The sequence below is a fragment of the Canis lupus genome, chromosome 5 (genome assembly GCF_003254725.2).
Source record: "Canis lupus dingo isolate Sandy chromosome 5, ASM325472v2, whole genome shotgun sequence".
Lineage (NCBI taxonomy): Eukaryota > Metazoa > Chordata > Mammalia > Carnivora > Canidae > Canis > Canis lupus.
The window spans coordinates 32,097,084-32,234,310 of NC_064247.1; the positions used below are offsets into that span (position 1 = coordinate 32,097,084).

Sequence of the window (137,227 nt, forward strand, 5' to 3'; positions counted from 1 at the left end):
CAATAATAACATAAAAGTCTGAAAAAGGAATAAATATAATTTAAAAATATTCTAAGGTTTGTGATTGTCTGGTATGAGGGTAAAGGCATTAATTAAATTAGGTTTTGATACATCGATAGCACATGTTGTAACTTCCAGGTAAGAACTAAAAGAAAGTGAAACAGTGCAGATCTTCCAAACAACTGATAGAGGGGTTGGAATGATTTAACGAATAATCATCAATCCAAAAGAAAGTAAAAACAGGTGAAAAGCACATAGAACAGGCAGGACAAATTGAAAGCATAAAATTAGAATATATATAAATATAAACAATTCCAGTAAATGTAGATGGTTAAGATGCTCTAGCTGAAACCAAAGATAGGTTGGTTTCTGAGAGAAACATAGCAATTTTTAGAAGGGGTGAAAATTTTTAATTGGAAATATTATATTAAAAATGTGTATGTGTGTACACCCAAAAGAATTAAAAGCAGACCCTCCAACACATTACTATTACACCAGCATTATAGTATCATTGTTCACAATAGCCAAAGGATGGAAGCCACCCAAGTGTCCATCAACAGATGGATGGATAGACAAAATGTGGTGTAGGCAAACAATGGAGCTCTATTAAACCATAAAAAGGAATGAAATTCTGCTACATGCTACAACGTGGTCGAACCTTATGCAAAATGAAAGAAGCTAGGCACAACAGAACAAATACTTTATGATTCCATTGATAGGAGGTTCCTACAAGAGGTAATGGGAATTCCCTCCAGAGTAGGGGATGGGGGAATTACTGTTTAATGGGTACAGAGTTTCTCTTTGGAATGATATAAATTTCTGGAAATGGGTGGTGGTGATGGTTGCACAACAATGTGAATATCCTTAATGCCACTAAATAGTACACTTAGAATGGTTAAAATGGTAAATTTTATATTATACATATTTTACCACAATACAAATGTGTGTATACATATATTTGTCACTCTATTAATTGCAGAAACAAAAAATTGAAGGCAAGCAGCATTTGTAGAGTTACACAGGTTTACTTCATATTAATAAAACAAATGCTCAGTTCACCAGGAAGATATAACGATTTTAAATATGTATGAACCTCATAACATCATCTCAAAATACATGAAATAAAAATTGACCCAACTACGTGGAGAAACAGACAAGTCCGCAATCATACTGTGGATATTTTAATACACCTCTCTTGGTCATTGATAGAACAAACAGATGAAAAATCAGTAAGAATGTAGATTCACAACTGAAAAAAGAATGGAAATAAACAAACGAAAAAAAAGAATATAGGTTTGAACAACACAGTTGAACTTGGCCAACTAGGCATTTGTAGAATAGCATACCCAACATTGCATAACATATCCTCTTTTCAAGAACACACAGGGCCTTTATAGAAATGGCCCACATTGGACAATAAATCAAGTCTGAACAAAAGATGGCAATCAGGTAAGCTATATTATGACTATGATCAGCAATCAAGCCAGACCCCAACAGCAACAGCCTACTTATGAAGACAGCTGAGTACTAGCAGGAGAACTGATAGGCACAACCACTAGAGTGGAATGGAGATCCCAGAAACAGACTTAGGCACACCTGCCATTTTTGACAGAGGTGATGGTCTAGGACAAGTGGGGGAGGACGGGCTGCTTCATAAATGGTGCTGGGACAGGTAGGTATCCATACCACAAAAAACTGCATGTTTTTTCTTATTGTACATAAATCAGCTTCAAGTAGCTGAAAGGTCTGAATGTAAAGGATAATACTATAAATCTTTCAAAAGAAAACATAGGAGACTACTTTCAACACCTGAGGGTAAGATTCTTTTTAAACAAGATTTCTTAAATAAGATACAAATAGTACTAACTCTGGATAAAGAGCCCGACAAAGTGGCCCACACAAAAATTAAGAACTTCTGCTCACCATCAGCACTATACGATTGTTGAAATGGGTGACTGGAGTGGAGGGGTTTATTATATTTTCTATTTTTGTATATACTTGAAATGACAAGTAAAAAGCTCTCTTATGCAAGTCCCATAAAGAAAGTTGTAAGAGATGATGCAAGAGAGGATATTTGTGGCACATTTATCCCCCTGAAATGTGTTAGTATCTAGAAGACAACAAGAACTCCAATAAATCAATAAGTAAGAGACAACCTCATAATAACTAGACAAAACAGGGGGGCGCCTGGGTGGCTAAGTCAGTTTAGCATTTGACTCTTGATCTCAGCTCGGGTCTTGATCTCAGAATCATGAGTTCAAGTCCTGAATTGGGCACCACGCCTACTTAAAAGCAAAACAACAGCAAAAAAACTTAGCCACTTGTAAAAATAATAAACAAACAAACAAACAAACATTTGAGCAGGAACTTCACAGAAGAGGAAGTCCAAATGGTCAATAAGCATATTTTAAAATTCTCAACCTCATTAATAATTTAAAAAAATCAAATTAAAACTTCAATGAGATACAACTACATACTTCCAGAATTACCAAAATAAAAACACTCATAATGCCAAGGATTAGCAAGGATGTGGGACAATTCTTATCAGTGGCTCATGACAGCTTCTATTCCTTAGAGCCACTTTGGAAAGTCAGGACCATTTTCCAACAAAGTTGAATTTGTTCACACCCCACAAACTAGCTATTCCAATTCTAGGCACATACTCTTGAGAAATTCTAGTCCATATGCACCATATGCATGAAAGAGATTACATTACTCTTAACAGCTACTAATAGGAAACCAACAACTGTCCGTCAACAGGGAAATGGATGATTGTGGTAGATTCATAAAAAGCAGTGGAAATGCATGAGGCACAGCTCCAGACAGCAATGTGAATTAACATTGCAAACATGATATTGAGCTGAAGAAGCAAGATAATAAATATTTTAGTATGATTCCAATTATATAAAGTTCAAGAACAGACAACTGAATAATGCATGTTTACGAGGAAAAGCTGTAAAGATGGGCAAGGAAATTGTCACCACAGGTTAGAAGAATGGATACTTCTGGGGGAGTTTTTAAGGGGGTGTAAATAATGAGATGCTGGCAATATTCTAATTTTAGGTTGCTTCAGTTTTTTCTTTAAATTCCACATTTATATGTGTTCTTTTGTCTGTTTAGTCAGTGCACACTAAAAAGTGGGGGGAGTCTTTCTTAAGAAAAGAAAAACTCAGTACACCCATGTGGCTCAGTGGTTGAATGTCTGCCTTTGGCTTAGGGCATGATCCCGGGGTCCTGGGATTGAGTTCCACGTCGGGCTCCCTGCAGGGAGCCTGCTTCGCTGTGTCTGTCTGTGTGTCTCCCATGAATAAATAAACAAAATCTTAAAAAAAGAAAGTCATGACATATTTAAAGACAACCACCACTCTAACAGCTAACTTAAAGCTCACATGAAAGATTTGTATTTTATTTTATTTTATTTTATTTTATTTATCTGAGAGAGAGAGAAAGAGCATGAGTGGAGGGTAGGGGCAGAGGGAGAAGAAGCAGCAGATTCCACTGAGCAGGGAGACCTACATGGGGCTTGATCTCAGGACCCCAAGATCACAATCTGAGTAGAAGTCAGACACTCAACTGACTGAGCCACCCAGGTTCTCCACCTGAAGGATTTTAAAAAGTACCCAGAAATTGGCCATCCACATAGAAAAATGTATAATCAAAAAGTGGGATGCCTGGTTGGCTCAGTCGGAAGAGTGTGTGACTCTTAATATCAAGGTTGTGAGTTCAAATCCCACACTGGGTGAAGAGAGTACTTTAAAACAACAACAACAACAACAACAACAATCCAGGAGTAAGAGGGAGATGCAGAGAGCATGGTACTGTTGAGGTCTGGATAAAAGCAATTCATACTCTACTGGTCAGCAGTAAAACAAGAAGTACTATATATCAAGTTAGAGCAAATAAAGACAGAACAGACGCTCTCAGCCTTTTGAGGGCATCGAGTCCTGCAGAATCTGATGAAAGTGGGGAACTCTTTCTTCTGGAAAATCACATTTATAGGGAATTAGTGTGCAATTTCGAGAAATTCACAAACCCATTAAAACTTGGCGGTCAACAGGAGGGCATTTGCAGCCCAGTGCAAGAACCTCCCTGTAGAATCTTAGGTCCCCCCACTCCTGGTGACAAATTCCCCAGAACTCAGGGCTGGAAACCAGCGGTCAGAGAGTTTTCCTCGCAGGACCCAGGTGGTTCACACAGTAGCTTCCTGGGCTGTGCATCTCCATGAGCGATCCATGCCCTGAAACCAGAAGTGGCAGAGGAGTGACCTGGGCCACCTCAGAAACCTTCCCGAAGGTGGCGAACAGAGAGCAGCTCGCAAATCATCTTCGGGAAGCTAGGTAGTAAAGGAAATTGTGCTTATGAGTTTGGAAAGGGTAAATGAAATCCTCCAACCAGCCCCTGGGGATGGTTGCCAAGCCGTTGGGTTGCTCCTTGGTGAGTTCCAAGGGGCTGTGGGTGCTGTGGCGTTGGAAGGCCCCAGGGTGGGTAACGATGGTGTGCACAGCCCATTGTCCATCACCAGGAGGAGGAATGCTGAGCTCAGGGTAGGGCAGGTCCTAGACTGAGTTCTGACAATGCCCAAGGGACTATGGCCATTTTTGGAGATGTATGAAAATGGCACAGCAAAAGATACAAGGTACGGAATCTGCGACTCACAGCTTTGTGATTTATTTTTATTTTATTTTTAGAGATTATTTATTCATGAGAGACCCAGAGAGAGAGAGAAAGGCAGAGACACAGGCAGAGGGAGAAGCAGGCTCCCTGCGGGGAGCCCGATGCAGAACTTGATCCCGGAACCCTGGGATCACGCCCTGAGCTGAAGGCAGATGCTCAACCACTGAGCCACCCAGGTGCCCCAGTGATAACATATCTGATCTTAATTCTTAGAAACTAAACTAGATCTGTCTTCAGATAGAATGTAAGGACATCTAACTCATGAAGTGTGTGCTTCTTAACATGAAGATGAATTGCTAGTCCTGGTTAGAAAAATCTAGAGAGGTTCAGCTGAGTGAGCATAAAAAAAAAAAAGAAAAAGATTCTTTAAGAGGTGTGCTTTCTGAGGACGCTTGAAAGTGACTGAAATGCCTAACAATGAGGGGACGTGGTGATGTTTCACTGCTGAGGGAGCAGAGTTGCTCTAAAAATATTTCCGCTTTTACATAATTACACGCTCTAAATGGAAAGAGTTTGGAGTGTTGACTAGGAGTGTGATTACCCTAGGGAGAGTTATGGGCATACACGGCTGTTGTATTTTTTTAATTATTATTATTTTTTTAAAGTAAGCTCTACATGCAACGTGGGGCTTGAACTCATGACCCTGGGGCCAACAGTTGCATGCACTATCGAATGAGCCCACCAGGTGCCCCCTCAGCTGTTGTATTTTTGATAGAACTGTGAGTCAATAGCCTTCAAAAGGATCCCACCATGCACCGACTGCAGTTCAGATGCATTTTCCATTCAGATGCCAGTTTGCTACCTTGAGGCCTTAGATATTTTCCAGAAATGACAGTTGTCCTGAATATTTCCAAGAGTGCCAGCTGCCATGCTCAGAATGGTGCCGAACTTCTCCTCTGTATTTCCCACGACTAAAAATCCAATGCTGGTTGTTGCTTTGGCATGCCTCTGGCAATGTGGAAGATGATCGTGACCCAGGGTGTCCACAAACAGAGAAGGAATTCCTTAAAAGAAAAAGCCTGCACTGCACAGTTAATGAACACGCAATCTGTGTTCACACTCGGGTCGCCGTAGGCGTCCTGAGAAGGTCTGAGTTTTCACCTTCTCAACCAGGTTGCTCAGATTTTCCTGATGTGTCGGGAGGATGTCACTGCAGCCAAGCCACTTTTGTGAAGTCTCCCTTCAAGTAGTAGATGTGGTTCTCGTGAGGCATTCACTCAGGATGGAAGTTGGGAGATTAAAGGAAAAGATAATGAAACAATTCATCAAGAGATCTCAGCCAAGATCCACACCAGGACCTGTCAAGCATTTGCAGCCTGCGGCCCACATCATGTTCTCCCCCAAAAGGCTCAAGAAATAGCAATGGAAAGATTAATTAGGACTCGAGGCGGAAGCAACACCGCATCAAGGAAGACAGGAACCACTGGGGAGAAAATGAACCATTGGAAGTGGGAAGAGCAAAATAAAATAAAATAATAAATAAAATAAATTAGAATAGAATAAAATACAGGGTCTACCGAGGAGAAGCCCTCCCAGAGACAGAGACACTTCCTCAATATTCATTCCGTTCTCGGTTATCTTTTTAAGATTTTATTTATTTATTTGGGGGGGGGAGAGAAAGAGAGAGAGCGCTTGAACAGAGGGAGAGGCAGAGGAAGAAGGAGAAGCAGGAGGGAGAAGCAGGCAGGAGCCAGACTTGGGCCTGATGCCAGGGCCCTGGGATTGTGACCTGAGCTGAAGGCAGACGCTACACCAACGGAGCCCCCCATGTGTGGGGCAGCATTATTAACAATCCTGCTCTCCTCACATACAGCATCTTGGGAGTCCAGTGAGCAGGCTCTTGAAAAAGCTGTAATTAGACTGTGACTAAGTACAGGCGTAGGCACGCAGGTGCACGTTGAAGTCCAAAGTCTGTTGCTGTGACTCACTGATGGTCACAGTTAAACATCTAGGAAAATGTCTTCTTTTGATTTCTCCACTTTGCACTGGACTGCATTGGGTTACATGGAAAGCAGAAGCAAGTTTTGCCATGTTCTTACTTGCGATGCATATTTTCTATGCGAGGCTCTGCTGTGGAAAATGTTTGTCGACTAGTCTGGTCCAGTACTAGCTGATTAGCCCTGTATTTTGTTTATGTTATTTTTATTTTATTATTTTATTTTATTTATTTTATTTTATTATTATTTTTTTCTCTTCCCATTTCCAATGGTTCATTTTCTCCCCACTGGTTTCTGTCTTCTTTGATGCAGTGTTGCTTCTGCCTCAAGTCCTATTTAATCTTTCCACTGCTATTTCTTGAGCTTTTTTACTCATGTTCTCCGATTTCTAACCCATGCCTCAACTGTTTTATTTTTTTTATTTTTTATTTTTTTAAGATTTTATTTATTCATGAGAGACACACAGAGAGAGAGAGGCAGAAACATAGGCAGAGGGAGAAGCAGGCTCCCTACCAGGGGCCCGATGTGGGACTTGATCCCAGGAACCCGGGATCACGACCTGAGCCGAAGGCAGATGCTCAACCACTGAGCCACCCAGGCGTCCCCCTCAGCTGTTTTAATATCCATTTGGATCCTTCAGCCTCTCAGTTATACATTTTCCAAAACCCCTTAGATGATTTGATTAAGAAAACACCAAAACATGCCTCCAATTCTTACAAAAAACCACACAAGTCGCCTGTTAAATATAAACCTATCCATAGGGGATCCCTGGGTGGCACAGCGGTTTGGCGCCTGCCTTTGGCCCAGGGCGCGATCCTGGAGACCCGGGATCGAATCCCACATCAGGCTCCCGGTGCATGGAGCCTGCTTCTCCCTCTGCCTATGTCTCTGCCTCTCTCTCTCTTGCTGTGTGACTATCATAAATAAATAAAAAATAAAAAAATAAAAATAAAAAATAAACCTATCCATATGAACCAGCAAGATTTCCTCCCCTCACTAGAGACTTTCTCATTTGTGGGTCTGCATGATTCTGTGAAAATCACCCCCAACAACGAGCTGTTTCCCCCTTTTATGATTATAGCACCAGATTTTTCAAATTATTCAATTACATTATGAACTACACCAGATAAGCAAAAGAGCATAAGCATCTTTTGTACATCTCACAAGAGAAATCTCATTACTCTCGTATCTTATACTGAATGACTTTTTTTTAAGATGTAGGGAGGGAGGCAGAGAAAGACAAATATTGCTTGACTTCACTTATATGTAAAATCTAAAAAAAAAATTTTTTTTTTAAGTGGCACACACAAAAACAGAGAAGAGAATGGTGGCCAGGTGCTGGGTGTTGGGACAAATGGGGACAGGTTGGTAAAGGGGACATACTTTCCATTATAAGATGAATAAGGTCTGAAGATCTATAACCACCACGTATAACATAGTGACTAGAGTTGACAGCACTGCATTTTACAACTGAAATTTGCTAATAGAGTAGAGCTTAAGTGTTTGCCAAAACAAATAGGTAAATAAAGGTAAGTACGCGAGGAGCACCTGGGTGGCTCAGGGGTTGAGCGGCTGCCTTTGGCTCAGGTCATGACCCTGGGGTCCTGGGATGGAGTCCCGCATTGGGCTCCCTGCAGGAAAACAGCTTCTCCCTCTGCCTGAGTCTCTGCCTCTCTCTGTGTGTCTCCCATGAATAAATAAATAAATAAAATCTTAAAAAAAAAAAAAAAGGTAAGTACATGGGCTGATGGATGCGTTCATTAACTCGATTGTAGGAATCCTTTCACCCTGTGAAAATGTATCAGGTTATTACTGTGTACACTTTAGATCTATCAAGGTTTTATTTGTCAACCATAGCTCAATAAAGCGGGAGAAAAAAGCTTGGGGACCAAAGTGATTTTATGGGGGTTAGCTGCTTCCATATTCTCTGATGCATCTTATTGTGCACACATGATGATCATCCCTTCTCACTTGTTTCCTAAAGGTGGCATGCCGGCAATTTTTTCTTCATGCCTGAACAATCCATGTCCACTGTTGGAGAAATTGTAGATAATTTGGGGGGTGCCTCAGTGGCTTAGTCAGTTAAGTATCTGACTTTTGGTTTTGGCTCAGGTATTGATCTCAGGGTTGTGAGATCAAGCATTAGCTGTATGCTCAGCACAGAGTCTGCTTGTCCCTTTCCCTCTGCTCCTTTCCCTGCTTGCTCAAACACACACACACACACACACACACACACACACACACACACACTCAAATAAATACTTAAATAAAAATTTGAAGAAAGAGAAAAGGAAATGTAGGTAATTTGGATAAACAAAAAAAGAAGAAAAAATAATATAAAATCATCTAAAATTCTACCTAAGAGATGTTATCTTTGTGCACAACCCTTTCCTGTATAAGCAGGGAGCCCCTAGGGCCAATGCTGCCTTAGCTGATAACATGTTACCCCATTCCACACGTTGCTCGGATTAGACCAAGGATGAGCACCCTATCTGTATTAGTCAGGGTGTAGTCAGGAAAACAGACGCCACCCTGGGCCCTTCAAGCCAAATAAAGAAAATTGGTTACACAGGAAATGGAAAAGCTGAGAGGCCAAACACAGGATGGTGAGGCAAGGGAGAGGTTAACAACAGCCGGAACCCACTGCTACCCTAGCGCTGAAGAGGCAACAGGAGAGGGAGGTTTTTTTAGAATATGGAGGTTGGGGCCAGCCAGGAACCAGAACCAAGGAGAGGGATTTCCAGGGAGCTGGAACCACAGAGGGAGGTGTCTGTTTGGAGGGAGAAGGACATTCATAGGAGAGAAGGAGTCACAGTCAAGGACCTCACAGGAATAGAAAAATAGAGGAGAAATAGCCCACTCTTTCCCCTTCTACTCTCCAATCATCTGCCACTGCCAAAGGTGCTAAACCACTGAGACACCTGGGCTGCCCTGTTTTGTTTTGGGTTTTTTTGTTTTGTTTTGTTTTTTTTTTTTTTTTTTTTTTTTTAATTTTTATTTATTTATGATAGTCACAGAGAGAGAGAGAGAGAGAGAGAGAGAGAGAGAGAGAGGCAGAGACATAGGCAGAGGGAGAAGCAGGCTCCATGCACCGAGAGCCCGATGTGGGATTCGATCCCGGGTCTCCAGGATCGCGCCCTGGGCCAAAGGCAGGCGCTAAACCGCTGCGCCACCCAGGGATCCCTGTTTTGTTTTGTTTTTAATGGTTTGTTGTGAAATGCATTGTGCAAATAGAAGGGGGAATAAAATCATTTGTGCACTTAATAATAAAATATTAATTATTTAAATATAATAATAGGGTAAACAATCATGTGGCCAGTTTGAGATATAAAACATTGGCTGGTTCACTCAGAGCCTATGTCTACCCTTCCTCAATTGTAGTCTCTTCTCTACCTTCAGCAGTGACCACTGTGGTGACTTTTTTTTTTTTGTCAATCATTCCCGTTTTCCCTTTTAGCTTTCTACCTACATATGCATCCCTAAATATTACTAAGTTTTAAAAAATCTGTGCAGCAAGCAGCAATCAAGGACTATAATGAAAGTCTGATGCTGCCACTGTTGAAGGGACGCTCGTGCAGGGGAGGGTCGGGAGCAGGGAGAAGCTAAGCTGAATGGTCTCTGGGCCACTGTCTAGCTTCAGCTTCCCTGAGCATTTATAAGAGCTCTTGACGGGAAAATCATTGAATAGAGAATTGAGTAAAACCAGGCATCAGGCTCAGCACAGTTGAGACATGTAGCAGCATCTTGGCATGGACCAGGTTTTAAGTGTTTGGCCAGAGGGGGAGGCTCTGCTGTATTTTCAGTTCACCATGATTTCCCTGCCAACATTTCTAGATGACATTTACAGCACAGCAAGGCAGTGGGGCATGCAGAAATGAGCCGGAACTTCATCAACGTGTGGTCAAATAAGATAAGTACAGGAAAAAAAACTTGGGCCAGACTCTCCGGTCATTTCATCCTTGGTTTAAAGTTAGTGTGGATGGTAGCAGGTGATAGTTCTCTAACCATGTTTCTTTGTGGTCTGAATGGTTACCTTCTGCATCTAGTGCACGGCTGTCCCCCCTGGATTTTCCTATCACCCTCACTCTGAGGATCCCCTCCATCTCTCCCCTGGGTCAGACTTCTCTCTGAGGTGTCCCATGTCTTCTTGTTTCAAGAAATACAGCCTCCAGTAGCTTCTTCAGAAGGGATGCATGAAGGAAACACTTTGAAATCTTGCAGGTCAGAAAATGTCTGTGCTTACCCTCATATTTCATTGATAATCCAGCTGGGTGAAGAATACGAGGGTGGAAATCACTCTTCCTCGGAATTTTGAAGGTGTTGCTCGGTTGTCCTCTTGCTCCCAGTGTTGTTCGTTGGACCACGCAAAGCCAAATCTGATTGCCCATCCTCTGTATACGATGTTTATGTTTCTCTCTCTTCTCCCTCCCCCCTCAGATTTTAAGATCTCTTTGCCCCCAATGTTCTGAAATTTCATGATGATGCATCTTGGTGGGTCTCTTTTCATCCTTTTTTTTTCTGAGCATTTGAAGGGTGCTTCCAATCTGGAACCTCAGGTCCTTCAGTTCTGGTAAATGTTTCTGTATTGTTTCACTGCCTCCCCTAAATGTTCTCTGTTCTTTCTAGAACTCTGTTACTCAGATATTGAACCTCCCAGGGTTACCTTTTCTCTCCTATTTTCCATCTCTTTGTCTCCTTCAGGGGTTTCCTCAGATTGATCTTCCAACTGATAGTACATTTTCAGGTCTACTCTCCTGCTTTAACTTTTTTTTTTTCTCCTGCTTTAACTTTTAAGGGCTCTTTTTCTCTTAAATTTATGAACACATCATCCTCTTCTTATAACACAAGTGCAATATATTCTTATGCCTTTATGAGTATATTAGTGATAGATTTATTGAATTTTCAAATCACTGTATTCTGTGGGGTTATTTGCTTTTGTTTTGGGCTATCTTTGATGTTGGAAGAAGCCTCTGATTCCTAGGGAAACTGCTTCCTCCCACATTCTCAATCCATGTGAATGAGTTCACCATTTGCTAATTCTTTTGTTGTGTATAATATGTTTAACCTACCTGAGCCTTAGTTTTCTCCTCTGTAAAATGAGGACAGAATCTATTTCAGTAGGGTTGTTATGAGGAGTAAGTGAAATGATACTGAGGATATGGATTATGTGTCTTTTTCAGGCATGAGGAGACTGAACTGCCCAAGATTACACATCTAATCATAGAACTCAAACTCAGATTCCTAATCTGACATGTAATTAGAACTCAATAAATTTTAGCTGTTGTCATTATTACATAATTCATGTGGGACCCACACCATCTCTCAGCTGGAGAGGAGTAAATGACCCAGGCCCGGTCAAAGAAATTTAGCACTGGGATTTTGGCTGGAATGATTTAGAAGAAAAGACTCTTTTTCTGTAGCATAACCCCAGAGCCGCTTTTAGGCCCTCTGTGATGGTTAATTTTATATGTCAACTTGACTGGGCCACAGGATGCCTAGATAGCTGGTTAAACATAATTTCTGGGTGTGTCTGTGAGGGTGTTTCCAGAAGAGATCAGCATTTTAATGGGTGGATTGAGCAAAGAAGATGACCCTCCCCAATGTGGATGGACCTCATCCAACTTACTGAGGGCCTCAATAGAACAAAAAGGTGGAGAAAAGGTTGAATTCACTACCTGCCTGACTACTTAAACTGGAACATTCATCTTCTCCTGACCTCAGCACTCCTGGTTTTCAGCCCTTCGAAACCAGCCTGGAATCTACACCATCAGCTCTCAGGCTCTGAAGCCTTTGAACCACACCCCTGGGCTTGCCTGGGTCTCCTTGCCTCTGTTTCGCTGGAGAACTCTAAAACACTCTGTTTAAAAACACTTGTGGAAGGTGTACCTGAAAGTACAACTAACATAAAATAAAGCTGAATTAAGAAATGGAAGCACATTATTAATGATGATCCTTGGGCACCTGGGTCTGGCCTGCCTGAAGGCATTATGCTCCCTGACCTTCTGGGATTAGGATCCATGACTTTCCAGGATTATGAATCAATACATTCTTTTGCTTTCTCTTAAGTCACTTTTAGTTGAGTTTTTGCAACAAGAAGAATCCTTTATAATACAAAAACTTGAGAACATACTGTTTCAAACCCATGATTTCACTTTGCATATCATTATATTTTCATGGTGTTATTTTTCAACATAATTTTAGGTCTGATTTATATATCCTATCAAGCCCATATTAGTGGGCAGATAAATTCTTATCAATTTTTCAATACTATAAATAACAATGAGATGAATGTCCTTATGCCAAATTTCTGCATATATCACAATTATTTCCTGAAAATAAATTCCTAGAAGGGGGGCTTCTAGGTCAAAAGTTATGTATGATTGTAAGACTTCTGCCACATATAGTACAAGTGACCTCTTGAAAGGTGACGCCAATTTACACTAGAAATGGGAGAATGCCTATGTCCTCTACCACTGCCTGCAATGGCTAGTATCTTTCTTAACATCCCTGCCAGGTTCATCACACACACACGGACAGACAAAAGTAGTATCTCATGTTACTTGGTATTTCTTTACTGAGTTGTCTGTCATGTGTAGATTTTTCAATATTGTGCTGGATTCCATTTGTTAACATTTTATTTAGGAATCCTACATCTATATTCTGAAGTTAGTTCTTCTGGTAATCCTATGTTCTCAGGTTTACTAGTCCTTATTCTAACTTCATTAAATAAACTAATCAATGTAGAGCTTTGAGGATGGACAAATCTGAATTTGGGTCTGAATTCCATGATTAGATGGTCAATTTAATCTTCCTAGCCCTGAAGAGGGGTGCCCTCTGGGAAGAGGGACAATTAAACCCCACAGAATCTGGGAAGGCTCAGCCCTTGGAGAGTCAAGACACCACAAAAGCTGTGGGTGAGACAGGAGGCCAAGATGAGGGGGTGCTTCAAAGTGTGGTACTGAAGGATCAAATCACCAAATTCTTCCCTATCTCACATACACCTGCTAGCACCCTTTCCCACTAGAAAATGAGAGGTTTATCTTTTGAAAGAAGTGAGATGCTCTTGCCTTGTGGAGACCAGATATGGTAGAGGGAATGAGGTGAGGTATGGGACTTGAAGGGGTTCAGGACAAGTCTCCCCAAAATGTGCCACTTTGGCATGTGGACTATTTTGAGCTGAAGGCAATCAAGATCCTGTGGGCCCAAGAGAAACTTTCACCCCTTAACTAGCTAGAAGAATCTGAATTAGGGGTCTTTCCCAGAATAAGAGCTATCACTAGAGATAAACTTTATCTGAATGACCCATCCAATAGCAGGGTAGATATCTAATCACCAAGCATCTGCTTTTCCTCTTATTGCCCTAGGAATAGATTTCTTCCTCTTTGAACCCCAGGCCTCTATCCCATTCCTTAGTTCAGGATGGCATATATACCTCACTTTACCTATCTGTGTACCTCTCATATATGTGAGGTTCCTGTACATAGAAACTTACATTTGATTTTCTCCTGTTAATCTGTCTTATGTCAGTTTAATTCTTAGACTGGCTGGAAGGATTTTTGAAGGGTATAGGAAAATTTTTCCTCCCCAAGAGCCTGAAAATGGGGAGATTAAGTGACATTTAGCACTGAATGATGGGAACCTCAGTCCCTCCTCAAACTGCTCCTAGATTTGCAAGTAGCTTATACTACCAAAGCAGGAGATAGGGCACTTCTTATCTGCAGAATTAAACTATTCCAGAGAAAAGAACTCCCTGTTCTAAAACAAAACAAAACAAAACACACACACACACACAACCCCCCCCACAAAAACCTCCCTGTTCTAATTAACCTTTGGAGGTATGCTCAAAGACAGCCCCTTAACCTCCTAGTTTCCCTATGAGAGACCCACACATCTGCAGACCCTGCTTACATATTCAGAGCTTCCAGTCAGCTTTGTAATGCCTCACAGTTGTGTGAAAAGATATCCAAGGAACAAAACATTGGAAAGAATCACCAAAATGAAAGAGAACAAAACAAAAAAAACAATCAAATAAAAGAATTTTTATTCTTTTACTATAACATTTTTATTGTATATCATATTGTATGTAATTATATGCATAAATTTGTTAAAACTTTTTTTTAATTTTATGATAGTCACACAGAGAGAGAGAGAGAGAGAGAGAGAGAGAGGCAGAGACACAGGCAGAGGGAGAAGCAGGCTCCATGCACCGGGAGCCCGATGTGGGATTCGATCCCGGATCTCCAGGATTGTGCCCTGGGCCAAAGGTAGGCGCCAAACCACTGCACCACCCAGGGATCCCTGTTAAAACTTTTTATCATAAAAAAAAAAAAAAAAAAAAAAAACTTTTTATCATAACTTATTATCTTGATTTTACTATAATTTCTATCATTACACTATAACAAAACAAAAATAAATAAAAGAGTACACTGAAATAATTGGGGAGGAAAGGAATGCAGAATAAACCTTTTAAAATATGCTTCTTGACAGACATGAACACTCATGTTCTTCTGATGTTTCTTTAATGAGAAGCAAGCTTAGTTCCTGTAAGGTTCCAGGTCTCAGGATGACAGAAAGCCATATTTCATTGGTAATTATGGGAAGAATAAAATGGGAATGTATGACTTGACCTCTCCATTTGTTTTCTTCTTAGGAGCCAGCATGCTGACAGAGACCATGAGTACTCAATTACTGCCCTTCAACCTTTCAGTTGTAAGAGAGGGGTAGGAAGGCTCAGTGTGGGACTGTGTTCTCATTACTTTAGTTTAAATGCATAAGTTAACCCAAAATACAAAGGCTTCAAATAAACATTTTCTTTTGCTCACAGATTCTGTGGGTCTGGAATTCAGGTGGGGACACAGCAGATAAGGCCTATCTCTGCTCCATGACCTGTGGGGCATCAGGTGGGAAGGCACTGCAGTTGGAAGACCCGACTACAAGAGGCTGGATTCGCATGAAGGTGCCTTCACTCCCATGTCCAGCATTTGACACAGGCTGTGTACTGAGACCTTTGCTGGAGCTACTGACCGTAGCACCAAAACATGGCCTCTCCCTACAGTCTGGGCTCAGACTTCTTACCCTGCAGCTCAGGGATCCCAAAAACAGCATTCAGCAAATAAAGGAGGCAGCTGCAGCATTTTTTCTGACCTGGCCTCAGAATTCAAACATCATTTCCATCACTCTATTGGTTACATGTTAAATTATAAACCCACTCAGGTTCACAGTGAGGGTGGAAAGACCCCACCTTTCCATGGATGGAGTATCAAAGGATTTGTGGACATGTTCTAAAAACACCCCAGGAGAGTCTTAAAGACCCTAAGATCTGATGCAAGGGACAAGACACCCAGAAACAGACAAGGAGTAGCACTGCAGAATTCTCAGGCTTCTCCCAGCTGTACCTCCAGGCAACCGTGTGCTGCAACAGAAGGGAACTCAATCATCTCCACGGCAACCATCTCCGGAAGGAAGGAGGCAAGAGGGGGGACAGAGGCAGACTCTCCTAGCCCTCCCCCATCCTTCTGATACTACCTTCTGGGCCCTGAGAGCTAGTCCCACAACCAACCCCTACCCCAGTTTCTTTTAGGACTTTGCCCAAACTAAAAAAACCTTTCTTCCTGAGCTGGACCTTTCTCAGAGAAAGTGCGGGACACAGAAAGTCCCCTTCACCTCATCAGTCTGAGCTGATGTCTGTCAGCCTTCCTTCCAGATTCCTGGGAATGATTGGTCAAATCCTGGTCAGGTGCTTATCTCTGGACCAATCAGCTGCACTCAGGAACAGGGTGTGAACCTGGTTCATTTCTCGGTTCACCTGTGAATGAGGAGAGGTAAGATTCCCAGAAACCTGAGGAAGGGAACAACCCAATAGATAAGCATTCCCTCTGGGTGACTCTGAGCCCTCAAGCTTCACAGAAATAAAACTTAGAGGGAAAAAAAAAGTGGGAAATGGGCAGACTTCTGGATTTGGCCACATATTCCAGACACTCCCCTTGGGGTGGATGAGATTGGATTATGTCCTAAGAGCAACAGGCATCCCGGCTATTTCTCTACCTAGCAGCCAGGTGCAGCTAGTGAGGTGGTCTTCTCATCACATAACCATCCTTGCTGAGGCTCATCTTTCCCAATGCCTTCCAATACTATCTATGTGGGCAGGAGGGTCAATCATCTAGCAGGGTGTACTGGGAGGTGCCACCTGAGCAAACTTCCCTGAGAATGGATCCAGCCACAAGAATCCTGAAGCATTCAGATTGATTGGCTTTAATGTGATAAGTGAACTGGATGCAGGTTGTAGTGGGAAAGGTGGTGGACCAGTTAGGATCCTGCAGCGGGAGCCCAGGCAGCTTCAGCCGCGGTGAAGACTGTGAACATATAGAGAAGCTGAAGGACTCGAGACTTTTAACAGATAAGAGCAGCACGCTTGGTAAAGGGAGGAGGCAAGAGTGACTCCCAGATACTGGCCTGTACAACTGAATGTGAGATGGATATGATCCACAGGGACTAGGAACACTGGATTAGGGCCAGGTTTGGGGAGGAAGATCATGAGTTCAGTTTGGACATATTGAGGTTGAGGTGCTTCTCAATGTCTGGAAGTTGATACAAAGCAGGCAGTTGGGTACGGGCACCCTCAGAGGAAGGGTGGGCTGGAGGTGTGTGAGCTGACTCCCACCCCACGCAGTGCTCCCACCCAACCAGAATTTGTGTCACAGCCTCTTGACTGCCCTGCTGAACTCCAATGGCCTCCTCCATTCCGCTGACACACCAACTGCAGGGAATGTTCCAAAATGGCACTCCCCAGATTGAAACCTTTCATTGATCTTATGATAAAAATTTCCCAGCAAGGTATATGTACCTGGTGTTCCCCTGGCTACATGTTGTGTGGACACAACAGAAGGTCAGATAATAACAACCTTCCGCTGGTATAAATGAGCAGAGCTCAGTAGGGCATCATTCTAAAATCTCTATTCTTAACTCGCCACCTGCCGCAAACCTACTATGTAAGATCTTCCTTCTGTATGTCTGGATTATATTACAATCTGTAGATTTCTTTTACATTTTCATTGAAATTGAAGATGCATATAGAAAAGTACACATAGTAGTATACGCTCAGTGAATTTTCACAAACTGAATATATCTGCATAATTAGCATCTAAGATCCTATAGGTTTCTGTGTCACTTTGGCTGTTAGAACAATGATAATTTTAGATATTAAGAGATCTAACCTAGGATCAAATGTCCATTTCTCATCCAGTTCAAATTTTACTCTTTCCCCCAACTGAGGCCCAACTAAGACTCAGAAACTCGGCAAACTTCTTGTCCCAAGAAGCCTCCTACCATGCTTCCTGACCAACACAGGGCAGGCTTGATTCTGTTGCTCCATCAGTGTGTAACTGAAGGTGAGGCTGGCCCCTCCTTCTGGAGAAGTGCCCCAAGTCTTTACAAATGGTTCTTTCAAAATCACCTAACTGGGCCACATGGGGCCACCAACTCCTCAAAAAAATGTACAGTTTCTTCCCAGATGATCCTTTCCTTCTGTTAAATGTATACCAGAAGAGAAGAACTAAGACTGATAAATGCAAAAGAAATGCCAGAATTAAAATATCACCATTTTGGAATCCCTAATGAAATAATGGCTCCAGGTGGTGACCATGGCCAGCAAGGAAAGTCATTGGGTGAGGGGCCAGTGGGATACACTCCGACAGAGGGATCAAGCTGGTCACAGCCGAACCCAGTGATGATGAATCTCAGCATCGTCCGAAGTGATTCAACCAAATACTATGTTCCTTCTGATATGATGCAAGAGGAAAACCACAGCACCATCTGTAAGCATTCTTATCAAAAAATAGAAAAAGAAAATTGGACTCAAATCTAACCAAACCTCAGATCTACTACCAGCTTACAGACGCACACTAAACCACATTGTAAGAACACCATCTGCCTAATCCAGTTTGTGGGAAATTATACAGAACAGATGACTCAATTTCCCAAGAAATATAAAGGCACAAGAGGTGTGATTTAAAAGGGATGGTGACAGAGAGCTTTTTTGGGTCGGGGGTGGGGGTGAAGAAATTGTTCTGTAGCCTGATTGTGGTAGGAATCACATGAATCTACACATGTGTGAAAAAAGAATTGCACACCAAAAAGTCAATTTTACCATATGATAATTTACTTTTTAAAAGATTATTTATTTATTTGAGAGAGAGCAAGCAAGCAGGGGGAGGAAGAGGGACAAGCAGACTCCGTGCTGCGCGTGGAGCCCGAAGCAGGGTTCAATCTCACTAGCCCGAGATCATGGCCTGAGCCGAAACCAAGAGTTAGACACTTAACTGACTGAGCCACCTAGGTACCCCTACCCCATATGATAATTTTAAAAAAATCAGTAATATGAAAGGTTACAAAAGAGACTATGGAGAACTACTAGAGATTAACAGGAGAGAGAGGTCAACCGAATACAATGTGATTCAAAGAAACAAACTTTTAAAAAGACCTTTTTAAAAACTGGGGAAAATGTGAATGTGTACTGACTAGTAAAGATTATGATGCTATTATATGGCACATTGTGATCAATGAGATGCTGATAATAATATGGCGGCTGTTTTCTAAAGTCTTTATCAGTAAGAGAGATGTACTAAAATATTTAAAGGTGAACTGATATGATGTCTGAGATATGCCTTAAAATATTCCAGAAAAAATACATATAATATAGTAAATACATAGTGGATGACAGAGTAAGAGGGGGTTTTGTCTCTTGTTCACTCTGTTCCCTCAGACATCTACCTATTGGGATGTGTGGCACATAGTGGTTACTTAGCCAGCATTAGCTGAATGGATGAATAGCCCATTTGAATCATCACTCCTGTCACTGCCTGTTCTCCAAACTGCCACCACGCACACCTCTGCTGATGCTTCTACCTCTTAGCTCTCCTGTCACCCCTAACTCCTCTGGTACACAGCTCTGCCACTTGTTGGTGAACCCATGTCTAAAGCCATGCTCAGATAGAAGAAAAAAAGAAAAAAACTAATTGTCTTCACTGGTATCATCTCCTCCCAAAGTCCAGTGTTCAAGTTCAATACAAGTTTTGCCTTTTTAAAGATTTTATTTATTTGAGAGAGAGAGCAAGTGAGAGAGAAATACAGAGAGAGCGAAAGAGCAGGAGAGCATGAGCAGGGGTGGGGAGGGGCAGAGGCAGGAGCAGACTGCCCACTAAGCAGGGAGCCCGACAGGACGTGAGCCAAAGGCAGATGCTTAACCAACTAAGCCACCTAGGTGCCCCCTAAACTCCCCTCTTTAGACTCCCCTGACTCTTCCATCTTTGTACTGTGAGACCTCAATTAGAATTCTTCTGCATTTTATTTTTGTTGTCACTACAGGGCTGCTACTCCCAGTAGACAATGGGTCATGACAATAATAGTACCATCACACACTAATCCAATAGTCAGTAGTCCAGTCATTTCACATATACTGACCTTTAATCCTCAAAAAAATCATTGTGTGAAAATATTATTTTTCCAGTTTGACAAAGGAAGAAACTGAAGCACAAAGGAGATGAAATAACTTACCTAAAGTCACACATCTAGTAATGGTAGAACAAAAGCAGGTGGTCTGGATCCAGTCTGCATTTTTTTTATAACTATCCTAAGATTGCTCTTTATTACAATTTTCTCCAAACTGCTTTTTGTGATGTAATTGTTTCAAATCCAAGTCCCTATACATCCCTTTATTATGTTTTTTGTAAATTTTTAAAAGTAATCTCTACACCCGATGTGGGGCTCAAATTTACAATCCTGAGATCAAGAGTCACATGCTCTACTGACTGAGCCAGCCAGGTGCCCCTCTTTATTATGTTGTCATCTGCTGATTGACGTGTGTCCCTGGTGTGGAGGCAGTCATAGTCCATCCTGTCTTATGTGGCTATCCTCTGCCACCAGAAGACCAGTGCTCACACCTGCACATTCCTTTATCCTAAAGGACTCTGTAATGGCCAATGACACTGTAAGAAATATGCAGTGAATAATCTCTGATCCCATTAAATACTTTTATCTCCTACATCATTAGGTAGCATCTGCTTCTCTCCAACCTGAAGCTCTCCCTAAACTGCAGCCTTGTATCTGCTTCTCTCCAACCTGAAACTCTCCCTAAACTGCAGCCTTGTATCTCCAACTGCCTACTTGACCTTTACATTTGGATCTCAAAACAACAGTTGTTGATGATCCCCCCCAAAATGCGATCAGAGAGGGGCACCTGCGTGGCTCAGCCAGTTAAGTGGCTAACTCCTGATTTCAGCTCAGGTCACCATCTCATAGAATTTCTTTGACTACTGTTTAAAATTGCTGCCCTGTTCTTTGAAACTTTGCTATCCCTTTCCCTTCTCTATGTCTCTCCATACCATGCATTTCATATTTTATCATTTGTTAACGTCTTTCTCTCCTCACCAATGTAAGAGCTCCATATAGCAGGGACTTAGTCTTGTTTTTACTGCTATATCCTCAGTGTGTAAAATAGGACTGGCACGTGGCACATAGGGGCATGAAGTGCATAGCATGGACTCAATCATAGATCGAGCCCTGTCTTGGGCTCCATGCTGAGCATGGAATCTGCTTGAGATTCTCCCTTTCCCTCTGCTCCTCCCCCCTAGCACAATCAATCAATCAATGATTAGAGAGATTGCCAAGTTGAGCTGGACACATGGACACCTATCAGCCTCCCTTGCGGGGAGCTGTGGTCACGTGGCAGAGTCCAGCTCCTGACAATGATCTTACACAGCGTCTCTTACAAGAGCATTGCATGCTTAACCATGACCTCTGTTGGCTCTAGTGTGAAGCTTCCCATTTGTATTTACCTACAGAACACATTTCAAGTTTTAATAAATTCACGAAATGACCACAGGATTCAAGATAGGTACTAAACGGTTAAATTTCAAAAGGAAAAAAAAAAGAATAAAAGGCTAAAAGAAAGGAAGGGGTGAATGAACAAACACAGGAAGGAAAAAAGAGAGGGAGGAGGAAGGGAGAGATAAGGAGGGATAGAAGGAGGAAGGAAGGAAAGAGGGAAAACTCGTCTGAAAATTCAAGAGATGACCAAATCTGACAATTAAAATCTATAAAATATTGTGTGAAATATTTAAAAACACCTAAATAAATGAAGACATATATCATGTTGATTGTTCAGAAGACTCAGTATAGTGATTTCAATTCTTCCTAAATTGATCTATAGATTAACACACTGCCAATAAGTACCAGACAGCTATTTTGTCAAACTAGACAGTCTGAATCTCAAATTTATTATTTTTTTTTTTTATAAATTTTTATTTATTTATGATAGTCACACAGAGAGAGAGAGAGAGGGGCAGAGACACAGCAGAGGGAGAAGGAGGCTCCATGCCGGGAGCCCGACGTGGGATTCGATCCCGGGTCTCCAGGATCACGCCCTGGGCCAAAGGCAGGCGCCAAACCGCTGCGCCACCCAGGGATCCCTGAATCTCAAATTTAAAGAGAAAAGCAAAGCATCTAGAATATTCAAAACAATCTGGAAAAATAAGAGCAAAGTTGGAGGACATATACTACCTTTCAAGACTTACTATAGAACTACCTAAACATAGAGTTAATCTACTCTATTATTACATATTAACATAAGTTAATATATGAAATGGCAATATATATCACTAGCAATGTAACATTGGCATAAGGATAGACATATAAATCCATGGAGTAGAATCCAGAAATAGACCCACACATATATAGTCAATTGATCATCAACAAAGTCTCCAAGTTAATATATAAGTTTTCTCAACAAAAGGTGCTGTAATAGGGATACCTGGGGGGCTCAGTGGTTGAGCATCTGCCTTTGGCTCGGGGCATGATCCCAGCTTCCTGGAATCGAGTCCCACACGGGGCTCCCTGCAGGGAGCCTGCTTCTCCCTCTGCCCGTGTCTCTTCCTCTCTGTGTGTCTCTCATGAATAAATAAAGTCTTTTTTTTAAAAGGTGCTGGAATAACTGGATATTTATATACAAAAGAGTGGATCACAACTCTTACCTGATACCACATGCAAAGATAATTCAAAGTAAATGACAAACCTCAATGTAAGAGTTGAAACTATAATACTTTTACACAAAAATTTGAGATAAAAATTTTAAAACTTTGATTTGGGTGAAGTATTCATGGGAGAAAAAAATATATCAACTATAAGAAAAAATTCATAAACCAGAAATCATCAAAATTGAAAACCCGCTCTCTTCAAAAGACACTATTAAGACGATGAAAAGCCAAGCCAAAGAGTGGGAGAAAATATTTGTAAAACATGTATCTAATAAAAGAATTGTCTCAAAAAAAAAAAAAAAAAAAAGAATTGTCTCCAGGGCAGCCTCTCTCTCTGTGTGTTTCTCATGAATGAATAAATAAATAAAATATTTTTTTAACTTTTATTTATTTATGATGGTCACACAGAGAGAGAGAGAGAGAGAGGCAGAGACACAGGCAGAGGGAGAAGCAGGCTCCATGCACCGGGAGCCCGACGTGGGACTCGATCCCGGGTCTCCAGGATCGCGCCCTGGGCCAAAGGCAGGCGCCAAACCGCTGCGCCACCCAGGGATCCCAATAAATAAAATCTTAAAAATAAATAAATAAAATCACCTAAGTCAAAAACTAGGAATCAATGCTGCAGAGAATGGTCAAGTTCTGATGCTGCTGTCTTGACTGCTTTATCTGCAGCTTGGTTCCCTTTAAAAAAAAGAAAAAAGAATTGTCTCCAGATAATATAAAGAACTTTTACAACTCCATAATAACAAGGCAAACAACTCAATAAAACAAAATGGGCCAAATTTAATAGACCCATTACCAAAGAAGATCTATGAGTGGCAAATGAGCACATGAAAAGATGTTCAACATCGTCAGTCACCAGGGAAATGCAAATTAAAACCAGAATGACTAAAACTTAAAAGCCTGTCAATACCAAATGTTGGTGAGGATGGACAGCAACTGGGGCATCGCTGGTAGGAAAGGAAAAATGGCAGAACTACTTTGGAAAAGAGTTTGACAGTTTCTTGTAAAGTTAAACATACAATTACCATATGACTCAGCAATTCCACCCCAAGGTGTTTAGCCCAAGAAATGAAAACAGAAGCCCACACAAAGACCTGACAATGTATGTTAATAAAAGCAATAAATCATGTTGAAAGCAGCATTATCGGGATGCCTGGGTGGCTCAGCGGTTGAGCGTCTGCCTTTGGCTCAGGGCGTGATCCCAGGTCTGGTGATGGAGTTCCACATCAGGCTCCCTGCAAGGAGCCTGCTTCTCTCTCTGCCTATGTCTCTGCCTCTCTCTCTCATGAGTAAATAAATAAATCTTTAAAAAAAAAAAGCAGCATTTTCCACAAAGTCAAAAACTGGAAATGATCCAAATGTGCACCAACAGATAATCAGATAAACAAATTGTGGTATTTGTATACAATGGGATATTTCTCCACAAAAAAATAAGAGGAATGACCTAAAAATGAAATAGAAGTAGATACACTTTTCCCTGTTCTTCCCACCAAGTACAGCTAAAAACTACAAACATTATCTAGAACACACACATAAAAAGACTCCAAAAGGTAGGGAATAAAAAAAAAGATAGCGATAAGATAAGATAGGCTGGCTATCTCAGAAATGAAATGGTAGGGGATCCCTGGGTGGCGCAGCGGTTTGGCACCTGCCTTTGGCTCAGGGCGCGATCCTGGAGACCTGGGATCGAATCCCACATGGGGCTCCCGGTGCATGGAGCCTGCTTCTCTCTCTGCCTCTCTCTCTTTCTCTCTCTGTGACTATCATAAATAAATAAAAATTTTAAAAAAATCTAGGCTTTCCTGAAGCCCCTGGAAAGAAGTTCCAGATTTATTAAAAAAAAAAAAAAAAAAAAAGAAATGAAATGGTAGTGAGTTCCCAGGGTTTTTGCCTCATATGTCTGGGCTGGATGCTGGAGAAGCTGCCAACCTGGGAACACTAATAGGTACAAACAAAAAAGTCCCCAAGAAATTTCTCTGGCCAACAGAAGAAGAATGGGGCCAACGAGCAAGACAGAAAACTTTTAGACACAATTTCTCTATGCCAGCCAATCACCAGGAAAAAGACCACAGCCCTATCACCAACCCCATCAGCAAATGCTGAATGGATAGCCCCAAGTTCTACTCTTTTCTGGCTATAATGAGACACCTCTAACATTCCCCTGCTGGTATTGGTATCAGAAAAAAAATTGGTGGAGAACCAGGACTTTCATCTCTACTTAGTGTTGATAAGGTTGCCCTTTCAAAACATCAGGGGAGACCATGTGGGGATCCTAGACTTCCATCCCCAACCAGTGATAACAAGGTGCCAATCCCGCCCCACCAAGTCAGAAGAGGCCAACTGGATTGGCAGAATGAATTAAAACACATGCCCGAAGAGCACTCTGTTGAGTGAAAAACAGCCAATCTCAAAAGGTTACATGCTATATGATTCCATTTATATAACAATCTAGAAATGACAAAATTATAGAGATGGTGAACAGATTAGTAATTGCCAGTGGTTAGTGATGGTGAAAGGAAAGTATGAAACCAAGGAGAGCTTTGGAGTAATGGAAGAGCTCTGCAGCTTACTTGCAATGGTAGCCTCATAAATCTACACGTGATAGAATGACACAGAGCTATATAGACTCCTTGTACCAGCATCAATTTCCTTTGTGAAACTGTCCTCTAGTTAACATTAATATGTACATGGGACCTCTTTGTCCTGTTTTTGCAATTTCCTGTGAATCTATAAATATTTCAAACTAAAAAGCTTTTTTAAAGAAATGAACAACTGATACCTATAATAAAGTGGATAAATCACAAATACATTACACTGAGTGGCTACAAAAAAGTATATGAGGGGCACCTGGGCAACTCAGTGGTTGAGCGTCTTGCCTCCGACTCAGGTCGTGATCCTGGGGTCCTGGGACCGAATCCTGCATCCCACAGGGAGCCTGCTTCTTCCTCTGCCTCTTTCTGTGTCTCTCATGAGTAGATAAATAAAATCTTTTAAAAAGAGAGTATATGATATATGATTCCATTTACATATAACCCTAGATAAGACAAATCTAATCTATGGTGACAGAAAGCAAACAAGTTGTTGCCTAGGGCCAGGGAGGTTGACTGGTATGGGGCACAAAGAAACATTTTGGGGTTAATGAAAATATTCCATGTATTTATGTGGTCATAGACACAAGAATGTATAAATCTGTCAAAACTCATGGGAATGTATAATACATACATTTTATTGTACATAAACTATACCTCACCAAAGTTGATGTAAAATTACTTCACAAGAAAACAAAAAAAATCCCTAGTCACATAATTTTATGAAGAAAAATATTCTAACATACAGTAAAATATTTAATTGCTCACAGGTTGGCACAGTTTTTAAGTCACTTTTTCTTGGACGCAGACCACAGATGCCCTCGTACCCCAGCTCAGAAACTGTGCCCCTGCCTTACCCCTTGCATTATTCAGGATTCTTTGTTCACATGTAACAGAAATTCAATTCAAAGTGGCTTTAAAAAAAAGACATTTATTGGTATCCATAATTTAAAAAGTCAGAAGTAGTCTGACCTCAGATGTGGCGGGATCAAAGGGGTTAAAACACTATCATCAGGATTCGGTCTTTCTTCTCCATGACCCAGCTTTCCTTTCCTCTATGTCGGCTTTATTCTCTGACAGAGTTCCTCCAAGTGGAAGGCACTGTGGTCAACAGGACTAGAGTCCACAAGGTTGGCAGCCACGGTGAAAACACAAAGACTTCATTCCTCCCGTTTCCACCAAAGTCTCAGAAGTAGGCTTCATTGTCTCTGGTGAGCCAGTCTTGGGCCAAGTGTCCCCCTCTTGACCAACCATGTGTCTCAGAGGACATGGTACTATCACTGGCTGGTATTCAATGGCTTGGTTACCAGTAGACAAGGAACAAAACCATTAGGCACCCTGGGATTCAACAACTATCTACATTCTAGTAAAAGCAACAAGAGTCTGAAAACAAAGCAAAAAAACAAACAAGCAAACACACGAATTTCTGACAGACTGAGCAGGTTTTCAGATTTGTTCTCCTCTGGAAAAGGATAACAAGTACTGACACATTAAACTTAATAAGCTTCTTTGAGGGGTCTGGAGTTATGAGTTCATACATGTAAAAAGCACGTAGATGAGTGTCTGGCCCAAGGTAAGTACTGTGGAACTGTTAGCTAACATCACAGAAGCATCCTGGAGGAGGAAAAAGAACATATCCTAACAGGCATGCTGGAGGTGAAGAATTGTTTAATCTAAATATTCAAAGAAATGTAACCCAATTTTGTAACAAACTGGTGAAGCAGGATATATTGGTTAAACTTCTTTTGCTTCTTTGATTCATAGTTTGAGAATCATGAGACTTTCAAAATTATCTTTTCAGGGGCACCTGAGTGGCTCAGTGGTTGAGTGTCTGCCTTCAGCTCAGGGTGTGATACTGGGGTCCTGGGATTGAGTCCCACATTGGGCTCCCTTGCAGGGAACCTGCTTCTCCCTCTGCCTGTGTCTCTGGCTCTCTCTGGCTCTCTCATGAATAAATAAATAAAATATTTTTAAAAATTATCTTTTCAATCCCCAATACAAGGGGAGTTGATAAGGAATAAATCAATACCAATACCCAATGCTGATTACGAGTTGGCAGGCTGATAGAAACTAGAGTCTACCTTCTGCACCAAACTTTAACCATAGACACAATAGGAAATATAGGTAAATGAATACCTATGCTCGAAAATTAGAAAGTGAATAGTTGGTAGGAAAGAGAGGGAGAACTTGCTAAAATACAGAAGACATACTAGATTGAAAGGGAAAACCAGCCTAGAACATCAGCAGGAATACAGAAAAAGGATTATGTTCCTTTCCCCCAGGAGGAAACAAGACCAATGCCCTGAGGTGTGGGAGCTGTGTGGAAGCCATCCATAGGGAATATGGAGCAATCACACTCTGAGCTTCGCCAGCAGCACATCCACCAACTTCCAACTTTCAGTGGAAGCAAACAGAGCGCAACTCTGACAGTGACTCCAGCCCTTCTCCCCAACTGAGCTGTGAAAACCAATACAGCACACAACCTAATAGATAACATCAACTGTGAAGAGGAGTATGCAAAAAAAGAATTAGGAGGCAGTTGAGATGTTTCTAACGTCCTAAGAGTGATGTATGCTCAAAAACTGGAAGAGCTTACTGAACTCTAACTCTGAAATGCTATATGTTAATTAAATGAATTTAAATAAAATAAAATAATTTTTTTAACTGGAAGAACTTAAACCTAGTGAAACAGAATTAATAAAGTATCAGAATAGGACTTTAAGTAAAATAATACCCTCCGAGACATAAAGGTAGGTAGTGCAATCATGAAACAGGAGCTGGAAGTTATTAAATGGAGCAATTAGAGAAGGAGGGCATGAGAAAGTGGAATTGTTGAGATTACAACTCAGTGGCAGAATGGACACACCTAAGAGCGAATTTGTGAGTTGGAAGACTCAGCCAAGGAATTCTCTCAAAGTACGAAACACAGAAATATCACTTTTATTGTAAAGCAAAGAAGAAATATGGAGAATAAATCCAGAGGTTCTAACATCCATCCCATCCAAAATTTCAAGAAGCGGAGATGAAGGGGAAAAATGGAAGGGTAGCATTAAAGAAAAAGAAATGATCTTGCAAGTAATCATGAATGACTGGAGCTCTTTCCTCTCTGCGCATTCCTTTCTCCACCAAAATTTCAGGTAAGGGCTTTTTAAAAAGCATAATTACAAAAGGAATTGGAGATTGTTGGTTTGCAAACTGGCCTTGTATGCAGAGAGGGCAAGGAAAGAGATCATTCTAGATTGCCACATGGCAGTTTTAATAAGCAAGGGAACTTACTTATGAGGCTTGTCTGGGGTGGCTGCAAGACGAGCAGCTCTCCACACCTTCCTGCCAATCTTAAAAGTTTATAAAGAAGCCATAGATGGACTCAGTCATACATATCATCCAGATGGTCTCCACACACATTGTTTTCTGTGTCCTTGAAAATGGTTCCCACCATGGGAGTACTGGGGAGAGCACAGATTCCAGGCCTGGGGGCGGGGGTGGGGGGCAGGGCGAGGAGCCTCCAATGCCTGAGTGCAGCTCTCAGGTGAACTTCGATCATGTCTTCTTGACCACTCTCCCAACAGAGATGATGCAAGGGTAGATAAGAGATGACATCTATAAATTTGGAAGCTGAAAGCAGGTGGAAAAGTGGCCACGAATTTAGCACACTAGAGAAAGTTAAAAGTCAAATGTCTATAGGGATGTGGGTGGGCCAGTCCACACAGATCCCCCAGAAAGGCTCAGGAACTGGAATACCAATGAACCTTGCAGTTAGGGGTGTAGGGGAGACCGAGCAGAGTACAACTGCTTGAAAATCTGAGTGAGAAGCAAGCAAATGGCCCCCATAGTCTTTTATCATCCCACTCAGGCAATTCTCTCTCCTTCTCCCCAAAAGAAGACTAAAAATTCATCCTCTTATAGGGAAGGGGAATCTGGGTTCGGGGCATCAAGTGGGTATGCCCTGCTGAAAACAGAAAATCTAAGTGAAAGTCAACATGCCAAAAGGTGAGACCCCTGTCCTCTTTCTCCAAATGCTGCCAAGAATGCTGATGGCCAGACTTACATACCCCAAACAGGAAACTGGAATGTTACTCTCTGGAGAAACGAAGCATCCCACTAAGAAATGCCTACAAATAATGATACTGAAGGTCCCACACCAATGGGTTGGTCTCTGCTCATTCCTTTGAAAGCCCCACAACAGGTACAATCACTTTCTTAAGTGCCTCAGTCTTAAATATGAAGAGAAAGCCAAGGATCACCAGACATTTACAGAGAGAAAGGGACCAAAAACGAACAGACAAAAAACAAAACCAAAAAACCCCACAGGAACAGTGCAGGAATAGGGTTTTTTCAACTCTAATTATCATGAATTAATTTCAATTATAATTATCATGTTCAGAAATATTAGAGGAGACTTAACATCCTTGAAACAAGAGCAGGGTGGGGTATTTTTTTAAGTTTTTATTTAAATTTCAGTTAACATACAGTGTAATATTAGTGCCAAGTGTACAATATAACAATTTGACTCTTCCATACACCATCTGGCATCCATCACAAGTGCACTCCTGAATCCCCATCACCTATTTCACCCATCCTCCCCCTTACCTCTCCCATGGTAACCATCAGTTTGTTCCTTTTCTTGTTTCTTAAATTCCACATATGAGTGAAATCATGTGGTATTTGTCTTTCTCTGACTTACTTAGCATAATATTCTCTAGCTCCATCCATGTCATTACAAGACTTCCTTCTTTTATGGCTGAATAATATTCCATTGTATCTATACCATATCTTCTTCACCCATTCATCAGTCGATGGACATCTGTGTCCATAATTTGTTATTGCAAGTGATGCTGTATAAACATCAGCATGCATGTACCCATTCAAATCAGTGTTTTTGTATTCTTTGGGTAAATACCTAGTAGTGCAATTGTTGGATCCTAAGGTAGTTCTACTTTCAACTTTTTGATGACCTTCCATACTGTTTTCCACAGTGGCTGCACCCACGTGCATTCCCACCAACAGTGCACAAAGGCTCCTTTTTTCTCCACATCCTCACCAACACCTGTTGTTCCTTGTGTTGTTGATTTTTGCCATTCTGACTGGTGTGAGGGGATATCTCATTGTGATTTTAATTTGCATTGCCTTGATGATGAGTGACGTTGAACATCTTTTCGTGGGTCTGTTGGCCACCTGCACTTCCTTGGGAAAATGCCTATTCATGTCTCGTCCTTATTTTTTAATTGGATTATTCATATTTTGGTGTTGAGGTTTATAAGTTCTTTATGTATTTTGGGTACTAGCCCTTTATCAGATATGCCACTTGTAAATATCTTCTCCCATTATGTAGGCTGCCTCTTAGTTTTGCTGTTTCCTTCACTGTGCAGAAGCTTTTTATTTTGATAAAATCCCAATGGCTTATTTTTGCTTTTGTTTCCCTTGCCTCAAGAGATCTATCTATAAAGAAGTTGCTACAGCCAATATTAAAAAAAAATTACTGCCTGTGTTCTCTTCTAGAATTTTTATGGTTTCATGTCTCACAGTTAGGTCTTTAATCCATTTTGAATATATTGTTATGTATGGTGTAAGAAAGTGGTCCAGTTTCATTCTTCTGCATGTTGCTGTCATGTTTTCCCAACATCATTTGTTGAAAAGACTGACTTTTTTCTATTGGATGTTCTTTCCTGCTTTGTCCAAGATTAGTTAACCATATATTTGTGGGTCCATTTCTGGGCTTTTTATTCTGCTCCATCTATCTGTGTGTCTATTTTTGTGCCAGGACCAAACTGTTTTGATGACTATAGCTTTGTAGTATATCTTGAAGTCTGGAATTGTGATACCTCTAGTTTTGCTTTTCTTTATCAAGGTTGCTTTAGCTATGCAGAGTCTTTTGTGGCTCCATACAAATTTTAGGATTGTTTTTCCTAGCTCTGCAAAAAATGATGGTGGTATTCTGATATGGATTACACTAAATCTGTAGATTGCTTTGGGTAGTATAGACATTTCAACACTACTTGTTCTTCCAATCCACGAGCATAGAATGCCTTTCCATTTCTCTGTGTCATCTTTAATTTCTTTCATCAGTGTTTTATAGTTTCCAGAGTACAGGTCTTTCACCTCTTTGGCTAGGTTTACTCCTAGGATCATTGTTTTTGGTGGAGCAAAGTGTTTTTCAAAAGTAATGAAAAACAAAACAGAAAAGATTCAATAACAAATATTTTTAATTTAATAGAAAAAGTGAAGATGAAGTTGAGGAAATCTCTAACTAGTAGTGAAAAAGAGCTGGAAATTAGAAGAAGTAATATGCGGACTTTTTTTTTTTTTTAAAATAGGCTCCACACCCAGCACAGAGCCCAGTATATGGACTATTAATCGGGTGTTTAAGTTGCTGTATTTTGAGATTTCTTTGTTATGGAAATTAGCCTGTCCTTACACTAACAAAAATACCTTCAAAATTCTGAGGGAAGTTCATTTCCCATCCTGGATTCTAGGCCTAGACAAATTACCAATCAAGTGTGAGTTGAATAAAGACATTTTCAAATATGCAAGATCTCAAGAAATGTACCTCATAAGCATTCCTTAGAAAGCCACTGGAGCAAATGCTCATGCCAGCCACTGGGTGCACAATAAATAAATATGTAAGTACTATCTCACTAACCATTTTTCCATATATTTTACTGATAAATCACCATATCTAACGTGGACCCATGAGTTCTGCAATACAGTTTAACCAAATCATTTATACAGATAGGGGGCCTGCAAAAAATTATTTGCTTGAGACCCTGCAGAGACAACCCTAATCAAAGCAATGGAGACTTTTACAAGTCTGATCACCTAGATATAACACTTTACAACACTGATCACCTAGATATAAGAATGAAGAGGTTATAAGTAAGCTTTGGGAAGGGATTCATTACAGGGATCAGGGCAGAAGGTGACACTGAAGAGTCAAAGAGAGAATGGGTGATGAGAATATCAATCAAGCCCATGACTGTTCTTGGGCTATTCCACTTGCTTGCTACATGTGTGACTTTGAGGACATTCCTTCCCCTCTTTGAGCCTTAGTGCTCTCATTTATGTAACAGAAGTAATGATATCTACTTCTCGAGTCTTGTAGAATTGCATGCATTTTCTTACTCTCATGAAACACACACACACACACACACACACACACACACACACACCACACACCCTGACTGCAGCCAATTGTTGCTTGGGATGGGGATGGCAATGTATGAATCTTAAGAGAGTCAGTCTTTGCTCTCTTCAATTTACAGACACTCATGGAAAAGACAACGGTACCTAAGAATTTAATCTTGGGAAATCACTTATGTATGTGGCTAAAGTAGCAGATGGCCTATTATATACAAAACAGCTTGAAGAGCCGTCATGATTTCAGAAAGCCAAGAGGCAGGGCAGAGTCTGAAGAGGAGATGAGACTATGAGAAATACGTCGTTTTGCACCATAAGAAAAATATGGACTTTCCTCAAGTATGCCATTGCTGAGGGAGGGTGGAAGAGGGGAAAGGAGGTGAGAGGGCCTGCGAATAAACAGAAATAAGATACAGTAAGAATTTTCCACAACAAGGCACCTCTGGGTTGGGTATGGGGGTGCTGGAGGTCAGGTCAACCAGAGAGAACTTTCTGGTGGAAAGAATGACTGCAAAAAGTGTTTAGAATATAGACGGCTGATATTAAGTCTTACAAAATCTGGGCTTTATTTTAAATTTTGATATCTTGTTCAGCACATTTTTTTCTTTGCATTCATTCTGATTTTTTTTAATATTTCATTGAAATATTTTATATCTTGATTACTGAGTTTTGGGGGCCCCCTTAAATGTTGTGCCCAACTTACTCGCCTCACCGTAGTCCCTGCCCTGGCTCTTACCCTCTCAGACCTTCAATACGAGTCTGTTACATGGAACATCTGACATCACAGGAATGGAGACCATCAGGCAAGAATGAAAATTATCTGGAAATCAGTGTAAGAAATTTTAATAATGTACAATTACAAGATAAACATTAAAAAAAAAAGAAAAAGATAAGCAGTTTGGGATGGTTAGAGGGTGCTGGCAAGGATCCAAAAAAAGGACTGGAATTGCTGTATCCTCTGTGGTAGACCTCACATTCATTTTTCTTCTACCTTTCGTTTCTCCGAGATGGAGTGAAAGGTGCAAGATGCCGTGGGCATGATCCTCTAGTTCAGTCCTTAAAAGATAAACCAGGAGTCAGATGTTGGGTCTCAAACAGAGAGCAGCAGTTGGGGCTGGAGAGAGGGTCCAGGATTAACTTGTCAACCTCTTCAGAAATGCTGAGAAGAGGAAACCTGGGTGGCTCAGTGGTTGAGAGTTGGCCTTTGGCTCAGGGCATGATCCTGGGGTCCTGGGATCGAATTCCACATCAGGCTCCCCACAGGGAGCCTTCTCCCTCTGCCTGTGTCTCTGCCTCTGTCTGTTTCTCATAAATAAATAAATAAAATCTTAAGAAAAAAGAAAGAAAGTAATGCTGAGAAGAGCCAGCTTTGGACCAAGTAAATCCAAGTAGCTTAAGAGATGTCAATCTCATGGAAGTGGGTCTAGGAGGCCTACCCAGACACCATGTTTGCTTAAAATGCAAGTTGATAACATGTAAGAATTCAGCCTGGTGTCCACACCTACTCCACCACTGATGTTGGGGAGATAAGAGCAGGGAGGAGCTCATGTCAGCCTCCTGACAGAGTCTCAGGATCCCTGTTCCACTTATTAACAATCTGGATGATTGCAACCTTTTATTTTTCTTGTGTCTAACAACCAAGCAGTGAGTACTGCTGGGGAAATCACAGCCCTGAGCCATGTTTCTCTACCTTTCTCTCTTTTATCATCCCCTTACAGAACCCATAAGACATTGGTTTCTTAATTGTGTTCTGCCCCTACCACTTGAAATGTTAATACCTTAATATATCTGTTTACACATGTGGCCCTTGGGAAGGACACAAACCACTGTAATATCCGAAACCTTGCCCTGCCCCATCTAAGGATTCAGGATCTATTCTCAGGTCCTCCATGCCTTCCTGGATTTTATCTGCCCCCTCAGGGTCTTCCCTCATCACACCCCCGTTCTCCTACACCTCAATATCTCCCTCTCACTGTCTTCCAGTCACCCGTCTCCAGCTATGGCCCTCTCTCTGTTGCCTTTGTGGCCTCCTTCCCGGGTGGGTGCACTACACTCTGATCTGCACCCTGCCTCCATCCCATTACAAAGAGCGGCATGTCCCAGGCTCCTACACACTCTCACCCAGCAATCCCACGTGGAAGAACTCTGACTAGCACTTGCCCGGCAGATGGCAGGACTAAATGCAGTGATTCACCACAACTGTTTCTACTCTGCTGAAGATTTTCACATTGGAGGTTCATCAAGAAGTTGAAAACTTAAAAAAAAAAAAATTTTTTTTTAAGTTGAAAATAGAGCTACCCTGCGACCCAGGAATTGCACTACTGGGTATTTACCCCAAAGATACAAATGTAGTGATCCGAAGGGGCACCTGCACTCCAGTGTTCACAGCAGCCGTGTCCACAATGGCCAGACTGTGGGAGGAGCCACGATATCCACCAACAGATAAATGGATAAAGAATATGTAGGATATGCATACAATGCGATACTACTCAGTCATCAAAAAAAAAAAGAAAGAGGGATCCCTGGGTGGCGCAGCGGTTTGGCGCCTGCCTTTGGCCCAGGGCGCGATCCTGGAGACCCGGGATCGAATCCCACATCGGGCTCCCGGTGCATGGAGCCTGCTTCTCCCTCTGCCTGTGTCTCTGCCTCTCTCTCTCTCTGTAACTATCATAAATAAATTTAAAAAAAAGAAAGAAATCTTATTATTTGCAATGACATGGATGGAACTAGAGAATATTATGCTGAGTGAAATATGTCAATCAGGGAAAGATAATTACCATATGATTTCACTTGTGTGTGGAATTTAAGAAATAAAACAGAGGATCACAGGGGAAGAGAGAAAAAAATAAAGCAAGACAAAATCAGAGAGAGAGACAAACCATAAGAGACTATTAATCACAGGAAACAAACAGGGTCGCTGGAGGGGAGGTAGTGGGGGAATGGGCATGAAGGAGGGCACGGAATGTTATGAGCACTGGGTGTCATATAAGACTGATGAATCACTGACTTCTACCTCTGAAACCAAAAATATACTATATGTTAATTAACTGAATTTAAATAAAATTTTAAAATTAAAAAATGTGTCCCCTGGTGTATTCCTCTGACTCACAAGACTCAGCATGATTGTTTTCATTTTATTTGTTTTATTTTCTTCTTATTTTTGTGGGTCTTGTTATTCTAGTGGTCTTTTATTCTTTGCCCCTATTTCTTGGACTCTAATCCACAGAAATAAAGCCACCAAGGGCATGAGAATGTAAGTACACATTTGCCCTTCGTAGCATTCATCACATGAACACGGAGTACCACACAGCCGTTTAAAAGAATGCAGTGGTGGAATCACTACTGAACTCCAGAAGTTTCCATGAGCAACACCTCTTACTTGAGAAAAGCAAGCTTCACGAGAATGTATATAGTACGGCAAAGATATTTTTAAACAACCAAAACCAAACTGTCCTAGCAGTGTATTCATGATTGAAGAGGATTCTCTGAATGCACGGAAACTTGAGTGGACCTTTGGGGCTTACCTTGGGCATGCGTGCTAGGACTGAGGGCAGGGAGGCCACAAAAGGGCAAAAACCTGGCAGGTTTTTTTCTCTCTGCACGGACACAGCTCCCTGAGAGCAAGCCATCTGGGCCCTTCTCCAGCACTCTTCTGAGGTCCCACAAAGGCTCTTCCTTCCCTGCCACACCCTTGCTGTCTCCCACCCCACCCCAGGACTCCCTGGGTATGCAGAACCGGTGGTGGAGGGGGAGGGGCTAAATTTGCCTACAGGGTCCAAGACACTGCCTGGAAGAAAAGAGACTGAGGTCTGAATTCTTTTGTACTTGTTCAATGTTAATCAAGTCCTCTGGGAGAGACTGAGAAGGTTCTGGTAGAGATCTACCAATAGGAGAGAACACCAGGAATCCCAAAAGAGGCCTTCTGTGACTAAAGTGGGTGCTCAAATGAGTAGGCTCAGCACCAAGGCCTGACAGTTTGAAAAGCTAAAATGAGAAGCTAAAGCTGGGGACACCTCGGGGATTCAGTCAGTTGAGCATCTGCCTTCAGCTCAGGTCATGATCCCAGGGTCCTGGGATCAAGTTTTGCATCAAGCTCTCTGCTCAGCGGGGAGCCTGCTTCTCCCTCTCCCTCTGCTGCTCCTCCTTCTCATGCACTCTCTCTCTCTCTCTCTCAAATAAATAAATAAAATCTTAAAAACAAACAAAAAAGAGGCTCAAGCTGGACATGGCCCAGGCACAGCCCCCTCGCACCAGAGTCACTCTTAGGGACATTGCCCAAGCCTGTGTGAACTAAGAGTTCGGAAGCCCAGGTGTATGTGACTACTAGTGGCCCCCGCCGGGGTCCCTGCAGCACTGGGAAAGAACCTTGTCAGATCTTGCAGGATGGTGTTCCTGCAGTCACACCAGCGAGTAAGGACCTCGTGCAAGGAGGGGCACGGGAGTCCTCAAGTGACTAACTAGAAAAACAGATGATATAATTTCTCCCCTGGAATCAGGTCCTGTGTTTACACAGTCTGAAGTTATATGGTTTACAATGCCGTACCTGTACGTCCGGTTGGTCATCAAGGAACAAAGAGAAAGGTGTCCAGCCCTGTGCCCAATCTGGGCTCCAGACACCTGTGGGGCAGGGCACCCGCATCATACCCTCCACACCCACTGCAGTTCCAGTTACACTGGCCCAGGGCAGAGGAAGGGGATGAAATGGTCTTATGTTTAGGAAAACACTGTCATGAGCCTTTCTGGATCTGAAGCATAAGGGCCCATCCCCCTCACTCACAGGCCCTGAGGATGACTGGGTGAGAAGAGCTTTGATCCAGAAGCTCAACTGCCCTGCAAGGAGAGGTAATGGGAATGTGGGAGTCGGCTGTGGGCGCAGAGAACAGGGCCTGGGAGCTGAGAAGAAGGGGGCGAGGGCAGCCTTGGTGTGCTCATGTGGCAGCAGAGGACTTCCCTACGGCAAAGGGCCATGCACAATCAAGCCCTGGCCCTTCTTGGCAGCATGCAGAAAAACAAAATGGTCATCCCAAGGAAACAAAGAAAAAATTCACGTAAGAGGTTGAATTCTCCCTACTGAAAATAAGAGTTCCCTCCGGTTCCCCAGTTTGAGAGCATTTATGATAAAAAAAACTTGTCATTTTAAGTTCTTTCTCTGTCTCTTTGAAATGTGTGTAAATCTTTTGAGGAGCTAAACATGCCTCTTGTGGGCTTTATGATCCAAGAATGTCTTTCCCAAGGACCTGGGATCCGCCACTTTGAAATGTCAACATCAAAGAAAACAGCACCCCTCTTTCCCAGCTACTGTGGGAGGCTGCAAGTCTAACTTAGGTGGGCTCCTTGCTCCGGGTTGCAAAACCACCTCCCATCATAAAGATACAAGAACTTTGTGTTTCTTATAATTAAGTCTAGTAATAACACCAATGGTTATCATTACCAGGTAAAGTGAGGATGAACGGTGTGTGACAAATGGTACCATTGAGCCTCTTACTTGAGGGCAGAGTTACTGCTTATCTTGAGAGCACGGTGCATGGGCTGCACCTCCTTGACTACATGGAAGGGTAAGATTTCTGTCTTTGCAGTCTCATAGTGAGTTGCCTGAGAGGCACATCACATGCTGGTTTAATGCTTCTTCAAAAATGAAGCTGTTTCGGGGATCCCTGGGTGGCTCAGCAGTTTAGCACCTGCCTTTGGCCCAGGGCGCGATCCTGGAGTCCCGGGATTGAGTCCCACGTCGGGCTCCCGGCATGGAGCCTGCTTCTCCCTCCTCCCGTGTCTCTGCCTCTCTCTCTCTCTCTATGTCTATCATGAATAAATAAATAAATAAATCTTAAATAAAATAAAATAAAAATGGGAACATCCCACCTTTAAAAAAAATGAAGCTGTTTCTCTATCTGCTACCTTTGTGGAGAGGTTTTTCTGGGCTGGTGGTTTTTGTTTGTAATTATATTCCCCCCACCCTAACATAATGCAAGTGCTTAAAAAGGAAGAAGTGGGAGGAAGGTTCTAGAGGAGTAAGACCCCTAGTGGGAGGCTGGGGTCTTTGAAGGGACATGGAAAAACATGGAGTGGGTGCCAGGGTGGGGTGGGGTGGGGTGGGGGTGGGAAGCAGAGGAACTTCGGGGAGCGATGCAGACATTCAATGGAAAATTGTTTACAGTCTGTAAATAACAGAATAATAGCAGATAAAACCTACTGGCATCATCTAAATGTTGTAAACCTATTAATTAATTTAGCATATGCACTAACCGAGATTCTTCTCAATTATTCATTCCCCCCTCTGCCATATGACCCGCGGTGCACTAGACAGGGCGGCAAAGGTGTCACAGAACAGCAGGCAAGCAGGTTCAAGTATGGACTGATTTTGGAAATAGGTGTGAGACAAACTCTCTTATAGGCAAAAGTGACCTCTGAAAGGGTCTGTGTGGAAAAGGTCAGATCCGGCTACTACATAGGATGGGAATGTGAGCCACTTGACTGGGATATTACAGAACAGGGTGTCCCCCAAAACTGGAAGAACTGGGAGCTGGCCAGTGGCAGGCACCTAGTCTTGAGCACAGAGTATTCGGGCAGGAGTGGGTTTAGAAATAAGAAGAGGAATGGCACCCGTGAGGTTTGGAGGCCGTCTCGCAGGTCTAGAAGCCCTCTCGTCCCCAATTACCAACACGCCAAATCATTTTTGAGGGTCAGGCTCAAGAAAGCAGATTTCTTGCCCTGCCCTGACCCAGGCCACCAGACATACCCAAATGGAACCAACACTTACAGTGACCTGGAGTAGGATCTAGACAGGGACCTGCAGGAAGCTTCCTCAGATTCTGGGAGTGGGGGCTGGGGAGGGGGCAAGTCTGAGTCCAGAATCATCTTCCCAGGCCTTACTAGGTCCCTAACCAGCATGGGGCCCCTGGTTTCCTCCCCTTACAGCTACGCAGGAAGTAGCTGGAGGGAGAGGTGGAGATAAGGACAACAGGGCTGATGAAAGAAATAGGACTTGATGCCTAATAAAAGCTGTTTACATATAATTACTTAGCAGAAAACAATTCTGGTAGCGGAAGAACGGGTCCAGGTCAGTGAGAGGAGGACAAATTAAAAATTAATCTGGAACATTCTGTAGGGTGCGGGGTAAAGGGGCTGCACTTACCTAGAAAGGACAAGGTCATGGGAACTGCCCTTCTATGTGGGTGCCTCCAGGACTCCATACTGTACCCTAACACCTCAGTCCCTAACATTTTTTGCACCTACTATGAAAGTGGGACAAAAGAAGCTTTCGCTGCCCTGCCCATGAGGGCTGTCTCAGTTTCTGGAGTACCTAGGGTCCCAAAGCTAGCATGTGTGACACTGGGCTTTGAGCTGCTACTTTTTCTAGGCTTTAGGAAACCCCTGGTGATTTCCTGCAGGAGCCAAAGGCCTTCCTGGGGCGCTGCGGGCCCAGCGCGGCCTCCCAGACCAGCCTTCCCCGGGTGCCAGCCCAGAAAACAGGCGACTCCCTCATTTGGAACACCCCCGTACCCCCTCTTCCTCCTGCTTTCCCAACAGCTTGGATCCTCATTCTCGCTGCCTCCAACCCGGGGCCCACGACCGTTCCCCCCAACCCCAGGCGGGGGGCCTCCATCCTCTCGGCCACGCCCAGGCCGGGCCCTCCCTGCCCCCCAGCCGGCTCCACCGCCGCAGGTTCGGGCTCGTCTGGGGCGGGGACTGGGGAGCGCCCGAGAGCGGTGAGGAGGGCGGGGACGCAGGCCCATCTTTAAAGGCCCGCAGCTGGCCCGAAGGCGCTCCGACACCCGCCGGCTGCCCCGGGCGATCCCCAGAGCGCGCAGGCCCCCGCTCCTGCCCGAGCTGCCGGGGCCATGGGCCGCTACTGCGTCCGCGTGACCACCGGGGCTTGGCTCTTCTCAGGCTCGCATAACCGCGTGCAGCTCTGGCTGGTCGGGGCGCGCGGGGACGCGGAGCTGGAGCTGCAGCTGCGGCCGGCGCGGGGTCAGGTCAGCGGCCGAGGGGGGTAGCCCCCCCACCTCGGCTCGTGGCGGGAGGGCGGAGCGGGGGTTGGGGGGTACCCAGGCGGCCGGCGGGGACGTGCGGGGGTGGGTGGGGAGGAGCCGGCTGGGGATGGGCTCCAGCCCTTTCTCCCTTCCGACGTGGTCCTTGCAGCCCCGGACGCTTCCCGCAGTGACCCCAGAGCCCTGTCACTGCGGGAGCGGCGGTCCGTTCAGAGGCTGTTCAGAGGGCGCGGGCGCGGGGACAGCTCAGGGACGACCCGCCGTGGATGATGGTGACGATACCCAGTCACCAAGTGCAGGCCCCGCGGGCGTTGGTCCTCGCTCCTTCGTCCGCCGCCACCACCCCCTGCCCCGACCCAGTGCGCAGGTGTCCTGAGCAGGGAGCAGGGTTGCTGTCTCCGGGGGCTCCTCAAAGGTGCCACCGACGCCCACTCCAATGGCCTGTCCTGGGCCCCTACTAAGAGTCGCCGGTCGCGGTCCCCACAGGAGGAGGAGTTTGATCTCGACATTCCCAAGGACCTGGGGCCCCTGCAGTTCGTGAAGTTGTGCAAACACCACTCCCTGGTGGACGACGCCTGGTTCTGCGACCTCATCACGGTGCGGGGCCCGGGAGCCTCCGAGGAGGCCGCCTTCCCCTGCTACCAATGGGTGCAGGGCCAGGGCGTGCTGAGCCTGCCGGAGGGCACCGGTGAGGGCAGGGGCGGGGACTCGGGTACAGGGATTGCAGACCCGCCGGTGGAGTGGGGTCTGGCAGGGGGACAGTCACAGGGGCTTGGAAAAAGCAAGTGCTGGGCAGATGCAGTGGGAAGAAAGCAGGGATCAGGGGCAACGCTGTACAGCCCCAGGGTTACACCCAGATGAAGGGCTGCCAGGGAGCCTGAGATGGAAGGACAGGATCCGGAGATGCCCTCTTCCAACGAGGGGACGGACCTGGGGGCGGTAGCAATGATGGAAAACAGGAGAGCCAAGTGATAGTGGGAGGGAGATCTCTGTGTGGCTGGACAGGTGAGGGTGGGGACAGTAAGGGGGGCACATGCAGCAAGAGCTGGGGGACCCTGAGCAGGTGGCAGCTACAGGAAGGCATTAAACGGTGTGAGCCAGACAGCAGCCTTGGTTGGGAAAACCGGCTGTGTGGGACGGGGCGCACCCCGACAGCGGGGCGGGGACGAAGGAAGACAGACAATACAGAATGTGTTGCTGTGGGAAACAAGAGATGAATCCAGAGACAGACGAGGGCCAGGACAGTGACGATGGAAAGGTGGAAGATAGGACTTTGGTGCAGGTGAGCACAGGCACAGAGAGGGGCAGGAACACATCCACAAGGACAGACGACGATGGTAAATGGAGAAAGGTGAGCTCATATAGAGAAAGTCAACACAGCTGTTCCTTGGAGGACAGTGGGAGGTGTGACAGGTGAGGTTCAGGACGTGTGAAATTAAGGGAGCAACTGATGGTAGACCTGGGTGTGGTCACATGTGTGATTAAGATCTTATCAGCCTAATTAAGGTGATTAATCCAACCATAGCTATTGGTGAAATAGGCTCAGGCAGGAAAGGAAAATCAACAAGAAAGGGTGACAAAACGACAGGTTTTTGTCTTAAGGCAAGGGATGAGCACTGAGAGCTGAGAATCCAGGAGGGCCAACTTGGCCGAGATGGGATGCGAGTGTCTGGGTGAACAGTGGAGTGAGGCACAGCAACAGAGCAGCACTGAGCACTCCAGCTCCGACTACGAGACGGGGAGAGCACTGGACCACACAAATCGCTGTGGCCAATCCTTTTACTGTCCCCCCAGCACGCCTGGCAGGAGATAATGCACTGGATGTGTTCCAGAAGCATCGAGAGAAAGAACTGAAGGAAAGACAAAAGCTGTACTGGTGAGTGCTGGCCCACTAGCCCCTGGCACAGTCCCCCCTTCCCCGACCCCACCCCCCCTCACGGACCCAGATACCCTCCCTGAAGCCTGGTCCCCATCTCCTAGCTGGGACACCTGGAAGGAGGGGCTGCCCCTGACAATTGCAGCCGGGTGTCAGGATGATCTGCCTCCAAATATGAGATTCCATGAGGACAAGAGGCTGGACTTCGAGTGGGCACTGAAGGCGGGGTGAGGAAAAGCCTGGCACTCAGAGCAGAACGGGGCCAGGAGGTCCCAGAATGGTGGTCAAGAGTGAGGGCCTGAGGGGTCAGCGACTGGCTTCATGTCTCCACACTTGTCCTAGGGCGCTGGAGATGGTCCTCAAACGCATCTACACTCTCCTGAGCTCCTGGAACCACCTGGAGGATTTTGATCAGATCTTCTGGGGCCAGAAGAGCATTCTGGCTGGTCAGTGGTTGCCCCAGGTCTCTATACATCCCTGATGGCCCCTTTTGATGACCCGACCCTCACACCTGACAGCCCCCCATGACTCCTTCCCAGCTGAGGCCTTATGAGGCCTCCAGAATGAAAAGCCAGAGGCTGGAGACAGGGCGGTCGTGTGCCTGGGCCCCGCGGGTCATGTGCCTGGGCCCCCTGAGCCTGGAGGAAAGAGGGGCATCTGGGCTGTGATAAATATCCCCTCCTGCACTCCACCTGACCCCACAGAGAAGGTTCACCAGTGCTGGCAGGATGATGAGCTTTTTGGCTACCAGTTCCTCAATGGCGCCAACCCCATGCTGTTGAGACGCTCTGCCTGCCTGCCCTCCCGTCTAGTGCTGCCCCCAGGGATGGAGGCACTTCGGGCCCAGCTGGAGAGAGAGCTCCAGGTACTTCCTCCCACCCTGTGCTGTGTGGGGAGGAGAAGTGGTGAAGGGGAGGGACCAAAGGTAAGTCAGGGGAAGGGAGGCTTGGTCACCCATGGTGCCTAGGTGCAGAGTCCTGTGCTGGAAAAGCCTAGGGATGACACAGGGCATACAGGGAAAGTAAAAGGAGCTCCCAGGATGGAGGGATGAATTCCCAGGGCACAGGTAGGGTCAGAGATGTTAGTAGGGACAGTGACATTCCCTGGCTGATGTCCATACTCCCAACACCAGCATCATGGGCGGGGAGAAAGGTGGAGGAAGCGCTGTCAGGTGTGCAAACCTGGGGAGGTTTCCCAGAGGAGAGCTGGGTTTGGAAGAGACAAGCTGGATGCGACCAGGTGCAGGCATCCGCTGGATTCAGTGGTCGCGGTAGTTGGGGGGCCTTCTGGGGATTACTTAGCAGAAGAGGAGACTTGGGGAGGAAGCGAAAGAGTTCTGTTTGCTGAGTTGGTGGGCGCCACACACAAGGAGCAGACCACTGAAGGGGATGGCGAGGGGGACCAGCCAGCTTTACAAAAGGACAGCTTACAATCCCTGTAGCACAGACCGGACAAGCAGGCCCAGTTCCGAACCCAGATCTGCCACCATGCGTGCTGCTTGTTTACTCACTAGATACAATGAGAGGAATTGGACCAGATGCTCCAGTTCTGCCAACAGGACTCTGGTACCGACCATGACAATGGCAAGAAGCTAGATAAACGTCTCCTCCTTTGCCTTGGCCCTCAGGTGCACTTTCAGCTCTGACCATAGGCACATTCCTCCCCTCCCCAGAATGGTTCTCTGTTCGAGGCTGACTTCATCCTCCTGGATGGACTTCCAACCAATGTGATCCGGGGAGAGAAGCAGTACCTGGCTGCCCCCCTCGTCCTGCTGAAGATGGAACCCAATGGGAAGCTGCTGCCCATGCTTATCCAGGTAAGGTGCCCTGGGCATCCCCACACACACACACCACTCTCTGTTCACCCCAACCTCTGCTCCCGGGGGTCCAGCCCCCTGCTTCCTAGCTCCCAAACTCCATCCTTACACAATAAGACCTGTCTTCTTGTCCCTCTTTGTCTGCTTGCAGTCTGGTTTCCCCTGACTCACCCAACTGGAAGGTCTTGTTCTGCTCAAGAGTCATAAGGGCCTTTTGGAGTCTCACCCAAAGACTAAGCCATCCAGTGGCTCTCAAACTTTAGGGGGGCACCACAGTGATTCAGGAGGTCTGGGGTGGGGACTGAGAATGTGCATTTCTAACTAGTCCCAAAGTGCTGCTGTTGCTGGTTTGGGAACATGGTTTGAGAAACGCTCTAATCTCTCTGGAGCCTTACTCATCCGCAGTTCCCCTGGAATGCTGAGCAGAATGGCACCCATAAAGCAGAAGTTCAATTAACGGCTTGATTTTATGTTTGCAGATCCAGCCTCCCGGCCCCAGCTCCCCCACCTCGCCGCTGTTCCTGCCCTCAGACCCCCCACTTGCCTGGCTCCTGGCAAAGGTCTGGGTCCGAAATTCAGATTTCCAACTGCACCAGCTCCAGTATCACCTGCTAAACACTCATCTGGTGGCCGAGGTCATGGCTGTGGCCACCATGAGGTGCCTCCCGGGGCTGCACCCTGTCTTCAAGGTATATCCTCCACCCTCTGGGTCCTAGGTCACACCCCAGAGAGAGGAAACAGCCCGATATGAAAAGATATTGCAACAACATATCTCTATCGGTTTGTGAAAAAAAGCAGGGGGACGAGAAGGAAGACTATGTACGCTAAAACTTAAAGTACAAGTTGAGTCACTGACCATTCCTTCTGGACATCTTATTGCGGAGCCCTCTGAAATTCTTGGAGGGCCGATGATCTAGCAATGGGCCTGGAGTAATAGCCACAATGCTGTTTGTAAAACAAGTCTTGTTCCTGCGTTAGGAGGCTCCCTATTTAGCCAGGAGGACAAGTGATGCCTGTGAGAACCATCCAGAGACCAATATCTGGAATGAGAATTCGAAACCACAGGAGACAGTCTACAAACACCATAGAATTGATGGAGAATGTTCTCCCCCAACCGAGAAGGTTGATAAGTGGGAACAGGTCAAAAGGCCGGCGGCACACCCCAGCAGGCTACTTATACCTGCCCAGGAGACAGGTGGAGGAAGACAGGCACTGGCAAGATGATCGGAATGAAAAGGGAAAAGGAATAAAACACTTGGTGGAGACAGGGGAACTGCAGCTGCAGCGTGCCTGGGTTTCAGACTGGAGAGAGAGAGGCCAGAGGTCCAGGCTCCTGTAGCACCCAGGAACCCACCAGGCAGGGGTGCAGTAATGACCTAGAAATACTGAAATTTTATAAAAGAGTGAGTTGAGTATCCATTGCCAGGCAGAAGACAGCAAAATAAGACTTGTGGGTGCTTAAAAAAGTGTTCTCGAAACATTGACAACACTTCAAGACAGAGACGTGGCAGAGAAGGGACAAAACTGATGCAAGCATGTCAGAAACAGGACAGTCAGGAGAAGAGCCAGTCTGGAAGCAAAGATGAGGGGGTTCCATGTTAAGTACAAGCAACTGGAACAATGGCAGGCCATGCACATGAGTTGCAGCTGGGGGCTTCAGCTGAGGGCTTCCTGAGCCCCCAAACCTGGCCACTAGTAGCCATGTGTGGCCTCTCCAAGCCTAGGATAACACACCCAAGATAGGGACCAGTGTGCACAGCAGAATCTTGGATTTTACGGATGTCGTGGTGCTCCTGCATCACCATCCTCTGCTCATCTGGGATAGGCTGGGCTTCGGTTTGTGCTTGAGATCCCCCGTCACTAGGTCAGCTTTGTCCCCACCAGCATCCACTCCCCACAACCTTGCCCCATGGCAGACAGCAGAGTTGTTACCAGTCCTGCAGGAGAGTATGCAGCCTGCTCAGGTCACAGAGGTTCCATGTGCAGGCTCTGGTTTGGATGCTGCAGAGCGCATCTGGAATCGTGACCTCAGCACCTCCCAGATGCGGGCTCAGTGCCCTCATCTCTAAATGGGGATCACAGGAGCTCCATCGTGGGGTCATGAAAGGACAGAACGACAGAACATAACCACGGAACACCAAGTAAAAGCTATTGAACACTTTAGTTCTTGCAGTTACTGCTACTGTTATTAGGGGTTGTTTGTCCTCAGGTATCCGCTCTCCTCCAGTGGACTCTGGGCCTTCTAGGACACTCAGGAACTTTCTGGAAAGCTTCAGACCAATGCGAGCTGCTTTGATATCTTGCCACCCAAGGCACCACTTGGGCCCTTCCCTGTGTGCAGCATCTACACCTCAGATAAATAGCAACACTGCACGACAGTGGCACATAAACCAGGTGTAAATAAAACAGAATAGTTTCAGATCTAGGAAATAGCTGAGAGGATCAGATAGCCTTTTTAAAATGCTAATAAAAGGCTCTTTGTTAAAGCTATTAAAAGTAGAGGGATCTAACTGCCCAGCTGGGGGTCGGGGCAGGTGTGGCGTCAGCAGGCAGCTCCGAGTGGCTCCTGCAGGTGACTCAGAACCCACCCCCAAGAAGGTACGTGTCCCCATGTCCCCACCGCCACCACCACCCCCGCCCCAACAGGGAAGCAGCCAGAGGATGGAGGTGGGGCTTTGCTAACAGCACGGAGGCTGCCCAGCTGTGAGAACGTGAATGACAGTAACATAAAAGAGGATAAGAAGGGGGTGACGTTGGAAGACACCCACATTCAAGGTGGGAACAATAACGTGGTAACGGCTCCCACGTGGGAGGCTCCAAGCCAGCTCAACCCTGTAATCACCCCCAATGACAGATGAATACTCAGGGGGTCTGTGACCTTGGATGAGCCCCAAAGTTTGTACTAATAGTACAGACTGAAACCTGGGTCAGCTTGGTGCCAATTTTAGTATATGTGCTGCCGAAGCGAGCACTCAGCTTGGTGCCAGAGCCCACCGTGCTCTGCAGTAAAAAGCACAGGCAGGACTGATCCAAGCAGCAGATGGGCCTGTCTAGGCAGCAGCACACAAGCCTCTAGAGGGGACAAGGCCACCAGGGAGGGTGCCATGCCCCATGACCAAGGGCCCAGCGTGGCCTTCGTAACCAGCCCCTCTGGCCTCCTCCACCTCAGCTCCTGATCCCGCATATCCGCTACACCATGGAGATCAACACGCGGGCCAGAACCCAGCTCATCTCAGAAGGGGGAATATTCGATAAGGTGAGGAGGCTTAGGGTGCTGGGGGCTGGGGACACTAATCACCCGGCTCTCCGTGACCTCCTGCCACTTTCAGGAGCCCAGACTGACTGTGGGAAAGTCAGTCTCAACTGTCTCAAACTCTGAGCCTGTCCCCCTACACTGTGTCATTCTGTGCAGCCCCGCCTCTGAGCCCTGTACACTATGCTCCATCTGTTCTCTCATGGCCTCTGCTCATTGTCGTCCCAGGTGGTGAGCACGGGTGGAGGGGGCCATGTGCAGCTGCTCCGTCGGGCCATGGCTCAGCTGACCTACCGTTCCCTCTGTCCTCCTGATGACCTGGCTGACCGGGGCCTGCTGGGGATCCCAAGTGCCCTCTATGCCCACGATGCTCTACGGCTCTGGGGGATCATTGCCCAGTGGGTGAAAGTGGCCACTGAGAGATGGAGGGGTGCCAGGGCGGGGGAGAGTGGGGCTCTGACCTGACCTGAGGTCAGCATGGTGCCAAAATCCACAGGAAACAAGAAGGTCTGGACAGGAAGGGCAGGATCTGAACCCTGGGGAGACAGGAAGTCGGGAGGCAATGGGGAGGATCTAAGGATGGGGATGGTGAGACAGGAAGTGCAGATAGATGAAGCTGTGGGTGGGTAAACCCTGGGGTCTGGTGGAGTCAGAGATTTTGATGGAAAGAATGCTTTTCAGCCATGGGTCCAAAATTCTTAAAACTAATTCTTAAAATGTTTCCTTCCTTTCTAAATCAGTGTTCAGAGAGACCTAGGGAACATCCCCCAAAACAAGTCTTGTAAGATCGGTTCCCAGATCCAGTGGGAGTCAGCCGGGCAGAGGCTGCAGGAAAGGTGTGGAGCTGGGAGGTGGGCGCATTCTTCTCTCAAGGAGCTCACCTGCCTACTCCTCTGGGTAGGTACGTGGAGGGCATTGTCCACCTCTTCTACCACCGGGATGACGTCGTGAGAGGGGACTCTGAGCTGCAGGCCTGGTGTCGGGAGATCACTGAGGTGGGGCTGTGCCACGCCCAGGAGCGAGGTAGGATCCCTCCCCAGAGATGGGAGCCCCTGGGACACTCTGCCCCGAGCCCCTTCTCAGTCCTGTCGTCCTGGGCTCAGGACCCCAACCCCTTATCACACCCCTCTCTCCAGCCAGGGACAAAGCATCTGAATCCCATTCCCACCTCCTAAGACTCCAGACTATTTTAGATATACAGGGGCTGTCCTGCTCAGACACCCTGGCCATCAACCTTTACCACCACCCCCTTGCCCGAGTCACAGATGACCCTAATCCACCAGAGCACGGGGCCCAAGAAGACCAGAACCACAACCAGTGAAGGATCCACCCAGGCTCTGCTGGGGCTTGTGTTCTTTTCATGGTTGTCTGCTTTCCCTTGTGAGGATGTATATAAATGCGAGAAGTTTCCACCAAAACACATGATGTCAATGCTGCTTTCCCTTCCTTCTCTTCCTGCCTGCTACTGTCCAGCACACATGTGCACATACACACATACACACACACATACACACACACACACATACACATTCTGGGTATACTGCACATTTCCCACAGTATAGTCATCTCCAGGACAAGCTCAGTACTGTACAAGCACTGGCACAAACCGGAACTCCCTGCAGAGCTGCTCGGTGCCACATTTCTTTATTATTTTTTTTAAGATTGTATTATTTATTCATGAGAGACACACAGAAAGGCAGAGACACAGGCAGAGGGAGAAGCAGGAAGCCCAATACAGGACTCGATCCCAGGACCCCGGGGTCACGTCCTGAGCCAAAGGCAGATGCTTAACCCCTGAGTCCCCCAGGCGTCCCAAGGGGCCAGGTTTTTGGGACCAATCTTACCTCCTCTCCCCTTGGCTGGGATCTAGCCGCCACTGTGAGCAACCCCACCTGCATTTTCACCTCTGGGGAAGAAACAGCCTTTCTCATCCCTCCTGTGCTGCCCCTCACTCATCATGCCAGCACCTCTGCCTCTGTGGGACAACTGCAGACGTTTATGAACCAGAGGGCCACTACGGCCAGGCCCGGGGATGCGGCCAGCAATAAACCAATGCCTGAACTCACTCTCCCGGGACCAAACTCTGCCTTGCACGTCTCAGAACCGTCCCTGAGGTCCCACATGCCCCCAGAAGACCCCTCTCTTCCTTGCTCTCCCTGCTTCTCTTCTCCACAGCCACTATCTACATTTGGGAAACAAAAATAAACATTCATATGTCAGCTTTAATCTCCAACTGCCTCTCATCCTCTCTGTCTCCACCCCCCTCGGTTCTCATTGTGCACTTTGCCTAATTTTCCCAACAGCCTTTCTAGAGGAAATCCACTGAATTATAAACAGCTTGAGAGCAGCAGTCAGGAACCTGAATTCAAGGTCAGCCTTGGCCTCTTCCCAACTATGCGATCCTGACAAGCAGTTTTCTCTCTCCGTTTTTTTTTTTTCTTTCTTTCTTTTAAATCTACAGAAAGGGACTGATTATATTTCTTCCACTTAACCGATAGAATTAGTGGCTCTCGGAGTCACCACCTCCACTGTAAAATCAGTTGCCCGAGATAACCTTTGTGGAAAGTTTCTCTTGCCTGTAACACTATGAATATGTGATTTCTCTTGTTCATCACTTTATAACTCAGGCACTTACAATCCCCTTTTGGGAATAGGAGGAAATGTCCCTCCTATAAATAAATTTTATTTATTTACTCACGAGAGACACAGAGAGAAAAGCAGAGACACAGGCAGAGGAAGAAGCAGGCTCCCATCCCAGGGCCAGGATTGTGCCCTGAGCCAAAGGCAGCTGCTGAACCACTAAGCCACCCAGGCATCCCTATCCCTAACTTCTTAACCACTTTTTGAGGCAGAAGATATTCAATCACTCAGACTTTTCAGCCCCCAGCCCCTCCACAATAATTATTATTTATGGAGCATTTATTATATACTAGGTGATTTCAATATAGTATCTCATTTATAAAGCGGGTATCATCCACATTTTATAGGTGAAGAAATGGAAGTTCAGGGAGAGATTAAGTAATCGGGCTAAGGCACCCAAATTATATTGCTTGAATCTGAATTGAAACCCAGGTCTAATGCAAATATATTTGAATAAATAAACAAATGAACAAATACCCATCAATGCTAAAATACAGTTGACCCCCAAACAGTGCAGGAAGGAGGGATGATTTGGGGCACAGACCCTTCCCCACACACACCGAGCAGTCAAAAATCTGCAAATAACTCTGGACTTCCCCACCAAAAAACAACAACAACAAAAAACTACTAAGAGCCTACTATTGACTGGAAGCCTTACCAAGATCATAAAGAGTCAATTCACCCGTATCTTGCATGCTCACATCTGGTCAAATGAACTAGGGAAGAGAAAATATGAAGAAAACTATAAGGAAGAGCAAATACATTCATGTACAATAAAAAATTCGCATAAAAACGGACCCAGGCAGTTCAAACCCAACTCGTGTAGACATCACTTCCCTCTTCTCACACTGGAGCCTCTAAATCCCGTTCCTCTCTGCCAGGTTTCCCCATCTCCTTCCAGTCCCGGAAGCAACTGTGCCACTTCCTTACCATGTGCATCTTCACATGCACTGCTCAGCACGGGGCCATCAACCAGGGCCAGGTAGGACAGCCGAAAGCCCAGGTTCCTGAAAGCAAGTGTCTGGCCCTGGGGATTCTGAAGGGAAAGCTTGGGGTTCAAAGCATAAGGATCAGGATCCTAGGGTTGCAGTTTTCTTCCCCCAGCTGGACTGGTATGCCTGGGTCCCTAATGCCCCATGCACAATGCGGATGCCCCCACCCACCACCAAGGAAGAGGTGAAAATGGCTACAGTGATGGGCTCACTACCTGATGTCCGACAGGCTTGTCTTCAAATGACCATCACGTGGCATCTGGGTCGCCGCCAGCCAGACATGGTAAGAGGGGACCCTGGAAAAAAGGGAAATTACAGTTGGAAGGGAAGTCAGAGTGAAGAGTCTGGCTCTACACACTTCTGCCTCCAGACTAGGAACTGACTGATCCTTTTTCCTTTCCTAGGTGCCTCTGGGACATCACAAAGAAAAGTATTTCTCAAGCCCCAAGGCCAAGGCTGTATTAAACCAATTCCAAACAGATTTGGAAAACCTAGAAAGAGAGATTACAGCCCGGAATGAGCAGCTCGACCTGCCCTATGATTACCTGAAACCCAGCCGCATAGAGAATAGTGTCACTATCTGAGCCCCGCAGTATCCTCCCCACATACACACAAGACTTCAGATCGGCTCTGGGGCTCACATGCCCATCTCGAACGTCATGGTTTCCAAAGTCTCTGATGCTAACACTCTATTTTCTCCCCCAACCAAATCCCCTATGTCAATATGCCACTAGCCCAGGGTGGGGCGGCAAACCTCTTCTGTAAAGGGCCACATAATAAATATTTTAGGCTTTGTAGGCCACAGTCTCTGTCACAACTACTTCCCCTCCCCTGATAGAGCAGAAAAGCGCCCCAAATGACATGTAAGTGCATGAGTGTGACCGTGTTCCTGGAAAATTTTATGAGCAGTAAAGTATGAAAGTATGAACTGCCCGTGTCACAAAATAACTCTTCTTTTGGTTTACTCCAAACATTTAAATATGCAAACAGAAAGCGTGCTCTTCTAGAGGAACAAGCATAGGCTGTGGGCTGGATTTGACCCTCAGGGGCCGTATTTGCACAGGGCTACATCGCACTAGCCTGAGGCACTGATCCTACTTGCCAAACATCCAGAGAATGATCAGAGGTGGGACACAGAAGATTTCTTGCATAAATCAACTACCTCAACTAACTCTCCTTTCCCAGGACCTAGACATCCTGCATGGTAGCCAACCTAAAACTTCCTGACTCTGCTTTGGCAACTTTCCCTCCACTCTGTTCCCCCTATTCACACACCTACCCCCCCCCCCCACCCGCCCAAAGTCCTTGAGTAATCCTTCCCCAGTCTCATGAAAAAGAGACATAAAATTCATGTCCCAAGGCCACTTTCCCAGCCTCTGTAGTCTCTTGGGGTCTACGTGTTTCTCTGGATCCAAGTTCTCTCTCACAACCTGTTTAAGAACGATGTACATAAAAAAATAAAATAAAAAGAACGATGTACATAAAATAAATGAACAAAAAAAAATGCCATAAAGTTGTTAATCACTGTTAGTGTCTCTTTGTGTGGTTCTGGGGTCTTGGGACCCAAATGACCCCTTCCAACTGTGCTGTGATCACTATCCTCACCAGAATGGGTACAACAAGCTCAGTGCAAAACTGTGTTCTTCAAACACCCAACTTCCCGAAAAAATTATTACAGATCTGCCTCTCACTGGTGAAGCATACAAACTTTTTCTTTGGAGGGGCACCTGGGTGGCTCAGTGGTTGAGCATCTGCTTTTGGCTCACATGGAGATTCTGGGGTCCTGGGATGGAGTCCCACATCGGGCTTCCCGCAGGGAGCCTGCTTCTCCCTCTGCCTGTGTCTCTGCCTCTCTCTCTGTATGTCTCATGAATAAATAAAATCTTTTTTTTAATTTGGGTTTTTCTGTTTTTATTTTTTTTAAGATTTTTTATTTATTTATTTACAGAGATGCAGAGAAAGAGAGGCAGAGACACAGGTAGAGGGAGAAGCAGGCTCCATGCAGAGAGCCCGACGTGGGACTCGATCCAGGGTCTCCAGTAACACGCCCTGGGCTGCAGGCGGCGCTAAACCGCTGCGCCACCGGGGCTGCCCAATAAAATCTTAAGGAGAAAAAAAAAACCTTTTTCTTTGGAGAGGATGACCCATACATATTTTTTAAAAGATTTTATTTATTTATTCATGAGAGACACAGAGAGAGGCAGAGACACAGGCAGAGGGAGAAGCAGGTTCCTCACAGGGTGCCTGATGTGGGACTCGATCCCGGAACTGGTATCATGCCCGAGCCAAAGGCAGACGCCCAACCGCTGAGCCACCCAGGCGTCCCCACCTATACATATTTTTTAAAATCTTGGACCCCACCTTCTCAAAGGACCTATGATCGGTTTCCTTGGTTTACAGTAGAGAAGCAAAGTGACCATACCCAGCTCTCCAATACATTTAGCATGACCACTCATCCTCACCACCTGTTCCCTGGGTTTGCTTTCCCTGCGCTTTTCCTAAAGCCCACACTTTTCCTGGATTCTGCATCCAAAACTTGGAATTCAGTATCCCCTGTTTGGGAACAAAATGTTACTTAGGGGCGCCTGGGTGGCTCCAGCGGTGAAGTGTCTCCCTTCAGCTGAGGTCATGATCTCGGCGTCCTGGGACCGAGCCTCGCATCAGACTCCCTGCTTGGTGGGGAGCCTGTTTCTCCCTCTCCCTCTGCCTACTTACGCTCTCTCTGTCAAACGAATAAAAATCTTTACCCTCCCCCCCAAAAAAGTTACTTAATTAAGCACTCCCAATGCCAGGAACCCGTGAAACTTCAAAGCGCTCCGGCCACAGCTGCGCTCGGCGTCGGGCAGGGGGTCCCTATATCCTTTCACGGTGTCACAACATCTCCGTCTGGAGGCAGGGATGCGGAGACGGGAGACAGGGGCGTCTCTCCCGGGGTAAACCCCCAAGTCTCACTTACCATGCCCCCATGACAGGACACCACCCGAAAAAAGGTATCTGACGGGAAAGCCGGGTAGTTCGGATCCCCAGCACCTAAGAGCCCGTCGCCCGGGTGACCAGGGGCTCCGCCAGACCCGCTCGGCCCTAGGCCTGGCGTTTGCGGGCTCCGCGTCACGTGACTTGCCCGAGCCAGTCACGTGACGTGCTGGGTCCTTCCATGCCGGCCTGGCGGTGGCGGGGGAGGGGGACAAGAAGCGGAAAGCGTTGCTCCCACGATGCCCGCGCCCCCGCTACACGGGTCCTAACGGGCTCCTGAGGGGTTGTCTCGGCCTCACACACCGCCTTCCCTGCTGGGGACCCGGGAGGGCCCGGACGCGCCCCGCCGTCCCCGCCCGGCGCCCCCCACCCCGGCGCGATGGTGGAGGCCGGAGGCCACGCCCCCGTGGCCGAGCTCCTGGCGGCCGGTCCTCCGCGGCGCGAGACCCGGAGTCCAGCTCGCTCTTCCTTGGCGCGTCCGGGCCTTCCTCTCGCCGCCTTCCTGCTCGGTCCGCAGCTCGGCGATCCCCGGCCCCATTCTTCATGGCGTCGCTCCTGTGCTGTGGGCCCAAGCTGGCCGCCTGCGGCATCGTCCTCAGCGCCTGGGGAGTGATCATGTTGGTGAGGGGACCGCCCGGCGAGGGCCGGACCGGGCCTGAGGGGGCCCCGGGGACGGGGGCCGGAAGGCTGGGAGCCTGCGGGCCTTAGGAAGCAGCAGGCAGTCTGGACGGGGGTGGGGGGTGGTGATTAGCCGCTGGGGAACGAGACAGCCGAGATTGAGAAATGGGGAACTCGAGCGGGGAGGGGGGGGGGGGTGTGGAGCTGGAGCTGGAGCTTGGAGCCCGAACCACGGCTGGTAAACCTGGAGACACTTCCCCACCCTCCCACCCCCCCGTTAGAGGAGGAAGAGCTGGGGTCTCGAGCGATGCCTTCGCTGAGTGGAGGGCAGTGCGGAAAGGGAACGCTTGTTCCCCAAATGGGCATCTGGTGGGGGGAGGGGTCGTGTTTCCCCAGGATCACCCGCCCCACTCTAGGAAGAAATCCTAGGAAGTGCTGATTTCCCCTGACCGCTTCCTCCCAGTCCCGTGACAATGACGCCCCTGGAGAGGAGGATCATCGGGTGGCTCACTGTTGCTGCCCTTGCACCAGCTCACGCCCTGATCCTGGTTCCAGCAGCAGCCACCCCAACCCCAGCGCGTTCTGGTAGCTCCCAGACCCAGATGTTGTGGCTACAGAAGTGGGAGGGGTTTAGAGGCGGACCAGGTTAGGTGCTTGCGTTCATCAACCTATCCGTCACCTCTTTGCAGATAATGCTCGGAATTTTTTTCAACGTCCATTCCGCTGTGCTGATCGAGGACGTTCCTTTCACCGAGAAAGATTTTGAGTAAGTAGGTGGGAGAGACGGAGCTGGGGGCAGGTTTGCGAGGTGGCAGAGGCGGGGCTGGAGGGCAGGTGTGCAAGGTGGCAGGTAACTGCAGGTGGCAGGATGCTTGCGGGCCCCTCGAGGCTGGAGAACTGCGTGCAGGGAGCTTTTCTCCTTAGCGCACTTTGGAGTCAGGCCTCAGCAGCCACCCCAAACCCAACACTCCAGATGTGGCTTCCTCGGTAGTTTACTTGACTTCCCCGGGCCGCCTGGTGGGTGCAACTTTAAAGCTCACCCCATAGGGTTAGGAGGAAGCTCGAATAATAGGTGTACAAGCGCTTGGGATGGTGCCTGGCCACAGTGCCCGGGAAAGGCTGGCCGCTAGGAATGCTTCTGACACTCGTCTACCTGATTCCCACCCCCAGGAAAGACCCTCAGAAAATATATGACCTTTACGAGCGAGTCAGCTACAACTGTTTCATCGCCGCGGGCCTTTACCTCCTCCTCGGAGGCTTCTCTTTCTGCCAAGTTCGGCTCAACAAGCGCAAGGAATACATGGTGCGCTAGGCACGGTCGCGTCTCGCCTGTCCAGCTCCCGACTCTATTTAAGGACTCTACCCACCCGCCCCCATGCCGGCGCCCTCCGTGGGATCCCCTTTCCCTGCGGCGAGACTGAACCCCTTGTCCTCCGGTCTCCGGCCCCCGCGGAGAGAGGCCGGGGCTGGCCGTCCCCCGTCCGTCCACAATAAAGCGAAGCTGCCCTCTTGAGCCGCGTGTCTGTGCTTGGGTACTGGGACGGGCACCGGGTGGAGGGTGAGGGCGCTGCAGACCGGCCTCCGAGTCCCGACCCGCCGACGGAAGTGGAGTGAGGCCGGCCCGGAAGTGAGGCGGGGTCTTCCACTCGGGCCTCGCTGGGCGGGCGCCGCCGCCGTCCCCGCTGCGAGGAGGCGGGGAGCGGCCGAGGGAGCCAATCGGCTGCGGGGAGGGACGGGACTTCCTGCGGTGGGCCCCGGGCCGCTCGGTCGCCGGGCTCCCTGGTCCCCGGCGAGGAGGCGGCGGCGGCGGCGGCGGCGGCGTCTCCTCCGTGGGGAGGCGCGCGGGGCCATGACGTCAGCGTCCACCAAGGTTCGCCCTCGCTCGCGGACAGCGCTCCCTGGCGGCCACGGGAGGGCGGCCCCCAACCCCCGCCCTGCCGGCGGCGCCGGCTCTTCCGCCCGGGGTGAGGGGCGGGAGCCGGCCGGGGTGGGGCCAGGGGCTCCGGGCGGGACGGCGCGGGGGTGTGCGCCGGCCCCCCGTGACGCCGCCCCGCCCCCAGGTCGGAGAGATCTTCTCGGCGGCGGGCGCCGCCTTCACGAAGCTCGGGGAGCTGACGATGCAGCTGCATCCCGTAGCCGACTCTTCCCCCGCGGGGTACGTGAGCCGGGCCGGGCCGCGGATTCGGTCACTGACGCGGACGCTCGCCCTAGGGCAGGGGCAGGTGGGAGTGCGCCCTGCGCCTGGCACTGCGCGGAGTGGGTGCGAAGAAGTGCCTGTCGGCGGAGGGCGCGACGGATGCACCGGCAGCCTGAGGCTCCCGCCCCGGACCCGGACCCGGACCCGGGCCACCGCTCCGCCCCGCTGCGGGCGCTGCGCACCGCGACCGGGTTCTGTCCGCAAGACCCCCGCGGGTTGGATTGCCTTCAGCGGTCCCTGACAGCAGCCGCTTCGCGCTGGTGGGGGAGAGACTTTCTTCGTTATAACGTGGCTGTCGGGACAGGTGTGGTTGGGGGTCCTCAGGATTCCCACCGGGCGTTAAGAGCTTTTTTTTTCTTTTCTTTTCAAGGAAGCCCTCTTTAGGGACCCATAGAAGGGGCCCCAGGGTCTGGGGGGTGGAGGCTGGTTGCTGTGGCCTGCACAGCCTGTGGGCTGGCCGCACACCCCCCTCTTCCCACTTTCGCTGTTCCCTCTCCTCTCTGACAGTGCCAAGTGGACGGAGACGGAGATAGAGATGCTGAGGGCTGCCGTGAAGCGGTTTGGGGACGATCTTAATCACATCAGCTGTGTCATCAAGGAACGGACAGTGTGAGGGAGGGTGGCCGGCAGAGGAAGGGGGGTGGGCACGTTCTTCCTCCGCACCCGCCTTCCATCTCTTCCTGAGAACTCCCAACTCTACCTCGCTGCTAGTTCTGTTAGCATCTCCTCCAAGATTAAAAAAATAAAAGAGTGGGTCAGAAGTTACTGAAATGCTATGGTAACCGGGACCTTCCAAGAATTTTATTTTGGGGTTGCCCGAGATACCCAACAATTGAATTCTGTGATGGGAGTTCCCTGGTGGTTTATGCAGCTCCTTGGAGATTCTGCTGCGGTGTTTCTGGGGATGCTGTGATTCTGAACTAGTTGAGCGGGATCTTCTCCTAAGTCTCAGTCTACCTGTAGTTCACCAGGGCTTACCTGGTGGCCTTCCAGATCTGCACATCTCTCCCAGAAGAGAATGAGGCAATGGGTTCAGGGAGTCCACTCATCACATTCTGTCCGTTCTGAGTGTACACAAAGCTTCAGGGGAAACTGAGAGCCCTGCCAAAGGGGTGGGGCCCTGACGGTGATGCTCATGAAGGGGCTCCCCAGGATTCCTTCAGAGTGGCCCATTGCCCCTGCCCCTCCCCACCCTTCCCTAAGTCGCTGTGAGGACTCTCTTCCTAACCCACTCTCGTCTCTCCAGGGCTCAGATAAAGGCCACAGTGAAGCGCAAGGTATACGAAGACTCTGGCATCCCTCTTCCAGCTGAGTCACCCAAGAAAGGGGCCAAGAAGGTGCCATCCAGTGTCTTGTCACCTCCTCCAGCCGCCCCTCCACCAAGCAGCACCAGTGTCCCTGAGGCCGGGGGCCCCCCCATAAAGAAACAGAAGGCTGGTGAGGGCTGCAGAGCTGCCACGGGGGCAGGGGATGGGGGTAAGGTCCTGTCCAAGGTTCAAAAGTTCACAGGTTCGGGAGAGAATCGGGGGCTGGGTCAAAGAACAGATCTCTTCCTTTCCCTGTCAGGGTTCCCAGACAGCTGCTGGGCTGTCAGAGGGAGTGGGGGCTTGAAGCTTTGGGAAGCTGGGGAGCAGTCAGAGAATCTAAAGCCCAGCTTACCACCTCCCCACCCCCCCAGATGTGACACTCAGTGCTCTGAATGACTCGGACGCCAACAGCGACCTGGTGGATATTGAAGGGCTGGGTGAAACTCCTCCAACCAAGAAACTAAGCTTCGACCAGGGTAGGGGTCCTCCTCCTCTCACTCTCTGGCCAGTTGAAAGGGGGGGTGGAGACTCAGCTTTGACCAAGGTAGGGGTCTTTCTCCCACTCCCAGGCTAGCTGTGGGGGGGCGGGGTGCTCACTTGGACAGCAGGGGAGAGTCTCCATAGGAGCCCCCTCCTGTGCACAGAGGTCTCGGAAGAGAAGGTTCCCTGGTATGCAGTGCAGGGGGGATTGGGTCAGCAACGAGCCAGGTACTTTGGGGAGGTAGGAGTGGTCTTGGCAACATTCTTGGGGCTCGCTCCATCTCGGCCCATTTTGCTTCCTGTTCCAGACAGCTTGACCCTGGAATCTGGCCTTCTCATGACCTCTGCTGACCCCCCTCTGCTCTCTCGCTGAGCCTTCCACCTCTCACCCCTGTCACTGTTCCCTCTGGACCTGTGAATCGCCCAGGACTCCGAGCAAGTCTGCACGAGAGAAGGTCAAGAGGCTGCTGGGGCAGCACACCTTTGCAGTTCTGTGCGAGCATCGGCCCCCAAGCCCTCTGACCTCCAACTGACAGACTTTTTTTTATACAGAAAACAATAAAGATTGTTCCCTCAGCCTGGTGTGTTTGGCATAACATTATTGGGGCGTGGTGGGTGACGGCCTCCCTCCTGAGCCCCAGGGGCTCGGCCCCTCCTCGCAGTGCTCACCACCCTGCCTAGAGCAGCACAGCCAATATTGGCAGACTCTCTTCCCAGTGCCAATATTTCTGTGCTGCTAGAGCCAGGGGAGCTGGGTGTGGGCAACAAAGACTCTACTTTGCTCTCCAAAAGCAGAACCTAACTCCCAAGATCTCTGGCAGTCAGTATTCCTGAGGCTGCGCTAGGGACTTGAGAGGGGCTATTTCCAGTGCTTCCCGACCCCCCCCCCCCCCCACCACCACCACCTCACAAAAAGGCCCAGATGTTTTGTGTGTTGCTTCTCCAGGGCAGCCTCTCAGGGCCAAGCCTCAGCGGTGCCTCCCCCACCCTCACCCTAACACCACAGTGTGGTCTGGACGTGGCCACAGTACCGTACAAACCACAGTGTGCTGCTGGGGCGGGAGCAGGACTGGGGTGGGCTGAGAGGAAGGGAGCACAAGATGGTGCTGGGAAGACCCCCAACACCCAGAGCAGAGACTTAGGGAAGGTTTAGAAGGCAAACATGGCCCCAAGAAGCGTTGGGGCGGGCGGGAGGCGCGGGGGCAAGCAACCAGGGCTAGGAGCTGACAAGCACCTGGAGGGAGACAGGCCTAAGGAGTGAGCTGGCAGTGTGATAAGACTGGAACCATCTTCCCTCTGTAGGAACTCTGCTCAGGGGATCCCTAGGGTGGGGTCGGAGGCAGAGGAAACCGGGAATGATCGTGGGGGGCCAACATTCTGCCTCCCGACTCAGCAGAGGCAGGGCCCCAAGGCTTCCTGTGTCCGTCTCTCCCCACCCTGGGTCAGAACCCAAGAGAAAGCAAGGAGAGACACAAGGCTAAGGACAGCAGGGTTGGGAGTTGGCAATCCAGAGGTGGTGGGGCCGGAACATGGTAGGGAGAGGGGGGCCGGAAGTCGCCCTGGGCCCTGGGCCTGCCACAAGATGGAGGCCAAAGGCAGGAAATGGAGACCAGAGAGAGAGGGGAGCAGCAGGGCCCAGGAAGAGGGCTGTCTGGACCTGGGGGCCAGGTACTCAACCCCCAGCACTGTCCCCAGCCCCCACTGTCCCCCCAGGACCCACGCCCGGCCCCCTGCGACGACCCCCATCAGACCATCCACCAGGCCCAGGAAGGCGGGCCCACCCCATAAAGCCACGTTTAAGCTGAGACAAACATGCCTCTCCCCACCCCCACCCAGGGCCTTCCCTCAGCCTTTCCCTCCTGTCCAGGACATGATTCTTAAAAGCACCCCACACCAAGCACAATCCAAGGGCTCGGATCCCTTCCACAAATCAAAATAACATCCTCTGAAACCTAAAAGTTTTCCCCCTACATCCCATTCCACCCGCTACCACCCCCCCTTCCGACACACCCCCCAAAACTCTTAGCAATCAGAAAGATCTAAGATGGTGGGTGTAAGCAGTCTTTTTAGGCCCCGGGGGATGCCAGACCCCTCTCAAGACCCCTATTTGTCCCACACCAGATCCTGCCAAGGCCTCCTGCTCCTCACTCCAGCCTCCATCACCCCCAAACTGAACAACTGCCCCCAGCTCCCATTCTCGGCAGAGCCTTTGTGGGGGTGAAACAAATCAAACACTGTGCTAACAGCTGGGGGTGCTGGGGGGCCTTCTGGTCTCAGCCTTTGGTTCCCATCTGGGGGACTGAAGTTTAGGGGCACAGGGGAAAGCCTCTCCAATCATCCCCCCAGTTCCAAGACTGACAAAGCCCAACCCCACCCCAGCACGCACCTCCAAACCTCCCCCCCAACCGCCACGTCTCTCCTGAAAACAGGGGACACTTCCCTCCTCACTTACCTCAGCTACTCTCCCCTGAGATCCTGGTCCCCTATTTTGAAGGGAGCAAAATTTGGGGTGCATCCCTCACATTTGGGGTGCAGGAGAAAGGAGCCGCCCCAGTCGCATCGCTGGCCTCCTTCCTCTCGGCTGGCTCAGGGAGTGGGGAGTGCCCTAGGGAGGGAGGACCCCCACAAGAGAGCTCAGAAGGGGGTTCCTCCATTCCCAGTCAGAATTGGGGACACCCCCCCAAACCCGTCCCAGCCCATCCGTCTCCAACTCGGCGGGAGAGGCAGCTGCAATGCCCCAGTCAGATTCCCCCAACACTACATTCCTCACCCCATCTAGAGGGGTCCCGGGGGCCCCAAAAAATCCCAAAAAAATCTAGGATGTTGGCAGGACGGTCCTGGACTAGCATGCCAAATTTGGGGTCCTCAGATAGCCCCGTTTTTTCAGGAAAATTCTGTCTTTCACCTGCCTCCCGCCAGCCCTGCTCTGTCCCGATGCCAATTTTGGAAGTCACTCCCTCCTTCCTCCTCCCCGTCTCTCCAGGCCCCCCCGCTCGGGGGCTGGGGTCCAGGAAACCTGGCTTCCAGACCGGGGAGGGGGGCCACTCCTCGAAGGGCTAGGGGCCAGGAGGTCAAGCTCATAGCCCCAGTCTTAGGGAAGCAGGAAAGCTCGATTCTCCCCTCCCCCCCCACCCCCACCCCACCCCCCCCGCTGGTCTCCGTGGTGGTTTAAGGAAAGCCTGGAGGATTGGAATCTGCCATTGCTGTTGCACAGGCAGGTTTTTTTCCTTGGGTTGGGGGGGTGGGCGGTGGGAGGGAGAGAGGGGAGGAGAGCCGAAGGGAGCGGGGACCCAGGCGTGCAGGGCCGGCCCGGCTGACCCCCTCGCCCCTGCGGCCGTGGGGGAGCCCCTCCCCCCACCCACCTCGACCGCATTCCCAGCCCTCTGGCCGCTTTCTGTTTGGGGCTCTGACCCTAGAAACTCTGGGAACATGAATCATCCCCTTGCACCCCACCACCACCTCCCCTCGCCCAAGTTCTAACAGCACCACCCTAGTCTGGGGTCTTTCCTTGACAGCTGGGACACCCTATGTCCCCCCCCCCTTTCCCGGAAAGTGAGGTGTGCTCCCTTAAGAAATGGGGGTTTGGAGTCTGAAACCACCTTCTTTCCCTCAGATTCATCCAGGCCTCAGAGAAATAAGAGGAGATGTGCTGCCCCCATTACCTTTCCGGATTTCTCCCTTCAAGTCCTTGGGTGTATTTGGGGGTTCAGGCAAGAAAGAGATTTCTTGACTCTGGGGTGAGAGAGAGCTGGCTGTAAGCAAAGGACACCTCAAACCAGCATCATGCTCTGAATTAAGTGAACCCTCGAATCAACTTCGCCTTCATCAAATACACCCAGAGAGTGACAAAACACCCCGAAATAAGGACACCCCAAAACTTTAGTCTCCTACCTTGGTCCCTTGCCTTGTGTCTTTCCCTGGAAAAAGCCTCATGGCTATCTATCTACACATACAGCGGTCTATCCCCCCTCAAAGTAAGTTTCCACAACATTCAAATATGAAGCTTTGCTCTGCCTCAATGACCCACAATCACAGAAGGCCTTCAAACTTGCTCCCAGGTTCCTATTATGTTCTACCTCAAGCTAATTTTTAAAAAACAACAACAAAAAACCCTCCAAATTGAATTTCACGTTCCCCCAAATCTAACCTGAACCTTGAAGCATATATGGCTTCCCAAAACAGACTGCACCCCAAAATCAGCAAGACTATTCTACTTGAAATCAGATTATCCATAGACACCAAAGGCTATGAATTCCCCAAACAAAACCCTCATCCACCTCAAGGACGCCAAGTGGGATGTCCTGATATTCCAAGACGACAGTCTCCAAATTATGGGTGTCAGAATCCCCAAAACTAACAGAGCTGCAAAATCAGCTCCACGCCTCAAACTCACCTCAGGCCTTCTGAATGCAGCCCTCTCCCCCCGCCCCCCCCCCCAGGGCCCAGAACAATCAAACTAAGTCCACATCCCCTAATAAGCATGCACTCACAACCGACCACATAACACAAAATCAACTCCCTCCTGATAGGAAAGGGAGTCCCCCCAGGTGGACGCCCACCTCCAAACTGAGCAGAGACCGCCCCATTACCCCTTACATGCCAAAGCCACATCACCGTCCTGAATCCCTAGTGATCCAGGATTCCCAGTTCCTCAGAGTTCTTGCCTGCACCCAAATAAAGGTATGCTCAAGTCTGAAGAGGAGGACCCCAGGCCTGGGTGCACAGCTCCATGGGTGATGGGCGGTCATTTCTGGGCGCCTGTGCAAGATGCACAGCCTGGCTTTGCAGCTACACTGATAGCTCTGCACCCTACCCCCCCCCAAACATTGCCACCCCCAACTCTCCCCAGACAAAATATGAGGGTGAGACCCGTGCCTATCTCCCAGATCAGGAACCTAAAATTAGGGTTATCAGCCCCTCCTGCCCTCTCTCCTTGCTTTTACCCGGAGACCTTCCCAGTCTTCTTTCCTTTCTTTTTCCACCCCACCCAACTTTCGGATTAATGTTCACTAAAAATTCAACTCTACCGACCGATTAATAGTGTCTAGCTTAATTAGAAAAAGAAAAGCCTGAGCTCCCAAGGTTCAGACCCCACTCCTTGTCTCCCCTCCGTCTCCCCTCCACCCCCCCTCCCCCAGTTCCCTTGCTCCCGAAGCCCGCTGGATTTCTCACCCCCAGATTAGGAACCCCAGCCTCGGAGGACAGTGTCCTCTGTCGCCTAACTCTCCCTCCCCTCGCCCAACCTTCGTCCCCTCCTAAGGAGGCCGAGGGACAACATGACCCGGCGCAAAGGGGAGGAGGACGAAGGTTTCAGCCGCTCAGACCTAGTGGATCCTGCGCCCCGGTCCGAGTGGACCCCGGCCGGGCGGAGACCGCGAGGCGAGGCTAGAGCTCGTCCGCCCCCTCGTGGAAGGAGTCACACATTGCCAGGGTTCGCCTCCCTGCCGCGCTGGACCCCGGCGCCCCGCCAGCCCCCGAGCGCAGCCGACGGGCGGGGGCCCGAGGCCCTAGTGAGCGGGCACTGGGGGAGGGCGAGCGCCCTTTGGGCGGGAGGCTGGCTCTCTGGATCCCTAAAAGGATTCAGAAGGGAGTCTGGAGCCAGAGTCCCGACGCCCGGGTCTCCTGCGCTTCTCCCGACCCCCACCCCCCACCCGGGGCTTTCCCCACCTCCTCGAGGGGAAGCAGCTGGCGGAGCCGTCCGGTCGCATGACAATGGAAGGAAACGAGCTAGAAATCACATCCGTCCCCTCCAGGTCCCGCCCGATCCGAGCCCCCCTTTTGGTAGGCCCTGCTGCAGGAGCCTGTCATTCACACCGCACCCTCCCGCCATCTGAGCCCCCACGCGAGTCCACCGTGGCCTCCCCAAACCTGGCGTCTCGCTGAGCTCTCCTCTAAGTCCCTCGATACCGTACGTCGGAAGGGGGACTTGTGCTCCATTTACTCTCCAGGTCACAGGCACCCCCTTTCCAAAAGCCAATAACACCGCTTTTCGCTTGCCCCAGGCCCCCTCGACGACCCGGGGTCACCCACATTGTCCAATCTCGATATCCCCAATTCCGGAGTCCCATCCCCGGTCCCACGTTCAGAGGCCCAAGACCCCCGATGTGACGACCACCCGGCGTCCCTGAGGTCCCGCCCTCGGGCCGGAGACCCCGCCCCGGGCTCGCCATCTGGAGAGCGCGGGAGGAAGGAAGGATACAGACCCAGGCGTTCACCCCACCTCCACCCCCGCCCCCGCCATCCCGGCCAGATAAAGGCGCGGAGTCCAACAGGGGAGAGAGACCCCGCCCCCCTGAGAAGAGCAGCCGCAGCCCCTGCAGGACAGGGGTAAGGACCGTGGACTGAGGGAGCCGGGCTCCTGGGTCCCCAAGAAGGGGTTGCTGGTGAGAGGAAGACTGAGATCAGTTATGAGGTTCCAGACGAGGGGGTCCGGGACCAGACAGTAGCGGAATTCGGTGGTTCGGTTGGGGTTTGGAGGGGTGCGGACCGCAGGCCGTCCGAGGTGTCCGGGCAGGTGGCTCACTCGAGATTCGCGCGCCCGGCGAGGCCGAGGGGAGCGGGGTGTTGCACGGGCACCGAGCGCTGCAAACCGAGGGCGCTGCTGGCCGATTGCCTACGCTGGGCGTCGACGCCGCGGCCTGGGAGCGTCCAACTCGCGCCAGGCACCCTGGAGGGGTCTCAGGTGGGGGGGAACTAGCTCCGGGGAGCCCAGCGCATTAAGAATTAGACGGTTCCGGGCGGGTGGGGGGCTCGGCTCCCGCTGCCCTGCAGCAGAGGCGGGGCGAACTGCGGAGGGAAGGCGTCTGAGCCCCGCCTGGGTCCCTGGGCGCCCGCAGGCCTGCGTCGCGATGGGTTCCACCGCCACCCCCGAGGGCGCGCTGGGCTACGTCCGCGAGTTCACTCGCCACTCCTCCGACGTGCTCGGCAACCTGAACGAGCTGCGCCTCCGCGGGATCCTCACTGACGTCACGCTGCTGGTTGGCGGGCAACCCCTTCGAGCTCACAAGGCGGTTCTGATCGCCTGCAGGTTGGAGGGGTAACTCAGGGGGGTGGCGCGGGATCCGAAGGGAGAGGGGTGGAGCCAGAAGGTCTTTGGCAGGGGATCCCAAGCCAAGCCTTCCAGAAGCAGGAGACTGGGGCACCTGGATTGTTGAGCATCTGCCTTTGCCTCAGGTCGTGATCCTGGGGTCCTGGAACGGAGTCCCCCATCAGGCTCCCTGCAGGGAACCTCTTTCTCTGTGTCACTCATGAATAAACAAAATCTTTTAAAAAAATAAATAAATAAAGAGGCCAGAGGAGGTTGAGCCCCTCAGGGAATTGGGGGGGAGGTGGGGCTTTCTACGGTGGCACGTGTCTCCCTGGGTTACCCAGGCCCTAAAGTAGCCTATCTGCCCTCTTTCCAGCGGCTTCTTTTATTCAATTTTCCGAGGCCGTGCTGGAGTGGGGGTGGATGTGCTCTCCCTGCCTGCGGGCCCAGAAGCCGGAGGCTTCGCTCCTCTTCTGGACTTCATGTACACTTCACGCCTGCGCCTCTCTCCAGCCACTGCACCAGCCGTCTTGGCGGCTGCCACCTACTTGCAGATGGAACACGTGGTCCAGGCCTGCCACCGCTTCATCCAGGCCAGGTGAGAGAGCCCCAGCTTCGGAGTCCTCTGTTGGGTGAGGTGGCATCCCAGGTGTCAAGGGCAGAGGCCAATTTTAGGAAAAAGCACTAACATCCATCGCACTTGTCCCAGCTACGAACCTCTGGGCATCTCTCTGCGACCTTTGGAGGCGGAACCCCCCACACCCCCGACAGAACCTCCGCCAGGCAGTCCCAGGCGCTCCGAAGGGCACCCAGATCCACCTACTGAGTCTCGCAGCTGCAGTCAAGGCCCCCCCAGTCCAGGCAGCCCAGACCCCAAGGCCTGCAACTGGAAAAAGTACAAGTTCATCGTGCTAAACTCTCAGGCCTCCCAAGCAGGGAGCCTGGCCGGGGAGAGGAATTCTGGTCAACTCTGCCCCCAAGCCCGGCTCCCCAGTGGAGACGAGGCTTCCAGCAGCAGTGGCAGCGGCAGTGAAGAAGGACCCATTCCTGGTCCCCAGAGCAGGTACAGAACCTGGAACCTCAGGAATTTGTAGAGGCCAACCTCAGCTAGGAGGCAGAGCCGTTGCGCCTGGGTGGTCAGCAGCAGGGAGTGAGGGGGCAGCACAATTAGATTTGGCTCACTGGTCAGTATGGCTCACCTCCAGGGGAAGGTCTTTGGCTCTAAGTCCTCCAGGTGAGACCCTCCCTCCACAAAATCTCTCCTAACCTTTTTCTCTGGGCTTGCCACCTGCCTAGGCTCTCTCCAACTGCTGTCACAGGACAGTTCAAATGTGGGGCTCCAGTCAATACCCCGCATCTCCTCACAGCCCCAGCTCAAGAAACCACTGGATCACACTCTGGACAGGCTTGTCCACCACCAGGTAAGAGCCCTTCCTTTTACCTCCTCCTTGGCTTTTCTTCTGGGGCTGCTCCAGGCGAGTGTTTGGGCCAAAAGCAAAGGCCTGTCCCAGTTACTGCAAATTGGAATCACCTGGGGAGCTTTTAAAACTGCCATTGCCCAGGTCACACCCCACAGATCAAAATGTCTAGAAGTGGGAGCCAGGAATTGGTATTTTTTAAAGCTTTCCCTGAGCAGCAAAGCCTGGGAACTCCTGGCCTCTGCCCATCAGGGCTGAGTGCTGGGCCCAGGACTCGGCAGGGCCTCTCCGGCAAGCTGTGAAGCAGAGTAGTAGTCCAAGAGAGGACACAGAAACAGAAACTTCCACCCAGTAATTGGGGCCTGCACCTACCACCACCACTATTGAAGAGATTAGCAGAGTATTCCGCAGTCAGACAGACATGAGGTCGGATCTTGGCTTGTCCTCATATTAACCATGTAACCTTGAGTAAGTCAGATGAACTCCAGGAACCTTAGCAGTAAACTGGGAAAAAGAAAATCCATCTCCAATGTGGTTTGAGGATTCACTGGAATCGCCATTACCCATCCCTGCTCCCAGGAAGTGAATTTTTCAGCTGCCAGAACTGTGAGGCTGTGGCTGGGTGCTCATCGGGGCTGGACCCCTTGGCTCCTGGTGATGAGGACAAGCCCTACAAGTGTCAGCTCTGCCGATCTGCCTTCCGCTACAAAGGCAACCTGGCCAGTCACCGCACGGTGCACACAGGTAAGGGAGGAGGGGGCCCTGGCCTTCCTGCCTGCAGGTGTCCTGGGGCGGAGTCCCTGACCTCCCTTCCACCCTGCCTCCAGGAGAGAAGCCCTACCATTGTTCCATCTGCGGAGCCCGCTTTAACCGGCCGGCCAACCTGAAAACCCATAGTCGCATCCATTCGGGAGAGAAGCCCTATAAGTGTGAGACGTGCGGCTCACGCTTTGTGCAGGTACGCAACCCGTCTCCCAGCCCGCTCCGAGGCAGATTTGCAGGAGGGCGGGGCGGGCCGTCGGGGCGCTCTCTGAGGTCGCCCTGCTTCCCAGGTCGCGCACCTGCGCGCGCACGTGCTCATCCACACCGGGGAGAAGCCCTATCCTTGCCCTACCTGCGGCACTCGCTTCCGCCACCTACAGACCCTTAAGAGCCACGTTCGCATCCACACAGGAGAGAAGCCGTACCACGTGAGTACCTGCGCGGGTGGCCACCTGGGGGCGGGGCTCTGAGAGCTCCTCGGAGTGGGCGGAGCCCGGGGGGAGAAGGGGCGGGGCCGCGCGTAGGGGAGCCCGCGCACCGAAGTGAGGCTCCGGGACCAGCCAGAGAGGGAGGAAACTTCGCTGAAGAGGGCGGGGCCTCTGTCCTTTGCCTCCGCCCGGGGATCCGGGAAGACGCCGGGGTCGTGGGCTTCTCTTCTGCCAAGGGTTGGGCACTTGCGCATCGGAGTCCTCGCGCGGGGGGTAGGGAGCTGACCCGGCTGTCCTCACTTGTCCTCCCACAGTGCGAGGCCTGCGGCCTTCATTTCCGGCACAAGAGTCAGCTGCGCCTGCATCTGCGCCAGAAGCACGGAGCTGCTACCAACACCAAAGTGCAGTACCACATTCTGGGGGGCCTCTAGCTGAGCGCCGGCCCGGATCCCACCCGGATCCCAATCGCTTCCCGGAAGCCGGGACGGCCGCGGGCTCACGGCTGGCTTCCCCCTCGGGCTTGGGTGTGCAAGGCCCCTCCAGTATCAGAAACTGCCACCACCACCTTCGGTTATCACTGGGGAGAGCGGGGGTGGCAGATCTCGGCTTGATCTGCCTCTGTTTTGCTGGTCAAAACCTCTTCCCCACGATCAAAATGGTTTCTGGAGGAGACAGCCAGCTGGGAGCTGGGGGCGGGGAGAGACTGGCAGTGGGGGGGTAATAGTCCTCCACCTGCAGCCCTCCCCTTCTCATTTGGTTTATCTGTAAATATAATTTATTGAGGCCTGTGGGTGGCACCAGGGCCTTCACTCTATTGCATTCCCCACTTCCCTCCTCTACAAGTGTGACCAAAAGTGACCTGAGGCACTGTAGGTGAGGTCACACATAGCTCTGCTGGCAGAGATTAGCACTTGGCTGTCTCCTTTGGCTTGACTATTTTATGTGTACTATTGTCATAACTTGTATCTTTAAAATTGTTGTTTCTCCTGTGTGTGTCTGCTTGTTGGTTTGTTTAAAACAGAGAAAGGGTCCCTCTGTCTTGTCCCTCGAAATCCTAGGTCTGGAACCTTATTTGTTCTAGGGGCAGCTCTGTGGACATGCGGGGTTCTGGAAGTGGGTCAGGAACCCTCTTCGATATTCTGGATATTGTAGGTTCTCTAGCGAGCTAGAACTGCATATAGACTTTCCTCTGGTTCCAAGACTTAGAGGAACGTTTTTGGTGAGCCAGAAATGGAAGTAAGAAGTGTTTCTGGGGGCCATTGATGTAAGGGCTTTGGCAATCTTGGAACTGGAGGGATGATTGTAGGGGCTTTCTCTTATGGCCCCAACTGTCCTGTGAGTCTGGTCACCTAGGATTGGCTCTATTGTGTCAATCTGTCATGATTGGGCTTTCATCGAGCCCAGGATCCTCCCAGTGGGGCCTGTTCCCAGCACTGGGTTGATCCCTTCCTTATCAGAGATGACTCAACCCTTTCTGATTCTGCCCAGAATGGTATGACCGATGCAAGAATTAAACTCTATCTTGACTAGAAGATAGAGAGTCATGACCAGTCCTTTACTGTAGCAGTGTCTGGGTTCACATATTCCTTGGGGTTCTCTCTACCTGAGAGAAGCCCCTTCTTCCTTTAATGGGTTTTTAGACATCTTCTGGCAAGTGTCGGAATTCCAGAAACTTCTTTGCCTCTAGAAGTCACAGGTGCTTGGTAACTTTCTTACCTTAGAAAAGCGAAGTCTGTGACCTGGCCTAACCATCACTGCATTCCTGTCTGGAATGCACTAGAACCTTCCACAGGGAGACAAAAGGGGCTGAGTTCCATTCCAGATTCGCTGTAGTTTGGGATTATGACTGGGATTACTGTTGGGATTAGGTATTTAAAAGATTGAAAAGAGTAATTGACTGATGAGCCTTCTGGCTGACCAAGTATCTGGGTAGGACTAAGAGGTTGGTTGAGGGGACATGGTCTTTGGTATAGGCCAAGTAGGTAGAAAGTTGGGAATGGGATTGCTTCTTAATTAGATGGAATGTCTGGAATGTGAGATGATACTCAGAAACCTCGGTTTACAGTCCTTCTCCTGTTGCCTTGGGAGCTGTTTGATTGTGGGTTTTGGGTGGAGGTTAGAGAGCACTTTGAATTGTGTCCCGTGGGGCTTCCTCAAGATAGGTCAGGACCAATGGCTGCCACTTGAGGACAAGTGAGAAAACAACTTTTCTTTATCATTCCTCCTTCCTGTCCACTGCAGGATTGAAGCAGGGAAAGCAGAAGAGAGCTGTGAGAAGGAACCTTTTTTTTTTTTTGGTTTTGTTTTGTTTTGTTTTGTTTCCCAATTAGATGGGCAGGTGTAGAGCGCCAAGGGGTAGAAATGTTAGATCTTGCCAGATCAGAATCTTGGAATAAAGAAGTCTCTCTGTGCTACCTGCTGTGTCCAGGTTCTTGTCTGGGAGGATTTGGGAATGGAGTGAAATGGGGGAAAAAGGGTTTCATTCCTCCTGGATTCCATCTTGTGTTCTGTGCCCATTTGACCACCCTATCCCATCTGACACTTTCAATGGCCCTGTTCTCCCCCTTCCCTACCCTTGCCTTCCGGCTCATTGTGTAGGAACCAGTGACTTCATGAAGTTTCTCCGGAGCCACCTGCATCCTGCTGCTCTGAAGTCACTTCCTGCCTGAGGTGTGGAGGCAGCAGGGAGAAACCAGGAAGGCACTAATAATATCAAGAGGCTGGGGGATGCATCTGTGCTGGGGATCATAATGCTTGGGACACTGCCTACCACCACCACCAAGGAAAATGGATAGGACTTAGGTCCCCTGAGGACAGGAAAGTGTGCAGGTGGCAGTGAGAAGGTTGATATATGTGGTTAGAGCCAACAGCTAGCTCTACTCCTCCCCCAGCAGTGGAACCTTAGAATCTATCCAGTGCCCAAGGCATGCTTCTCTTGCACCCTTTCCCTGTCCCATGTGTGTCTTGGGTGTGGAACTCTGTTCTGCCCGTGGGCAGAGGGTCACTAATTCTGTTAAGTTACCTCCCTTTTGGGCTTAAATTCTTCATCTGTGAAATAAGTCCATTAACATGGTCTGCGGTTCCTTTCGACATTTGTGGTTGTGTTTCTCCATCTTAAAACTCATGACCTAGATTAGAGATTTTTTTTAAGTAAAAAGAAAGGAAGAAAGAAAGAAAGAAAGAAAGAAAGAAAGAAAGAAAGAAAGGAAGAAAGAAAGAGAAAGAAAGAAAGAAAGAAAGAAAGAAAGAAAGAAAGAAAGAAAGAAAGAAAGAAAGAAAGAAAGAAGAAAGAAACAGCAGCTTATGCCCTGTTGAAAATGAGGCCTGCTAATCTTATGTATCCCCTCCTACCTGTCAGGTCCTGAATGAAGCATTCTAGTGCATAGGGTTTCTAATTCGATTCTCCCTGACAACCCTCAAAAGTAGGTACTATTATTATCACCAAATTTACAGTTAGGAAAACCAGCTGAGAGGTTCAATGTCTTAGAGACCCTTAAAGATGACACACTGCTATACTAGGTTAAACAGACACATTGATTTCTAAGTCTTGGCACATTTCCCACCTGCCAAAGTTTTAAGTCCACTTAACAAAGTTTGTTATTTCCTACATATAAAATTATAAGGCTCAGTTCACTCTTTGATATTACACAGCCCCCACGAGCCCGGGGGGCTCCATCGGGTAAGCCTTGGACTCTATTTCAGCTCAGGTCGTTGATCTCAGGATAGGGAGATTGAGCCCCCTGTAAGGCTCCACACTGAACAAGGAGCCTGCTTAAAATTTTCTCTGCCCCCACTTCTCCCCCCAGCCCTCCCCACCCCACATGCACTCTCTCTGTAAAAAAAAAAAAAAAAAAAAAAAAAAAAAAAATCCTCCTTCCCTAAGGTTGCAAGGTCAGGATCCTAGGGAGCATGGATTACAGTGGAGAAACAGAAAGCCAAGCCATCGATGTTACATATGGTGGAGGACTGCCTACTTGGGTAGGAGGAGTTGACTGCTCCCCTGCTAAGAGTTCATGTCTTTCAGTCAACCCCATCAGGGGATCAAAACCCGCTGTTAGCAAATAGTTTTAGCAGAGGGTGGAGGAAAAGAGTTCAGCCCCACCGAGGGAGGGGTGTAGGTGGTGCTGGGGAGGTCCTGAGTGCGCTCACAGCCGCCCTTCCTCTCTCGAGTTATTTTTGGTTTCTGTGACTTGTAGATTTCCTGTTAGCGACCACAGAAGCAACAGGAACTGAGTCGCCGCTGCAGAAACGAACGCCAGCCTCCCACTGGTCTCGTCCTGGGCCCCTGAGCCCCCAGGGATCCAGGCATGTAGGGTTTGGCGTACTCAGGCCCTAGGGCAGGTATCTCGTTTGACTCCGCGCAGGAAGCCTCTGTTCACCCCCGACCTGACCTCGCCATTGGACCCCCCATTAAGCAAGTGGGTGTCTTCCTCTCCTGAACCGGGTGACCCGCCACCTAGCCCCGTGAACTCCCCACGTGAGAGTCGCGGTGCGGGAATGTGGACAGACGGGCCGGTTAGGGGGCCGGAGACGCAGCAGCCTCCCGGTAGGTCCCTAGTCACGCGGGGCCCATCCAGTCGGCCTCCAGCGATCCCCTCCTGACGCATGCGCTGCACTCACTGTCCCGGTCCAGTACGCAGCTCTAAGCCCCGCCCCGCCCTCCGGGCTCCACCCCCGCACGGGAGTCCTGCTTCCCCACCCGCGGCGGGTGGACCCGGGCCGTGGCCAGGTCCGGCAGGTAGCTGACGCCTGCAGTGATAAGACGGATAACCCACCGGGAGACCGGCCGCCTCCTGGCTCCGGGCTGAACGTCTGCGCCCCCGGCTTCCCGCCCCGGACCGGTCCCGCCCAGGCCTCGACAGGCTGCGCTTGGCCCGCGGAGCCACACCCCCGGGAGCCGCTCGCCCCACCTAGGCCGCTGGGCTGGGTCCCTCCGTCGTCGGTGCCTTCCCCGGCGGCAGCAGCAGCCTGCGCTCCGCCGCGAGGCCGGGCGGCTGGGTGCGCAGAGGTGGAGGGTCCCGCGCCCTGCTCCCGCCCCGGGCGCGCGGGGCGGCGGCAGCCCGATCCTCTCGCCGATGGCGCACAGGGCCGAGCCCCCCGACGGGGGCTGGGGGTGGATGGTGGTGCTCTCCGCGTTCTTCCAGTCGGCGCTGGTGTTCGGGGTGCTGCGCTCCTTCGGCGTTTTCTTCGTGGAGTTAGTGGCGGCGTTTGAAGAGCAGGCGGCGCGGGTCTCCTGGATCGCCTCCATAGGGATCGCGGTGCAGCAGTTCGGGAGTGAGTGCCGCGCCGGCCCGGAGGCCTGCCACCCTCCCTCGGAAGGGAAGGGAGCTGCGGGGACGCGGGAGAGGACAGGGCGGGGCTGGGGAGACCCTGGCGGAGGCCGCCGGAGAGCTTCGCGGACCGCGTCTTCCTCTTTCTCAGGCCCGGTGGGCAGCGCCCTGAGCACAAAGTACGGGCCCAGGCCGGTGGTGATGGCCGGGGGCATCTTGGCCGCGTCGGGGATGCTGCTCGCCTCTCTTGCTACCACCTTGACCCACCTATACCTCAGTATCGGGCTGCTCTCAGGTGAGGCCCAGGACGTGGGCAGGAGAGGGCTAGCCGGCTCCGGACTCTCACCTTCTTTCCTGCCCCTTCCCAGAGGCTTACAGGAGGAGCTGGCACCTGTACCAGAGGGCAAGTCTTAGGAGGGATGACTAAAGTGATCAACATGGTGTGGGCATATTGAGAAATTCAAAGTTGTGGAAGCCAGAATATGCAAGCCCAGGGCTGATGGGGCTGGAGTGTAAGGAAGAATTAGCATAACGTTGTGCCAGGTCCTGTGGCTGCTGATATCATTATCCAGTTTACAAACAGACAAAACAAGGCTCTGGAAACTTATGTAACTTGCCAGACCAAGATCATTCAGCCAGAAGTGGTATAGCCCGTGCCTAACTTCCAAAGTTCTGACCGAGTCACTGCTCTTACGGACAGTATTTCTGAACCTCCACCTGCCGATGAGGTGTTTTACCTGCGTCTTGCAGATGAGGAGAGGAGAACTGAGGCTGGGAGAGTGAATAAAATGCACAGGGTCGTGCGGCTGGGAAGTATTGATACTAGGGTCCTAACCCAGGCCTGTGCTGCGTTCTCTTGCTACCCATGGTGGAATCACTGGGTGCCCTGGGCTCCCTAAGGGTCCCCCAATCCCTGTTTCTTCCTTTTCCACAGGCTCTGGCTGGGCCCTGACCTTCACTCCGACCTTGGCTTGCCTGTCCCGTTACTTCTCTCGGAGGCGATCCCTAGCTACAGGGCTGGCACTGACCGGCGTGGGCCTCTCTTCCTTTGCGTTTGCCCCACTATTCCAATGGCTGGTCAGCCTCTATGCCTGGCGAGGGGCTCTACTGCTGGTGTCTGCCCTCTCCCTCCACCTGGTGGCCTGTGGTGCTCTCCTCCGCCCACTGTCCCTGATGGAGGATCCTGTTGTGGGGGGCCCTGGGGCCCAACTCACCTCCCTCCTTCATCACGGCCCCTTCCTCCGTTACACTGTTGCCCTCACACTTATCAACACTGGCTACTTCATTCCCTACATACATCTGATAGCCCACCTCCAGGACCTGGATTGGGACCCACTGTCCGCTGCCTTCCTGGTGTCAGTTGTGGCAATTTCTGACCTCGTGGGACGTGTGGCCTCTGGGTGGCTGGGAGATGCTGTCCCGGGACCTGTGGCACGGCTCTTGATGCTCTGGACCACACTGACTGGGGTGTCACTGGCCCTGTTGCCCGTGGCTCACACTCCCACGGCCCTGATGGCTCTGGCTGTGGCCTATGGCTTCACATCAGGTGCCCTGACCCCAGTGGCCTTCTCTGTGTTGCCTGAATTAGTGGGGACTGGAAGGATTTATTGTGGCCTGGGACTGGTACAGATGGTCGAGAGCATTGGGGGCCTGCTGGGGGCTCCTCTGTCAGGTAAGAAGGACTGGGTTTCTGGGAGGCAGGGCTCAGGGCTGCCACATCACGCAGTTTAGGGAGGGGACTATTTGCATTCTAGTGTATGTGAATATTGCCCTCCAGTCTGACACAGAACACAGCCTGCATGGCCGGTCAGAGCAACCCCCAAGTGGGTCCATAGGGCAGAGAAATTGGGGCTGTGGAAAGACCCAGAGAAGCTATGAGGGCCCCTTGGCAGGGTGCCTACAGCTTGAGGACCTGGCTGGACTGGGCCAGACATAGCCTGCAGGTGCTGTCTTTTCCCTTGACCTCCTGGGCCCCAGCCCAGGTGTCTGAGCTGTTGGGTCAAAGTTCTCTATGTCCCAGACGCCAAAACTTTCAGATCCTTGACTCTCTCCTCTTAACTATTAACTGGAAGTGTAGAAAGGAGGGCCACACTTGCTTGAAAGAAAAGCACAGGTGTGCCTGTCCACCCCTGGATACCCAAGTGTCTGCTGGCTGGTTTGAGAGGCCCTTTCTGAAGGCAGAAGGGTGGTTGAAATTACCCTCCAGAAATTACCTGTAGAAACCTTGAGACCCCAGAGTCCTCGAGCTCATCTGGTCCTGCCTTGTGAGTTCTAACTCTTCTGAGAAGATGGGTTAAGGATTACTCTCTTCCCTTCATCACTCTCAGGAAATGGCTCACCGATATGTGTTCTTTCTTTCTCTCTTGGACCTAGGATACCTCCGGGATGTGACGGGCAACTACACAGCTTCTTTTGTGGTGGCGGGGTCCTTCCTCCTGGCAGGGAGTGGCATCCTCATGACTCTGCCTCATTTCTGCTCCTTGGCCTCTACCTCCAAGCCTCAGGACCGCATAAGAGAGGCAGTTGAAACCAAAGTCTCTCTGTCCAAGGAAGAGCCAGAAGAGGACTAAACTCCAGAAAGGGGCTGTGAGACCCAGAAAGCCAGACATTGGCAGCACCAGATCTTCCCCTCCTGCCCCATCTTGGTGCCCACAGAACCACAGTGCCTTGAGCATCCTGATCCACCTCCCCCCGGGCAGGCCTGGCAGGGGGAGGTTGCAATGCAAGTGCCAACACCTAGTATTTCCTCGAGGCCTATTATCTCTTCTTTGCTCCCACAACCTCTGCCAAAGAATCCAGGGGCTCAGCCAGCTGCCCAGAGCTCAGAATCAGCTATGAAAACCAAAGGTCAAGAGACTTAACATGTTTTACCTGTGATCTCTAGCATTGCCTACCAACTTTCTTCTCTGAAGACAGACATTTGGGAAAGAGGGATGCCCTTTTGAGATAAAACCGAATAAGGAAACCAAGTCATTGTCAGAAACTCAGAAAGAGCTGGGGCTCATGCCCTGGGATTGGCTGAATGAGCTCATGGCTACGAAGCGGAGGGGAGGTATCCACTTTAACCCTGGACCACAGTTCCTCCCTGTGGCCACTGATCTCCTGTTTCTTGCTGTAGAAGATAAGGGTGGACACAGGGTGGGGGTGGCTTGGGAAGGGGAACTAAAGCTTCGAGAGCTGAAGTCTGGTCCAGCATTTCCCTCAGGCCAGGGACAGGAGCCTGAAATGCAGGGAGGAGTTAGCAGATGGTCCCCTCCTGCCCACCCCCCTCACCCCAACACACTGAAATGCACAGGCAGGCAGCTTCTCAGAGATTCCCTGTTTTGTTTTTCTTGCTTTTTGGGAGAGAGGAAGAGGGAAGCGACTGTGAGGGAGGGGCAGAGGGAGAGAGCACTGGAGAATCTTGAGCAGGCTCCATGCCCAGCGGGGATCCCACTGGGGGCACAATCCCACGACCCTGAGATCATGACCTGAGCCAAAATCAGGTCAGAGGCTTAACAGATGGAGTCCCCCAGGCGCCCCCTTGAATATCTTAAGTAGAAAGAATGTTTTCAGCCTCCTCAACTGGCTGAGTTGGAGCTTGTGAGAAACTGGGTAGAAATTCTTTATTGGGGGAGTGGCTCAAACAAATGGTCAACAAGTGGTGTCCCGAGTGGATTGAGAGCCTCCTGGGGAAAGCAGAGCAACTTGAGTAGTGGGGAGCAGTTCCCCCCTCTCAGGGGGAGGAGAGGTGGCCTGCTGGGAGGCTGGCAGGGAGGCTGGTGGGCAGGAGGGCAGCGCCCCTGGCAGCCCCAGGTAGATGAAGCTGCCAGAGAGGATGAAAGAGCCGCAGGTGAGGAAGGAGGCCGTGAAGTCTCCCGTCTTGTCCCTTAGGAAGCCTGTGAAGAAGGGGAAAGGAATTCAGGGGCCTGGGACCCAGGGGCACAGGATGGTGGCCGAGGGATCTGGTGGCTCAGGCCCTTACCTGACAGCGGGGGGCCCAGAAGCCCCCCAAGACTCATCAGCATCATCACCAGCCCTGTGGCCTGCACGACGCCTCCGAGGCCCACCAGCCCAGGGAGCACACCGAAAACCAGGGGTGCGTAACTTCCCGCGCTGAGCCCGTAGGCCCCCGCCGCGGCCAGCAGGGGCCCCTCGCAACCCTCCGGGCTCCCCAGCAAGGGCGCCAGCCCCACTGCCAGAAGCCCCAGCCCCGTCAGGGCCCCGAACCCCGCCAGCAGCCGCGAGAGGGGCACCCAGCCTTGGTCGGCCAGCCAGCCGCTGACGAGTCGCGCACCCGCATCCCCCACCGCAGCCACCGCCACCACCAGCGCCGCTCCATACCCTCCCAAGCCCCGGTCCAAAGCGTGGGGGGCCAAGTGCACATAGGGGACGAAGTACCCGCCCCCGACCAGGGCTGTGCCCAGAGCAAAGACTAGGAAGGCCCGGCGCGCGAAGAGATCCAGGCCGAATGCAGCCAAGGGCCCGCGGGGTCGCGCCGGGGGGTCGCCAGGGAGCACCAGGGGTCGCAGCAGGGCGCCACAGGGGGCCAGATGGAGGGTAACGGCGCTAAGGAGGAGCAGGGCGCCCCGCCAGCCGTAAGTATCAAGGAGGAGCTGCAGGGTGGGCGCCAGGAGCAGCGAGGAGGCCCCGTTGCCCGTGAGCGCCAGCCCCACAGCCAAGACTCGACGGCGGGAGAAGTACCGGGACAGCGTCCCGAGGGCCGGGGCGAACACCAGGGCCCAGCCAGAGCCTGCGAACCGACAGGACCAGGTGAGGACGGGGAGCTAGGGCACGCGCGCGCCGCAGTGATCCCAGCCCTGACCCTCGCAGGAGGCCCCGCCCCCTTGGCCTCCAGCCCCCAGGAAGCGCCCCTCTCCAACATCACCCCTAAGGGTCCCGGGTGTCCCGCTCCCCTCACCAGCAAGGACGCCCAGGCCGAGGTAGAGGTGCAGCAGACTGCGGGCGAAAGCCGAGAAGACGAAGCCCAACGAGGTGAGGACGCCCCCGACCATCACCACGGGGCGCGCCCCCCAGCGGGTGCTCAGAGCGCTGCCCACTGGGCCTAGGAGGGGGCGGAGTCAAAGGGAGACACGCCCCTGGGCCCCCAGACTCGAGCCAGCCCTTCTAGGCTGCTTGCCAGGCCTAAGCTCCTCCCCAGCCCAACACCCCCCTCCCCTTGACCTCAAGACCCTCTCTTTTTTAGAACTCAATCCCACCGGCTCCCCCTTTCTCGGGTTGTCTGGTCATCAGGTGGGTCCTCCATCACCACGCACACGCTCCGCCAGGCCACCCCGGTGCCCGCCTCCCACCTCGGGGGCCCCCCTCACTGGCTGCCTGCTGCACCGCCAGGGCCAGGGCGCTGACCCACGCAGTGTCCTGAGTGTTCCGGTCAAAGTGCTCCGCGAGGTCAGGGAGGGCAAGGCCCAGGGAGCGCAACAGCCCGTAGGAGAGCCCGTTCACCGCGAAGGCTGCGGCCGCCACCACCCAGCCCCAGCCCCCGTCCGGGGGTCCGGCCGGCTTGGGGGTCATCGCCGTCTGGGGAAGAGGGGAACACACTACGTCTGTGCCTCCTCAGGGACCCGGGCATCCCTGAGATCCAGGTTCTGGCCGCTCGCCCAGGGTGGGCACGTCACCCCGAGCACCGCACGGCGCGGGGGAGGGATGGGAACCAGGCCTAGGGCTACATCTCCGGGGTCCGCGCGAGCTCCCGGGCCCGGGACGCCCCCACCCACACACACCCCTGCCCCTTACCCGACCTCTCCGGGCGGCGGGGGAGGGGAAGGGCGAGGAGCAGCTCGGGCCAGGTGTTCTCCCCGCTTGCTGCGCGGGCGGGGCCCCAGCGGGGAGCGAGCGCGGAGCGCCGGGATGGAGCCCCACCTGGGCCGGCTCTCTCGGTAAACAGAGATCGCCACTGGGGACCGAGTCACCTGGGACGCTGGGGTGCGGAGGGCGGGGGAGGCGACACCTTCAGCCAATCGGCCGAGCCGCGGGGGTGAGGCCAGCCGCTGAGTCCCACGGGGATTGAATTATCTACACACAATCCTTCCACCCCCGCCCGGCTCAAGCCCACGCACCTGCGGCCTGCTGCTCGCGGTGGAAACGCGCGGATTGCCATCCCGGGCAAACCCGGGGCGGATCGGCAACCCTTGCAAATCCTCCAAAGTCTGCCGCGATGAGTATTTTTGTTCTCAGGGACCTTTTGTTGGGGGGGGAGGGGGAGCGCAGATAATTGTCGGATATCATATCACCGACCTCCACTGAGTTCTCATTCTTTGTTCAACAATAACCAGCTCTCAAGGGCCAAGCGGAAGAGGATTCCCCCGTTTTGAGGAGCTGTAGTGTGCCAGGCACTTGATGCAAGTCACCTGTTCATGCTCACATGAAACGGCTGAAGAAGATGCCATGCCCATTTTACAGACGAAGTCACCGAGGAATAGAGTGATTAGATGCCTCGTCCCCAAAGCACCCAGCTTAAAGATGGTGGAAATATTTGAATTTGGATCTGTCCAAGTGCAGAGGGTACCAGAGAACAGCAATAGGACTGAAACAGAATGCCACAGTGGAGGGAATGGCCTGGGGGCAGTTTGATGCCTAATTGGCCTGGAAATGGCAGGGCCTTTGCAGGGCCAGGGCGTTTACGATTCTAAGAGAAGGGTCACTGGGAAAAAGGAAGGATCCAGGGGATTGGAACCACTGAAGACTCAGATTTTAAAAGCAAAGTAAGAAATCCGATAAGTGAACCCAAAGCATTAATTTCTCAGCAAACTTTATTTAAAAGTATCCTTTTTACCTCAAGGTTACTTTACTTCAGCTGTTTGAATCAAGAGATGTGCTTTTTGGTTTAATTGTTACACGGTAGCAGAAAATTTGGCAATTTACAGTTTGGAGCCAGCCTCCCTGAGAGCCACATGGTGGCAGTGTTTCCTAGTTGTTGAGAACGTATCTGCAACTCGAGTAAAACAACCACATTTCTCTGCTTTGGATATTAGGCCTTGCATGCCCCAAAGTGCACTCCCCCCACCGCGGCATCCCATCTCCCTCCTCTCTCTCCTGTGCCCTTCTGACAGCCCTAAGCGCCTCACCTGCTCCAAGGACATGCCTAGCTTTTCCTTACCCCTGAATTTGTACATCTGGGCTCCCCTCTCCTTGAAACGTCCTGGACGGAGAACAGGAGTCCATGAGGGTTGCCAGTCCTGCCATGTACACCCTAGGAAAGTGATCTCACTGGTTTCTGGGCTCCTATTATGGGAGATACCTGGCAGGTGAAGCTGGAGGAGCAGGAAGCTTATGTCCTGAACTGGCTGCTGAGGACTCAGTCCCAAGCAGAGCCCCCTCCCCCCCAACAAATCACACCCTCTGCACCATGGAGTAAACATATAGCGCAAAGAGGAGACTGGGCCTCCTGGGTCTAGGAGACGTACAAAGTGACGCCAAGCATCTTTACGGGTTACTTATGAACCCAGAGGGCATCCCAAAGCCTGGGAGTGGGGTAAGTGATCATCAAAAGACATCAAAAGGCAGCCCGGGTGGCGCAGCGGTTTAGCACCACCTGCAGCCGGGGGTGGGATCCTGGAGACCTGGGATTGAGTCCCACGTAGGCTCCCTGCATGGAGCCTGCTTCTCCCTCTGCCTGTGTCTCTGCCCCCCTCTCTCTCTCTGAATAAATAAATAAATCTTAAAAAAAAAAAAAAACCCAAAAGGCACGGCCCTCGATGATCATTAGCCCAAATGATCATCACTACACATCTTTTGCCTATGGAGCTCACACAGCATTGAGGTTGGGACAATGGACTTCCCAAGCTGGACTCTCCACCAGGTATTAGCTGTAGGATTGTGAGCAAGTTGTGTGCTTCAGCTTCCTCATCTCTAAAATGGGGATCATGAGAGTAGCTACCTGGTAGGGCTGGTACAGGGTTGGAATGAGTCATTGTGTAGACACACACGTTTATGGGACCTAGCTCAGTGCCTGCAGTGTGCTATGTGTCAGTCGCTGTTGCTGCGATTATTGGAGGACCCTGGCTGGACCCTCCAGTGCTGCCACCCTCTCCCCACATGCCTAGACGGCAGAGAACCATATTGGTCTCATGAGTTCTCAGCAGAACTACACAGGTTATAAGATATGAGTGGTGACAAAAAGGTCAAGTGAATTTGTTTTTCCTTTATTTTTTATTTATTTATGATTTTTTTTTGTTTTTCCTTTATGGTGAGCAGTTTTCTTAGCATTTTCCAAAGTTTATGAGAAAATGCTAGCCTCCCTATCTTGACTATGAACAAAAAAGAAAGGAGTCAAAATAAGCTTTGTTCGTTTGCTCCTTCATACAAAATATTTATAGACATGAACCATGCCAGATGCTATGCTTAGGGCTAGAGATACAACTATGAATAATACAGTCTCTCCCCTCCGAGCCCCCACAATGAAATTAGGGAAAAGGTGAAATGCAGAGAGCTCAACACAATGAGATGGACACAGACCTCACGGCGTGCTGCATGGGAGGAGCTGACTCATTCCACTTGGGCCTGCTGGGAAGGCTTCACACAAGAGGAGCCCTTTATGCCGGGTCTTGAAGGATGAGTAGGAGTTTGCCAGATGGTTGCGTGGGCAGGGGCATTCCAGGCAATGGGAGCAGCTTGTGGAAAATCACAAAGGCATGAACCAGCTTGGCATATTATTTATTGTTTGGAGAGCTGCAAATAGCAACTCTGTGGAGACAAGAGAGCATGGAGGATAGCACAGGGCAGAGACTCCCATAGTCACAGGTCTCAAAGGCCAGGCTAAGGAATCCAGATGCTTCCCCAAAGACTGATGCTTCACCCAAATTTCCAGTGATGTTAGCATTCACTAGTAGTCAGTAATACTCGATGCTGAGCTGAGAATGGGGACTCCCATCAGCCGGAGTGGGCAAGAAAGTCGGGGGTCTTATACCTTTTCTTGATGTGGGAAATGTCTTTGAAACATCTTGTCTTACCTTGAAAATTCATGTGGACATTTGCATCCTACTTCATTCTGCTTCATAATCTTTTTTTTTAAAGATTTATTCATGAGAGAGGGGGTGGGGAGAGAGAGGCAGGCTCCCTGTGGGGAACCCAATGCAGGACTCGATCCCAGGACCCCAGGATCACAACCCAAACTGAAGGCAGATACTCAGTCACTGAGCCACTCAGGGGGCCCCCATAATCTTCTTCTTTTTTTTTTTTTTCAGTTTTATTTACTTAAGTCATCTCCACACCCAACATGGGACTCAAACTCACAACCCCAAGATCAAGAGTTGCATGCACCAGCCAGGCACCCCCTCTACTTCATAATCTTCGATGTGTGGGAAAATAATGCTTTAAATGACTAAGTAAATTATTTAAGTTTTTCTCCCCAGGTCCTCACTGGTGATGCAGCGAAACCCCCTGCAAGAACAGTAATGGCCTGTCCCCACCCACTGCCAATCTGCAGTGGGCGCCTCCCCTGGGACAGTACTGAGCCAGAGACTCTTGAAACAAGCAGACCCAGGGCCTGGTGCTCCACGGGATGGGGCGGAATCAAAAGGAGCAGCTCTGAGGGACCAGCCTGCCCACGTGGAGAAAGCCCCAAAACCAGATGCTGAGCCAGGGCAGGTCTTTAGAGATCAAAAGGGAGGGTCCAAGTCTATACATGATAATTCCCTTTGGGGACCATGGGATCTGGGAGTGCATCTGTGCCTGTGAACTCTAATACTGCTTTGGGCCTTTCTCATGGAAGCGCCTGCAGGAGGTTCTTGGGGGGCAGGGGAAGCCTCAAGCTGCGCCCAGCCATTCCCTGGGTCTACCGGCTGGGGGGGGTCCTCTGCAGAGGTGGGTGGGTGGGAGGGAAGAGGACAGGCAAGGAAATAATGGCTGTACTTGAGGTACACAAAAATATGAGGCTTTCTGGAGTTAGGTCCAGCTGACCCAGGGCCTCTAAGTGCCTAATAAAGGGGACTCTTACCCCTCACCCCCCAAATCTTCTCCTTCAGCTCACCCAGAGACCAGGCTTTGGGAAGTCAACCTAGACCTCAAGGGCCAGACCCAGCGCCTGGAAAAGTGGGAGAAAACAGAGCATAAAGGTCAGGAATCGTGGTTCGGAGCCAGGGCAGCACATCTGCTGAGACGCTCTGGGAAGAGGGGGGTAACGAAGCATGGGGGCAGCGGGGGGGCACCCACATGGGACAGCGGGGCTCCATGTGTGCAGGGAACCAGTCCGCTTGGGTGGCCGTGTATGAATGGAGATCTGAGCTAGGCCCCCCACCCCCACCCCCCCAAACAGTGGGGGGAAGGGCAGGGGCCGGGGTGGGGGGGTAGTAAGGAATTTGCTGAGTCTGCAGCTGGGGGAGCCTGGTGATGGGATCACAGTCAGAAGCTGCGATACAGAGCTGAGGCTGGAGCCTAGACCTGGGCTGGGCTGTGCAGGCAGCGAGTCCTACCCTACCTTACCTACTCCCCCTGCCAAGTTTGTCTCCTGTGTCTCTTCTAAGTCTCTCTGCCATCACCCCTCCCCTGTGTCCCCAGACACCTTCCCAAGCTAAAGGTCTGTAACCTCTGGTGCCCGGGTCTCTCCGGACAGCCCAGTTTCCAAGGCCAAAGGATCAGGATGGTGGGAGTGCCCAGCTAAAGGCTTTGAGCCTGGTCTGCGTGTCTAAATGTCCAGATGTATCTTATCTGGCATTTTCTGGTTCTGGGACTTTAGCTAACGTCTATGTCAAAGTTCTTTTATTTTTTAAGATTTTATTTATTTGAGAGAAAGAGAGAGAGAGCATGAGCAGGGGGAAGAGCAGAGGGAGAGGGAGAAGCAGGCTCCCCATGGAGCAGGGAGCCTCAATCCCAGGACCCTGAGATCATGACCTGAGCCATAGGCAGACGCTTAGCTGACTGAGCCCCTCCAGGTGCCCCCAAAGTTCTTAGTTATAGGCTGTGGGCACTAACCCTGACTCAAAGAGAGAAATGATTGGTCACAGGATACTAAGTAGTCTCAGAATTACCCAGAAGGCTACAGAACCGGGCAGAACATGGGCTGCCCCAGGCCTAAATGAGTTGCCAAGGCCACTGTTGTCACCACTGGATGCTAGACGTTGCTTCTGGCTCTCTGCCACCACTGAACCTGGAAACTGCTGCTGCTACTACTGCTGCTGCTGCTGCTGCCGCTGCTCAGAGCATTCTCTGCTTCACTCACCGTGAGCTCCAGATTTCGGTCCAGGGTCTGTGCTCCTGACCACCCAAACCCTGGTCACGGGCTCTCATCGTAGGTGGAAGGGACATCAGGAGAGAGAGAGAGCACCTGGTGCTTTATGCATCCACAGATAGATGGATCCTTCCTCCCATCAAGGGGAGCATTTGGAAAGCTTCTAGCCCCAAGCTCTGTGTACTCAGGGATAAATCTGCTCTCCTCAAGGACAACAGGGAAATAAACCCAGAAATCACAAGCTACCTAAGAACAGCCGGGCTTTACATACTGTCAATCGTGTCTCAACACAGCATAGAACAAAGGTAGGTTCCCCTCCAGTCTGTTTCCTCCCATTCTTCTGACCACAGGCAGTCACCCCGTCATTACCCCCTTACCCTGTCCAATGCCTCCTGTCTTGAGAGGGAGAGGCCTGTCATTTCCCCTCTGCAGTAACCCAACCTCTCAGCTACCTCTGCATTTGCGGGGCCCCTGTCTGCCTTCCCAGCCCCAGGTGAGACCTCGCCTCCAGCAGCCTCTTAGGAGACTCAGCTGACAAGCCTGGGATCTGCCCTCAGGCTACCGGGCCCTGGAATCTGCCTCCCAGCTGAGCACCGTCAACCAGGACCAAAGCCAAGGTGGGAGGAGACTGGGAGTCAGAACAGGTTTTCCCACCCCTGCAGGGAAATAACGTAGACATCTTGGCGCTCGCTCGTACATGTGTCAGACGGAGTTCTGGAGGCCAAATGAGCAGAGGGGGCCTGTTTCCTTTCCCCCTTGTGAAGACACTGGAGGAGTTGGGTGGGCGAGTCTCAAAACTGCCAGGAGGGTCTGCGGCCCCGAGAGGCCCTGATGCTGGACTACCTCTTCTTGTCTGTGTACAGGGAGCAGTATCTAGGCCTCCAGCAGAGCTCCTCTTGTCTGCCCCAAATTCCGCCCTTCCCCATACTCCAGCGTCACCACCTCTGCAAAGCCCTCTCCTGCCTCTCTCTACTTCCCCAAGGCTTTTCAAGTCCTGGGCAGTCTCTCTCCCTAAGGGCTCCTTCCCTCTATCCCATCAGGCAAGCCATTTACTGAACCTTCTTCCCCAAGACTCAAATCTGGTCTTCTCCCTCTTTCCTGATTTACAACCAGAACCTCTGGCAGTGGGACGGATCCTAGTTGAAAGTACATGTGTAGTATGTGATAACTACTGTCTATTTGAACACGGTGGTGGCAGCAGCTGGTCTGGAAGGAGGTCACATCTGGGTGGGTCAACAGAGGTGAAGGCAAGGCCTTGGGCATCTGGTTGACCAGCTATCTAGCAGAGGCAGCCTGATTTATGGGTTATGGGCCTACTCCTCCTGGACCCAGAGATCTGGGAGGTGGGAATTTGGTGCTGAGGGCTCAGGGACAGATGTTTGGGGACAGTAGCCAGTGATTGCTGAGAGCAGTGAGCAGCAGTGTGGGGTAAGAGCAGAGCCTGAGCTCCCTGGTATGTAAAGCCCGGCTGTTATTAGGTGGCTTGTGATTTCTGGGTTTATTTCCCTGTCGTCCTTGAGGATAGCAGATTTATCCCTGAGTACACAGGGCTTAGGGCTAGAAGCTTTCCAAATGCTTACAGATAGGTTACAGACCTGAGATAAGTTTATCAAGTCTAAAATACAAAAAGAAACCATCAAACACCTAAATACATATTTAAGTAAATGTACACAAAATATAACATTAGTCAATCAACTTCTTTGTCAAATTTCATATTCCTAAAATTTCATTACGTTGGAAAACAATTTGTGGGGTAGTTTTTCTCACTTCCTATGATTTATCCTAAATATTCATGGATTCAATCAGTTCCTTGTAGGCAATTTAAAAAAAAGAAAATCCTTTCAAGAATCTTAACAGCTAAAAATAAAGCTACCCTATGATCCAGCAATTGCACTACTGGGTATTTACCCCAAAGATATAGATATAGTGAAATAACAGGACACCTGCACCCCAGTGTTCATAGCAGCAATGTCCACAATAGCTAAGCTGTGGAAGGAGCCATGATGTCCTTCAACAGATGAATAGATAAAGAGATAAAGAAGATGTGGGATACACACACACACACACACACACACACACACTGAACTATTACTCAGCCACAAGAAAAGATGAATACCTACGATTTACATTGACGTGGTTGGTACTAGAGAGTATTATCCTGAATGAAATAAGTCAATCAGAGAAAGACAGTTATCATATGGTTTCCCTCATATGTGGAATAGAAGAAATAGTGAAAGGGACCATAAGGGAAAGGAGAGAAACTGAATGGGGAAAATTAGAGAGGAAGACAAACCATGAGAGACTCCTAACTCTGGGAAAAAACCAAAGGGTTGCAGAAGGAGAGGTGGGTGGGAGGATGGGGTAACTGGATGATGGGCACTAAGGAGGGCAGGTGATGGGATGAGTACTGGGTGTTATATGTTGGCAAATTGAATTTAAATTTAAAAAAAAGATGTTCACAAGCATGATAAAAGATGAGGAATAAAACAGACATGATACATTTTTCAAAAAAATCTTAACAGCAAACATTTTATGTTTTGTGCGGAACCTAAGTGTATTTTGCTACACACAATATTGACAGGTTAAAAAAATATATATATATATATTGACAGGTTACAGGGCCCCTGTAACCAGACGGGCTAGGTTTAGATTCTGGCTTTGCCACCTACCAGCTGTATGACCTAGAACAAATTATCTAACCTATCTCTGCAATAGTTCCCTCATCCATAAAACAGATAATGGTAAGATAGCACCTACTTCTGAGAAGAAAAGGTGGTGATGACGATGATGACGGTGGTGGTGGTCATGACAGCACCTTGTTACTATCAGCACAGCTTCGTGGGGTTGTTGTGGAGATTGAGTTAATATTTGTAAAGCATTTGGAATAATTCCTAGGTAAGAAGGAAGCTCTTAAGAGTTTATTTGTTTAAATAAACAAATGTGGGAGAGCTGGGGATTCCTCAGTGTTTGCTTATGTCTTTAAGAATGTTCCATCCCAGGGGCACCTGGGTGGTTCAGCTGGTTGAGCATCTGACTCTTGATTTTGGCTCAGGTCACAATCTCAGGGTCATGTGTCAGGCTCTGCCCTGGGTGTGGAGCCTGCTTGAGATTCTCTCTCTCCCTCTGCCCCTCCTAACCCCTCCCTGATCATGCTCTCTTGCTCTCAAAAGAAGGAAGGAAGAAGGAAAGAAAGAGGGAAGGAAGGAAGGAAAGAAGGAAGGAGAGAAAGAAAAGAAAGTTCCATCTCAGTTCACCTGGGCTACTGAACCTAAAGAGAGTGTTGTGTGCAGCCTCAGGCCATGAAAGGAGCTATGTACACTCAAGAGCACATGACTGCCAAGTGGCCCTCAAGCTCGACCCAAGCTAGTTCTCTCTTTCTTGAGAGAACAGTGTGTTGTTGAGACCATCTGGCCTGGATATGTGCATCAACCCTGTCAAGGCTTCTATATAAACTTTTAAGATTCTGGAAGGCAGGTGCAGAGACCTACTCATCTTGCTGCAGCCCAAGACCAGCCCCACATGTAAGATTAACATGCTTATTAAACCTGCCACCTACCAATCTGGGGTGGCCATCTCATTCTTTGGTGTCTCCCTGCCCTTGTGTCCAGGAGCCAGTTTCAGATCTCACCTGGGAAACTCTTGAAGTTGCAAATCAAGAGACCTGCTGGGCTTGAGCAGCCTCAGGCTCTGCTGCCCCGCTCTACACCTGTTACCCACCCCATCCCTTCAGTGTCTCATGGTCTCTCACTTTCACATTTGTCTTTGTCTTCAGCTATAGGTCCAACTTCTCCATGATGCCATCCGGTATTGGGGATGGTGATGAGAAGTGGCAGTGCCCAGAAAGCTCAGTGGATGGCCATTCCTGGTAATGTCAGCCCCAGAAGGAAGGGAAGACTGTGTTGCCTATGATCACAAACCCTTCAGAAGAGCACAGGAAGTGTGCTCATTGGCAGAACAAACTATCTGTATTGGTTATGATGTTTCTGGCTGCAAGTTACAAAAGATTCCAAATCGGCTTGGACAATCAGAAAGCATATTATCTCACATCTTAATGAAACTAGAGGTAGGAATACCCATAGTTAGGAGATCAATGGCCCGACAACATCATCGGGGAATCAGGTTTTTCCTGTATTCTCAGTCTGTTTCCTCAGACTCAGTGTTTTAGCTTTTCCCCTTAAGGTTGCAGGATGGCAGTAGCAGTTTCAGACGTGGCATCCAGGCACAAACATGTTTCAGGGGAAAATGAGCATATCTCTCCTGGTGGGTCTGCCTTAGTCATAAGTGAATCTTTCCCTACTGTCCCCAGAAGACAGCCCATCATCTGTGTTCAGATTCGTATCCCATGATGAAACTAACAAGGGGGATGGGACCACCATGATTGACTACCTCTGGGACTGGACTGGAGCCAGCCTCACCTGAAGCGCCTAGCTATCTGAAACAAGGTGGATCCCTAAATACCATTTAAGGTCAGTTAGGAAGGAGGAAAAACTTAGAAGCACCATTGTGTAGGAAGTCAACAGTACTGGCAAAACCATTTATGAACGCCAACTTGAGGAGTTTGGAAAACCAAAGATTACTCTAGAGGGCCAATCTCATGGAGGTGGGGGGTTGTTCATTACTAATAATGCAATTTGTTGCCTCTGATTTTTACCACAAATTCCTCCCTCCTCCACCACACATACACACAAGAAGCAAGAAGAAACACCTAAACTCTAGTAAAGGACCTGACATAGGGGCCCCTGGGTGGCTCAGTGGTTGAGCGTCTGCCTTCGGCTCAGGGTGTGATTCCACGGTCCTGGGATAGAGTCCCACATTGGAACCCCCGCAGGGAGCTTGCTTCTCCCTTTGCCTGTGTGTCTGCCTCTCTGTGTCTCTCATGAATAAATAAATAAAATCCTTAAAAAAAAAAAAAAAGGACCTGTCATAATGTCTGGCATGTTGTGGGCATCAAGATAGCAGCTATAAATACATGCATATCTCTCTTTCTCCAAGTCCAAATGACCACACCTACATCCGAACTGATCTCCCTGCCTCCACCTGGGAGCAATCCATTCTCTTCACTGCAGCAGTGATTTTTTTCAAAATTCAGATGTTATCTACCCACAAAGGCTCCCCACTGCCCTCAGGAGTACAAGGCCCTTTATCCTTTCCATCCAGCCTGAAAACCTTATCTTCAGAGCTCTCTCTCCGACCCTCAGCTTCAGCATGGCTACACAGGCGTGGCATGGTTACAAATTGGGTATAACATCACACCAAGAAATTCTGAGGAGCCACTAGATGAGCTTCAGCAGCATTTTCTAATTTACAACAACAACAACCACAGCCACAACAAAAGCTAAATAGAATAGGAACAGAAGGATGCTTCTTAAATTTAATAAAGGCCATTTCTTTTAAAAAGGCAAATATTCTAAAGAGAAAATCTTTAAATTTACCTTATTAGAAAGAGTAAGCAGGGATACCCATTAGCAGTATTATAACTCAACAATTTCTAGAGGTTATAACAAGTGCAAAAAGGAAAATATATATTGATAAGACTGAATACCTGGAAAACACCAGAGGTTCTAGTATAAAAAAGTTATCAGACTTAATAAAAAATATTGGCAAGGTGGCTAGATACAAGATATATAAATGTAAAGCAGTAGATTTAAGTTGTTTTTTCTACCAATAGGGTAGCTATATTTCCTTCCCATTATAAAATATCTAAAAAATGCTGAATAAAAAAAGAAATATCAAAAAAAAAAAAAAAAAGAAATATCTCGGGATCCCTGGGTGGCGCAGGGGTTTAGCGCCTGCCTTTGGCCCAGGGCGCGATCCTGGAGACCCGGGATCGAATCCCACGTCGGGCTCCCGGTGCATGGAGCCTGCTTCTCCCTCTGCCTGTGTCTCTGCCTCTCTCTCTCTCTCTGTGTGACTATCATAAATAAATAAATAAAAATATCTCTTTTAGTTTAGTGGCTTAGCTAGAAAAAAAATAAGAGAGACCTTTAGAGTTGAAGCATACATTCAGAGAGGTAAGCAAAGGCTAAAGCAGATAGCGTGAACACCTGACTATAGTAATACAGAGTTTCAACCTGAATTCCCAAGTGGGTGACAGGTGACAAAGCCTTGGGTTCACCTAGGTAGGGAGTAAGACCATAATAGCAGCCTCAAGAAAGACCATAAAGGGATCCCTGGGTGGCGCAGAGGTTTGGCGCCTGCCTTTGGCCCAGGGCGCGATCCTGGAGACCCAGGATCGAGTCCCACGTCGGGATCCCAGTGCATGGAGCCTGCTTCTCCCTCTGCCTGTGTCTCTGCCTCTCTCTCTCTGTGTGTGTGTGTGACTATCGAAAGAAAGAAAGAAAGAAAGAAAGAAAGAAAGAAAGACCATAAAGAAGGTAAGATGAGGGGGGCACCTGGGAAGCTCAATGGTTGAGCATCTGCCTTCGGTCCAGGTCGTGATCCCAGGGTCCTGGGATCGAGTCCCACATTGGGCGCCCTGCAGGGAGCCTGCTTCTCCCTCCTGCCTGTGTCTCTGCCTTTCTCTCTGTCTCTCATGAATAAATAAATAGAATCTAGAAGAAAAAGAAGATGAGATGGACACTGGTCCATCCTGGCCTCAGTTCTGGGTAGAGAAGAACTTACAAAAACTCATAACCACAAGCCTGCCTTAAGCAGGAGCAGGGCACAAATATGCACCACATTTGAGGTCCCATATTTTTTTCCAGCTGAGCACTTTATTTAAAGTACTCCCAAGTCATTAGGACCTCAGGCTGAAGCAAACACAAATCTTCTCTGGAGGAATACACCACTAGACCAGACTTGAAAGAATTTTGGGAGACAAAGTTCCAAAAACTAAGAGCTTATATAGTGGGGGGGGGGGGGAACCCTCGTAAAACACATAAGATAATGAGGCATCAGGAATGCGAGCAGGAATAGCAAACTTCAAAAATCAGAGCCATCTATTTAGATGTTGTAATTATTGGGAAAATACAAAATAAATATATCGGTTTGAATAAATAGAAGATCATTTTAAAATATGAGTAAGGGGGTGCCTGGGTTGGTTAAGTGTCTGACTCTTGATTTTGGCTCCGGTCATGATCTCAGGGTCATGGGATCAAGCCCCCCTTTCCCCGTCAGGCTCCACATTCAGTGGGGGATCTGCTTGGGATTCTCTCTTTCCAACTCCCTCTGCCCCTGTCTCAGCTCTCTCTCTTTCTCTCATAAACAAACAAACAAACAAACAAATAAATCATCTTTAAAATATGAATAAGAAAAAGGAAACTCAAAATTACTGGGAAGATTTCCAGCAGAGAGCACCCACAGCTGCCGCTGGCATTCTGAATACAACAGAGTGGGGGGAGACCTGAGCTGGTGCCCTGCAAGGGTGCTGGGCTGGTGGGGCTGCATGGGGCAACCGCATCTCAGCGTGTTGGCGCGGAGACGGCTATGGTGAGTGCCTTCCACTCAGAGGAGTAGGGTAGATGAGTTGAGTCCCCTCAGATTCCCAACATGAGATGAGGAGTTTGATTCCTTGCCTACCTTACTGTAATCCTACAAAATGCACAATTTAGACATGCCTATGTTGACATGAGCAGCCCCCACGGGCCAGGCAAGGAAATGGGGTGATTCTCAAAGCAGGAAGAGCCAGAGGAAGTGTAACCCAATCCATCTTTGACTTTAATGAATGTGGTGGAGAAGATCTTGCCTTTAAGAAAGGAGACATCCTGAGAATCCAGGAAAAAAACCCTCAAGAGCGGAGGTGAAATGAGGACAGCGATGGGAGGAAGGGGTTAGTCCCAGTCCCTTATGTTGAGAAGTATAGACAGTGCCTGCATCTCGGGACTGGCTCTGATTGGTGGTCAGTGAACTGGGAAAGGTATCAGGATCAACAGGAGTGGTCAGGTGGCCCAGAGTGGACTCCAAATGAAGCAACTTCCCACTTACTCCTGTCCCACTGCTGGATCAACAGAACCCAGGGAGGACTTCAGCAGAGCACAGCTGGACCCAAGTTTTGCTGCCTGAAATCAAGGTGCTCCCTCCGATACCCGTAGGGGAGACTCCATCCTTGCCTCTTCCTGGCTTCTGGTGGTTTGCAGGCAGTCTGTGGCCTGCTACCTGGGTGGCCACGTGGCTTTCTCCCTGTGTGTCTGCATCTCTTCTCTCCCTACGTGGACCACAGTCCTACTGGGTTAAAGATCCACCTTCCTCTACTGTGACCTCATCTTAGCTACTGACACCTGCAACCATTCTATTTCCATATAAGGTCACCATCACAGGTACTGGGGTTAGGATGTTAACATATCTTTCTGGAGGACCCAATTCAACCCTCAGCAGGTCGTGTGAGACACCCTTGTATATCAAATGGTCTTTTTGCATTACCTAAACCGAGAGATTTTCTGTAGCTTATAACCAGAGTCCTTCTAATGTAGGATCCTAATAGGGGTTCAAACTAGTCCAAAGAAGCAAGTGTCACACTAATTGCATGATTCCTTCCTCAGTTTCATCCTCTCCTCACCTATGACACCTAGTTTCCAGAAGCAACTTAGAAACGCTTACTTACATCATCCCTCAAGAGCAGTTTTATCTCTTTTGAACCAAAGTCCTTTATCAGAGGAGGGTCTTGTATGTATAACTCTGAATACAGAGGCTTTGTTTGCAAAATTAGAGAGCCAGCATGGGCAATTTCTTCAAATTAAGGAATAGTCTTTTTTTTTTCTTTAAGACTTTATTTATTTATTCATGAGAGACACACAGAGAGAGGCAGAGACACAGACAGAGGGAAAAGCAGGCTCCCTGCGGGAAGCCCGATGTAGGACTCGATTTCAGGACCCCAGGATCCCAGGATCATGCCCTGAGCTGAAGGCAGATGCTCAACCACTGAGCCACCCAGGCGCCCCAAGATTTCTGCATCCCCCCACAGGATTGGGGGCCGGGAGAAAGCAGTGTAATGGGTGTGAACACTTCAGCAGACCCCAGCAAAGCCTCACGCCAACAAGATAGGCCCCCTGGACAAGCAGGGGAGAAGAGGGGAGGGAGACATCCCAGGGTTCACCACGCCAGGAAAGGACGGAAGGGCCACCCATGAGTGACTGGGCTGTCAGAACTGGCAAGGTGAATCTCCCAGGTCAGTGCCAGGGCCGCTTACAGAGAACGAGGTCAAATCTGTTGTGGGTGTTGGATGGCTCCTTGGGGCGCCCCCTCCTGGACCCTGAAGCCTGTGGGGGCAGGAGGGGCCAGGCAGGCATGAGGGCAGGTGGGCCGCTCCCCCTACCCCACTCCACCCCTGATTGGACGAGGACTGCAAGTGGCTGCCACTGGGCACTGACCTCAGGACCTGCTTCCTCTCCTTTCCTCCTGTTCCCAGCTCCCTGACTTCCTCCTTTGTTTCCTGGGGAGAAGGAGCGGGACTGCAAGGGGCCAGAGGTGCCTCCTGTCCCCCACAAGGCCCCTGCCCCTTCTGCACTTCCTGCCCTGAACTCCCCGGACTGTTGATGTCTCCAGGTATTGTTGACTTGGGTCCAGGGGAACCTGTTCATCTTCCCCTCGCCAACGCAAGAGATTGTGACAGGATGGCAGGGCTCGTCGTGGCTGTAGTACCTGGTCCGGGGCTCTGCCTGGCAGGGCCACCTGTCCCCCTGCACGAGGTCCACCTGTGTCAGGCGGTGTCGGTTGTGTCTTGTGTCGCCCGCACCTCCGCAGAATCGCAGGCGCTGCAGGAACTCGCCCCCATCACAGCCGGTCACCTGTGCACTGGTTGTACTGACACTTCGCAAAGAGAAGGGTGCCTATCAGAAACCTGATGCCACCAGGTGACGGGGTTGGGGGTGGGCACGAGTCCAGCCCCCCCGGAGCCAGTGCCACTGCCCCTGCTTGGCCTTTTCCTCCACGGGCTCACTAGCAAGTGCTACCAGTTCTTGGAGTTGAGTAGCAAGCGCTAGTAACACAGCCTGGAGCCCACATCCAGCAAGACCTCGGCTGCAGTGCTCTGTGACTTTTGGCCAGTGGCTTAGCCTCTCTGAGCCTGGGCTTCCTCTCCTCAGACGTGGGAATGATCATACTAGAACGTACACACATTCTCTCTTGTTTCTGGCCAGATCGCCTTCTGCATCTCCTCCTTCCTCCTGTCTTTGAAATCCACTCCTCTTGCAGGGCGCCTGGGTGGCTCAGCCTTGATCTCAGGGTTATGAGCTCGACCCCAGGGTGTAGGGCTCTACCTGGTTCTCAGGGTTATGAGCTCGACCCCAGGGTGTAGGGCTCTACCTGGTTTTCAGGGTCATGAGCTCGACCCCAGGGTGTAGGGCTCTACCCTCAGCAGGGCAATCTCCACTAGAGATTCTCTCTCCCTCTGCCCCTTGCCCCCCAAATAAATAAATAAATCTTTAAAAAATAAATAAAATCTGCTCATCTTTTGAATATCACTTAAACATCGAGTCCTCAAGGTAGGCTGCCTAGAAATGCCCGTCCCCCACCCCGCCCCGTTATAAATGCATCTATAATTCTGTGAAGCTGTTGTCATGCCGACTTCTTTTTCTCCTTGGTTTTCTTGAGCTAGAAGGTCATGGTGATAGAATTCTAGATGCTGAGCCAGCCCTGTATATGCAGAATAAATGCTACTCATCACGCACTCTGCAGTGTTCTTTGGATGCACCGGTGGTTTCTAGTCGCCAGAATTTTAGCTAGAATTTTTGCTCATTTGCTTATTTATGTAATCAGACTGCAGTCTCTCTCTCTCTGAACTTTTCCAAGCTTTGCTACTGAGGAAACACTAGTTTAATAAAATAAGCTAGTGAGGGGTGCCTGGCTGGCTCAGTCAGTAGAGCACCTGACTCCATCTCAGGGTCATGGGTTCAAGCCCTACACTGGGCATGGTACGTACTTTCAAAAAAAAAAGAAAAAAAGAAAGAGGCTCGGGGGGCTCTGTTGGTGAAGTGTCTGCCTTCGGCTCAGGTCATGATCCTAGGGTCCTGGGATCCAGCCCCGCATCGGGCTCCCTGCTCAGCGGGGAGCCTGCTTCTCCTTCTCCCTCTGCTCGGCCCCCCTGCTTGTTCTCACTCTCCTAAATAAATGAAATCTTTTTAAAAACAGAAAAAATTAGCTAGTGAGATGTCAAATCTCTTTCTACAGCCTAGAATGGCTTAACTCACATTGGAATTACCTAGTTATTTTTAAGATCAATAAAACTCAGCTGTACAAACAGATCACCTCCTGGATCAAGTGCATTTTTCTTTTGTTTGTTTTAAATTAGTAACACATGCACATGACACCAAGTTAAAGACAGAGAAGCACACCATGAAAATGTCCCCTTCTTTTTCTTCCCTAGCCACTCAATCTTCCCTGGAAGCCAAAGGATCATCATTTCATGTGTTTTCTTCCTGAGAGGCTCCATACATTGCCAAATGTATTTATTTATTTTTTATCCAAAGAGTAGCAAACCTCGTACACTGTTCTATATCTTGATTTTCCCACTTCAGGACATAACCTTGGAAATCTTTGCTTGTCAAGCTGGTTCCTTCTTTCTCATGGGCATGACATTCCACTGCTGTGCCATCATTTGGGGAGCATGTAGATTGTCAACTAGCTGTCCGTGTGATAGTGTCTGTGGGATAAACGAACAGTGGAATTGTTTGCACTTCTGATATTAACTGGTTTTGTCAAATTGCCTTCCAGAGGAGCTGTAGCAAAGGATGCTCCCACCAGCCATGCACGCAGGGGCCCATTCCCCAGGCCCCTACCCACATGGTGAGTTTAAAAAAACCTTTTGGGAGGCCTGGGGGGCTCAGTCAGTTAAGCATCTGCCTTTGGCTCAGGTCATGATCCCAGGGTCCTGACATCGAACCCCACATCAAGCTCCCTGCTCAGTGGTGTGTCTGCTTCTCCCTCTCCCTCTGCCTGTCTCCTCTTCCTTGTGCTCTCTCTCACTCACTCTCTCTCTCTCTCAAATAAATTTTAAATTATTTTAAAAAACCCCTTTTGTTCTTTGACAGCCTGATAGATTAAATATTGTTTTATGGTCACTTTAATTTGTATTTCTCCTATTATAAGTGAGGATGAGCATCTTTCTATGTGTTTAAGAGCCATTTGTGGGATCCCTGGGTGGCGCAGCGGTTTGGTGCCTGCCTTTGGCCCAGGGCGTGATCCTGGAGACCCCGGATCGAATCCCACGTCGGGCTCCCGGTGCATGGAGCCTGCTTCTCTCTCTGCCTCTCTCTCTCTCTGTGACTATCATAAATAAAAATAAAAAATAAGAATTAAAAAAAAGAGCCATTTGCATTTTAGGGGCACCTGGGTGGCTCAGCGGTTAAGCATCTGCCTTCGGCTCAGGGCGTGACCCCAGGGTCCTGGGATCCAGTCCTGCATCAGGCTCCCCACAGAGAGCCTGCTTCTCCCTCTGCCTGTGTCTCTGCCTCCTTCTCTGTGTCTCTCATAAATAAATAAGTAAAATCTTTTTTTTTAAAGATCCATTTGAAAAAAAAAAAGATCCATTTGCATTTTCAATATCAACTGTTTGCATGTTTTGTCCATTTTGTGACTGTATTGACTTTTTATTGTTTATTTGCAAGAGCTAGTAATACTTTGCTGTCTTCTGTGTTGCCAACATTCTCTCTCTGTTGTTTTTTTTTTTTTTTTTTTTTAGATTCTTATTTATTTATTCACAAGAAACACACGGAGAGAGAGGCAGAGACATAGGCAGAGGGAGAAGCAGGCTCCCTGTGGGGAGCCCGATGTGGGGCTTGATCCCAGGACCCCGGGATCACACCCTGAGCCGAAGGCAGACGCTCACCGGCTGAGCCCCCGGGCTGCCCACTCTGTCCTGCTTTTTAAAAGGCTCCTCACTCTGAGATTGTAGGAGAATTATTCCCTGTTTTCTTGTTCTATTATTTCAATTTTTACATTTTACTCTCGAGTCACCTAGAATTCATTCACTTTGACTGAAATAAAGCTCTGATTTTAATTTTCTACATGCCCTTCCATTTGCTAACACATTATTCATTGAATACTCATTCCTCCATAGAATAAACTATGCTTTTATCATATACTAAATTCCTTTATGTATTTGGGCTTTCTGTTCGGTGCTTTTGAACTATTCATGTGCCAGTTCCACACTATTTTAACTATCATAGCTTTTTTTTTTTAATCCAGTAGGAATAATCTACCCACATTATTTTCTTTTTCTAGAACTTGCCTAGATATTCTCGCTTCAAAGTAAACTTCATATGATCTGTAGAATTAGCTTATCTGTTACTAAATATATCCTACTCTAATTATCTATACATGATCATGATTATCTATATACGATAAGTCTGTGCATACTTTCTAGCCTCTCGGACGACTTTAGTAGATTCATCTGTTGCTAGATGGCCATCCATCTCCTCCGGCTTTTAAATTTTATTTTTCTCAGGGTCCCTGGGTGGCTCAGTGGTTGAGCAACTGCCTTTGGCTCAGGGCATGACCCTGGGGTCCTGGGATCGAGTCCCAACATCAGGCTTCCCACAGGGAGCCTGCTTCTCCCTCTGCCTGTGTCTCTGTCATGAATAAATAAAATCTTTTTAAAAAATAAATTTTGTTTTCCTCGAGCTGCAAATAACCTTTATAATTCTTCCGTATGTATAACCTGCTCATCACACAGGTTGCACGTGCTATGGAACAATCAAGACACAGCTTTCTTTGTCTCCCTCCATTACAAAAGTCCAAAACCAGACTTATTTGAGTCCCGCTTTCCCACACCCCTTGAGAGCGTCTTGGGGGTGTGTACAACTAAGTGATTGTTTGAGTTTCCCACACGGGCTCATTCTCGCTGTGAAATGCCTGGGGCAGGGTGAACCCAAACCTCGTATCTAAAGCATTGGGAGCATCCCCTGCCCCAGGTTTGCCTTGCTGGGCCCTGAGAGGCTGCGCTGGCTAAGAAGGCCATCCTGTCCCTCTTCTTCCTCAGTCTCTTCCTATCACCTCACTGTGCTTCTCTTTGCTCCTCCAGGGTTGAAGGAGATGGACTCACCGTCGTGTGTGGCTGGTGCTGTTGTGTGAGGCGGGTATCCAAACCCTGGCTCTTCCATGAAGTCTGCTGCTGGTGCCTCTGAAACCCCATGGGCCGCGCCTCCCCCCAGCTCTGTCCAGAGCATAGCTGAGCACCTTCCTGCCTCAGCCCGCCAGGCACTCATCTCTTTATGGTCAGCCCTGCGGGGTCACTCCTAGATGTCTCAGGCCTGAGCAGGAGCCTGTAAACTGACTCCTAACCCTTAAGATTTTGGAGGCACTGCTGCCACGGCTGATGCCCCGCCACTGTGGAAGCTCCCTTGTTCCACGCAGTCCTCCAGACTTGCAGGTTCTCTGACATCCCTGCCCCCGCACCCCCATACAACCAAGTGCAGCCTGACCAACTGATGCACAGGGCAGCTCCAGCCCCGGTTCTTTGCCTTCAGACTGTTCCTGCCAAGAAAGGCATATTGGCTTTAAAGTTTCCAAGGCCACATCCAGAGTCTTCTCTTAAGCTCTCTGGTGTCCCACTCAGATGGCAGCTCAGTTCCTGTGATTTGGCCACCAGCCAGCCAGAGGGCAAGATACCCACCAAGGAGAAAAAATAAAAGCCAATCCTAACAGGTGAATACTGCATGATTCCATTTAGGTAACATTCGCAACATGAAAAAATTATAGTGACAAGAACGGACCCATTGCCACCAGAGGCAGAGTTGTCGGGGAGTATGACTCAGTTGCTCCAGCAGAGCTATATCCTGCTTGGGATCATGGCTACTTTAGTCCATACATGTGATGACACTTCTAGAACTATACGCCAAAACAAACAGATAAAAGAATGCATTTAAAACTGGTGAAACCCCCATAAAGGCCTGCGGTTTCGTTAATAGTATTGTACCCATGTCAATATTCTGGGTTGTTGTTTTTTTTTTTTAAGATTTTATTTATTTATTCATGAGAGACAGAGAGAGAGGCAGAGACACAGGCAGAGGGAGAAGCAGGCTCCGTGCGGGGAGCCCGATGAGGGATTTGATCCCAGGACTGCAGGGTCACGCCCTGGACCAAAAGCAGACACTCAACCACTGAGCCACCCAGGCACCCCAATATTCTGGCTTTGATAATTAAACTACAGCCCTATAAGATGTCGCCATCCGGGAAGGGGAAGGGGGTACAAGGGAACTCTTTGTACTATTTTTGCAACTCTTTTTCTAAAGGTTTTATCTACTTATTTGAGAGAGAGAAAGAGAATGCACACGCATGCTCACAAGCGGGAGGGGGAGCAGGAGGAGAAGCAGACTCCTCGCTGAGCCGGGAGCTGGATGTGGGGCTCCATCCCGAGACCCCAGGATCATGACCTGAGCTGAAGGCAGATGCTTCAGCTGAAAGCAGGGCACCAGCTGAACCACCCAGGTGCCCTATTTTTGCAACTTCTATGTGAGTCTAAAAGTCTTTCAAAATAAAACTTTAATTAAAAAAAGAGAACCCGGGATCCCTGGGTGGCGCAGCGGTTTAGCGCCTGCCTTTGGCCCAGGGCGCGATCCTGGAGACCCCGGATCGAATCCCACGTCGGGCTACCGGTGCATGGAGCCTGCTTCTCCCTCTGCCTGTGTCTCTGCCTCTCTCTCTCTCTCTGTGTGTGTGTGACTATCATAAATAAATAAAAATTAAAAAAAAAACTTAAAAAAAAAGAGAACCCTACTGGAGTTCGAACTGGAATGGCATCAAGGGGATCCCTGGGTGGCGCAGCAGTTTGGCGCCTGCCTTTGGCCCAGGGCGCGATCCTCGAGACCCGGGATCAAATCCCACGCCGGGCTCCCAGTGCATGGAGCCTGCTTCTCCCTCTGCCTGTGTCTCTGCCTCTCTATCTCTCTCTCTCTCTGTGACTATCATAAAAAAAAAAAAAAAAAAAAAGGAATGGCATCAAATTATTGGGAGAACTGATATTTTTATAAAATTAAGTCTACCCACTTGATGGCAAGTATGATTGCCCTTGGGTTTAGATCCTCCTCTCTGTCCTTCATTCAAGTCTCACACTTTTCTTTAATACGTCCCATGCCTGTATTTCGGTTTTTGAAACTATTATGGGCAAAATATAGCCCCATTTTCATTTTAATAGATCCATGTCATGTGACTGCTTTTATTCCTACATTTGTTCTTCTTTTCTTCTTCTTGAAGACCATCACCAGAGCACCTGGGTGGCTCAGTGGTTGACCATCAGCCTTTGGCTCAGGTCGTGATCCCTGGGTCCTGGGATCAAGTCCCACATCGGGCTCCCCGCAGGGAGCCTGCTTCTCCCTCTGCCCCCCTCTCTCTCTGTGTCTCATGAATAAATAAATAAAATCTTAAAAAAAAAAAAAAGACCACCACCCAAATTTGTACCTCCACTACATCAATCAGAGCCTCCACCTTCAAAATGTTCATTCCCGGCTCTTCCCTTTGCATTCTAAGTTCTTCCCTCACGTTCACACTGCATATCTTAGCTGCACTTTATGTTGATAATATTTTAAGCTTACTTTTATAGCTTCAATTTTCTCTATAGTTTCTTCCTTTCTTTAGACGTGTTCGTTCTCTCTCTCTCTCTCTCTCTCTCTCTCTCTAAGATTTTAATTAATCTTTATACCCAACGTAGGGTTTATTTTTTTTAAAAAGATTTTATTTATTGATTCATGAGAGACACACACAGAGGGAGAGAAGCAGAGACACAAGGCAGAGGGAGAAGCAGGCTCCATGCAGGGAGCCCGACGTGGGACTGGATCCCGGGTCTCCAGGATCACGCCCTGGGCTGAAGGTGGCGCTAAACTGCTGAGCCACCCAGGCTGCCCCCAACGTAAGGTTTAAACTCACAAACCCTGGACCAAGAGATGAGGGTTCCACTGACTGATCAGACAGACACCCCTCCAAGTGTCCAAAAAGGACTGCAGTATCTTTTCCTCTTTGCCATGTTCTTTTGTGTCATCCAGCTCTTATTTTATCTTTCTTGAGGAATAACTATACAGGTTGGTTTTCCTGAAGTAAGTCTTCTCTCAAATATAACTTGTACCTCTAGTTCTGTATCAGTGCCACCGTGGTTTTTGCCTCGAGCCCCTGCTAGTTGGGGTGGTTTGTTACACAGCAATAGCTAACCAATACATCTGAGCATCTTATCTACTTTTCCCAACAGCTCTGGGCTCTGCCTTTTCTTTCTTTTCTTTTTTCTTTTTAAAGATTTCATTTACTTATTTGACAGAGAGAGAGAGAGCGCACATAAGCAGGGGGAGCAGCAGAGAGAACAGCAGAGGCAGAGGGAGAAGCAAGCAACCCCCTGAGCAGGGAGTTCAATGCGGGACTCAATGAATAAATAAAATAACATAAAATAAAAGAGAAAGGAAAATCAGGCAGTATGAAAATCATAAGGCTTAACAAAAGAGTATATACTGTGAAATTCTAAGATAGGCAAAATCAATCAAGAGTGAAAGAAAGCAGATCATTCATTTGCTGCCTGGGGACAAGGAAGCAGGGTTGGCAGCAAAGGGACAGTTGGCAGCAACTTGGGGCTGATGGAAATGCTATGTATCTAGATTGTGTGGTACTTACCCGGGTATTTATATTTGTCAAAAGTCATCTGTACGCATTAAATGGGTATATTATATTGTATAGGAATTATACCTCAATAAAGTTGATTTTCAAAGTTCAAAAAAAAAAAAAACCTTACATTGGCAAAGCAATGGAGAAGGGGAACCCTCATGCCCTGTTCATGGGATTGTAAACTGGTGCAGCCACTCTGGAAAATAATAGGTTCCTCAAAAAATTAATAATAGGACGACCATGTGATCCGACCCGGCCACTTCTGTGTATATCCAAGCAAAGGAAACGAAAACAGAGACTCAAAGAGGTATCTGCCCTTCCATATTCATTGTAGCATTTATTTAACGACAACCAAGATTTGGAAACAACCAAAATGTCCCCCGACAGATGCATGGATAAAGACATGGTGAAGAAAAAAAAAAAAGACATGGTGAAGGAAATGCTACCATTTGCAACAATAGGGATTGATCTTGAGGGCTTTATGCCAAATGAACAAGCCAGAGAAAGACAAATACTACATGGTACCATTTATATACATGGAATTGGAGGGAAATTAAATTCATAGAAACAGAGAGTAGAGTGGTGGGGCTGGGGAGTGGGGAAATCAGAAGGGGTTGGTAAATCTCTCAGCTGCCTAAGGTCTGAGGATCTCATGGTGATGACAGTCATTAACACTATTGTATAAATTGGAATTTACCAAGAGAGCTTAACTTACATGTTCTCTCTCTCTCTCTCACGCACGGGATAAATATGTGAGGTTATTAATGGGATGGAGCACCTCTTCACAGTGCATACGTACATCAAATTGCAATGACGTACACTTCACGTATCTCACAATTTTGTGTGTCAATTAGACCTCAGCGCAGCTAAAGTTAACAAAAACCAAACACTGTGGGGACTCTAGAGACAGTCTTCTGAACACCAAGGAGAAAAACATTCACAATGGTGGCAGCGCCCCAACCTCCCTGGGCTCATCCCTCTCCCAGGCGGTCTCGCATGGGGTCTCAGGGAAAGGCCCCCTCCTGCTGCCCCCTGCCAGCCTGAGGCACCCCGTGACTGTGCTAGCTGGCCGAGCCCAGGCCGGCCTCGCACACCCAGCGGTAGGACCTCTGGCAGGCGTCGTCATTCCACTTGCCATCGGGGTGGAAATGGGCACAGTCCTCGCCCCCACCCAGCCCGTGTCCATGCCAGTCGTCCGGCTGGCCTGGCTTCCAGTTCCTGAGGAGAGAGGACCACAGCCACCTGGGATGGTCAGTGGGCACCAGAACCCAGGTCCGGGGCAAGGAGCTGAAAGCCAGACCCCAGAGGGGTCAGAGCCAAAGTGGGGGGAAGGACACGTGGAAAGCCAGGGAGTACTCACTTGAAATTGGTCTCGTAATCTGTCCCATCCACCCATTTCCAGATTCCTTCAGGGTCACTGAGGCCCATCCAGGTGTAGGAGGAGCCTATATGTTCCTGCACAAAAGTCTGGGACGACGGAAGGGCAAGGGGTGACGTCTCCCCAGCCCAGCCAGCTCCTAGCACTAGCAATTCTGAACTTGATATGTTCGTCCATCTGTCAAGGAGATTTGGGGTGTTTATCCCAACGCCACAGCCAATTAACTCCCTAAGGGTGGCTCAGAGGGTGTGGATTTCGAGTTCGCAAGGTGATCCCGGTGTGCAGCCAAGGTTGAGAACCCACTGCTGCCTGCCACAGGACCTTTGGGCCCTAGGCCCCCCAGAGCGCTCACCTGCTCCTCCCTGGAGTTGACGACCACCAGGTGCGCGCTCTCCAGCTGGCAGTACTTGTCCGCCTCGGGCCAGGACTTCCCGGAGCGGGAGAACCAGTAGCAGCTGCCCTCGTACTCCAGCCAGTTGGGGGCACAGCAAGTATTTCGGGAGCCTGCAGGGAGGGGGTAGGGAGGGTCTGAGACGCTACCCTGGTGGGACGAGTAGGAAATGGGACCCCCGGCAGCCACCCACCCCTCACCGTTGTTCTGGAGAGTGGCCATCTGGCAACTCAGGGCCTTCAGGTCTTTGGCCAGCTGCTGGACTCGAAGGACGGTGTCGGAATGACCTGAGACACACAGGGGGGCAGTGGGGGCAGTGCCTGGGTGCTCACCTGGAAGCCAGGTGTCCCCGCTCCAGGCTGGCCTAGGAGCACACGCATGCCACACCCGGTGGAGGGGAGCAGGGGACAGGGCAGCTGGGGGCTGACCTGCTTGGAGCTCCTGCAGCTCTTTCTCCAGCTTGCTCTCCAGGAAAAACACTTTGTCGTTCAAACTTCGGGCTGGAGGGGCGGGCACTCAGCATCGTGAGGCTGCCCCCACCCTCCGGCCCACCAAGCCCGGCTGCCCCCTCCACACCCCACACAGGCTCCTGAGGTGTCTCACCTGCTTGCAGGTCCTGTTTGTGGTTTTCCACCTCGGATTTCAGAGATGTTACCATTTCTTGCAAAAGGCCACCTGGAGGACGTGGGGACTTGAGCTCGCGACTCAGCTCCTCCCCGCTCCCCGCTCCCCACTCCCCCGCCACAGTCCCCAGCCCCTTCTCTGCCAGGCTCACCCTGTGCTTTCAGGGCCTGCACCTCAGCCATGGCGGCCACGTTGTTCGAAGTGAGGTTGCTGAAAGTTGCTCTCAGGGTCGCCAGGTCCCTCTGGAACTGGGAGTCTGGTCGGGGGTGGGACAAGCGGTGCTGACATTTATCAGGCCCTCTGTGATGGGGGCACATGACCTCACGTGACCCAACCCAAAGGGACAGGCACTGTGATTACCCAGTATCCCGATGAGGAAGCCAAGTTTGGACCGGTTAAGCCACTTGGCTACATTATCCCACCGATAGGGGACCAACCCAGCAGCCCCCACAGTGGCCATTGTCCCTGGCGGCGTCCCACCCACCGCAGCGCCCCATAGGGTCTCCCCTCGCTGCCCACGCTGCGCCCCTCACTCTGGGATCCGATCACACAGATGCCGACCAGCAGGAGGAGGCTGAGGCCCAGGGAGAACAGGAGAGGCCGGGGACCTGAGCAGAGCTGGTGCAGAAAGGGCAGGGGAGGCGGCAGCCCTGCAGGAGGAGGGGGCATCAGGATGTGGGGGGGCAGGGGAGAGCCCCAGGGGCCTGTCGGGGTCAAGGCCATGCTGGTGGGAGGCCGCCCCAGGTCACTGTGGGTCAGAGGATGCTCAGGGAGATGCCAGCACATGTTCTCAGCCTCGTGGGCTCCTCACAGCCATGGGGACACATGTACGCAGCCAGGCCCTCGCAGACTCATACACACCTGTGCCATCAGGGTCACAAGTGAGGTTCCTCCCAAATCCAAATGCTCTTCCCCCAAATATAGGAATCCAGGCCCACTGTGACCCTATTGCTGGCCCCATCTTTCTCAGGACCTTGAATAGTCTTCACACCAGGGTCCCCAGAGGCTGGGGCCAGACCCTCGTAGGGGTGCAGTGTGACATGACGGCAAATCTCCTACCCAACCTAAGAGGGAATTCAAGGAGGGAACGCGGTCCCCTTCCACTTACCTTCTCTTGATCCCTGACTTTGCTTCTCGCTCTCCAAGTGCTGGAACTTTTCATACTGCATGGACATGCTTGGACCAACCTGGGGGCCGTCCGTGCTGACAGGGAGGCAGGAGCTGGGGCCAAAGGGGAGGCTGGGTGGACTCGGATGGAGTGGACGTCAAGACCACAGTCCAGGGAGGAGGTAAGGCTCCCGTTGAGGATGAACCTGGGGTCAGGGGTTGGAGAGAGACTTGGGGATGGTTCTAGGTGCACAGGGGAGGTTGGAAGTGGGGTCAGGACTGGGCAACAGGCGGGGAGGGTAGAGGTGGGATGAGCTGGAGTCTGAAGGTGGAGGTGAAGTGAGAGCTAAGTGTGCTGCTAGGACCGGGTGCACCGAGGGGCCTTGGTGGCTGGGGGTCCTCAGGGCTCCTGTTGGAGCCATGTATGGGGCTGGACCTCACCCTGGTGCTGACGCTGGAAACAGAGTCCATGGTCCACTTTGCATTGGGGCTGGCAGTAAGGTTCACATTGTCCCTGGGGTCAGAGCTGTGGTTAGGGCTTGAGGGGGAGCTGGGTTCGTATTAGGGTTTAGGGCTGCGGCAGGCCGGTAGGGGCCGGAATGGGGCTGAGTCTGCCTCCCAGTGTGAGCGACGCTTGCCCGCCCTACTGCAAGCCAAATCCAGTGACAGGAGTAGAACCTGAAATCCACACTTGGCCATCCAACCCCCACGCCACCCCCTACATTTCTTCCCACTCAAGCCCACCTGAGACCCACAGTTCCCATCTCCTTGAAGCGCCTGGCCCCATTACCTGTGGAACGTCTGAAGGCTGCGATTTTGGGGTTCCTTGTGCAGCAATGACCAGAATTGGGAAACACAAAGTCCTGGATAGTCGAGGTGGGGGTGACGGGCAGGGGGAGGCCCCTCCGTGACCAGGGTCCTGCGGGTGGCTGTATCTGCAAGCCTGGCAGGAACTGGGATCTGGTGTTTCACCGTCTTCAGGAGGAATTAGAGTGGAGGACTTGCAGGCCCGTAGGGACTGGCTACAGGGCAGCCCAGCTCTCCCCCTCCAGGGTGTATCTACTCTCTTTCCGCTGCTCACTGCTGCTCGTGAGCTGCCCCCCTCCAACTTCCTCATTCTTGAGAAGGGAGCCAGACCAGAAGAGACCAGAGACAGTGATCCATCTCCTCTGCCCACACCCCCTTTCACTTCCTGCATCTGAAGTTCCCAGATCTGTGTCCCCCACATCACACAGCTGAGTCCAGAGGAGCCCATTTCTCTGCTCTTGCTCAATCCGACCCAGTCCTGGCACATGAGCTTCCCCTGGGACCTCGGCCAGTGTGCTTCCCTACCCCCCTGCCCCATTCCGGCTGGCCCTGTGCTGGAGGGAACAGAGAGATGGCAGAGTGGGGATTCCTGGACCCCCCGGGACACATGCCAGGTATTAACCGTTCGGTTCCCACAAGAATCCCGGGAGGCGTTTTGGATGCTGGACCGAGGCTCAGAGCCAGGGCCTGGGCTGCCCACATTTAGGACTCCGCTGAGCGCAAGGGCCAGGATTCAAGCCCTGCATGCTCCCTGACCCCCTGGCCTGGAGCCCTGCACTCACACTGTCTTCAAGAAACGACCTCCTTCTACTCCCACCACCTGCAAATTGTGTTAAGGGGGCTGCCCCGAATTCACACACACAGTCTTCTCCATCAGAAGGAACTTCCGTGTCTTGAAAGGTGGAGAAGGGGGATCCCTGGGTAGCTCAGAGGTTTAGCACCTGCCTTTGGCCCAGGGCTTGATCCTGGAGACCCAGGATCAAATCCTGCATCAGGCTCCCTGCATGGAGCCTGCTTCTCCCTCTGCCTCCCTCTCTCTCTCTCTGCCTCTCATGTATAAATAAATAAAATCTTAAAAAAAAAAAGAAAGGCGGAGAAGGAAAGCCAATGCATCTTATGTTGTCTTTTCTGTACCAATGGGATTGTGTGCTACTTGTTTTTTTTTAAGATCTTATTTATTATTTGAGAGAGAAGGAGACAGACAGGAGGGAGAGAGCACGAGCAAGGGAGCAGCAGAGGGAGAGGGAGAAGCAGACGCCCAGTGGAGCAGGGAGCCTGAGGCAGGACTCGATCCCAGGATCCCGAGATCATGACCCGAGCTGAAGGCAGCCTCTCAACCGACTGAGCCTCCCAGGCACCCCTACTTGCTTTTTTATCATTTGGTATTCAGATCGGTATTTGTCACAGGTTGGGTTTTTGGAAGCCAACGCTGAGACTGAAGTTGGGGTGCAAGCTATGTTTTAGGGATTGACACCTGAGAAAGGAATGAAGAAGAAGGTAGACGGGGCAGAGGGAGAAGGTAGACAGCTGTGCAGGCCCCACGAAGCTGCAGCCAACGCAACAGGGTCTCCGGGCCATTGGGCCTGGCCTGTTGGGGGTGTCTGCACCCAGTGGAGTGGGGCCTTCATAACCCCACGTGGCTCAGGCACAGGGGCCGGGCCACCCCAGTAGGGGTGTGACCTTGGGGGAGGTGGCATCTGCACAGATCACAGCCCCCACATGGGGCCCCACACGTCCTTACCCAAAGAAGGTGGAGGCAGGCTGCGGGGAATCCAGGTAGCTCACCTCTGTGTCCGCCACAGTGTTGCACTGTGTTGACCCAGGTATACTAAACACTTATGCGTTATTCATTCTTGTCCACGGAGAACATTCACTCTATTCATTCACCCATGCATTATCCATCCATTCGAAAAAGTACTTCCTGAGTGTCTACAGTATGCTGGATGCTCTCCTTTTTGCAGTGAACAAACTGACCAAAAACGCCAGATTCTTGTAGAATTTACATCCTGGCGGGTGACAGATGAACAAAATAAATGAGTGAAATCTACAGAAAACGTTACACGGTGATGAGTACGACAGAAGGAAATAGAGCAGGGACGTGAGATAGTCAGTTTTCAATAAGGCCATCAAGGGTAAGGTGTCAGTGTAGGCCTTATGGAAAGGTGAGGTCGGAGCAAAATTCACAAGTTGGTGAGATAGCAAGTCGTGAAGGGCTCCAGGAGGAAGAGGGCTCCAGCTGGGATCGAGTCCAGCATTGGGCTCCCTGCAGGGAGCCTGCTTCTCCCTCTGCCTGTGTCTCTGCCTTTCTCTGTGTGTCTCTCATGAATAAATAAATAAAACCTAAAAAAAAAATTAAAAAGGCACAGCAAATGCAAAGGCCCTGGGGTGGAAGAAAGTCTAGTATGCAAAAAGATCAACCATTTGGCAGAGATGCCAGAGATTTTATAGAGAAGTGAGCAACAGAGATGAGGAGTAGAGGAGTCACCAATCCTTCAGGGTCCTTACACTATTGTTAAGGATTTGTTTTTATCCCACATTATAGGGGCAGGCTGTGGAGGTGTCGGAGCAAAGGAGGGAACATGTTAACTGTAACCTCTCACCGGCCAGGGTGGAAACTGAGAGTCCTGGTAAGGGGCGGCTATGATACCCGGGTGAGGGGTGTGTGCCTGGGGGTGGCTCCGATTCTGAGTATGTTGCAAAGGTAGAGTCAACAGGATTAGGCTGATAAATTGTATGTGGGTTTTGTGTGTGTGTGCGTGCGCACACGCACACACACACACACACACACACACTAGTTCTCCTTCCAGATCCTAAAATAAACTCTGAGTATTTCCCATAAATCGCTGACTCCTTAGGAAAAAACAGCTTTATCCCGGACTTTTGCGGTGCCAATGCCTGAAGATATGTCACGACCTTTTGTGCCTCTAATAATCGTGTGAGAGCAGAATTTGCCATCATGAGCAGAATGATTAAAAAACAAAAACAAAAAACCCCCACCTGTTAGCCCTGGTCATCGTGCAGAGTGTCCTCTGCATACCCCGCTGTGCTCTTGCTCAGTAAGCCGGTCCTCCCAAAGGCCGATTCCCTTTGCCAGTAACCTTCTTTACTTTTCCTAAATTATGCTTTCACCTCTAAGACCTCTTTCATGGTTGACAAGCACGCTTCCCTGTGGCGCCTTAGCCCTCTCCCAGCACCTCAGCTGCTCAGGGTTTTGTTTTTTTTTGTTTGACCTGGTGCAGTGACCCAGAACCTCATGTCCGCAGCATCCAAGCCCTTAGGGTCGCCTTGACTTGCCACCGGCCATGACGTTATTACATGGGGGAGCTCTGCGGCTGCCCGACAGGCTGGGAGCCTGCAGTCTTGGTCCTCTGCCCCCACCGCAAAGGCCCATACCCATTTTCTCCCGTAACCGGAATCGATCACCTGCAAAGCAAAATTATCTCCTCCCCCACACTTGACAGTTATTTTGAGGAGCCCAGATCAGGCAGGTGTCAGTGGCATGTTCGAATTTCAACGGGACCAAGGCTGTTTTCCCTGAGCAGGTGGGTTCTTTCCTTGGGTGCTGGGAGCTCCAAAGTCCAACGATCCCAGATTGTGCGGATGAAGGGCAAGTGCTCTTTGGTGGAGGTGAGAGGAGATGCTGCCCTCCCTGTCCCTTGGTCATGATGTGGCCTTGGGGGAGATGGTACCATACTGGCCGCTGATGGGAGGTGCATACCCACCAGTGGCTCAGGCATGAGAGGTCAGGGACAGGTAGTAAAATAATATGTTTACCCCATTTCCAGCCCCCAAGCCCAGAGACAGCAATTTAATGTGTGTCTTTTCAGACCTATTTCTGTGCATATTTGTACACCTGTAAAGCAAACATAAACATATACGGATGTGGTAAGTTGAGTTTTGTGGGATTTTTTAAAATTTTTATTTATTTATGATAGTCACAGAGAGAGAGAGAGAGAGAGAGGCAGAGACACAGGCAGAGGGAGAAGCAGGCTCCATGCACCGGGAGCCCGACGTGGGATTCGATCCCGGGTCTCCAGGACCGCGCCCTGGGCCAAAGGCAGGCGCCAAACCACTGCGCTACCCAGGGATCCCTAGTTTTGTGGGATTTTTTTACACAATTTTTTCTCCATTATCATATGTCTGCCTAAATATGGGTCTGGAGGGTTTTCCCATGCCACTGCCCACGGCCCTCCGTTTAAAAGCCATGCAGTGCTCCAGAGCATACACGTGCCAGACCCTATGTGATGACTCCCTTGGTGATGCATTTTTGAGATGCAACATCTTGGACTTTTGTAAATCATGCTAAAGTGAACAGGCCCATATATGCCTGTCTGTGCTAAGAAGCAAATAATTGCTCTTGGTTACACATCCAGAAGCAAAATGAACAGAAACACCAATCTTAAAATTTTAAAGTGTATGGATACGGCCAGGGTGCTCTAAAAAGACATGACCAATTCATTTTCTCCCCACTGCGTAGGAGGATATTAATTTATCCGCACCTTCACCGACAAACCTGTAAATTTTCATCAATATGATGTTCAAGAAATATCTTCTGTCTTATTTCAATTAGCACCTAACTGGTGGCTGGTTTGGAAGAAGCAAAGCTTTGCATTACATTTTAGGTTTAGAAACTGTCAGAAGCTCTTTTATTTAATTAAAGCTTATTATGAGCAACCACAACTGGGAGACACATGTGCATCAGTTATTCTAAAACAGTATGTACACTTGCAGAGCGCCTGGCTGGCTCAGTCCATACAGTGTGTGACTCTTGATCTCGAGGCTGCGAGCTCAAGCTCCATGTTGGGTGTAGAGTTTACTTTAAAAAATAAATAAATAAAATCCTTAATATAAAATAAATAAAATAAAATAAAATAAAATAGGGGTACCTGGGTGGCTCAGTGGGTTTGCGTGTCTGCCTTCAGCTCAGGTCATGATCTCAGGGTCCTGGGATCGAGCCCCACATTGGGCTCCCTGCTTAGGGAAGAGTCTGCTTCCTCTGAGGGAGCTCAGAGGGATCTCCCTCTGCCCCTCCTGTCCTCGTGCTCCCTTTCTAGCTCTGCTCTCTCTCAAATAAATAATCTAAAAAATAAAAATAAAAATAAATCAGTAGACTTGCATTAGATGCTATCCTGAATTTTTAGAGTATGTGAAATAAGGGATTGTGTTTCAGGTGCTTTAAAGGAATGTTTTTAAGTGAATTCATTTAAAATTAGGTCTCCAGGGATTAACAATAAGTATACTTGGAGAAAATGACTATTTCCCTTTTTTGGCAATGCATTATGACTTCCCACTGTTATCGAAATATTTCTCACAAAACTTGATGTCCATAGAAACAGAAAGATTTACACTTTCTACAGGAAAAGGCAAGCCTCTGGGTACAATGATTTGATAAGAGAATATTTATCTCTTTACATTAAATGGCTAAAAAGCCATAGAAAAGAAATCCATCACAACCCTCAAAGCAGGGTTGAATTTAATCTCATGTGGAGACACTTGCCTGACCAGAGTGTTCACAAATAATTGTTTGTTTGTTTAGCTCCATGGGTTGTAAATACCCAAGTTCTCAGAATAAAGCACTGATAACATAGCATCACTATTTTTTTCCTTTTATAAAGGAAGACTTTTGGTTTCTGACTTCAGATTCTCCTTTTCTCAAAGATGGGAGCTTGCATTATTCTGTTTCCATACAAGAGGGAGTTTCTCTTCAAGAATAATGCTTTTAAAGACGCCTGGGTGGCTCAGTGGTTGAGTGTCTGCCGTGGGCTCAGGTCCTGATCCTGGTATCCCAGGATCGATTCCCGCATCAGGCTCCCTGCATGGAGCCTGCTTCTCCCTCTGCCTGTGTCTCTGCCTCTCTCTCCCTCTCCCTCTCTCTCTCTCTCTCTCCTCTCTGTGTATTCTCATGAATAAATAAATAAAATCTTAAAAAAAAAAGAATAATGTTTTTATTTCCATAAGCTTTCCCTCTATATGATTTGGATGCACTCCTTTAAGGACACAATTACCCACCACTTATTTTGGTGCATTTCACCTTTTATCCTATGTGACATCCACCCCACCCCATTTCATGCTTTTCATCTGAAAGTCTCTTTTGTCACGTTTCACCTGTTCAATTTTTATCAGCATTTGTCTAGAATATATTTCCCTGTCTTTATTCAACATGTTTGTGTTGCTTTGTCTTAAATATATGACCATGAAAGAAAAGAAAAGAAAAATAAGTATACGGCCATGGCTTATAAACAGCATGTAACTGGATTTCTTTAACCCAATCTAAGAGTTTACATCATTTGTTGGGAGCAGCTCAGGACAAGAGGCTCTTAACCTACAAAAATAGACATATTAGCCTGTCAGTAGATCTGTCCACAGAGACCTGGCAGGCCAGAAAGGACTAGCATAATATATTCAGGGTGCTAGGTGAGAAAAATATGCAGCCCAAAAAACCTTATCCAGCTAGAATGTCATTGAAAATAGAAGGAGAGATAAAAAGCTTCCAGGACAAACAGAAACTAGAAGAATTTGTGATCATCAAACCAGCTCTACAAGAAATATTAAAAGGGATCCATTAAGCGAAGAGAGAGCCCAAAAGTAACATAGACCAGAAAGGAACAGAGACAATATAAGGAAACAGTAACTTTAGTGGCAATACAATGGCACTAAATTCATAACTTTCAATAGTGACTCTGAATGTAAATGGGCTAAATGCCCCAATCAAAAGACAGGGTATCAGATTGGATGAAAAAGCAAGACTCATCGATATGCTGTCTGCAAGAGGCTTATTTTAGACACAAAGACACCTCCAGATTGAAAGTAAGCAGGTAGAAAACCATTTATCATGCTGATGATATCAAGAGAAAGCTGGGGCAGTGATCCTTGTATCAGACAAATTAGATTTCAAACCAAAAACTAATAAGAGATGAGGAAGGACACTATATCATAAATAAAAGGATCTATCCAACAAGAAGATCTAACAATTGTAAATACCTATGCCCCTAACTATGGGAATAGCCAGGTATATAAGCCAATGAATAACAAAATTAAAGAAACACATAGATAATAATATGGTAATAGCAGAGTTAAACCCATTCATATTTATTATAATGATCAACATATGTGGATTTATTCCTGCCATATAATTTCACATTTTCAATCTACCATATTCTTTCCTTTTTTTTTCTTCCTTTCCTGGCTTTTGACAGATTTGTTGTTGTTTTCCTTCTTGCATTTTCTTTCTCATGATGGTTTAGAAGCTATGCATCTTGTTTCCATTCTTTCAAAGATTATCTTCAAAATAGCTCTCTGGAAATATGTCATATCTTATATCCCTACATGGTACTCTGAAATGCATGGTGATTGGACTGAGCATGGGCCTTTTTTGTTCCATTATGCAGATAATTTGCTGGATCCTTTGCAGTTGAGATCTATGCTGCTGAGCTCTGGGGAATGCTTTTTCTTTTTCTTTTTTTCTTTTTAAAAGATTTTATTTATTTCTTTGAGATAGAGCCAGAGAGAACATGAGTGGGGAAAGGCAGATGCTTCACTGACTGAGCCACCCAGGTACCTGAGGAATGCTCTATTGGTATTTCTCTTTTCATTGTTTTGTATTGTCAAAGCACTTGTGCATAAATTCAGTAGGACAGAGTAAAAAAATATATGTATATTATAACCAAAATTAATGACAGAAGAAGAACCAGAAGGTAAAAGTTGGGGAAATTGCTCAGAAGCAGACCAAAAAGAAGCATTTTTAATAGCTAGTTACAAGATAAAGGATGCTCATTGTCACCAATTCTTTGTGAAGCTGTACTAAATGGTGCAGAAAGACAGGACAAATAAAACATACAGGGATTAGAACAGAAATAAAGTTGCCATCACCAGCAAATGATAGGATTGTCTACTTTAAGGATATTTATTTATTTGTTTATTTGTTTATTTATTTTAAGTAGGCTCCACACCCAGTATGGAGTCCCACATGGGGCTTGAACTCATAACCCTGCGATCAAGACCTGAACTGAGATCAAGAGTGGGCCGCTCAACCAGTGAAGCCAGCCAGCCATACTATTCCCCAGTATTGTATACTTTAAAAAAAAATCTCAGAGAATCAGTAGGCAAATGATTAAATTCTATAAATGACAAGGTTCATATTTTCAAATCTCCACTTTTCAAAGTTATGTTGGATGTCTACAAACCTTTCCAGTTTGGATGCCAGTGGGGTAACTGGCTGTTGGTAAGGGCTGTGCAGGCAGCGACTGGATTGGGCAGGTGTTAGACAAGGTAGAGCGTGACATTGGGCTTCATGTCACCTCTTTCCCTAGGAAGACCTAGTGAATTATGACATTGATGTCTCCTGGCATGCCTTGCCCCCCTCATTTTTTAAAAGATTTTATTTATTTATTCATGAGAGACACAGAGAGAGAGAGAGGGGCAGAGACACAGGCAGAGGGAGAAGCAGGCTCCATGCAGGGAGCCCGACGTAGGATTCGATCCCAGGACCCCAGGATCAGGCCCTGGGCTGAAGGCGGCGCTAAACCACTGAGCTCCCCAGGCTGCCCTCCCTCCTCATTTTTTAAATTAATGATGTATTTGTTATTTATTTTAGAGAGGAGGGGGAGGGAGAGGGAGAGAGAATCTCCAGCTGACTGGCCACTGGGTGTGGAGCCTGACGTGGGGCTTAATCTCATGATCCTGAGATCATGACCTGAATGGAAATCAAGAGTCAATGCTCAACCCACTGAGCCACCCGGGTGCCACCCCTGCCCCCAATTTTTATATAATCGAAAAAGATTGTCATTTCTTTCATGGCTTGTGGGTTTCTAGTCTTGCTTAGAAAGAGCACCCCATTTCAATTTTGTACATTCTCCTCAATTTTGTTCCAACGTATTTTTTAAAGATTTTTATTTTTAAGTAATCTCTTCACCCAACATGGGGCTAGAACTCACGAGGCCAAGATCAAGAGCCACATGCTCCACCAACAGAGTCAGCCGGGTGCTCCTGTTCCAATATTTTATAATGATTAATGTTTATATTTAAATAATCAATCCATCTGGAGTTTATCATTTCTGTGTAGTGTGTGAAATAGAAATCTGGCTTGGTTTTATTCCAAATGAAAAACTGATTTATAAACTATATTATGCTTTATGTTTTCTCCCAATGAATTGAAATAAGACTTCTGTTAAGTTCCTAACTATATTCATATATATTTCTGGCCCGGGAATCTGTTCTACTGATTTAGTTTCTCTTCTTGTGCTCGTGTAATACTGATTTGATTTCAACAAATTTAGAATAAGTTATCTGAAAGGAATCTATTCAAAACCCCCCACCCAGCCACACTTGCAGACAAAATGCAAAGGTGTCTACCCCTGGCCCTAATGCTCAGTTTTCCCAGGTCATGGTGCCCTACGTTCTTAGAAAGTAGACCCAGCTACAAAACATATTCCTCTCTAGCCTGACCACAACCCGCGACTGGACAAACCCCTTGAAGACCTGTCACCTCTTGCTCTTCCTGGCCAAGAGTAGACCCCTCCCCACTGTCACCCCCTTCCCATGGGTGCAGCTGCAACCCTCTCACATCCTTAAAGACCCCTAAAAAGGCCCAGGCGGACAGGAACACAGGGCCAACATTTCTCTTGATGTCTGGCCCGTCTCCTCCCTTGGAGAGCAAATCGACTCTGCCCTGCTTGTTGGTCTACTCTCGGTGTAATTCTTTGCCACTCACATTGCTGGCCAACCTGACATCATCTCTTACAATTTTTTAAGCGTAAAATTACATATATACTTAGGCTTTTATTCTTCTATGTGAACATTAGCATCATTTTATCCTGCCCTCCCCCCAAAACTGTTGGCATTCAGGTCAAAGTCTCATTATGTTTCTCTATCATTTCTCCAGTTGGCATTTACAGACCACCCCACCCCACAACAACGGCAGAAGATACATCATTTTCAAGTGTGGGGGGAACTTCCACCAAGATAGATAATTTCATGGATCACAAAACAAACTTGACGGATTTAAGCAAGTTGAAATTTTACAACGTATGTCCTCAGATAATAATGGAATTAAGCCAGGAGACAATTAGATAGAAAACAAAAAGAGAATTTAAAAATCTTCACCCAAAAGTTACACATTTCTAAATAATTCATGGGTCAAAGAGAAAGTCTCAAGAAAAATCAGAAATTATTTTAAACTGAACTACAATTAAAATACAACAGATCAAAATTTGTGGGATGCAGCTAAAGAAATACTTAGAATTTTATAACATAGAATGTTTATATTTTAAAAAGAAAAAAAGGTCTTGGAGTACCCAGCTGGCTCAGTAAATAGAACTTGCAACTCCTGATCTTGGGGTTATGAGTTTGAGCCCCTCATCTAGTATAGAGTTTATTTAAAAATAAGATTTTTTTAAAAAGAAAGGGAAAAGGTCTTAAATCAACAACCTAACATCCCACCTTAAGAAATTAGGAAAAGAACAAAACAAACCAAGAACAAGTGGAAGAAAATAAAGAAAGGAAAGAACATAAATAAATTACATTGAAAGCAGAAAAACAATGGAGAAAATCAATGAAACCAAAAGTGTGTTCTTTGAAAAGATCAACATTATTGATAAACCTTCAGCAGGACCGACAAAGAAAAAAAACAGGGGAAAAAAACAAAAATTACTAGTACCAGGAATAAAAGAGGGAATGTCATGTTGGACTGTGAAGAGATTAAAAGGACAATAAAGAAACATTATATGGAAAACTCTACGCCAAAATTTTAGCGACTTCAGTGAAATGGGGCAATTCTCCCAAAACCACAAACTATCAAAACTTACCTAAGATAAATTAAATCAAATGAATAGTCCTATGACTATTAAAGACACTGAATTTATTGCTTAAAATCTTCCCCAGGGGCACCCCCAGTGGCTTAGTGGTTTAGCACCGCCTGCAGCCCAGGGCATGAACCTGGAGACCCGGGATCGAGTCCCATGTTGGAGCCTGCTTCTCCCTCTGCCTGTGTCTCTCATGAATAAATAAAATGTTTAAAAATAAATAAATAAATAAATAAATAAATAAATAAACAAACAAATAAATAAATAAAACAAAATAAAATAAAAATAAAACCTTCCCCAAAAGAAATATCCAGCCTAGGTACCTTACCTAGAGAAGTCTACCAAACACTTCAAGAAGAAACAACACCAATTCTCTGGAATCTCTTCCAGGAAAACAGAAGAGGGCAAAACACTTCCCGATTCATTTTATTAGGCTAGCATTTTCCCTGCTGCCAAAACCAAAGATAATACAAGCAGACTATAGATCGGCATTTCTCATGACCACGCATCCTCAACCAAATATTAGCAACACGAATCTAGCAATATATAGAAAGGGTCATGGGCTACAACCAAGGGAGACTTTCCCAAGGATGCAAGGCTCAATGTTCAGAAATCGATCAAGGCAATCCACCATATTAACGGTCTAAGAAGAAAATCCACATAACTGTACCAATTCATTCAAAATAGTCACGAGACAAAATTCAATGCCCATTCATGTTTTTGTTGTTGTTGTTGTTGTTGTTTTTAAAGAAGACTCTCAACAAACCGATAGAAGGGAATTCCTTCAACCTGATGAAGGGCAGCCACACTAGTATTTCATCCCATTGTCTTCGGACAAACTCTCCTGGATTTTTCTTTCCTATACATTTTGCTCTAAGATTGGTCTTAACTCCAGGTCTTAAATCCAGTCTAGACCAGAGCGAAGCTTTGGGCAGCACAACTCAGGATCTGCAAGAATGGGGCTGTAGCAGATACCCCAAGGCTTTCCTCAGATCTCTTCCAGATCCTTTCACTCTTGCTCTTCACGGCCACAGCCAACACCTGTGTCTTTTTGTCAGAAGATGGGCCCCCGGCTATGGGGACATGCTGCATCTGGGCACACAGAGAGCAGGAAGTACCTTGGGATCTCCATGCTTGCCAACCAGTGGCCATCGGGTACAAGAGTAGAAGTGCTCCAGAGCCTTGCTCCTGGCTGGGGAAGCTTTGAGATGGGACAGGTCATTGGGACTGAGCTAGTTACACGACCACCACCACTGGCACAGGACTGGCACAGGACAGTGCTCAAGATAACCCTTCACATTTCCCAGCAAGTTGCTTTCACAAGAGTCCCACCTTGGGGTCATCTTGGGCCACAGCCTGGTGTGACCTCCACATCTTCCTCATCCCACTTCCCCACCTGTTTCCCTTGAACATTTTCTAACAAACCACTTTCACAAAGATCCTCAGTGCGGGGCCTGCTGCTGGTGAACCTAGGACAGGAGTCATGGGCTATTCTCCCCACTGAGCCTCAGGGTTGGGGCAAAGGAGAGAGGAATTTGAGGAAGAAGCCCATGATCTGGTACCATTGCGGCTGGCGGTCAAGATGCTCCTCACAGCAGGCCTCCAATATGGCCAATAGGGTCTGTTGGGGTGTCCCCGAGACTCTTATGGGACCCTCTCAGGGACTATGGCAGTCCCTCATGAGAACAACAAATTCTCTGGCTACCCTCCGATGGCCACCATCAGCTCCTGCCCCAGGGTCTCCTTCAGCCTCCTTCTGCCACAAATTCCTCTTCAGCAGGGTCCTCCCTGTATGACTCCAGCCTGGTGTCCGTGGAGTCCACCAGGCTCACAGGTTCCCTGAAATCCTTACCCCAGCAGACAACCAAGTGCAGCCTGACTCTCTGATGCACAGGGCAGCTCCAGCCCTCATTCTTTACCCTTCAGATGTCTCCTGTCAAGGGTGAGTGTCTTTCCCCATGATTGCCCTCAAAACTCCTGAAAGTCTCCCCTAAAGCTCTTCCTATCCCTCTCGAATAGCCATCACAACAGTGTCTGCTGCTTACCTACCATGTGGCCTGAGAACGACATGCCTTTCTCCCTTGCAGACCCCCCATCTCTACTGTGGTTCCCTTTGGACCCCAGCATCTGGCTAATGGGTTGTAAAGAAGCATTTCCCTCCTCCAAAGACTTGAATCTCTTGCCATATCTAAGAATTTCCTTGAAATAAGCCCCTTAACTCCCTAGTCCTCTATTATAGGGGCTGGAAAGAGTGGTGGCGGCTTGTTTTGCCGCCTCTTGGTAAATCCTCCCTAGATGTGTCCGGCTCCCCCTCTGGTTTAAAGGCATGGCGTTATCAACCATCATTCTCAGCTTTGGGAACGCAGCCACATTTCAATAAAAACAGGAAAAGTATCATTTAATCTCTCATGTGGCCGTGTCGCTTTTCTCGCTTCCTTAATTGGGCTTTGCCAAGGTTTTATTTATCACGTGAGAGTTTTGGTAAACAGATTTTTGCTAAGAGAGTAGAAAAGACGAGCTACAGACTTGGAGAAATATTTGCAGTCCACACACCCAACAAAAGGCCAGTGTCTAGAACACATAGAGAATTCTCAGAACCCATGGGACCCCTGGGTGGCTCAGTGGTTTGGCGCTTGCCTTCAGCCCAGGGCGTGATTCTGGGGTCCCAGGATCGAGTCCCACATCGGGCTCCCTGGATGGAGCCTGCTTCTCCCTCTGCCTGTGTCTCTGCCTCCCTCTCTCTCTGTGTCTCTCATGAATGAATAAATAAAAAATCTTAAAAAAAAAAAAAAGAATTCTCAGAACCCCACTCAGTCAAGAGATGACTAATGTGGGCTTTAGTGTCTTCTGCTGCTGTATTCGCTTATTACTTTGACGCCAGGAGGTGCTCAGATATATTTATTGAAAGAAATTATTCAAAATGCCCCCAAAAATACTTTCTTAGCTTTTCAAATAAATTTACTCAACTATAATTATACAATGATATATTAAAAAAAAAAAAAAGAATTCTCAGGACGCCTGGGTGGTCAGCGGTTGGGTGTCTGCCTTTGGCTCAGGACATTGATCCCGGAGTCCCGGGATCGAGTCCCACATCGGGCTCCCTGTGTAGAGCCTGGTTCTCCCTCTGCCTGTGTCTCTGCTTCTCTGTGTGTGTCTGTCTCTCATGAATAAATAAAATCTTGAAAAGAAAAGAATTTTCAAAATCCAGAAAAACGAAAGAATCCAATTAGAAAAATGGGCAAAAGACACAAAGTGACATTTCTCCAAAGAGCATATGCAGATGGCAACTGAGCCTATGAGACAATGCGCAATGTCATCAGCCACCAGGAAGTGCAAATGAAAACCACAGTAACCTACCACTACACACTTAGCAAAAGAGCTAAAATTTTAAAAATTACTGCTAGCAGTCAAACGCAAGTGAGGCTACAGAAAAATGAGAATCATTCTCATGCTGGTGGCCAGGTTATGAATTGGGGTGCCCACTCTGGGAAACAGTTTAGCACTTTCTTCTGGAAACAAGCAACCAATCCCTCAAAAGACATCCTCCTTTTGCACATTTATCCCCAAGAAAAGAAAATTTGTGTGCATAAATGTTCACAGCGGCTTTATTTGCAAGAGTCAAAGCCCAGAAACAACCCTGCAGGGTATATGGTTAGACAAACCGTGGACGTCGATCCCACGGAATACCACTCAACAATAAAGAGAGTGAGCTACTCACACATGTAACAGCTTGAATGCATCTCTAGGGAATTGCGGTGAGTGAAAAAAGCCGATCCCACATGGTTACACACGATATGGGTTCCGTTTTTACAACATTCTTGAAATTACAAAGTCATCGAAATAGAGAACATACGAGTGGCTGTCAAGGTTTGGGAGTCAGGCAGGGGGCGGGCTGGGGCACAGGGGGAGGCATGGTTATGAGGGCGCAGCCCTAGGACCCTCTCGGTCAGGACCTTGACTGGGTCAATGTCAACAGTCTGGTCATGGTCAAATTCTACCACAGTTTTGCAAGATGTCACCCTTGGGAGGAATTGGGGGAAGGTTACATGGGGCCTGTCCATGTTCCTCATGCACCTGCATGCACCTCCAATTACCTAACCATAAGAGCTTAATTTAAAAAAAAAAAGATGTGGGATCCCTGGGTGGCGCAGCGGTTTGGTGCCTGCCTTTGGCCCAGGGCGCGATCCTGGAGACCCGGGATCGAATCCCACGTCGGGCTCCCGGTGCATGGAGCCTGCTTCTCCCTCTGCCTGTGTCTCTGCCTCTCTTTCTCTCTCTGACTATAATAAATAAATAAATAAGTAAATAAATAAAATCTAAAAAAAAAAAAAAGATGTATTTTTTTATTATTATTATTTTAGAGAGAGAGAGGGAGAAGTAAACTCCCCACTGAGCTCGGAATCCCACAACCCAGGGCTCCATCCCGTGACCACGAGATCATGACCTGAGCCCAAATCAGGAGTCAGACACTCAACCACTGAGCCACCCAGGCGCCCCTTCAGTCTTTAGTTTTTAGTTATAAAAACAAGAGGTTGTACATTTTCCTCTGAGCCCGGCTTTTTGCTATGTCCCATAGGTCTTGATGTATTTCTTTCTTTTCTGGGTAATTTTCACCTTGAATCTGGTGATACAGGAAAGCAGCTCTTCATTTACAAACAGCTAAGACGTGTTTGTTCTCTTTTTGTTCTTTATATATGATTTTAATGCAGTTGTATCTCAGAGAATGAAACCTTAAAAATCTCTCCTTTTGGGGGCACCTGGCTGGCTCAGTCAGTGGAGTATGCAACTCGATCTTGGAATCATAGATCGAGTTAGTAGAGATTACTTTAAAAATAAAATAAAATAGGGGATCCCTGGGTGGCTCAGTGGTTCAGCGCCTGCCTTTGGCCCAGGACGCGATCCTGGAGTCCCGGGATCAGGTCCCGCGGCAGGCTCTGGGCATGGAGCCTGCTTCTCCCTCTGCCTGTGTCTCTGTCTCTGTCTCTCTATCATGAATAAATAAATAAAAACTTTAAAAAAAATAAAGAAGATAAAATAAAATAAAATCCCAACATAAGCATTTTTTAAAATCTCTCCTTTTTGCCTGTGTTCTTCCTTTGATTGCTGTGGCACAACTACTTCTAAAAGCGCGGTATAAGCAACTTTTCATTTTTGCTTATTATTATTATAGGAAGCTGTTGGCTTCCACTGCATTGTTCATCTTTCAGAGACAGTTTGACTTTACTGAATGTTCTTCTTACAACAGAACATTAGTGTGTCACTCTAATAACTCGAAAGAACAGAAAATTATGCTTATTGTCATTTTCTTTTTTTTTAAGATTTTATTTATTTATTCATAGAGACAGAGAGAGAGAGAGAGAGAGAGAATGAGAGGCAGAGACACAGGCAGAGGGAGAAGCAGGCTCCATGCAGGGAGCCCGACATGGGACTCGATCCAGAGTCTCCAGGATCACGCCCTGGGCTGCAGGCGGCGCTAAACCGCAGCGCCAGTGGGGCTGCCCTATTGTCATTTTCATTTTATTTTTGTCTTACTTTTTTCCCCCCATCTTGTCTTTGATACAGAGGCACCTTGGATACAACTGATGAGTCATATTGATACCTTTTTTTTTTTTTAAAGAAATTTCTTGGGACGCCTGGATGGCTCAGTGATTGAGCGTCTGCCTTCGGCTCAGAGTCAGGATGTGACCCCGGCGTCCTGGGATTGAGTCCCGCATCGGGCTCCCTGCAGGGAGCCTGCTTCTCCTTCTGCCTGTGTCTCTGCCTCTCTTTGGGTGTATCACGAATAAACAAATATTTTTTTAAAAAATTAAAATTAATGGGATCCCTGGGTGGCACAGCGGTTTGGCGCCTGCCTTTGGCCCAGGGCGCGATCCTGGAGACCCGGGATCGAATCCCACGTCGGGCTCCCGGTGTATGGAGCCTGCTTCTCCCTCTGCCTATGTCTCTGCCTCTCTCTGTGTGTGTGACTATCATAAATAAATAAAAATTTAAAAAAAAAAATTTTTTAATTAAAATTAAAAAAATAAAAAGCCTGGAGAGAGCCCAGTGTAACCACTGAAAGGATCCCATGAGGCAGCGGTCACTTTCAGACACCAGGGTTCCAGGGAAATATCTCAAGAAAGCACAGGGGGTGGGGAGGAGTTCACAGGATCAGGCCTCAGGGTAGGGTCAGATCTCTTGGCAAGCAGCATCCCGGAAGCTAGAAAATACAGAGCAAGGCCTACAGAGCAGTGAGGGAGCATATTTGCCACCCCACAGCCTATATTCCCACAAATGACCAACCAATCTTTCAAAAACACATCCTTCCCCTATACGCTTTTCTAGAAAGCTAGAGAGGATGCTTTAGCAAAACAAGAGAATAAACAAAGAAAGAGGAAGGCAAGGATTCAGGGAAGAGAGGGTCCAACCCAGGAGAAAGAGAGGAGACCAGAAATTATGCAGGATAAGTGGGAAGTCCCAGCATAAAGGCTCTGCCAGGGGACCCTGGGTGGCTCAGTGGTAGAGCATCTGCCTTCGGCTAAGGTTGTGATCTCAGGGTCCTGGGATGGAGTCCCGCATCGGGTTCCCAGCAGGGAGCCTGCTTCTCCTTCTGCCTGCTTCTCCCTCTGCCTGTGTCTCTGCTTCTCTGTGTGTGTCTCTCATGAATAAATAAATAAAATCTTGGGGAAAATAAAAAAGACTCTGCCAGCCGGCTCTGCAGCAGCTCCAAGGGCATGAATGGAGGCCCCAAGCCTGGCAGGCAGGTGGCAGTGGGGGTATAAGGGGTGCACAGAGCAGATAGACAATGAACTGCTGGGTCCTGAACTCCAGGACCCCACCCAGGCCCCGTATGAAACCCCCCTGGGGCCCTAGCAACATCTTTGCATGGTCCTAAACCTTGGTAAATCATGAGAATAAAAGTTATTTTAACGACAATCAATTCTGGTGACTAGTGTCCCTTCACCCTCCTTTACACTGTCCTCTGGGTCAGGTGGCTTTTTCTCAACAAGCTAAGAAGTCAGGCAGGAAATCCATTTGCCCTGAGTATGCTGGGGGACACGAGTGTGTGGTTTGCAGTCACAGCGTGCACCCCTCTGTTGGTCCATAAGCGATGGCTCTTGGGGTGCCTCTGTCAGCGGCGCTGTGGACTCACTGGGGGAGCAGCTGACATCAGTAAGAACAAGGAGGCCACGATTACCTTTCTCTTCTCTCTCTGGAAGGTCACCTGACATCTTCGTCACATGCAGAAGCAAACGGTGAGTCTTGTACCAAGAAGATAGGGAAAATGAATTTTCAAGGTATGTTGGAAGATGACTACAAATATTTTATTATTTTTGAGGACTGTGTGATATTTGTGGCAGCTTCCAGCTTTTTAAAGTTGTGGGGCATACTCTGGTTTCTCTTCAGATCATATAAATCTTTCACCTGTTACTAAAGTTGTGGGGCAGGTTCCAATGTAAGTAAATATTAACTGTTATGCTTTTGTGTTCATAATGTTATTTTTTAATTTTTTTAAAGAAATCTTTTTTTTTTTTAATTTATGATAGTCATACAGAGAAAGAGAGAGAGAGAGGCAGAGACACAGGCAGAGGGAGAAGCAGGCTCCATGCACCGGGAGCCTGACATGGGATTCGATCCCGGGTCTTCAGGATCGCGCCCTGGGCCAAAGGCAGGCGCCAAACCGCTGCGCCACCCACGGATCCCTATAATGTTATTTTTTTTTAAAAAAAAAAAAAAAGATCTTTTCATTCGAGAGAAAGAGAGAGAGTGCAGCGGGGAGGGGCAGCAGGAGGGGGAAAGGGAATCTTAAGCAGACTCCCCGCTGAGCACAGAGCCTGATGCAATCCCACGACCCTAAGGTCATGACCTGAGCCAAAACCAAGAGTCAGATGCTTCACCGAAGGAGCCACCCAGGTGCCCCCATAAAGTTATTTTTAAGGAGGGCTCCTCAAAACTGTGTATGCTTCAGGCCCCATAAAATGTTTATTCACCCCTATGGCTCTAGGAAAGAAGTAGAGCTGAGATCCTCGTTACATAACCAGTCAACATGTGTAGAAATTTAGATTCAGGCCTTTTATAGTCAAGGATAATTTTGCAATATGCAATGGATGATTTCGTTCAAGGCGTATGAAGAAAAAAATGTTTAAGTGAAACAATTATTAACTTCAGAGGAAATAGAAGTTGTGCAAGAAAGAGATATCCGTTTGCATGTATTATTCCTGGTAATAAATCTCTTTAATAAATCACACCTACGTACACATCCACACCCTGCTGGTTCTTCGGAGAGCCCTGACTAGTTCAATGGCCACGAGATAGTTAACTCTGGGAGAAGTGGGAGGCATGAGGAGCATCCCCGCGTGTGTGTGAGACAGAGAAACATTTTTTTTACTAATAGTAGGTACTGATTGTGTAGTAAAAATAAAACAACAAATCTGAATTGTCTAAAGAGCCTCTTATTATCAGCTTCAGAATGATTTTGCAAGGTGCAATGTGGCCACTATGGAGGTGGCTCGTGACACCCAGTGCTGTTAGGAGTCCAGAAAAGGAGGTCCCACTGCAGACAGGGCACAGCACCCGGACCCCCCTTCCCTTAGTGAGCATTTTCCACAGGCCGGGCAGTGGGGCCATCGCCCCCAGGGTTGCGGGGAGCACCGTTGTTCCCCGAAGCCTCTTCTGCAGGAAATCCCACAGGGGTGGGGGGAGTTGTTCCCCAGGCCCTCTGCCCCCACCCACGGCCTCCAGCAGAGCATCTGTGCTCCAAAACCCCCCCCCACCCCCCCACTCCCCCCTACCCCCCCCCCCCCCGCCGCCTCCCTGACCTGCATCCCTCAGGATCAGTCTCAAGGAGCAGCCGTCAAGGACTAAATGTGTCTCTTCAGGAACCCCCCTCCCCTTTGCTCCCCACATCTCCCAGTCCTGAACGACCAGTTCACACAATTCCAAGTACTTGCATCTTCTCTCCGTACCCTGCCGAGCGGGCTCCACATTATAACCAGAACAGTGACTTGCCAAAGGAGGCAGGACTGCAGTGTCTCTGGGGGTCCCAGATGCTTACGGCCCCCCCTCCACTGTGCCCCAACCCCCCTCCACCTCTGTTTTTCCTTCCTTTGAAACCCCCAGCGGAGAGCTGGGAGCGGGGCGGGGGGCGGGCTCCTAACCCGTCACGTTCCGCCTCATCTCGCACACCCAGCGCTGCACCTGCTTGCAGAAGTTGTCATTCCAGCGGCCGTTGGCCCGGACTTCAGCACAGTCTTCGCCTCCGCCCACCTCGTGGCCCTGCCAGTCGTCTGGCTGGGTGGCCGCCCAGTTCCTAGGAAGGCAGGGTATTGCTCGAGCTCTGGCCCCTACCCCCACAACTCTCAGCCCCCACCTGAGAAGAGCACAGCCGAGGAGGAAGGGTCCCGGGAGTGGATGCTGCAGCCTTGAAGGGACAGGCTTGGGGAATTTGGGCCCCAAGGGAAGGATGGGCAGGGACAGGGGCAAAAGACTGGGTGGCTGTCCCCAGGCCAAACTAACAAAGCGGAGGGGGAGCCACTTACTTGTAGCTCTGCTGATAGTCGGTGCCGTCCACCCATCTCCAGGAGCCATCACTGTCAGTGAGACCTATCCAGGTATCGAAGGGGTTCGTGTGTTGTAGGATGAACTTCTGGAAGACAGGTGGGGAGGAAGGTTCTAATCCTCTGAAGCTCGAGCAGACAGTAGCTGTGGCTGCCTCCACCAGGCCCAGCTCCATCCATCCCCAGGCTGAAGCCTCAGCTCCCTACACAACTGTTCCTGCTTTTTCTTCTGGAACAGGAGTTAGGGTTTAGAGGACTTTGCGGGGCTAAGACTCGGTGTGAAGTGCTTTACGAAGATGATCTTATTCGATCCTTAGAAAGCTCTCTAAATCGGGTACCCCGGTGATTCGCACTTCGCGTGTGAGATCAGGGGACTCGCAGTAGTCCGGCAGAGCCCAGAAAGTCTAGGGCCCGCCCGGGTTTGTGACCGCTGCCCCCTGACCCGACGCCCCACCTCATTCCCAGCTCTCAGCTGCCACCCCAACCCTCATCCTCTGCTGTCCTCTGCCCACCACCTTAAATTCTTGGAATCCTGACTCTGGCCCCTGCCCCTGTTGCCCCCGTGGAACTCAATGCCCGTTCAGGATCTCGGTGTCACTCCCCTCTCAGGGGCATGGGTCCCTGCTCCTGCTTCTCTACATAGCTGTCACTTCTAGAGTTTTGCCAGGCTCTGGAGCCTCCAAGCTTGGACCCACGACCCAGAGCCCCACTCCAACTTGGCTACATGGGGTCCAAGATCTGGGCTGGAAATAGGAGGCTGCTCAGGGTGCATGGGCAGGGACTGGGGAGAAATTGGCCCTGAGACAGCTCCCCCAGACTCATACACCCCCTCTAGGTCAATAGACAACCCCCCCCTGCCAGTGGCCTTCTCTTTACAGATGGGACTTAAGCCCCATGGTTTGGGAGGGTGACAGAGGGAAGGTGTGGAGGAAGGAAACAGGGGTAGCTGGACTAACATACCCGCTTCACTCTTCCCTCAGCGAGTGGAGGGTCTACGACCCCATTTGGAGGGAAATTTCTTAATTCCATTCGCTTCCTAGATACCCAGTAATGATTGCAGACCACACCCTGCGAGCACAGGTATGGTGGTGCCCTCAAATTCCAGAATCCTGCAAACCAGACAATGTTCTGTGCTGGAGGAGTGGCGCTCAGAGGCTGCGGGGCTGCCTCACAAATTCACATGAGTCAACAGAGCTGGAGGCAAAGTGCTGGAGCCCAGGTATTCTATTCGCTGCCACCTGCTGCACCGTCCCCTCTTCCCACCACGGCCGGAAGCTGAATAACTGAACGGAACACAAATTGACCATATCCAGCCCTCTGTGTTGAAGACTGAGGGGAGGAATCAATAGTGCCAGATGATTGGAGAAGACGGTCCAGGAGAATTCATCTCCCCTATTCCTGGGTAAACAACAGGCAAGAAAGAATGGCGTCCATTCATAAACATGGCAGAGGGGGGATTATCATGGAACTTATGCAAAAAGTAGAGAGGAGGAAGATGAAGAGGAGGACAAGGAAGAAGCAAGAACTCTGATATTAAGAATTGACGTGAGGGCACCTGGGTGGCTCAGTGGTGGAGCGTCTGTCTTCAACTCAGGGTGTGACCCCAGGGTCTTGGGATCAAGTCCCTCATCAGGCTCCCTAAAGGGAGCCTGCTTCTCCCTCTGTCAGTGTCTCTGCCTCTCTCTGTGTCTCTCATAAATGAATAAATAAAATCTTGAAAAAAAATTAAAGAGGAGATGAGTGATATAAAATATCAAAGAAGACCTCCAAGAGGAAAGATGACACCATGGTAAAGTGAGGGGAAGGAACCCAAGAGAAAGATTTGAGCCACGGGGGACGAGCCTAGGAACTCAGCAGAAAGGTGAGTCTGGGATGTGAAGGATGAGCTTGACAACAGGACCGCAGCTCAGAGGGAAAGGAAAAGACAGGAGCACCTGACACAGGGCAATGGCTGTGGGCAGCAGACAACAGAGGGACGTTTTGATGACCCGTTCCAGAGAAAGAAAGAGAACACACAAGAAAAAAAAGTTCAAAGAAAAAATTAAAAAAGAAATGTTCAAATTTTTTTTCAAAAATCTTTTAAAATATATATTTAAGAATTTAGGAAACCTCCAAAATGTACGAATTAAGAGGATGCTCCTGGCCCCAGAGCCAAAATGCAGAGAGAAGGAGCAACAGCAAGATATATCTGGATGAGGCTGATGAAATTCAAAGACAGAAAAGACTCCAACTATTCAGGCAAAACGCTTACGGAGTCTCGGAGAGGAAAGAACGAGGCATTAGAAACTTCAAAGTTGCCAAGAGACTTGATTTTCATTGCTCTCCCCAGAAAAAAGTGATAATTATATGACGTGCTAAGGGTGTTAGCTGATGCTATGGAGCAATCACATTGCACTATGCACATTGGATCCCTCAAACATATACAACATTATATGTTGATTATATTTCAATTTTTTAAAAAAGAACGAGGCAGGGCACTTGGCTGGCTCACTCGCTAGAACATGGAACTCTAGATCTCAGGGTCCAGAGTTCAAGCCATATTGAGTGTGGAACCTACTTCCAAAAAGAGGAGACATTTGAAGAAGAATCAGCGGGCTGGTTTCCTTCTTCATATGGAAAGTCAAATGAAATCTTTCATTTTTTTTAAGCCAATCAATTTCAGCCCATTGTTTAAGATTATCACAGTAATCACTAGTATAGCCCAAAATAAGTGACACCTAGTTGGAGATACCATAGGGGAAAAAACAAAAAAGAATACATCTCACACAACAAATGTGAGGAAACAAATGGAGGACATTGACAGAAAAGAAGACAGGCTTGAGATTAAATGTGTCTATTTAAAAAAAAAAACGTAGGGGATCCCTGGGTGGCTCAGCAGTTTGGCGCCTGCCTTTGGCCCAGGGCGCGATCCTGGAGTCCCGGGATCAAGTCCCACGTCGGGCTCCCGACATGGAGCCTGCTTCTCCCTCCTCCTGTGTCTCTGCCCCCCCCACCCTCTCTCTCTCTGTGTCTATCATAAATAAATAAATAAATCTTTAAAAAATGTAAATGAGGTACACATCTATTAAAAGAAGACTCTTAATCAGTTTTTAAAAATCAAAAACATAGGGCACCTGGGTGGCTCAGTGGTTGAGCATCTGCCTTCCACTCAGGGCGTGACCCCAGGACTCTGGGGTTGAGTCCAACATCAGGCTCCCCGCAGGGAACCTGCTTCTCCCTCTGCCTGTGTCTCTGCCTGTGTGTGTGTGTGTGTGTGTGTCTCTTGTGAATAAATAAAATCTTTTTTTAAAAGAAAGTGCCTGGCACAGAGCAAAGACTCAGTGATTATCACCAGTCATATCCTCGTTTTTTAAAAAGTCCACTACCTACCCTAACAGCTTGGTTGTCCGTGGTGAACTCTGGTGTTGGGGGCAGTGGGCAGGAGAGACCTGGAATGCTCTGGAGGTACCCAGTCACCCACGGCAGGTGTGTCCCTGGGAATCCTGCCCACGCGGTCCCTTACACCCAGTGACCCCCTCATCCCACATCCAGCAAGAAGGGACTGAGCGTCTGCACTGTGTTCTTCAGCCAAGCCCGTGGCCCTTGGATCCTGTCTCCTGACCTGTCGCTGGTCACCCGCTCACCTGCCCATCCCCCACCCCCAGCTCCCGGCTGTAATGCCCCACCTCCTAGAATCGGTGACTGTCTCACCACAGCCTTCCCAAGGCTGTGCTGGACTTCTGCTTCTGGACCCTTCCTTTGGTTCCCAAATAACAATAAAGCAGCGGGACCAGCCTCCCAGCTGCACCCTGGGAAGGGTCTAGTCTCACCTGCTCCTCCCTGGAGTTGACGACCACCAGGTGCGCGCTCTCCAGCTGGCAGTACTTCTCGGCCTCCTCCCAGGTCTTCCCGGAGCGGGAGAACCAGTAGCAGCTGCCCTCGTACTCCAGCCAGTTGACCGGGCAGCAGTCGGTGCCTGCGGGGGGCGGGGAGGTGATGGGGGGTGGGGATGAGGTGCACGGAGGACGCGGGCACGAGGGACCTGCGGACTCCCCTCCGTCCCTACCGTTGCTCTGGAAGAACGCCACCTGACACGTTAGGATGCGCAGGTCCGAGGGGAAGTGCTTCAGGTGCAGGAGCAGGGTGGCGTGATCTAGAGCACCGGGGAGGGCGTGATGCGGCGCGCTGGCTGGGGACGCGCACACACACGCACGCTGCACGCACTCAGGAGGGTGTCTGACCTGCCTTCACGTCCCTCTGCTGTTTCTCCAGCTTGGCTTCCAGAGAAGTCAGCTGGCTACTGGCACCGCCCCCTGAAAAAGGAAAGCTTAACCATTTCCTCCTCCCTTCGACCTCTTGAAGCTCCCTCCACCCTCACCCACCCTCGTGCCAGTGCTCCCCGTGACCTCTGCCCTTGGCCTCCCGACTCCCCCCGCCCAAGTCCCCCGCAGTGACTTTGCAAGGCACAGACCTGCCCCCTCCCCACCCAGCCCCTGCCACACTGCAAGGGGTCACAGTCCCCTCCGGCCTCACAGGTTCTGTTCTCTCCACCTGGCACGGACCCCCACCGTGCTCACCTGCCTGTCCATCCTTCCGAGCCCCTGCGCCCAGGGGTCAGCATCCCTGGAAGCCTCGCCCAGCTTCCCCGGCTGGGCCCCCACCCTGCAGACCCAGCCTGGGACGCCCAGCAAACCCGGTGTGGATGAGCCGCGGGGAGTCGCCCACCCACCATCGGAGAGGAGGACACCGAGCTCCATCAGGACCCCTGAGGAGAAGTGGCTGAAGTTCTCTTTGAGGATCCGCAGCTCCTCTTCTAGCTGAGCTCCTTGTCAGGAGGCAGGCAGAACAGGACAAAGTGGAGAGGGCAGCGACCCAAGTGACAGCCCACGCCCAACCAAGTGCCCCGCTCCGCCCCATCACCCACCCCCACGGTTGTCCCAGTGCTGCCTCTTTCTGGCCCCTCTCAGAGCTCTCAGAGCCCTGGTAGGCCCCTGGCACCACCCCATCCCCCACGGCGCCAAACGACCCTCACGTTGGGACCCGATGACGCAGATCGCCACCAGCATCAGGACGTTGAAGCCTAGGACAAGCAGATTGAGGCGGTATCCAGAGCAGAGACGCTGCAGCAGAAGGGGCTGGTGGGGAGGCAACCCTGCGGGAGATGGGGTGTCAGAGGAGGAGCAAGGGGACCGGCGGACCTGGACAGTGGACACGTGCAAGCATCAGGGAGACAGAGGTCTGAGGAAGTGCAGCCCTGGTGGGGGTAGATGGGGGTGAGCTGTGGAGGGAGTTGCTGGGCTTTGACCCCAGGGGTCAGGCATTGCACACATTTGCACACTCACCCCCATGTGAACACATGCAGATGTGCACACACAGCAACTCAGGTGCATGCAACATGAAGGCACACGGTAGTCACATCACCTGTGTGCAAAACCCCGGGCTTGGACCCCGGGGACCCAGAGGCCAGGCCCTGCGTTCTTGGGCCTTCCACTCCCCAGGTCAGCCCTCTCAGCCCTGTCCTGTGGCATCCCACCACCCCCTCCCCCCCATCCCCACTCCCATCCTCACCCCTGCCCTGGAACCACCAGAACCCCTGCTCCCTGGCGACCTCTCCCCTCTAGCCTCAGCACCTTGCAGAAGCCTCTCCCTGCCCTTAGCCAGAATGAACCCCTGACCCCCCCACATACACACATGCTTTTCTCACTTTGCTCTCACACTCCACACTGTGCACACACACACTGAGGCATGCACATTGCTGCATGCACACTCGTTGCCCCTCGCATGGCCCCATCCCCACTGGCCCCTGCCACCCTCGCTTTGGGACCGGGTTATGTGGCCGGCCACCAGCAGTGGGACGTTGACACCCAGGATGGGCACACACTCTCATTAACACTCTCACACTCACACACATTAACGCACACACTGTCTCGTACACACTCTCATGTGTGGTAGCACACACTGACACATCTTCACACGCGTACACACAGACACACACAGTGTCACACACTCACAAATACACCTGCAGTTTCACAGGCGTTGGGTGGCTCCCCACCCCCCAGCCCCTGGCCAGTGTGCCCTCCCTGCTGAAGCTCCTGCGTTTGCATTATCCACCTGAAAACAAGATGCTTCCTCTTTGCCTCAGACCCCGCTTTCCCATATCCTCATCCCATCCTGGGCCAGTTGGTCAGGGGCCCAGAGTCCTCTGCCCAGTGTACCTGCTGCCACCATCCTGCAGTGGGCACTCCCTGTGCGGGATCACCCAGACCTCCTGAGATCTTTACACCAATGACTGTCACCATCCTCCACTTCAGACACACTCAGGACCCCATCTTGATTCACAGAGGCCATGTCTTTGACCCCTCCACTACCCGCTCCCCTCTCTGGGTACAGCCTCCCCTGTGCCTGTCACCCCTTCCCCTCACACCCTTCCCATCGCCTGGGCTTCTCTCCACACAGAAGCTCTTGCTGACCACAGTCATCCCCATCCAGCTAGGACCCCAGGGCTCAGTCTGGCTGCTCTCTCCAACCCTGTCTACTCATGAGGCCCCTGTCCTGCTTCCCAACCTGACCTGTGATCTATGAACCCCAATTCTGGGCTGGCTTGGCAATCTGAGCCTGCAGGCCTGAGATCAGACCACCCGTGGCTGAGTCCTGCTGTGCCACCAACTAGCTCCGAGGTCTCAGACAAGTCACTCGGCCTCTGGGTGCCTCAAACGTCCTCGTGTCCATTTCCACGGGGTAGCTAAGGTAGCCAGACTCACAGACATCAGGAGTAGAATGGTAGTCACCAGGGTCTGGGGAAATGGGGAGCTGCTGTTCAAGGGCTATAAAGTTTCAGTTACACAAGATGGATAGGTTCCAGGCACCACATTGCACCTGTACTGGAGCTCACGACCTGCGTTGGCACCCCGAGTCACTTGTGAAGAGGGCAGAACTCATATTACGTATTCTTATCACAACTTTTTTAAAGATTTCATTCATTTATTCATGAGAGACAGAGAGAGGCAGCGACACAGGTGGAGAGAGAAGCAGGCTCCATGCAGGGAGCCCAAAGTGGGACTCGATCCCAGGACTAGGATCATGCCCTGGGATGAAGGCAGGACAATTTTTTTTAATGGGAGTAAGAAGGGGCACCTAGGTGGCTCAGCCAGTGAAGTGTCTCCCTTAGGCTCAGGTCATGATCCTGGGATCCTGAGATTGAGTCCCACATTGGGGGTCCCTCTGCCTCTGCTCCTCCCCAGCTCATGTTTTCTCTTCTCTCTCTCTCTCAAATAAATAAATAATATATATTTTTTAATGGAGATAAAAAGAGTAGCTACCAGATTGGATTGTTCTGAGAACAAAATGAAGTAAAACACACAAACTGAGGGCCAGGCAAGTTTGAAGGTAAAAGCATAGGTCTGCCGGACGTGGAAAGCCAGAGGCTAGATCCACCCTCCCCACCAGAAACGACCAAGACAACTATGAGAAGCCGCCCTTTCTCAAGACACTCGGATCTCAAGCAACAAAGGGCGAGGATCCCTGAGAGACAGGGAACAACGAGAGGAGCCCAGTGGTTCTGGCTGCTGCAAAGGGAAAGTTTTCAGGCCAGGCAGTGGGGAGGGGAAATCCAAGCAAAGCCCAGCAGGCTGACTCACCGGGGTGAGGACATGAAATTGAGAGTCTGGGGAGTGCGAGGGTCAGAGAGGAGAGAGCTGGCCACAGAATCCGGGAGGTCTGCAAAGAGCTCCCCCCAAACCTTAGCAACATCCTGAGCACACAAACAGGCCCCGGGATGGTGCCTCGGGAGTGCTCCAGACCTGCCCAACATATCATAAAAGCAGGGGCGCCTGACTGGCTCAGATGGTCGAGCATCTGACTCTTGATTTAAGATCAGGTCTTGATCTCAGGGTCTTGAGTTCAAACCCTGTGTTGGGTGTAGAGGCTACTTAAAAAAAAACAAAAAACTTGCAAATGTAGAGGCTGGCTCAGATGAAGAACATGTGACTCTTGATCTCAGGATCATGAGTTCAAGCCCCACGTTGGATGTAGAGATTACTTAAAAAGTTAAATAAACTTAAAAAATAAAGTAACAGATTTTCTTTTAAAAAATCATAAAAGCAAAACCCAAAAGTATCAAATTGACTAAGTTGCTTAACCGCACCCCCAAAAGAAAACTCAAGGTTATGCAGAGGAATAGAAATATATCCAGCACACGATGTGGTAAAATTCACAATGTCTAGCCCGCAATCAGAGATTACCAGGCATACAATGAGGCAGGAAAACACAACTCATAATAAGAAGGTTAATAAATGTATCGAAACTGACCCAGGGCACCTGGATGGCTCACTTGGTGAGGCGTCTGGCTTCAGCTCAGGTCATGATCCCAGAGTCCTGGGTTCGAGTCCCATGTCTGGCTCCTTGCTCAACAGAGAGCCTGCTTCTCCACTCTCCCTCCCCCTGCCTCTCCCCTTGCTCGTTCTCTCTCTCTCCCTCTCCCTAATAAATAAACAAAATATTTAAAAAACAAACAGACCCAGAATGGACACAGGTGCTAGAATTAGCAGACATGGACATTAAAACAGATAATATAACTGTGTGCTGTTCACAGACATGAGCACAAGTCAAGGAAGATACTTAAACATCCCAGGTTGAACTCCTAGGCATGAAAACCACAATGTCTGAAATGGAAAATACACTGGGTAGAATGAGTTTGACATAAATAAAGATCAGTGAACTTGGAGACACAGCAATAATAACGATATAAAAAGAAACACCGGGAGAGAAAAGACTAAAAAAATGCAGAGGCCATCAGTGAACCTGTGGGACCCCGAATATTATAGTCCTTGAAGGAGAAGAGAGCAGAGCAGGGAGGGAGGCAGAAAATGGGTGCTGAGGAAAGAGTGGCCAAAACATCTCCAAACTGGCTGAAAACTAGGCATCTAGCGCACGAAGAAGAGTGCAAGCTGTCCTGGGAAAGCAGGTGACGGGTGTGGATGTCGCTGTGTGCCTCTGTCTCCTGCCTTGCTGCCCAGCAGGCTTTTTGGGGTAAGCGCCCTCCTCCGTGAAATCCAAGACATCCAGGCTCTGCCCCAGCCTCCTGCTTGAACTGGGAATCGGTGCCCCCTCAGGAGATCTCATGGGGAGTGGATCTCACGCCCAGCTCACTACCAGGAAAGGAGGAGCCGTGGTGGGAACACCTACCCCTCCTGCTGCCCTTGCCCTAATCAGCTCCCATCTACCCCCCCCCCCCCCCGCATCCTGCAAGGGCACCAGGTCCCCTGCTGTCCACCAGCCCTGGGAATGAGGGTCCCTCCCAGAGCCTCCTGTCTCCGCGAGCCTCACACCATCACCACACTCCTTGCAGCCACTAGAGGAGGATCTAGGCTGGGAGCTTAGGGGAACGGAGTGGGGGGCCCAGATCGTGCTGTGCCCAGCCCCCAGCTCCCCCCCACATACACACTCTCCTGGCTGCACATGCTTTCCTGGCACACACAGGCATGCATGCACACGGCACACACACGTACACACACTGCTCAGGTTAGGAGGAAATGTGCATGCGCACACACACATGCACACATGTACACATGCACACACATGCACACATGTGCTTGCATGCTACTCAGGTTGAGAAGAGGAGGAGGAAGCCGTCTCCAGCATTCCAGTTAGTCCCTCGCCTCAGGGCAGACACCCTTTCCTTGGGGTCCCGGGGGTAGAGAGGAAGGTGAGGTCAGCGGGCAAGCAGTGGAGACAGGCACCCTACACCCAGAGAAGCCTGGTCCCTGGTCACGGGCGAAGGTGACAGAGACCCCAGAGCAAGAGAGCAACCGGCAGCTACTCGGAGGAGGTATGAAACCCCAGAAACTAGACACTCACTTCTGCAGAACCGGTCTTCTCTTCTGGGACCATGCCCACGAGGACCCGGCCCCTCACCTCTGCCCAGCTGCTGGTCGCTGTCCTCAGAGTCCAGCTGCTGGATGTCTTGACAGTCCTTGGCCATGCTGGGTCCGGGGCAGGAGCTGGGTCGGGCTGAGGCTGGGCTCGCGGCTAATGCTGGAAGCTAATGCTGGCAGAGGCCCACGATGGGGTTGGATGGAGGGTGGGAGCAGGTCCAGGCTACCCCTGGGGTCGGGTTTCAGCTTGGAGGTGAACGTGGGGCTGAAACACGGCTAGGTCCTGTCCCTTCTGGGAGACTGCTTGGCTGGCAGTGCCATGGCCAGGAGCCCACCTCCCGCACTCCTGTGGACTCAGCCACCTCCCACTCCTCCCTCCGGCCCCCGCTGCCCCTGAACTAGGGTCTCCTCCACACCAAATATCCCCAGTGCCACCTGCCTCCCCAACCTTAGTTACCTGTTAAAGTAGGGTGGCCGGACTCCCAGGTCCCTCACGCAGCCCAGGCCCCAGGACAAGGAGGCACCAGAGCCAGGAGAAGTGGGGCAGGGGTACCCGGAGTGGCTGGTCTGGGCGAGAACCCCGAGCCCGTGTGTCCGAGTGTCCGAGTGCTTCTCACCTGGTATCAGCTGCCCCTGGGACTTTGGAC

General features: G+C 49.4%; 8 protein-coding genes and 1 long non-coding RNA gene across 35 annotated transcripts in view; 5 read left to right on the plus strand and 4 right to left on the minus strand.

Moving 5' to 3' along the window:
* Positions 1-33,191: 33,191 nt before the first annotated feature.
* Positions 33,192-54,198, minus strand: LOC112647512 (uncharacterized). 8 transcript variants are annotated; one of them, XR_007410723.1, is made up of 5 exons: positions 53,886-54,194; positions 51,145-51,225; positions 50,596-50,653; positions 47,764-47,833; positions 33,192-33,420 (listed from the first exon to the last, which is right to left on the minus strand). It is a non-coding gene; the product is annotated as an uncharacterized LOC112647512 (long non-coding RNA). The 8 variants fall into 8 exon arrangements; XR_007410724.1 differs by lacking the exon at positions 33,192-33,420 and adding an exon at positions 38,068-38,160 and having other exon boundaries at positions 53,886-54,196; XR_007410727.1 differs by lacking the exon at positions 33,192-33,420 and adding an exon at positions 38,146-38,160 and having other exon boundaries at positions 47,759-47,833; positions 53,886-54,198.
* Positions 40,076-51,857, plus strand: LOC112647510 (polyunsaturated fatty acid lipoxygenase ALOX12). The gene is made up of 14 exons (XM_025428655.3): positions 40,076-40,337; positions 40,839-41,040; positions 42,147-42,228; positions 42,333-42,455; positions 42,571-42,674; positions 42,933-43,093; positions 43,901-44,044; positions 44,524-44,733; positions 47,214-47,300; positions 47,526-47,695; positions 48,199-48,320; positions 50,819-50,919; positions 51,042-51,212; positions 51,334-51,857. Exons 1-14 carry the CDS (start codon positions 40,203-40,205, stop codon positions 51,511-51,513), a joined length of 1,992 nt encoding a protein of 663 aa, XP_025284440.1. The 5' UTR covers positions 40,076-40,202; the 3' UTR covers positions 51,514-51,857.
* A 100-nt stretch (positions 54,199-54,298) lies between the features above and the next one.
* Positions 54,299-56,033, plus strand: RNASEK (ribonuclease K). 2 transcript variants are annotated; one of them, XM_025428779.3, is made up of 3 exons: positions 54,299-54,523; positions 55,210-55,286; positions 55,691-56,033. In XM_025428779.3, the coding sequence occupies exons 1-3, from the start codon at positions 54,446-54,448 to the stop codon at positions 55,830-55,832; spliced, it is 297 nt and encodes a 98-aa protein (XP_025284564.2). In that variant the 5' UTR covers positions 54,299-54,445; the 3' UTR covers positions 55,833-56,033. The 2 variants fall into 2 exon arrangements, with proteins under 2 accessions (XP_025284564.2, XP_048966090.1); XM_049110133.1 differs by lacking the exon at positions 55,691-56,033 and adding an exon at positions 54,984-55,105 and having other exon boundaries at positions 54,310-54,519; positions 55,210-55,291.
* Positions 56,034-56,173: 140 nt separating this feature from the next.
* C5H17orf49 (chromosome 5 C17orf49 homolog) lies at positions 56,174-59,080 on the plus strand. Of its 10 annotated transcripts, none has more exons than XM_035716423.2 (6): positions 56,174-56,390; positions 56,581-56,675; positions 57,225-57,326; positions 57,964-58,154; positions 58,396-58,500; positions 58,817-59,080. In XM_035716423.2, the coding sequence occupies exons 1-6, from the start codon at positions 56,370-56,372 to the stop codon at positions 58,819-58,821; spliced, it is 519 nt and encodes a 172-aa protein (XP_035572316.1). In that variant the 5' UTR covers positions 56,174-56,369; the 3' UTR covers positions 58,822-59,080. The 10 variants fall into 10 exon arrangements, with proteins under 10 accessions (XP_035572316.1, XP_025284441.1, XP_048966087.1 ...); XM_025428656.3 differs by having other exon boundaries at positions 56,232-56,390; positions 57,964-58,193; positions 58,813-59,080; XM_049110130.1 differs by having other exon boundaries at positions 56,232-56,390; positions 57,964-58,193.
* A 5,658-nt stretch (positions 59,081-64,738) lies between these two features.
* On the plus strand, positions 64,739-70,553 carry BCL6B (BCL6B transcription repressor). Of its 2 annotated transcripts, none has more exons than XM_025428653.3 (9): positions 64,739-64,831; positions 65,341-65,531; positions 65,908-66,129; positions 66,241-66,594; positions 66,828-66,952; positions 67,529-67,693; positions 67,777-67,907; positions 68,002-68,139; positions 68,454-70,553. In XM_025428653.3, the coding sequence occupies exons 2-9, from the start codon at positions 65,353-65,355 to the stop codon at positions 68,568-68,570; spliced, it is 1,431 nt and encodes a 476-aa protein (XP_025284438.1). In that variant the 5' UTR covers positions 64,739-64,831; positions 65,341-65,352; the 3' UTR covers positions 68,571-70,553. The 2 variants fall into 2 exon arrangements, with proteins under 2 accessions (XP_025284438.1, XP_025284439.1); XM_025428654.3 differs by having other exon boundaries at positions 64,785-64,887.
* Positions 70,554-72,789: 2,236 nt separating this feature from the next.
* SLC16A13 (solute carrier family 16 member 13) lies at positions 72,790-76,378 on the plus strand. Its single transcript, XM_025428652.3, has 4 exons — positions 72,790-73,413; positions 73,561-73,704; positions 74,344-75,081; positions 75,783-76,378. Exons 1-4 carry the CDS (start codon positions 73,215-73,217, stop codon positions 75,977-75,979), a joined length of 1,278 nt encoding a protein of 425 aa, XP_025284437.3. The 5' UTR covers positions 72,790-73,214; the 3' UTR covers positions 75,980-76,378.
* A 619-nt stretch (positions 76,379-76,997) lies between these two features.
* On the minus strand, positions 76,998-79,703 carry SLC16A11 (solute carrier family 16 member 11). Of its 5 annotated transcripts, none has more exons than XM_035716381.2 (5): positions 79,466-79,703; positions 78,719-78,926; positions 78,310-78,453; positions 77,374-78,141; positions 76,998-77,287 (listed from the first exon to the last, which is right to left on the minus strand). In XM_035716381.2, exons 2-5 carry the CDS (start codon positions 78,918-78,920, stop codon positions 77,043-77,045), a joined length of 1,359 nt encoding a protein of 452 aa, XP_035572274.1. In that variant the 5' UTR covers positions 78,921-78,926; positions 79,466-79,703; the 3' UTR covers positions 76,998-77,042. The 5 variants fall into 5 exon arrangements, with proteins under 5 accessions (XP_035572274.1, XP_025284433.1, XP_025284435.1 ...); XM_025428648.3 differs by lacking the exon at positions 79,466-79,703 and adding an exon at positions 79,269-79,435; XM_025428650.3 differs by lacking the exon at positions 79,466-79,703 and adding an exon at positions 79,148-79,412.
* A 22,696-nt stretch (positions 79,704-102,399) lies between these two features.
* Positions 102,400-112,208, minus strand: LOC112647504 (C-type lectin domain family 10 member A). 4 transcript variants are annotated; one of them, XM_035716395.2, is made up of 10 exons: positions 106,378-111,852; positions 105,589-105,793; positions 105,014-105,130; positions 104,632-104,736; positions 104,460-104,531; positions 104,285-104,356; positions 104,057-104,143; positions 103,818-103,969; positions 103,448-103,554; positions 102,400-103,329 (listed from the first exon to the last, which is right to left on the minus strand). In XM_035716395.2, exons 2-10 carry the CDS (start codon positions 105,653-105,655, stop codon positions 103,149-103,151), a joined length of 960 nt encoding a protein of 319 aa, XP_035572288.2. In that variant the 5' UTR covers positions 105,656-105,793; positions 106,378-111,852; the 3' UTR covers positions 102,400-103,148. The 4 variants fall into 4 exon arrangements, 2 of the variants coding, with proteins under 2 accessions (XP_035572288.2, XP_025284428.3); XM_025428643.3 differs by having other exon boundaries at positions 102,400-103,305; positions 106,378-110,306; XR_007410728.1 differs by having other exon boundaries at positions 103,165-103,305; positions 103,448-103,642; positions 106,378-112,201.
* A 13,901-nt stretch (positions 112,209-126,109) lies between these two features.
* ASGR2 (asialoglycoprotein receptor 2) overlaps positions 126,110-137,227 on the minus strand; it is a 12,111-nt gene continuing 993 nt past the window's right edge. For both annotated transcript variants that reach the window (XM_035716408.2, XM_025428642.3), the window contains exons 2-10: positions 137,038-137,219; positions 136,564-136,753; positions 131,741-131,860; positions 131,438-131,533; positions 130,950-131,021; positions 130,775-130,861; positions 130,539-130,684; positions 126,712-126,818; positions 126,110-126,482 (exon numbers count right to left, since the gene is read on the minus strand). In XM_035716408.2, coding sequence (XP_035572301.2) covers positions 126,326-126,482; positions 126,712-126,818; positions 130,539-130,684; positions 130,775-130,861; positions 130,950-131,021; positions 131,438-131,533; positions 131,741-131,860; positions 136,564-136,687 — 909 coding nt within the window. In that variant the 5' untranslated portion in view covers positions 136,688-136,753; positions 137,038-137,219 and the 3' untranslated portion in view covers positions 126,110-126,325. The remainder of the gene's footprint in view (positions 126,483-126,711; positions 126,819-130,538; positions 130,685-130,774; positions 130,862-130,949; positions 131,022-131,437; positions 131,534-131,740; positions 131,861-136,563; positions 136,754-137,037; positions 137,220-137,227) is intronic.

What these genes read in the sequence shown, in the direction of transcription:
- LOC112647510 (XM_025428655.3), top strand. Translation starts at nt 40,203, where the DNA reads ATGGGCCGCTACTGCGTCCGCGTGACCACCGGGGCTTGGCTCTTCTCA. An exon ending in AGCTGGAGAGAGAGCTCCAG is followed by an intron (nt 43,094 to 43,900) that starts GTACTTCCTCCC and finishes TCCCCTCCCCAG; the next exon opens with AATGGTTCTCTGTTCGAGGC. An exon ending in CTCTGGGGGATCATTGCCCA is followed by an intron (nt 47,696 to 48,198) that starts GTGGGTGAAAGT and finishes TCCTCTGGGTAG; the next exon opens with GTACGTGGAGGGCATTGTCC.
- RNASEK (XM_025428779.3), top strand. Translation starts at nt 54,446, where the DNA reads ATGGCGTCGCTCCTGTGCTGTGGGCCCAAGCTGGCCGCCTGCGGCATC. An exon ending in CCTGGGGAGTGATCATGTTG is followed by an intron (nt 54,524 to 55,209) that starts GTGAGGGGACCG and finishes ACCTCTTTGCAG; the next exon opens with ATAATGCTCGGAATTTTTTT. An exon ending in TTCACCGAGAAAGATTTTGA is followed by an intron (nt 55,287 to 55,690) that starts GTAAGTAGGTGG and finishes TCCCACCCCCAG; the next exon opens with GAAAGACCCTCAGAAAATAT.
- C5H17orf49 (XM_049110128.1), top strand. Translation starts at nt 56,370, where the DNA reads ATGACGTCAGCGTCCACCAAGGTTCGCCCTCGCTCGCGGACAGCGCTC. An exon ending in ACAGCAGCCGCTTCGCGCTG is followed by an intron (nt 56,978 to 57,224) that starts GTGGGGGAGAGA and finishes CCTCTCTGACAG; the next exon opens with TGCCAAGTGGACGGAGACGG. An exon ending in GTCATCAAGGAACGGACAGT is followed by an intron (nt 57,327 to 57,963) that starts GTGAGGGAGGGT and finishes TCGTCTCTCCAG; the next exon opens with GGCTCAGATAAAGGCCACAG.
- BCL6B (XM_025428653.3), top strand. Translation starts at nt 65,353, where the DNA reads ATGGGTTCCACCGCCACCCCCGAGGGCGCGCTGGGCTACGTCCGCGAG. An exon ending in GCGGTTCTGATCGCCTGCAG is followed by an intron (nt 65,532 to 65,907) that starts GTTGGAGGGGTA and finishes CCCTCTTTCCAG; the next exon opens with CGGCTTCTTTTATTCAATTT. An exon ending in ATTCCTGGTCCCCAGAGCAG is followed by an intron (nt 66,595 to 66,827) that starts GTACAGAACCTG and finishes CCACCTGCCTAG; the next exon opens with GCTCTCTCCAACTGCTGTCA.
- SLC16A13 (XM_025428652.3), top strand. Translation starts at nt 73,215, where the DNA reads ATGGCGCACAGGGCCGAGCCCCCCGACGGGGGCTGGGGGTGGATGGTG. An exon ending in CGCGGTGCAGCAGTTCGGGA is followed by an intron (nt 73,414 to 73,560) that starts GTGAGTGCCGCG and finishes CCTCTTTCTCAG; the next exon opens with GCCCGGTGGGCAGCGCCCTG. An exon ending in CAGTATCGGGCTGCTCTCAG is followed by an intron (nt 73,705 to 74,343) that starts GTGAGGCCCAGG and finishes CCTTTTCCACAG; the next exon opens with GCTCTGGCTGGGCCCTGACC.
- SLC16A11 (XM_035716381.2), bottom strand. Translation starts at nt 78,920, where the DNA reads ATGACCCCCAAGCCGGCCGGACCCCCGGACGGGGGCTGGGGCTGGGTG. An exon ending in GGCGGTGCAGCAGGCAGCCA is followed by an intron (nt 78,454 to 78,718) that starts GTGAGGGGGGCC and finishes GCCCCCTCCTAG; the next exon opens with GCCCAGTGGGCAGCGCTCTG. An exon ending in CGGCCTGGGCGTCCTTGCTG is followed by an intron (nt 78,142 to 78,309) that starts GTGAGGGGAGCG and finishes GTCGGTTCGCAG; the next exon opens with GCTCTGGCTGGGCCCTGGTG.
- LOC112647504 (XM_035716395.2), bottom strand. Translation starts at nt 105,655, where the DNA reads ATGTCCATGCAGTATGAAAAGTTCCAGCACTTGGAGAGCGAGAAGCAA. An exon ending in AAGTCAGGGATCAAGAGAAG is followed by an intron (nt 105,131 to 105,588) that starts GTAAGTGGAAGG and finishes CTCCTCCTGCAG; the next exon opens with GGCTGCCGCCTCCCCTGCCC. An exon ending in GGCCACTCTCCAGAACAACG is followed by an intron (nt 103,970 to 104,056) that starts GTGAGGGGTGGG and finishes CCCTCCCTGCAG; the next exon opens with GCTCCCGAAATACTTGCTGT.